Here is a 105,638-nt window from a genome sequence, read left to right as displayed (position 1 = left end):
ACACCACAAACACAACACTACTGAGAACAATCTTGCACTGTCAGGATGATGAGCTAATTGATTTAACAGATCTTATCCATACCTTTTATAGGATTCAGTGATACGGTGCTGACAAGTAGACTCCCTTCTGATCCATAATAGGACAGCGCATAATGCTGATAGAGAAGGATAAGAGTGTTGCAACAGTGGATTTGGATTTGTACGAAGGGCATGCTCCTGCAACTGAGAATACACTCTGTACACCTAACAAGTATTTTTAGAAGTCATAAAACAGTTGAAATAAGTCAGTTACCAAATCAACATTTTTCCTACACAAATTTCAGTAGCAAAACTGGCTTATTTCTACTGTCTGCAACTCATTTCACTTTGCTCATCAATTTATTCTAATTAGATTTCATCTTAATTTCTGAGTTTATTTGTTTTGTCAAAAAAAAAAAAAATGCACACCATAAATCAAAGGGTTCACCCTTTTTGCTTTTTGGCAGATCCGAACAACAAGCTATTCTCTCTCTAGATACTTGTTTCTACATGTCACTTGTTTGAAACAGATGGGTTGAAACAAGAAACACTGCAAATATCGCCACTTCAATTTTTTCCCTCCTTTAATAAAGGAAACCCTTACCAATCTATTTATGCCTTCTACATTTTTACAGGAAATGTAGAAATGAGAACCTCCTCAGACACTTCAAACTGAAAGTAAAAACACAAACCTTGCAAGACATTTTGCAATATCATGAAGGAACATACAGAACTATAGAACAAATGCCATATGGCCAAGTTCTGCCACCCTTACTCACTTTGACTAGTACTTACCTCCTCAAGTAATCCGATCAATTTCTAGTGGGACCATCCATAGAATCATAGAAATGCAAGGGTTCTCAAGAGGCCAGCAAGTCCAGTCCCTGCACTAAGGCAAAAAGAACAGGAGTACTTGTGGCACCTTAGAGACTAACAAATTCAATGTACTCCCTTTCGGGTTGCGAAATGCACCCGCCACCTTCCAAAGACTTGTAGATGGTCTCCTAGCGGGATTGGGAGAATCTGCAGTTGCCTACCTCGATGATGTCGCCATTTTTTCTGATTCATGGACAGAACACCTGGAGCACCTGGAAAAAGTCTTCGAGCGCATCCGACAGGCAGGACTAACTGTTAAGGCTAAAAAGTGTCAAATAGGCCAAAACAGAGTGACGTACCTGGGGCACCAGGTGGGTCAAGGAACTATAAATCCCCTACAGGCCAAAGTGGATGCTATCCAAAAGTGGCCGGTTCCAAAGTCAAAAAAACAGGTCCAATCCTTCTTAGGCTTGGCCGGATATTATAGGCGATTTGTACCACACTACAGCCAAATCGCCGCCCCGCTGACAGACCTAACCAGAAAGAAACAGCCAAATGCAGTTCAGTGGACTGATGAGTGTCAAAAGGCCTTTAACCAGCTTAAGGCAACACTCATGTCTGACCCTGTGCTAAGGGCCCCAGACTTTGACAAACCGTTCCTAGTAACCACAGATGTATCCGAGCGAGGCGTGGGAGCAGTTTTAATGCAGGAAGGACCGGATCAAGAATTCCATCCTGTCGTGTTTCTCAGCAAGAAACTGTCTGAGAGGGAAAGCCACTGGTCAATCAGCGAAAAGGAATGCTACACCATTGTGTACGTGCTGGAAAAGCTACGCCCATATGTTTGGGGACGGCGTTTCCAACTACAAACAGACCATGCTGCGCTACAGTGGCTTCATACCGCCAAGGGAAATAACAAAAAACTTCTTCGGTGGAGTTTAGCTCTCCAAGATTTTGATTTTGAAATACAACACATTTCAGGAGCTTCTAACAAAGTGGCTGATGCACTCTCCCGGGAAAGTTTCCCAGAGTTAACTGGTTAACAGTTGTTCTTGGAATGAAACATATTGTTAGTTTTTATATAATCAGTAGTATGTCTAAAGGTACATGTGTCTTATTAACTCTGTTTTCTCCTAGAACTCCAGGAAGAAATCACAGCCAGTGTGGAACTGAACGTCCAACACTATCTGTGATTTGGGGGGCGTGTCATAACTATAAAGGGAAGGGAAACAGCTCTCCTGTGTACAGAGACTCCAAATCCTTTTACCTGTAAAGGGTTAAAATGGAGTGGAAATATTTTAAATTTGTTAGTCTCTAAGGTGCCACAAGTACTCCTGTTCTTTTTGCGGATACAGACTAACACGGCTGCTACTCTGAAACCTGCACTAAGGCAGGGTTCAGTACACCTAGGTGATCCATATTCTTAAAAACACCTGAACGATAAGGATCACACACACACACACACACACACACATCTCCCTTGCTGCAGATTAAGCCCATTACTTCTTGTCCTACCCTTGACAGACATGGAGAGCAACGGATCAAAGTCCTGCTTATAACAAGCCTTAACATATCTGAAGACTTATCAGATCCCCGCTCAGTCTTCTTGTCTCAAGACTGAACATGCCCAGTTTATTTAACCTTTCCCCATAGGACAGGTTTTTTCTATACCTTATTTTTGTTGCCCTATTCTGGACTCTTGACAATTTGTCCACATCTTTCCTAAAGTGTGTCCAGTTGCGAGTGCTACAAGACTCCAGCTGAGACCTCACCAGTGCTGAGTAGAGCAGGACAACTATCTCCTGTGTCTTACATTCACTCATGTTAATAGATCCCAGAACGATATTAGCCTTTTCCAAAACCGCATGAAATTGATGGTTCATATTCAATTTGTCATCCACTATAAACCCCCATCCTTTTCAGCAGTGCTACTGCTTAGCCAGTTACTCCTCATTTTGTATTTGTGCATTTGATTTTTCCTTTCTAAGTAGTACTTTGCACTTGTCTTTATTGCATTTAATCTTGGTTGATTTCAGACAACCAAGACATGAATTCTAGTCAAAGCACTAGCAACCCTCATCTTAGTGTCATCTGGCAATTTTATAAGCCTATTCTTCACTCCATTATCCAAATCATTAAACAAAAATATTGACGAGTACTGGACCCAGGACAGATCCCTGCAAGACCCCGCTAGATATGCCCTCCCAGTTTGATAGCAAACCATTGAAAAGATCTGTATTTAAAAAGGAGGTATGAGTTGTTAACCCATCTTCTACTTATTTAATCTAAGCCACATTTCCCTACTTTATGAGAACGTCATGTGGGACTGTGTTAGAAGCCTTACTTTAAGAAAAAAAAAAAGAAAAAGGAATCACATCTACGGCTTTCTTCTCCCCCTGGCCAGTAACCCCCTCAAAGGGGAAGTTAAGAACAAATCATGCCAAACTGACAATAAATCCATCCTGGCTATTGCTTATCATCCTATTACTGTGGAGGTGCCTACAAACTGATTGTTCAATACTTGGAAAGATACTGGAACAAATAAATATTAAAGTGAAGATGACAGGTCTATAATTTCCCAGGTCAGTACAATGTTTACCCTTCTCCAGTCCTCTAGGACTATCCCTTAAATTGTAGTCCCCAACTTACAGAAGTACTGCAGTCACAGCCAAAAATCAGAGACTTATGCAACAGTATGGGCCTTTGAGCCTGCATGTTTGTTTTGGTTAGATTGTGATTAGTCAGGTTGTAAAAAGGGTCTCCTATTGATCCCTGTGTTTAATTACTTCTTATTAAAGAACAAAAACAAAAGCAATCAGGAACTATTACTGAGCGATTTATTTAATAAACTCAGTTATTTAGGCCCTCATCTTATAATGAACTGCTCTGGCAGCCCCCTGGCCTTACTGCCCAAAGAGGACCAGGACCTATGTTTTGATCCAGGGTTTAAAGATTTCCCCCCCACCCCATTCTTTTGTAGGCAAAGAGAGCCATAGCCTTCCTCTTATTTTAATAACTGTTCCCCATCACAAAAGAAACGTTGACTAGAAGAACTGTGCCTTTGGGCTTGTTTACAGTTGAAATGCTAGAGGCACAGCCTCAGCACTGCAGCTGTGCTGTGCCGCAGCACATCAGTTCAGACACTACCTATCTCAATAGTAGATACCCAAGAGGTGGTAGCTAGGTCGAAGGAAGAATTCTGCAGTCAACCTAGCACTGCCTACGCTGGGGTTGGGTCAGCATAGCTAGGTCTCTTAGGGGTGTGGATTTTTCACCGCCGAGAGACATAGCTATGCTAATGCAAGTTCCCATGTTTGGATGCTTACATGGTCCCATACCTGGAGGGTTAGGTGTCAAGAAAGAGGAAATGATCCTTGACACCAAACTGTCAAGTAATACCCCTAAGCTTCAATGAGAGTTTTGCATAAAATGAACATGTGGACTAGAGCCCACAGTCCTCAGGGTTTGGTCGGTTTTCTCTCTTTTTCTTGTTAAGTGGAGCACAAGAGCAAAGTGATCCAAAAAGTGTGTTTTTTTTTTAATAATGTTATTTGCTGAAATGATTCAATGCTCATGCAAGGTGCAAGACTGCAAGCCCTAGAAACTAACTCTCTGTTCAGAAAGCCAGCAGTGTGAATGTTCCCAGTTATTCAAGTTTTAAAAGCAGCTATTGAGTGTAAGCAACAACACGTCAACACCACGTCTCAAGATCAACCTCCCATACTCTGAATATCATGGAAATCTCCTGTAGCTTCCTTTTGTGGGAGGAAATTGCAGCTTGTCTTTAACCTGGAGGATTGCTCCAAACACTCCCACCACCACCCTTCACCCAAAGGTATGTGTTTTAGCTTCCTGGAGGAAAGGAGAAGGTTCTATTCCCAGCCCCTTCAATTAGGATTGCCAATTTTGGTTGGACCTATTCCTGGAGATTTCATCACGTGACAATCTTTAATTAATCTTTAATTCCTGGAGACTCCAGGCCAATCCCGGAGGGTTGGTAACCCTACCTCCAACACAACTCCTCCATTAGCAGCAGAGACCACTTTTGAGCAGTGTTCTCAGGGCCTACCACACTCTCTGCTGCAGCCTTGGTGAGAAAAGAGCAGAATTCAAACACCACTCTCCTGCATGACAGTGAAATACTAACAACCCAGATCCAAAAGGCTTTTGGAGTGAGGTTATTAACATGGCAGCACATATTCTCCAACATAAGAGCATGTACTTCTAGATCTTAAGCCATTTCCTTTATTAAAAATACCTCCCACAAACTAGGTTTCTGCTCATAGAGATGTAATCTTTTCCCAGATGTACAAAGAGCACAGAATATAAAACTCTTTGATTGTAATAAGTTCTTAATATATTCTAAGTTACTGCCTACTTTGTTTATATTCTTGCTAAATCCTGGGAAGACTCCTATACTGAACAAACTTCAATTTATTTAGTGATAAAATGCAATAGTGCTTCTTAAACCAACTGTAAAGGGCCATCTCAAAAGGGAAAAACATTTACAAAGTTAAGACTATCACCACTCCTATCTGGACACGCAAACATGAGGCTCTTTGGAGAAAACATAGGGTAATACTGGCATGACAAAATATCTCATTAAGTTGACTAAGAAAGATCCAGTTTTCACTGCAAAGGCATTTCTCTGAATTTTGTAGTAGATACTACATTATGGCTTGACAGATCACTGAGAAACTCAAGTACAATGCAGTGAATTCTGGCGGAGTTTCAGCTTCCACTCTTAATTCTTTTACTTGTATAACTTAACTGACCAAGACCCTGACCACATGTCCTTCAGAACCTCTCAGTATTTTTAATAGGAAGAGGTATATTACACTCACTCTCCTGTCCAAATTCTATTTTAGACCCCTACTTTCAAATTCCCTGCAGTTTCAAATGGTTTGGGCAACTTCATGTTCCGCCTTTAGCTGTTGGGAAGTGTTGCTTTTACACAGCTGCTGCATTCCACCCCAGACATGATTGCATTTTAACAATGGATGCAGAGACTCTAGTTGAATCTCACCTTTGTAAGGTAAGAATATACAAATGTTACCTATATGCTTTCAGAGTCTCATCTGAAAGGTACAAGGGAAATGCACAGTACTGCTGAAGCTGCGTGGAAATAGTTTTGAAAGCCACTCTGTTGTGGGGGCAGGGAAGAGCACCTGCCCTTGTTTTCCCTATTTCAATCTCCCCTCATTTTTGATTGGCTGTTGACATTGACTCAATCACCAAAGATATTATAAACATAGGATCTTGTTCCTTAGTTGCCCCGTTGCCTGTTCTCCACTGTCTATGCAAGTAATAACTAATGATGAGGGCCATGTATCTGAGCAAGAGCATTATTTGCCTGTTGTGTATACGTCAGCGAAGCTCAGATACGATTATGTTAGGTCCCGCAGAGGATTATGACAGTGCATGAGAAATAAACAAGAGCACATGAACTCCGCAGAAACAAAGAATCTGGTTCTCATGTGCTCTTGTAATTAAAAAGAATAAAATTGCAGCAAAACTGCTCCCACATGGGATGGTTTACAATTTTCAATTATCTGTTAGCAGCATTTTTAAGAAGCCTTTAACCCAGGCTCACTGTGGATCACTGAGCTACACCAGCTTGTGTTTCAGGACAGGAGGTGGTCAGGGAATGAGTGACCAGGCTGCTTTCCACCAGCCCGCAAGGCGAATTCCTGCCAGCTAAAAAACTTTCCTCCCTGCCGTGCTGTAGCCGTGGTGGGCCCAGGATATTAGAGAGGAGGTGGACGAGGTAAGATCTTCCATCGACCAAGAAAAGCTATTACCGCCCCCATCTTGTCAAACTTTCTCCAGTGAGTCTTCAGTGTTGCAGCTGGGCTGGCTGCCTGCGCTGCTGCACCCCCAGGGCACTGGGCAGGGTGGGGTGCAGCTGTGGGCATGCGTTGGGTGGGTGCTTCTCCCCCCGGGAGCCCCTGACCTTGAGCGTGCCCTGTGGGGCCTGCGCACTCAGAGCAGAGGCACGGAGTCAGGGGCTCCCTCTGGCAGGGCCGCGCCGGGGCCAGGGCAGCTGCCGCCAGCATCAAGGCTGCAGCGAGGAGTCCGCTTGCAGCAGGGGCGCGGCCAGTGCCCGCGGCGCCACTCACCGTGAGGGAACGGCTCCATTTTCCTGCGGGATCCCTCAGCCGGCAGAGCCCAGGCACGGAGGAAGCGAAGAGACACAGAACAGCAGCGGCTGCCGGGCAGCGCCTCCTCAGTCCTGCTGCATGCTGCCGGGGCGGGCGCTCCGCTCAGTCCTACTGCTGTGGGTCATGCACGAGTCACTGCGGCCGGCAGCTGAAGTGCTGCAGCCCCGCTGGCTGGACGGGGAGGCTAAGCAGGTTGCGCGGCGCGGGGAGCTCCCCCCCCTTGCACGGGGCTCCGGCTCGGCTCTTCCTAGCAGCTTCGCCTTTGCGCCAAGCCCCAAACAACCATTTTCTGCTCTGGCCTCTCTGCTGCTCCGAGCCGAGCCCTCGCTTCCCCCGCCTGGGCTGGGCCGCTGCTTCGCACGGCTCCTCCTCCCGCTGCTGCCTCGCTAAGCTACCAGGGGCAGGAGGCGGCTGCGTTCTCCTGCCTCAGCTGTGCTCGCCCGCAGCTCCGCGCCTTTAACCTCGCCCAGCCCTGAAGGAGCTGCTGTCCCTTTCCTGCCGCGTGCAAGGGACCTGTCGGTACAACATGGTCAGGGAGCAGGCACCATAAAGCCTATGAGCGGCCCGTTTGCACTCCAGGAGCCCGCTTCGCCCTAAAGGGGCTACAGGGGCACTGAAACAGATCCACCGCTCTAAGCGTAGCTCACATGGCCTGCCACTGAAAGAGCGCCAACCACCTCTTCCTTGAGCAGAGCAAGCAGGGGTGCTGGAACAATTTGTATGGGGGGCGAGAGCCATTGAACCAAGCTGTAAAGCCTGTATATGATGGAAACCACTTTAAACCGGGGGTGGTGCAACAGCACCCCTACTTCCAGCACCTAAGAGAATAAGTGTTTAATACTCATGAGAATAGCAGATTTCAACATACCATGTGCATAGCTTTTACTCACAAAAGCACTCCCAGTGGCTTCAAAGGGACTGGGCGACTATCCAAAGATATTGACAAATGTTTGCAGGCTTCCGAGAACAACACACCACTATGGGGACTGCTTAACATTTGGGACAGAAGTAGTGTCTCCAGGTCACACAATTTCAATCACAAGTCTCACTATGTTTGTTTTTCTTAAAGCTCTCTCACAAGGCATGTGATGAAAGCCAAGATTCTCACATCATGGGCGGGGGGGGGGAAAGCTCGAAGATATGACATGATCATACCCTACAGATTCATGAACCAGAAAAGGCTTTTTTGCCCCCCTTTTTTTTAAATTTAAGGTAATTTATTATTTCTGAACTCTAGCTTATGATTTTTAAGTGCTTGGGTCAGCAAAAGTGAGAAAGTCAAGGAAATCCTATATAAATGGATATGAAACTGCTTGGGAGACTCAGTTACCAAAATTAGAATTTACCATTAGCACTAACACTCCTAATCTTGCACAAAGTTCAATAAGTGCTAAAAGCAATTTAAACTATCAATATATTGTTACATTCCATGCAAAAGATGATACCTCTAACAACATAGGGCCCTGTAACACCAGGGTCAGGCACTGTTTCTGTCCTGACTTAAAAGAAAAAGTGCTGACTATTGAATCAGCAACACCACTTGTTCTAACAGCTGGAATCTCCCTAGAGGTTTCCTGTGTAAGTACTTACCCTGCTTGACCCATATTTAAATAAACTAAATCAACATTAATTACCTGGGCAGTAGACTACAGTGTTGGGATGCTACACCGTATCAGATGGAGACTACACACAGACTTTTACTACAAATAATTTTGTCTTGGTTGCTCTAGCAATCCTGCCACCATCCTAGCTTCCTCAATGAAACTTGAAACACCTTCTCCTGTTCATGTTCTGATAGTAGAATAATACATCCTTCTGAGACAACACCTGTGGAAATCCAAACTAAAATCCCCATCTAGTCCACCTTTATGGGCATGCTGAACTTTATGCACCTGGATTGTCTGATTGAAGTCAATTTCCCAAGAAATCAGTGGGATTGCTCAGGTGCTTAAAGTTCAACATGTGATTGTTTCCAGGTGGTACTAACTTATAGCTGGGCAAAACTGGGCTGATTGAGTTTTTAATTTAATGCTTTCTATATAAGTTTTGTTTAGGACAAGGCTGACAAGAGAGCTATCAATTAACTGTGCTTAAATTTTTTGTTCATAAGACTACAATTTCTAAAATATTAAAAAGACAAATCCTATAGGAATCTAAGAAATAGACATTTTGCTTTACTGTAAACTATTCATAGTCTTTGGACTTAGTTCTAGTAATACAGGTGATTAATAAAATTGATGGATGTTAAATTCTGTCCTATATCAGATCTTTACTTGAATTGCCATAGTTTTGTATTATAATTTGAAACATAACCAGGAACTTGTCTTGAATCTGCTCAAAGTCTTAAAAATATATATTTTTAAAAAGCAGCCAGGAATGGTTATATTTCACTTTTGAAAGTATGCTAACCTTTAAGATCACCAAGCTCATAATTTTCTGCTATGATTAGTAAATTTTAGAGCATATAAAGCTTAATATTCCACTTTTTAAAAACAGTAATTTTTAACGCAAAGTGTAGCGATTTTCATGGGACAAGGAGAAATGGTATGGTATGTTCACCTTTATTTGGCAATCTTTGATCTGTCCTAACTTCATAGCTAACTGACTTCCTCATAGTAGCATAAATAAAAAATGAACGCTGTTGCCTAATAATGCTTGAGGCCCTGTCTCCCACTGACAGAGCTTCCTATTGGGATCCAGGAAGTGCTGAAGGACCTCCCACCAGCCTAAGGGGAGGACCCACAGGACCTGGAAGCTAAGTGATTCCGCGGGACAACTAATGAAATAACAGGAACAGGAGTGCGGCCAAAGGGTCAAACGAAGGGAACCTGACTGGGACACCGAGCAGAGAACCCTGGACAGCGCCCACTGCTCCTCGAAGGCATCAAGGGAGCCAGTGGACGCCGCCCAGAGGAACTCTGCCCGGATGCGTGAATGGACAAAGGATCGGAAATAGGCCCCACAGTCACAGGAAACCCCATCGGCCAACCTCCTCTCCCTAGTTTTATAGATGGCCATTTTAGCCAGGGCCAGGAGGAGGTTGACTAGGTGGTCCCATGACTTCGTGGGGCCATGGATAGGGAGTGCATAAGAAGGTGAGGGGAAAACTGCAACCAAAAACATAACAGGATATCGAAGAGGAGCCAGAATAGGGGCTGCAACCTGGTGTACTCCAGGTAAACGTGCACCAGGGTCTCCCTCATGCTGCAAAAGGGGCAGGTGTCCGGGACGGGTAAACCGCCAAATACACACCTGTGCTCACGACCCCATGAAGGAGCCACCAACTGATATCCCCGGCGGGCCTCGGGACCACGGTAGAGTATAGGCTGGCCCACCGGGGTGCCTCACCCTCAAAAGGTGGCAAGAGGTCCCACAAAGTGGCGGGACGCAAGGGTGAGGAAGTGAAGGGTGTGGAGCACGAGCATGTGTAGATGTTTCCTTGGCATGGTCTGGAAACAAACTGGCTGCAAGTCGTGCAGCCAGCTCACGGTAAAGAGGGCCGGTTGGGTCCACAGGGCAGGGGCCCAATGAAAAGGTCCGGAGGGCGTAGGGTGAAGGGTGGGCGGGGCATGCCCTCTCGCAGGACCCGGTTGAGGTAGGCCCAAGCAGTGGGCGACAAAGCAGCCCTCACCTCCTGAAGTATGCGCTGGGGAGTACGAGGCCTGGAGAGCCCCATGCGCTGAGTGAGCGTCAGGGGATCCAGCCAGTCTCCCTGGTCATAGTTCTCCTAGGAGGTCTCCGACTCTGGTGACTTCTGCCAGGACCAACCTTTGGCGCACTGAGGGGGACTCCGCCACCTGCACACGGAGCTGGGGGTTGTGTAGCAGGGGCTCCGCTCTGACAGAGCTTCAGAAGGTTCAACTTCAAACACCAGTTTTCAAACATGTCCAAGGAAGCATGACTCAGAAGCTTGTTTTATTTTTTATGTATTTATTTATTTTTTAAGAGGAGCAAGGGTGCTGTAAGATGTGAAGTGGCCCAATGGGAAGATTCCTGCTAAGTTCCGTTGCAGCTGGATCAGGTCCTTTGTATAGCACATTGAAGGAAGCTACCCTGTGATGCAGTTTAAGAGCATTTTAGCTTGGCAGCCTTCAGAGTTCCAAAGTTTTTCAGGGAAGGGACTTTCTTCACCAGACTTCCTAAGGTGTACCAGGGAGTTCAGCTCCAGACCTGGGGCTCTTCTAAACTATGTTGGCCGCCAAATTGGACAAACTCCAGCAGCATTCCATTACCCACCTGCACCTCCTTGATCCTGGGCACAACTCAAGCCGTTCTGTTTATTCTGTGACATGAATGATCAGTGATATATGTTTCTTTCATTATCCCAAGGAGAGCTTGTATTTAACAGTTAAATTGTTTTATTCATATACTACATAACTTTAACAGCATAGAAACCAGAGCTGCTGCCTGTTCTTCCCTGCATCCCAGAGCCCCATCGTCCAGCATGGAGGATGACCTTTTTTTACCTCTGCAGTCACATCCTTACACAATAGTAACAGCTGCTTTATATAATTAAGCCAATGTCACACTTCCCTACAACCTGCTTTCCCATACTGAACACCCCAAGAATCACCCTTCCTCTTCTTCACTTCCTATTTTCTCTTTTTATTCCACTTTCAGTTCTTTCCTTTCTGGGGATCTGCATCCCTTTGTTTTTTGATTAATCATATAACTGTGTATTTTACTTAATTTAGAAGCTTAAGTGTCATTATGACTTAGTGTATAAAGATATATGAATACTGCAATCAAACACCTATTTGTGCTGGGGTCCAAGCGTTGGGACCCTGCATGGGGAGAGGGTCCCAAAGCGTGGGATCCAGCACAAGCCCGAATTTCTGCACCACAGTTTTACAGTTTTAGCTTAAGCTAAGCCCCACAAGCCCAAGTCAGCTGACTCAGACCAGCTGTTTAATTGCAGTGTAGACATACCCTAAATCCATTTTGAAATAGGACTCAGGTTCCTAGATCATTTAGGCACTTTTGAAAAATTTACCCCTGATCTCAACAGTGAGACCTAACAGCAGTTTGAAAAGTAAAACAGTAGAAATTGTGACAATCTTTAGGAAAGGGGAGATTGCTGGTGATTTTAAAGGGCATTTAAAATTGGGCAGCAAATAAAAAGGGTTAACTGGCATTCAATTTTTATGACCTATGATATGTCAAGAAAGTGGCTGTGGTGTATTTTAAGGAGGATGAGTCACAACATAATTAGGACATTAAACACTTTATTGTAATGTTGACTACTTGGCAGTATATGCTGCTACTTGCTATTTTTGTTGATGTCTAAAAAGAAACAAGCCATAATGAAAGCTTCTAGGTCTTGAAATTAAATCCAGAGATTTTCTCCCCTCTTGGGATATTTTCAGCATGATTTTTGTAACTCATCTCTAAACTATTAAGAGTCATTTACATCTCATTTGTGTTCCAACAAGAAATAAAATGTGTGTATTGGCAATGACTTGTCCTAGATTATCAACATCTGCCTAAGTGCACACATAAATGACTTGCCAACTTTCTAGGGGGCAGACAACTGCAGTAAGAAAACATTCTGAATGAGGCTGCTCCTTAGATTTCTAGAGGGGCTTTAGAGTTTTTAGCCTTTCTTTCCCAATCATTTTCAGCCTTCTGGAGGTGATTTCCTCTTCCTTTTTTCCTCACAGTAAAACTTGGGAATCTTGAGAGGAATTATTTTCGAACCCAGAAAGAATTAAAAAAAACACCTCACTTAGAAGCAGAGGACTGGTTTACTGAAGATGGAAACTCTTACTATCAAATGGAAACTCTAGCAAGAGTAAGTCTACAGTGGGATTTGCAAAAGCACTGAATGTTGGCCTGACTCTGCCCCCACTGATGTCAACCGTCACTGACTTCAACAGGAGCAGTCGCAGCATCAATGTCCACTTTTGACAATCCCAAGCATAGTGCTGGATGAGCACATTTTTTTAAAGAAGGCAAGCATTTCCCTGGTTGATAGCCATCATAATACTTAGCATGTCCATAGAGATTTTCATTTTTAAAGCTCTTTAGAGAATAACTGATCTTCACAGTTCCCTGTGAGGTAGGCAAAATTAGTATTATTGTCCCCTTTTTAGAAATGGGGAAACTGAGAAAAAGAGGTGTGGTGACTTGGTCAGCATCTCCCAGTGAGTCAGTGACCATGTTAGTACTAGAACTCATTCCATCATCTGAGTATTCCTGTTTGTGCTATTATATCAGAATCTAGTAATGTTAGTAATTTAGGTTTGTATAAAAAAAGTATTTTAGCATTATACCTAAAACCTGATAAGAAGATGCCTTATCTTGAGCAAGTTTGTACAGCACCTAGCGCAATGGGGCCCCAACCTGGTTGCCCTCTAGTCAGTACCACAGACTGGATGTTTAATATACCATAAGTAAAATGTATAGGGTTTCTGTCATAGAGTACAATGATAATAGTACTTATATGCTTCTGAAATCCTCAGTATTGAAAGCTCAAATTTTGTTCGAGCTGCATAAGACTTCGAAACAAGTCTCAGCCAGAAATCTTTGCAGTTGTTGGACTGATGAGCAGAAAAGAACAAGTACATACATTATTAAAAAACAGTACATTTTTTAAAGAAAGATGTATTGTATTACTGTGCTATGTACATTTCAATAGAGACATTACAGTATCTCTTGGGAATGCCCACACCTGTTCTTTGTAATAGTATAGCAGACTATGGTGCTCTTGCTGCTGTGAAGATGTAGTTTCAAGGCACATCATATATTCAGCAGCACAGGGATCATGATACAACCAATCCACACATCATAGCAGTGTCCATTAAAATGTGCTAAACTGACCTGTGTGTTATCCCAGAGCAGCAATGAAGCCAAAATGAACCATAGAAGGAGAAAAGACCCCATGGAAACACTACTTCTGGAATGCATCTGGAAGCATAAATTTAAAGCGTCTCTCTCAAGTCTTTTTCAGCCCTATTTTACGTATAGATGTGCTATTTAACAGTAACAGTCTTGTCTTTTCACTGCTGTGAATTTTCTGGCTTCCTATTAATCTCTCCGAGTGATCCATCTGCCATGCGTTGGCAGCGTTCCTTCAGAAACTAATCCTATAAAAAAGCAAATAAGGAATTGTACAATGTCCAGGTCAGGGCATTTAGGAAAAGTGCAGTTAGCTCTAGTTAAACAGTAAAATTACTCTGCTAGATTTTTAAATCATCAAGGTGAAAAACAGTTTTACCATTTAACTGTCACCACTATTTTAAACACCACTTCAGCATTTGTGCTCCTTTTGCCACTGCTCTTTGTTAGCAGTGAGGTTGGACACAGCTGCTGCAACAAAAGGCCCATTTACACTGCAAGTCTAATTGTGCCAGTGCACAGTCGTCTGGCATAGTTCGGGGTGTGTGCTAGCACAGTTTTTTGTTCCGTAGCGTGGAGAGGACAACTCATTTATAGAATTGTATTAGAGAATCATTACAGCTTAGGTCATGGATCTAACAATGCCTTTCTGTACACTAGCTCCACAACCACGTTTACAAACCCCACAAATATGCATGGTTCTTGCTATTTGGGTGCTAACAGAGTTTGCTGTAATAGCAGATTTTGGGATGCTCCCTGTAATAAAGAATTAGAGCTTGGCTTTGATTTTAAAAAATGGAACAAAATTGTTCATCACGTAGTGCCTATGTTAATTAGGGGAACAATGTGTTATCATTTTGCTAGCAAGAACCTTGTATAAATGTGTTTTTTGCCAATCTAATTGTGGTGAATGTGTCCTCATTCACACTACTACTGTAACTAATCAAGCCACTGTGAAGTGAGGGGCTCTATTTCTCCCTTCTTATACCCAGAAGGTAACTGTACTGGTTTTGCACAGTGCTGAGTACTCTGTCTGTACTGAACGGATCATATTTAGTTGTAATAACGATAGCACACATTTGCAGATAATTGGCAGTACAGTTGTTTCCATTCTTTGGTTCTCTGGCAGAGATCACTATCATAGAGGCTGAGGACATTCATGCCAAAGGTGTGCTGGCATGTGCACCCTCTCTGTGATTTAAATCTCAAGGTAGAGAGTAAAGTTTTGATTTCTCCACATTTTGTACACAGTCCAAAGGAAAATGAAACTCAGCATGACAAGTAAGGGGGCAGATCCTCAGCAAATGTAAACTGTAGTGCCACTGAAGTCAAAAGAGCTATGCCAATTTGGAGGATGTGGCCTAGTGATGTAAAATCAAGGGCTTAAATACAATGCTTATTACATTGGTGATTAACATTCTAAAATGATTCTTAAAAGCATTGTACACTTTTTTTTCTTTGGCAAGTGTATCACAATAAGGAAATAAAAACTAGGCTGATGTAATTGTAAACGGGGACTCGTCATCAAGTGGGTGTGTTTCCAATAGGGTCCCGCAGGGATGAGTTCTTGACTCTATACTATTTAACATTTATTTATCACTGAGCTGGAAGAAAACATAAAACAATCAATGATAGTTTGCTGATGACAAAAATTGAAGGAGCAGTAAATAATGAAGATAACAGGTCCTGATCCAGAGTGATGTGAATTGCTTGGTAAGCTGGGCACAAGCAGGGGAATCTCAAGTAGGAAAAGAGAGGTTATTTTATATCTATATTTGGCACAGGTGCGACAAACTGTGGGAATACTGTGTCCAGTTCTGGTGCCCACAGCTCAAGAAGTATTGTTGATAAATTGGAGAAGGTTCAGAGAAGAGCCACAAGAATGATTAAAGTATCAAAGGGGTAGCTGTGTTAGTCTGGATCTGTAAAAGCAGCAAAGAGTCCTGTGGCACCTTATAGACTAACAGACGTATAGGAGCATGAGCTTTCGTGGGTGAATACATCCGAAGAAGTGGGTATTCATCCGAAGAAGTGGGTATTCACCCATGAAAGCTCATGCTCCTATACGTCTGTTAAAGGATTAGAAAACATTCCTTATAGTGATGAACTCAAATAGCTTAACAAAGTTTAACAAAGAGAAGGTTAAAGGGTCTATGGGTATCTACATGGGGAACAAATATTTAATAATGGGCTCTTCAAACTAGCAGAGAAAGGTATAACAGGATCCAATGGCTAGAAGTTAAAGCTAGACAAATTCAGCCTGGAAATAAGGTGTGAATTTTTGATGAGAGTAATTAACCATGGGAAAAATTAACCAAGGGTCATGGTGGATTCTCCATCACTGACAATTTTTAAATTAAGATTGGATTTTTTCTAAGAAATATGCTCCAGGAATTATTTTGGGGACGTTCTGTGGCTTGTGCTGTGCAGGAGGTTGGACTAGATAAACAGAGTGGTCCTTTGTGGCTTTGTAATCTTTGAATAAGAGAAGAAAAGAAAAACAGACTAATAAAACTGACCAACTCTGGATGCTCTGTGTTGACATTCTAGACTTCTGTTTTCTCAAACATCTGTTCTTTCCTTCTCTTTGTCTGCTTGAGACCTATTTCACCACTCCCAGCATTTATGAAAGGTTCTTGTTATACTGTGTGCCTCAATCTTATAGGACCTATCACTGTGAGAGGTGCTAAGATGCAGCAGGAGCATCAGGAATGTTTGCTGCTCAGAACCATCTTGTAGGAAGGAGCCAAAGGCAGAGGATCTTTGGGACAGTTTCTTGAAGGAAGCTGAAATCACCTGACTTACATTGCCATTGCTTCTTAGCTTAAGCATGTCCCAGCTGTTCTAACTCAGCTATAGTTTATGGGGGAAATACAAACAGGAAGAATTTTAAACTAATCGAACCAATCAAGCAGAGTGTCCCCTCCACTCTTTTATATTGGTACTGCATTGTATTTCACCAGTACTATCATTTTTTATGAAATATGTGCATGTACTTTAAGAAGAGTGCTATTTTATCGTGGCTTTGGATACTGAATTTATTTTAATTAGGATGTACTTTGGGAGGCTGGGAGATGCCATAGAAACATTATTAATTGTTCTTAAAATTGTTGAAGCTGGTTTACCCAGGAAAAATGGGCCAATGGTTTTGCACTAGCTTAGGCCATGGGAGACTCAGGTTCAAGTCCCTGCTCTGTCACAGGCTTCCTGCATAACCTTGGGCAAGTCACTTAGCCACTTTATGTCTCAGGACAATAATAGTACTTCCTTACCTCACAGGGGTGTTGTGAGGTGCTCAGACACTACAGTAATGGGGGGACGGAAATACCCGAAACAGAATAAATAGCTTTGGGTGCCTATAAAGAACAAAAAGGAATTGTTTAGCCTTAACTAGTGCAGCATGTGACATTAGTAAGAAGTGATGCAGCATATATGCAAAGTTGCAGGAAAGAGATCTTTTACAGAGCATGCATAGAGACTAGCATTATGTGCTGAGAGTCCTGTGTTTGGTAGCAGCTTGGCCCTGCTTGCATGCTTGAGCCCCCTGGTGACACACCGCATTAGGTTCCTCCTGGAACCCCACCATCTTTCTCCATTTGCACTCATCATATTACCCAGCAAGTGATCAGATGGTTGTCTCATGCAGTGGTTGAAATACCATAGTGCAACTCAGAGTATCATTAGGACCTAGGGAAAGTAAAGCTGATGCTTTCTCTCTCTCTCAAGTTGTTTTATTCCACACAGTAGCACAAGCATTAAGACAAGTGATATGGTGGCTGATAACTTGTTTTTAAAAATGGAAGCACTGAGATTTTATTTTTGGTAATTGTTTTTTGTTGATAATACTTTGACAGCTTTATTGTTCATGATAGCAAGGGCCAATGCGTGAATTGTTTAGTTCATCAGACCCTTTTCCTGTGTAATTACCACTGGAAAAAAGTGCATCTCTAAATGGATGAACATATTAAAGTTTGTGTGTAACCTTTCATATAAAAAGTTAATAAACAGGATCTCTACTTTACATTCACTATTTATTGATATCAGCAAACATGGATTTATGATGATATTGATCATCATTTTATATCGAGCTCTTGCTGAAGATAATGCTTCACAGGCAAACAAAGACAAAGTATATGCTCCAACAGGCTCACAATTTAATAATAGACTCAAATGACTACTAAATGATAGCACACGATCGTGGGTGGCATTGGTATGTAGCAGCCCACCCACTCAGCAGGAGTAGGAGCAGCCACTCCCACCAGCTAGTTCTGCTGAAAATTACTGAGAGAAGCTTCATAATCTTTAGCATCCCCATGCTAGGAAAGAGGTTCCATAAACCCCATTGTGTGATTCCTAGGCGGAAAAGCAGCAGTTTAGGAGAAAGATGAGGGGGCACTCAAGGGAATGGGATGGGCTAGGTTTCCCATCTGTTGAACATCGTATTCGTGAACTTTTGTGAGCACAGGCTGAGGTTTGTAAGCACCTCAAAACCTACACACAAGGCTAAGTGTAAGTGGGTTTGAGAATCAATGAGATTATTTCACACAGCTCTACTCATCTGCTCTCCTTCCAGTTGCTGCACATATGAGCATCAACAGTTTCCAGATTTTGTTACGTATGCCAGGAGGAAAGATTTTTTTTCTGTTAGCCAATAACGGTGTATCAGGAGTAATAGAATTTGAGAGTCTAAGGCAAATTAGGGAAAAACCACAGGCAAGCTGAAAGCAGTGGAATTTGGCTTTATTCCAGGTCTCCTCCCTCATCACTCTCCTTTGCAGGAAACAGGGTGACAACAGTCAATAGCGAAACACAGGGCAGAAATACAGTATCATCAGAACAAAGTCTCATTGGCTGATTGGTGATTCTGTGTGTAAAAGATGTGCCTAGCAACTTTTGAGAGCCAATTCATCTTTTTGTGGATGTCACATTTAGGATAGTAAATTTAAACTACAAAATATGTGTAGGCTCCATTTACTATGTCTAGAAAGGCAGTAATGATGTAAATTAGACGACTGATGAAACATGACATAAAACGTATGTCATTCCCACATCAAGCCTAAATATCCTGCCTAGTCTCAGACACAAAGGCGATGATGCAACAAGACTAAGTGTAGGCAAATGTAATGCTGTCAGTGAACTCCGTCTTGTTTTGAACCGGAGATCCTCATATCTTCTCCAACTTACGTTATTCTACAAATTGGACCTGTAGGATGATATAACACAGAAAGGGTATGCGGTGTGAAATGAATAAAGCAATGGACAAACATTAATTCAGTTTGGGCCACTGTCAGTAACTATTACTATAATATACTATTTCACTAGACAAACTGACAATGACCAAAATGAGACTGACTGGGGACAGCTTCTCACAAGCAAAGAGTGCATTTCACTGGGTGGGAGAAGCTAGTTGATGATATTCCATGCTTCCCTGCCCCACATCCCAGGGGTGTTGTGAAGTTTAATTCAATAGAATTTGTAACTCTTTCAGATTCCCAAATGGAAGAACAAATATTACCATTAGTGAATATAGAATGTGGCAAACACTTCTTTTCCTAAAACAGCTTGTAACAGCCCAATGCTCAAATGCTGCTGTGACAGATTAACAATACTTATTAACTGTAAAACAGCCCAGAGACCCCAATCAGGATCAGGGCCCCATTATGCTGGGTATTATTTATACATACAGGCATTCCCTGCCCCCAAAGCTGACTTTATTGTGCGCTCTGGAGCCTGAGGCACCTTGTGAAAACTAGGTACATAATGTCTCAAGTTGGGCACACAAATTGAGGTACATAATATCAGTGGCCACTTCTGAAAATCTGGCTGCATGTGTAAAGAAATCTGGTATTTCTTTGTGTATGCAGGGCCGGCTCCAGGCACCAGGCACCCAAGCACATGCTTGGGGAGGCACCTGGTAAGGGGCGGCGGGGGGAGCGCAGCGTGGCATTCCGTGGGGAGGGGGGCGCTCCGGTGGCGCGGCGCTCGGCGGGGGGGCTCCGGCGGCGCGGCGCTCGGCGGGCGGGCGGCACTCTGGGGGGAGTTCCGGCGGCGCTCGGCGGGGGGCGGGCTTTGGCGGGCTCCGGCGCTCGGTGGGGGGGGGGGGCTCTGGGGGGGGGGTTCCGGCGGCGCTCGGGGGGGGGGTTTGGGGGTGGCGCTTTTTTTTGCTGCTTGGGGCAGCAAAAAAGCTAGAGCCGGCCCTGTGTGTATGACAGAAAGGTATCTAACAACAGAGGCAACAGATTATGCTTTTACAACAGTAAAACTGAGTTCATTCACAATTAAAATCTTTTAAACAATGCATTCATTTGTTGCAATTTTATAAATAAATTGCCACAAGTACACTTCACCATAAACCCCAGCCTCTTAGGAAAAGGACCCTTTGTTAGTAAAATACTTTTAAAGCAATGTATTAGTCAGAAGCTCTCCAAAGGACTACACTACTTGTCTGAAGTACCACACTACTTATTCTTGAACTCCAAGGTTTGCTTTTGGTGTTTTTATATTGTTTGCTGACAGGCTATAAAAAAAATGGAAGGAGAAAAAAAACACACCTTTAGCACAGTTCATCTCAGCTATTCAGGCAGTGCAGAAAAAGAGAATTCAAGCAAAGAAGCTAGGGAGAAAATTGCCCTCTCATCTTAGGGATGAGCTGAATTGATAGCACGTGTAGAAGAAGAACTACACTGTTTTCCCCAGAAATACTCTATTAATATTAATTATAGCAGTAGCACCTACAGGCTCCAACTGAGATGAGGGCCCCATTGTGCTAGGCCCTGCACAGACATATAGGGAAGACAGTCCTGGCTGGAAGAGTTTACAATCTAAATAGACAAGAGAGACATGAGATTGGGGCAGGGTGAGGGCACACACATGATGCAACTAGTCCAAAGTCTTGCAGCAGGTCATTAGTAGACTCACAAACAGAACTCCAGTCTCTGAATTCCTGGTCAAGCATATTAGCCACTAGACTATGCTGCCTCTCTGTCTGGAGAAAGTGTCTTGTTTGTTCTAAATTCCTCACCCTTTCTGATTAGATAATTCAACCTAAACCTAACAAGAGAGAAACTATTAGTAAGTGGGTTATTCATGTCTCTTGTGGCCAGAAACCATAAAAAACCAAAATAATAATTCCAGCAAACAGTAAGACAAAAAGGCATGGAAAAATTATGTACTTTACCTTTGTGCCCATGTACCTATCAGAGGGGTATTTACAGCATTACATTGTGACAAATTATTGAAACAGTTCACAGACTTCACAATAGATCCTTTTTCCTTAGCCAGTTCTGGATCAGTAAAAAAACTTTTTGTACATATTTGAGGTTGTTAACATATCTATATTGTGCGATGGATGGCAAACTCCCCAAATATGCATCACCACAGTGGGGAGTGAAAGGGAACAGTTAATCAAACTGAAATCCTCTCTGCTTTGCAGTGTGGTTTAAAGATTATTTAGCAGCCAGTTCCTTAGACTGTTGAGATTCCTTTTCAGCCATCTAATATTTTTTGTTATAGTTTCCAGCACAACTTCAGTGATTTTTAGCTGTGATCCTTGGTCCTTCAGAGACCTAAAGAAGTGTTTCACCTGGAAAACAGGATAATCATTAATGCCTTGGGGGTTATTTTTTTTGGAGAAATGTCGGGTTAATTTTTGTCTGCATTTAAACACCTGCTGGAATTAATCATCCTGATGGTGGTTCCCTCAAAACTCAGGTGACATGCACTATGCTTTGCCACAAATCCTCTCCCACCTTCAGCCAAGTACCCTCCAAAGAATAAAAATTGTTAATACTAAAAATAAAACAGATATATGTCTATTAAAAATGAACTGAAATATGTTGACCATTCACCACCCTGACCACTTGATACCCTTCCTTCAACCACACAGAGCCCCACTGACTTTGGCAGGGCTTTGCTTGGGCACAGGAACTCAGATGGTCCTTCCTGTAGAATTGAGGCCATGGATTGGATGTTATATCCTTCCTCCCCCTCCTCTCTCCACACCTACCCTTCATCCATTTATTGCTGCTGTTTTTTAAGATAGTCTTTGTAGCAAGGAGTATACAATGTCCTCCCACATGCCTGTGCAGCAACTCAAGCGTTGGCTCCTTAATCATATATGTGGTTATGCAATGAACTGAACATTTTCCCCACATGAAACTAAAATATATAGACTACAGTACTGGCAATTACATGAAGAGCCAAAGAATAAATCTCTTCCAGTATGCACAGAAAAGAAATGTGTATAATACAACAAGAGATCGAACACTTTTTCTGGACACTAAAATGTAACACACATAATATAAGCAAGTCTCATCAATAAGTTACTTTGGAATGACTGCTAGCATTTTTGTCAAGCTATTAAATGGATTTTCAACTTTAACGTAACTTTCCTTTTCATCATTGTAACACTGAAAGAGCACTTTCTCATGAGGGCTGTTCTGGGCAGTTAAGCATTTTTATTTGTTAGCTTAAGAAATATGAGACTATAAATTACCAATAAGTATTAATAGAAAGTCACAAACCTCTTCTAGCTTGTCTTTGGAGGAAAAGCGAGATGTAGTGCCAACAATAATAGTTCTTATAGAAAAAGAGGCTAATTCAAACCTGTAAACAAGAAAGAAAAACTATACAGTAATATAAACAATATACCAATATCTGAACTGCACCTTGTATCAGTACAGAATTTCTTTACTAGTCTCTTTCTAGTATGTGAATATTTTTTAGTTAAAGAACCGGATATGTTCATGGACGATAGGTCCCCATCGATGGCTATTAGCCAAAATTATCAGGGACGTAACCCCATGCTCAGGCCAACCTTAAACCTCTGACTAACAGAAGTCAGGAGTGGAAGACAGGGGTGGGTGACTCCATAACTGCCCTGTTCTGTATGTTCTTAATGAAGCTCTGGTACGGACCACTGTCAGACACAGGACACTAGGCAAGATGGACCTGATCTGACCCAGTATGCTAGCATCTTTGTTCTTATGAAGTTACACTATCAAATTAAAAAATATTTTATAAACATATATCCTTAGTCATATGGATTTATAGCCACTGTAGACTATCAAACTGAAAGCATTTTCTATTGTCTAATTTGCTTTTCAGTATTTATGTTGTTTGAACTTCTCTCCATTTCTCCAAGAGGGACAATAAAAATAGACTAGTTCTAGCAGCACTGTGCAAGCATGGATCCTGTACCCCATCTTGAAGCGCAGGGCACGTGCTTCCTCTCTAATGAAGAAAGACAACCACTCCTGTGCTCATTAAATTGTCCCCGGGACCTTCAGGGTTACTTCTTTAGATCAAGTGGTAGGAGCTAGTGTTTTTGGGGCCCACTTCCATAAATGTATCATATATAAAAAATAAGATAAGTGTCTTCTCTAGTGGAATAATTTATCCCTCTTTACACTCTTACTTGTCAGGATTTGCCACCAATGGTGGCTAAAGTAGATAAGCAAATACCAACTTTTTAAGAAGTTTGTTCCAGTTTTTTCTGACAAAATTCCAAGCAAGCCCCTGTCCCTCTGGATTTCTGGCAATAGCATGAAGAAGAGCTGCTAGATCCTGAGTCTTGATAACCTCACCTTCCATGCCCAGCTCAATTAACCTGTAAAAATTAAAACAGATCAGTAGCTTCAGCTTGTTTCTACTCAGCTTCTAGGAGGTACTGCTAGACCATTACTTAATGCACATCTCCTTTTGATATTTCAAACATGGGGACTAAATATAAAATAGGAGTATGGAAAATAATGTGCAGGATGACAGTTCACTGCTTTAAATATCAATTTTCAAGTTAACTAAGTGGTGCTACTACAACTTTTTCACATTATAGGAATAACTGTATCACTGACTTGTAGGTAATTGATTTCAATAGGGGCTTCTGCATAAAACCTAACATGGTAGGGCCCATAATCATCTCATAAAATGAGGTTCTTCTATTTTGTAAGAGGACAGTTGGTTGCTCAGTAACTTCCAGCTCAAATCTTCTCAATTAACAAAGTAAAATGATTTATTTGAATTGCCAACCCTGCAAACCCAGAGTGGTATCTGAAAATCCTGGTGGAGTCTTTTTGGGTATTCATCCACACTAAACATTCTGCATTCTGTAATTTTGTTGATGATATGCAAGCCAGAATAGAATCCAGCTCACTCTGCTGGAGCAGTATTGGCTCTGGAATGCTAACAAACACTTGTTTTAGTCACTATGTACTCAGACCTGACTGAATACAAACAGGAAACACATCTCTTAACTGAGAACAATTCTTACATGGTCACTTTTCAGAACAGAACTACACTTCAAAGGATTTGAATTTCTTTGTTGCATGTACTGTATACATAGTATCTCAAGAGCTTCTTTCTAATGGCCTTTCATGTATCATCAACCTCAGGCCAAGATCCCTTAGGGTAGCATCTCATCAATAATTATTTAGGAAAGTGATGAAGTAAATAAAAAAAAAATACAGTTTCAAATTTTCAATGTGTTTCCCACTGCTGTTGAGATTCTCACGATTCCATAGTGCATTGGCGAAGGAACTTGGTATTGTTTTGTATTTAATAATTGAGCAAAGACAATTCTTACTTTGTCAGTTTTTCACTGTCCCTGCTGGTTGTCAAAGCATAGAGGATTTTGTTCTTTTCTGCACCTGACATCGAGAGACTATACTGCTTCAGTAGATAATTCCACCCTGCTATTGTCTGTGCTCCAACTGAGTAGACTGTCTTCAGAACATCCGCTGGAAGGCTGTGGCATCAAACAAAGAAAGGGAAAAAGAAGGAGGATCAAATGACTTTTTTAGCCCTGTGTAGCTCTTTCTACTTTCTGTCTACACAGATGTACAATATTCCAAGAGTCATATGCCAAGTTTGTTTACAATTTATTTTTCCCAATGCCCTCCCATAAAGTTGCACTGAGGGACATGGTAATGGTCAATTTTAGGGCTGTGCAGCATTTTCTGCAAATTTTTTTCCTGCCCATTTTCATGTCCCTGAAATTTCACAAGAAAATAATTTGGTTGCAAAAACGTGCAAAATCAGAAATGTTAATGTTACCATCTTAAAACAATTTTGGCCAGTTTTTTTCTGAAAGATTGAAAAGATTTTTCACGAAAGCGGGCCAGTTTAGAATTTATAAAAAAGTTAGGAAATGTTTAGAGTTTGGAGCATTTTATATTATATTGTGAATATTTCACACATCTTTAGTCAAGACCTGTTTCCACCTAGAATAACACTCCAGAAAGCAGAAATGCACTTTTCACCTTTTCTGTGAATCTATGTATTACCAGGAAATAGCTAGCCTGGAAGGATTCTAGTAATTTTGGACATTGATATGAGTTCAAGTAGGATAAGACAAGTGATCTGGTGAATAAGAAATCCCCTTGTCTGGAAGTCTACTCAATACTCAAGAAGTCACTGGTCAGCACAGATGATATCACCAGCTACCCTGTCCCTAGTCTCTTCTTCTTGGGAAAATTATGGTGAGCCAACTGTGACATTCACTGACGGTGTGACTTTGAGTGGCTGTAATTAGTACATGGGATAGAACTTTTGGGCTCCCAGGCCTGTGCTTAGTACACTAGACCACACTCTAGGGAAGAACAGTACTGCAGTCCTTTGGATGGATGGCAGAGCAGTGAACTGACCTATAAACAGATTAGGAGACTTGCATCATTCAGCAAGGACTGGAAATGCTACAGTGCACTTGTACTATTAAAAGGCAATGAGTTGTAGAGTCAGGGTGTGGAAAAGGTCAATGAAAGCATTTTGTTTCCCGGTACTGTATATCTTGCACAAGCACCAGAAGTAAAGAGAGGAAATATTTGCACATAATTACAAAATAAGGCACAGGGGAGACTGGAAAGTGAACCAGTCTGAGAACTAATTGAGGTACAGGAGACCAAGGAGAAAATAAATCCCATTACTGCTTGTTCACCCAACTCTGATGTTGTGAGATATCATTACAGTACACATGGGGCAGCTGGGGCAAAACAGACTATTCCAAAGCACATAATGTAATTAAATGTTAAACAAGCTATCGATTTATCCACCCACCCTCCCAATAATCTTGCAAAAATCTATTTGCCAACCAACCCAAGGAAAGTTACTTCTTTGGATGGGCAAATAAAATATTAATAGTGTTTTCATGATCACCAGTCATTGTTGTGCAGACCAGGGGTGTGGAAGTAATTTTCTGCCTGGGCTGGTAAATTTCATGACAATTTTGTAAGGCATGTATTTATGGTATTTTTAGCATATCCATCAGCAGAATAAACCACAACTGTTAAAAGTGTGTTATTTCTGTGTTTAGCTGAGTAGGAAAGGAAAGAAAGACAAGCACTAAATGATACCTTTAACTGGATTAAGATAGGAACACAAAACTATTGGTGGTAGATGTGTATATTTTGTATCACCTCTTTAGGTTACTCCAGTCAAATATGTCCCCTATGGCTTATCCATTTTTAATATCCAGCAATGAAGCAAGTGACAGTGGATATCCTTATGAATCAAAAAATCCACATTTACAACTTCTTATAGTGTATGGTGCTCACCTACGGTGGTGTTGGGGGCTGTACAGTACCTGGCTAGTTAGATTTAGTAGTTATATTTACCATGGTACCATGCCTGTGGAATTTTTTTGTCCCACCTAGTGCAGTAAAGTCAAGCATGGTAAGAAAAAGATTGTATTCAGCCCCAGGTGCAAGAGGGGATAGGAAGAATGCATGATGAGCCTCTCACTTGCACATCCATGCAGGAGTTGGGAACAATGGTAGACCTTGCACTCATTCAAACTTCTGAATGCATGAGACTAGTGCCACTGCCAGAACCAAAGTGGGTAAGAAGGGGTTGGGGTCATGGCCCAACACACCCTCTGCTGTGTCCAAAGGAACTAGGAGGGCTAAACTTTGTACAGTGCACTCTCATAAAGGGTGCTGCAGTGGACCCCTTCCCTGGAGCTCCAGCAGCACTGTGCCTCAGACACAGTGCCTCCTAGAGTTACTAATGTGGTGCACCTCTGCCCTTCCACCAGTGCAGGACTGACCAGAAGAGTCACAGCCGAGCCCTAAACTTTGATTTTCTTTTAGCTATATGGATATATGGCTCTTTCAAGTCAGGACAAACAAATAATCCAGAGGCCCAGACTGCACTGAAAAAGCAGGAGAGAAAGCACAGTGAGCTAAGTCAGTAGAAAGGAGCAAGCAGCTGAAAAGTAATTAATATTAACTAACTTATTTGTTGATACTATATTGTAAGTCTCACACACACATACTAGAGCAGGGATCTCAAATTCAAATCACCATGAGGGCCACATGAGGACTAGTACATTGGCCCGAGGGCCACATCACTGAAACCTTTTTATAGAAAAGCCCCCGCCCTGCTCCCGCTCCCACTCCATCCCTTCCATGAGGCCCGCCTCTTCCGCCCCTTCCCCGCCCCCATTCCAACCCCTTCCCCAAATCCCCGCCTCAGCCCCATCTCTTCTCCGCCTCCTCCCCTAAGCGCGCCGCGTCCCCACTCCTCCCCCTCCCTCCTGGAAAGTCCTAAGCACTGCCAAACAGCTATTTGGTGGCGGGAAGCGCTGGGAGGTAGGCAGAGGAGCGGGGACACGGCGCGCTCCGGGTTGAGGTGAGCTTGGCTGCTGGTGGAGTCGGCGCCTATGGCGGGCTGCAGGAAATAACTCTGCGGGCCGCATGCAGCCCGTGTGCCGCGTGTTTCAGACCCCTGTACTAGAGGAAAAGATTATTCAGTATGTTTTTTCCCATTCTAGATTACAAAAAGTTTCCTATTCCAACTTTCCTGTAAAACCTTTGCTAGACAAGCAAACTAAACCCCAGTACAGGATGCCTAAATGAAAAGGAATGTTAGAAAGCAGGTAAGCCATTTACTTTAACGTCCCACCAGATCCCATCCACTTGCTGAAAAGCTTGTCTGCCTTCTGGATACAGGGAGGATATTGTAGGTCACAGGCAAGCCCGAGGAGATCAGAACGAAGCATTCTGTCAGAGACTGAGCCCTCATCGCTCCACATTTGCCTGTCAATCACCAGCTTAAAATGCTGCAGGATGTACCTCTGCAGAGAGAACAGATCACAGTTAGGCCCTAGTGCCACAATCTATGTAGTGCTGTGTAAATGTATATAAATCTGCTTTTCAACAGTTACCCAGCTGTACTCCATTCATTACAGCTCCAGTATTCAGAAGTCAAACTCAAATCTGCTATGGTATCTACTCCAAAACACTGTTTTGTAACAAAGCATGTCCACAGGGCATCCGCAGCTAAGCTAGCCGTGATCACATTCAAAAACATCTGATAAGTGCCGTTCTGCTTAACACAACATAGGTGGCAACGATCTGGTTTTTAAATGGGCCTTTATGCAGAGTGAACAGGAACACTGTGTCTCCCTCCCACACAAAGGTCAGAGATTATTTATGTATTGGCCCCAAGGATCTTACAGTCTATATTGACTTAACATTGGCGGGGGCTAAGGAAGGGAGAGAAAAGCAAGGAGAGCTTTCCTGTGCTTATTAGCCAGGCGGCCCCAGTCCCACTGGAATGCAACCCCTGACGCCACACTACTCACTCTGCAGCAGCAGACTCCTGGGGTAACTCCAACAACATGAGTAAGGCCAGCTCGCAATGGAGCAGCAGAAACCACAGCCATGGGCCATTAGTGCATGAGTTGATAATGTGCAGAACGACAAGAGAGTGGAATGTGGTGTTTTAGAGCTTGGCTAGTTTATAAATAGAATCCTTCAGGAATTTGAGGATTTTTTCCTTCTCTTTTTCTTTCAAGAGGAGAAGGAGGACACTTTCTGAATACTAACTGAGCATTCGTTCCATGTGTCCCAATTCCTTACAAATAAAATTTAATTACAATTTTTTTTTTAAATTAAAAATGGACCTTAAGGTTTTCTGTGACATCAGAAATATTTCTTCTCTCCATCATGTGGTAGAACATTTCCAGGTAGCCCAAGCCTTGCAGAAGTACTACGTTACTGGATTCATGTCGGAGATATCGTGTCAGATCAAGGGCTGTGTCCAGCGATAACCTTCCTGCACTGAAGAAAAAAAATATACGCAAGCTCAAAATGTGCACGTTTTATAGTTTTGTACTTCTCAGCACTTTGTCTCTGTCTCACTTTGCCCTGTCAAAAGAACTAAGGATTGTAAACCAGGTGTGCTGGGCCATATTCCCAGTCCTGCTGCTGACTAAGGACCCGATCCACTGCCCACTTAAGTCAATGGAAGTCTTTGACTTCAATGGACATTGGATGAAGCACTAACTATGTTATCTTAGGCAAATCACTTAATCCAAGTTTGTGCGTGAGTTTTGTATGTTCATCATGAGGATAATTACTGTAAGACTTTTGGGACCAGAGTCATTTTTCTCTTATTTTTGGAGCTCTACAAACATAACAATAAAATTTGCCTGTCTCACAGGGTGTTCTGAGGATTAATGGATGACTGATTGAAGTGCTTTGAGTAAAAGATAATACAGAAATAGCCATTTTTATTAACTGGTCTCATGGATAGCAGGTACGACTGCCTGACCTAGTTTTCAGTGCTCTGTCGTTTGCTTTGTGCCATACATCCTGTCTTTTGATGTAGAATCCATGTGGGCTACTCAAAAGAGAGTGTGAAATGTCATCTTCAGTTATTTGGTTCAGATAAACCACAACAGGAGGTCAGATCATTGGTGAGCCCTACATATGTCAAGCAGATACCCTTTTATACGTTATCCACAATTCCTTAAAATTCTCCACACAACAACCAATGTTATCCCGGGGATCCTCCATGGAGTCAAGAACAACAACCCATCCATCGTCATGGGTCGCCACTTTCCCCTGTCAAAGCCTTGCACTCTCTCTTCACATGCTGTGGCCCCATTACTCTACCTAGCATTCTAGAGGGTGAACAGTCTTCTCTGATCATCTTTAAACTACCTGCCAGGAGGTGCCCAAAGAACAAGAGAGAGTGAACAATTACAAAGAACTCAGCCAAAGCAGCATTTTGGAGTAGACACTATAGTAGGGTTTGAGCACGACTTCTGAAGACTGTAGCTGTAGTGAGTGGAGTACTCACTGACTGTTAGATTCACTAATGTCCATGGCTTCTTCTTCTTCAAAATATCAGAACTAATGGCTAAAAAACCTCTGTGACCAAGTGTGTCAGGCTTTCTTCCACAATGCACCAAAGCAGACTGAGTTAGTTGGTACGGCCTTAGAAAGAACTTTCCAAATAATTAAGCCTGACAAAGGGATTATTATGTGAGCTCTTGTGACTCTGCTCCAAGTATAATTCTGCACTGTCTTCCTGCACTTTGCCAAGGAAAGATGTCATGTTCATGAAGTTCTGCAAACTCTGCTTTGCCCATTTAAATGGCAGAACAAAAAGGATCACTTCTCTACTATGACTTTAGGTGATGCATATCCTATCTCTAGCTATGTGTTTCAAGAATTAATGCTTATTTTAGAACAGTGTTCTTAGTTCTACACATATTAGATAGTATCTTTACTTTAGATGTTTTATTAATTATATTTTCTTTTCTTGTCTAAAAGGCGATAGAGTCCTGCACTTTTGAAAGAAATTATTGGAGCAAGAAGCAGCAAGAGCATGTACAGTATTTCATGTGACCATTATCTTGTATCTAGGTACATATATGGGCCTCATCACCCTAGTATCTGAGCACCTCCTGGTCATGAACAGATTTCATCCTCATAAAACACTGTGCCAATCCCCATTATGCAGATGAGGAACAGGGTAGAGTAAGTGACCTGCCCAAAGGCACACAGGAAATCTGTGGCAGGGCCAGGAATTGAACCTGGCTCTCCTACATCCCTGTCCAGAGCCTTATCCACTAGATCATCCCTCCAATCACAACATCTGTTGTGCCATTAGTTAGATGCTACTGTAGGAGTGACTTGCCAAAGGAGCCTCTCCATCTTCACCCACTATTTGAGGTGCAAAAGCCAAGAGTTGGGCACACAAAGCAGACAGTTGCAGAGGTAACTCTCCAGTTTCTGTGTGGAACTCCCACTGGAGCTCACTAAAAGACAGGTGTTTGAGAGCACAAACTTAAGCCCTGATCCTGCAATGAGCTCTGCAGGGGTGGACCCCTGCTCCTGCACCATTCTCATTACAGGATCAGGACCTTAGAATGCATTTTTTGAAAAGGTGGCCACTCTGCCCTACACACTGTGGGGGAAGAGGCAGACACAACAGCGGCCACTACTAAAAGAAAGCCGGGGACATGAATCTCTTGTGTAGGAGTTAGCATCTCGTTCAGTACAAAAAGGACAGAGGAGGCCTGGATGAAATCTCATTGGGGCAAAACAGCATAATATAAAGATGATATTGGTAGTTTCCCTTTGCCTAGGATTATTACTTATTATTTGTAACACTGTAGCAACTAGGAGCCCCAGTCATGGACCAGAACCCCATTGTGTTAGGCGCTGCACAAACACAGAACAAAAAGATGGTCCCTGCCCCCAGAAAAGCTTAGAATCTGGTATTAGACAAGAGACAACAGGTGGCTACAGCGAGATAGATGGGGGGGGGGACATACACACATAAGAAAACAATTAGAAAATATCTGAGTTCTGCATATGTGCTCATCCGAATTTCTCGATTATGTAGGTCTCTTTGTACAAGGCAGCATTCCAACTCACAAGTAAAAGATTCATGGTCTCTGCTAACTTGAAGTGGAAGTGACCCTCCTCCGTGGATGTAACAAGTGCCACCTCACAAGCTGACTGGAGACACTCACACCATTTAGCCATCACTCTAGCCCTGCTGCCCCAGTGGCTCAACACCACAACAATCCGTGAGTTCTGTGGGCTGTGTCCAAACTTGGGGAAATGAGGGGTGCCGTACCGAGCTCTCTCAAACCTCCTTATTGGCCATCCTCCTTGGAAATGATTCAAGCAAGCATGTGCAATTAAAATAGTGCATGAAATTGATGGCTAACCTTTCTCTTAAATTAGTTTTCAAAGACAGAAACCTGCTGTCCAAAATATAGTTTCCAGGAGGGATGCACTATTTGATCTTTCCCGAGCAAAGTCTTCTAAGAAAATTAAAAAGAAAGAGGTGGCCTGTCTTTATGGGAAAGAGCAATGAGCCCAAACCATCCCCACATGCTGGTAATTGCCTTCAGTGAAATTAAGAGAAAGGTGATGAAGTGAAAGCCAAATAGTTTTTCCTCAACCTCTCTGTATCTGGACTCTACAAACCTATGAGGAGATCTGTTTTGTTCAAGGAGCATCAGCTTCAGGGTTATGCTTGACCTAGGGAAGCTGGGAAATGTTTACTCCTCAGCCCTTGCACAGTCTCTCTCACTATTAACTAAATATTTTGCTGCTCAAGGCAATCCTCCTTTCAGCCTGTAGGAGAGTCAGCGCTATGTTCAGGAAATGAGTTCTGTGTCTTTGGCTTCTGGATCCACATCACACAGAGTGATACTAAAAATTAAGTTTGAATGTCTCTGGCTCTCGCTCTGATGGTCCAGTTTTCAACAGGAGGTTGCCCTCATGCTAACAAAAAAGTGACCCTTTGACTGGGCCTGAAAATACTGCCAAGGGCATGTTCATAGTGGTGCAAACTGTTAATTAGACACCTGTGTAAATGTCTGAATATGCATTCATCCAATTTGCACATGATACAGCAGTAAATGCATGCACCGTAGCAGGTGCAGTTCATTCTTTTGTTTTGGCACACAGATCTTTGCTTCTTCCCTGTTAAAAATTGGTATTTTTTTCATCAGATTAAAATAGGAAAGCTTTGTTACCTGACCAGTTGAAATGCATTGTGGATCAAGTTCACTCGGTCCTTGTGGCTGAAAAGGGTGTGGTTCTGATCCAACAGTTTAATGATGTTGTCCCAGCCATTTCCTTCGTAGTGCACAGTGTAATAGCCATTCATGTCCACATTGAATTTCACCCAGGCGACCTCTCCCTCCAGTTCTAGTGTGTCTGAATGGGAGAGAGTCACATGGAAATTTTTTTTTCCGGCATATGAAAAATTAAAATGAAAGCATAGGCAAATATTACACCTGTCAGTGGCTTCACCTGGGGAACTGTGAGATTTACCGAGAAGACACCTGAAAATGGAATTAGAAAGTTATTTGCTAACCTGAAGTCCTCATACCAGAGAGTTTTTATTTTGGGGGCTTATCTACACAGTGCATTAGTCCACACCAGAGGGGTGTAAACTCTTGTATACACTGGCTTGTTGTGCATCAGCTGGCCTGAGGGGACCTGTTGGCTTGCATTAACAGTTCCCTAGTGCACATTAGTGTAGTCCATTTTCAAACATTAGGGAACTTTTAGTGCACCTCTCTAGTGCGCATTAAAATGTATACCCCTTCAATGCGGACTAGCACGCCATGTAGACAAATAGTTTAGATTGAGAATATTTCAACAGGTTGAGAACCCAGTGGGATTTATGGGATTGGTAATGGGAGATGGGTCCTTTTTCCTCTCTTCTACTTTGCTGGATCAAATCCTACTAGATCAACAGTTGTTGCCATTTTGTAGCTATTTGACGGCTTATGTGAAATTGGCTGGTGTTCTCTGTCCATTTCTCAGCAAAGAGACCAGTGACTGAATAGACTTGGGAACAAACTAAGGTAACATAATCCCTCCAAGTCAGGGTACCTTGCACAGTAGCTGGCCAGAGGCAGTGTGGAAGAGTTTCCACTGCCAGTACAGGACCTTTCCCAAGCACTAAATGCTCTCTCAATCTTTTTTTATTTGTCCCTACCTGGAATCATTTCCCAATTTTGGCCGTGATAATAGAAGTTAATATTTGTGTGTGTTATTTAGAAGAAACTCTTGGAATTAAATTCAGTTCTTAAAGTCATCTGTATGTTTTATTGACAATGTTAGCAGAAACTCCAGAAACCCTCCCCCCCACTTCAACTGTATATATTAATCTTTAGAGTAACATACAGGTCTGCCCACTACAGTTTCTAGGGCTATGTCTACACTACAAAATTAGGTCGGATTTATAGAAGCCGGTTTTATAGAAACCGGTTGTATGCAGCCGATTGTGTGTGTCCCCACCTAAAATGCTCTAAGTGCATGAAGTCGGCGGACCGCGTCCACAGTACCGAGGCTAGCGTCGACTTCCGGCGCATTGCACTATGGTACCTATCCCACAGTTCCCGGAGTCTCCGGCGCCCATTGGAATTATGGGTTGAGATCGCAATGCCCGGATGATGCAAAGCAGTGCCGCGAGGGGTTCTGGGTACATTGCGTCAGGCCCCTCCCCCGCCGTCACAGCAACGGCAGACAATAGATTCGCGCCTTTTTACCTGGGTTACCTGTGCAGACAACATACCACGCCAAGCATTGAGCCCGCTCAGCTCAGCTCACCGTCACCATATCTCTTCCGGGTGCCGGCAAACGTGGGACTGCATTGCTAAACAGCAGCAGCAGCTTACTGCCTTTTGGCGGTAGACGGTGCAGCATGACTGGTAGCCTTCATTGGCGATCTGGGTGCTGGCAGCTGTGGGGCTGGCAGCCGTAGGGCTGCATTGCACCAGCCCCTTGCCTTTTGGTAGAAGATGGTTTATTACGACTGGTAACCGTCGTCATCGTACTGCAGTGGCTGTCGATCATGGGCACCCGGGCAGACAATGATAGTTATCAGTCGTAGTATGCTATTTTCTGCCAAGTGCCCAGTATTGTCTGCTAAGCACCCAGAAGAGGCCGATGGCGATCTGGGTGCTGGCAGACATGGGGCTGGCAGACGTGGGGCTAGATTGCTACACAGCAGCAACCCCTTGCCTTTTGGGCAGAAAATAGTATATTATGACTGGTATCCGTCGTTGTCATACTGCAGTGGGCATCATATTGTGCAGTAGACCTGAAGGCTTACTGCCAAGCGCCCAGAAAATGCCAAGGGCTATCAGTCATGCTGCACCGTCGTCTTAAGATGTAAAAAATAGATTTATTCTGTATTCATTTGCTTCCCCCCTCCCTCCTGCTAAATCCAGGCTTTTGAGTTCAATCTTTGGGGGGGGGCATTCTGTGTGACAGTTGTTTGTGTTTCTCCCTGATGCAAACCCACCTTTCTTGATTTTAATTCCCTGTACCTGTACGCCATGTCGTCACTCGCCCCTCCCTCCCTCCCTCTCTCCCTCCCCTGGTCCGTCAGATATAAATTTTATTAGAGAATATTTAAAAATAAACGGTACAAAAGATTTGAGGAGTCAGTTGTCGGTCATTGGGGGAACATACAGAGTATGGGGAGGATGTTGTTATGTCAGGGTTGGCAGCACACATAATACATATAGACTGTGATGTCTCGCCTTTTTTCAGACCAGACGCCATAGCCAGCACTGGGATCATGGAGCCCGCTCAGATCACCGCGGCAATTATTAGCACTATGAACACCACGCCCATTGGAATAATGGGTTGAGATCGCAATGCCCGGATGATGCAAAGCAGTCCCGCGAGGGGTTCTGGGTACATTGCGTCAGGCCCCTCCCCCGCCGTCACAGCAACGGCAGACAATAGATTCGCGCCTTTTTACCTGGGTTACCTTTGCAGACAACATACCACGCCAAGCATTGAGCCCGCTCAGCTCAGCTCACCGTCACCATATCTCTTCCGGGTGCTGGCAAACGTGGGACTGCATTGCTAAACAGCAGCAGCAGCTTACTGCCTTTTGGCGGTAGACGGTGCAGCATGACTGGTAGCCTTCATTGGCGATCTGGGTGCAGGCAGCCGTGGGGCTGGCAGCCGTGGTGCTGCATTGCACCAGCCCCTTGCCTTTTGGTAGAAGATGGTTTATTACGACTGGTATCCGTCGTCGTCGTACTGCAGCGGCTGTCAATCATGGGCACCCGGGCAGACAATGATGGTTATCAGTCGTAGTATGCTATTTTCTGCCAAGTGCCCAGTATTGTCTGCTAAGCACCCAGAAGAGGCCGATGGCGATCTGGGTGCTGGCAGACATGGGGCTGGCAGACATGGGGCTAGATTGCTACACAGCAGCAACCCCTTGCCTTTTGGGCAGTAGATAGCATATTACGATTGGTATCCATCATTGTCATATTGCAGTGGGTATCAGATCGTGCAATAGACCTGAAGGCTTACTGCCAAGCGCCCAGTATTTGCTGCCAAGCACCCAGAAAATGCCGAGGGCTATCAGTCATGCTGCACCGTCGTCTTAAGATGTAAAAAATAGATTTATTCTGCATTCATTTGCTTCCCCCCTCCCTCCTGCTAAACCCAGGCTTTTGAGTTCAATCTTTGGGGGGGGGGCATTCTGTGTGACAGTTGTTTGTGTTTCTCCCTGATGCAAAGCCACCTTTCTTGATTTTAATTCCCTGTACCTGTACGCGGTGTCACTCGCCCCTCCCTCCCTCTCTCCCTCCCTCCCTTCTTCCCCTGGTCCGTCAGATACTACTTTCGCGCCTTTTTTCAGACCAGACGCCATAGCTAGCACTGGGATCATGGAGCCCGCTCAGATCACCGCGGCAATTATGAGCACTATGAACACCACGCGCATTGTCCTGGAAAACATGCAGAGCCTCCTGGACATGCCAAAGCCAAACCAGGACCAGCTGAGGAGGAGGCGATTGCAGCGCGGCGACGATAGTGATGAGGAAATTGACATGGACCTCTCACAAGGCACAGGCCCCAGCAATGTGGAAATCCTGGTGTTACTGGGGCAGGTTCATGCCGTGGACCGCCGATTCTGGGCCCGGGAAACAAGCACAGAGTGGTGGGACCGCATCGTGTTGCAGGTCTCGGACGATGCCCAGTGGCTGCGAAACTTTCGCATGCGTAAGGGCACTTTCATGGAACTTTGTGACTTGCTTTCCCCTGCCCTGAAGCGCCAGAATACCAGGATGAGAGCAGCCCTCACAGTGGAGAAGCGAGTGGCGATAGCCCTGTGGAAGCTTGCAACGCCAGACAGCTACCGGTCAGTCGGGAATCAATTTGGAGTGGGCAAATCTACTGTGGGGGCTGCTGTGATCCAAGTTGCCAGGGCAATGAGAGACCTGGTGATATCAAGGGTAGTGACTCTGGGAAACGTGCAGACCATAGTGGATGGCTTTGCTGCAATGGGATTCCCAAACTGTGGTGGGGCGATAGACGGAACCCATATCCCTATCTTGGCACCGGCGCACCAAGCCACCGACTACATAAACCGCAAGGGGTACTTTTCAATGCTGCTGCAAGCCCTGGTGGATCACAAGGGACGTTTCACCGACATCAATGTGGGCTGGCCGGGAAGGGTACATGATGCTCGCGTCTTCAGGCAGTCTCTTCTGTTTCGAAAGCTGGAGGAAGGGACTTTCTTCCCGGACCAGAAAATAACCATTGGGGATGTTGAAATGCCTATCGTGATCCTTGGGGACCCAGCCTACCCCTTAATGCCATGGCTCATGAAGCCGTACACAGGCAGCCTGGACAGTAGTCAGGATCTGTTCAACTACAGGCTGAGCAAGTGCCGAATGGTGGTGGAATGTGCATTTGGCCGTTTAAAAGCGCGCTGGCGCAGCTTACTGACTCGCTCAGACCTTAGCGAAAAGAATCTCCCCATTGTTATTGCTGCTTGCTGTGCGCTCCACAATATATGTGAAAGTAAGGGGGAGACATTTATGGCGGGGTGGGAGGTTGAGGCAAATCGCCTGGCCGCTGATTACGCGCAGCCAGACACCAGGGCGGTTAGAGGAGCACAGCAGGGCGCGGTGCGCATCAGAGAAGCGTTGAAAACCAGTTTTGTGACTGGCCAGGCTACGGAGTGAAACTTCTGTTTGTTGCTCCTTGATGAACCCTCTGCCCCTCCCCCACCACCCTGTTAACTCTACTTCCCTGCAAACCAACCACCCCACCCTCCCCTACTACCCTCCCCCCTTCGAGCACCACTTGCAGAGGCAATAAAGTCATTGTTGCTTCACATTCATGCATTCTTTATTAATTCAGCACACAACTAGGGGGATAATTGGAAAGGTAGCCCGGGATGGGTGGGGGAGGAGGGAAGGAAAAGGACACACTCCAATTTAAAACTTTAAAACTTATTGCTATGGAAATCATCTAGGGTGGAGTGAGTGGGTGGCCGAAGGCCCCCCCACCGTGTTCTTGGGCGTCTGGGTGAGGAGGCAATGGGACTTGGGGAGGAGGGCTGCTGGTTACAGAGGGGCTGTAGCGGCGGTCTCTGCTCCTGCTGCCTTTCCTGCAGCTCAACCATACGCAGGAGCATATCACTTTGATGCTCCAGCAGCCGGAGCATCGACTCTTGCTTTCTGATTACAAGTTGACGCCACCTCTCCTCTTCAGCCCGCGTTTCAGCACGCAACTTCTCCTCTTCAGCACGCCACCTCTCCTCTCGCTCATATTGGGCTTTTTTAAAATCAGTCATTGACTGCCTCCACGCATTCAGCTGTGCTCTGTCAGCGTGGGAGGCAGTCTGAAGTTCAGTAAACATTTCGTCACGCGTCCTTCGCTTCCTTCTTCGAATATTCACTAGCCTCTGCGAAGGAGTAAGATTTGCAGCTGGTGGAGAAGGGAGAGGTTGTTAAAAAAGATACATTTTAGAGAACAATGGGTAGACTCTTTCACGTTAGATTTTGCTGTTCACAACATCACACAGCACATGTGCTTTCGTTACAAGGTCGCATTTTTCCTCTTATATTGAGAGTCTCCTGGTTTGGTGTGAGAGATCACTCACGCAGTGCCAGGACACAGATTTCAGCTTGCAGGCAGCCATGGTAAGACATATAGTCTTTGGGCTTTTTTAACCTTCTTAACATGTGGGGATGGTTTCAAACAGTTCTGCCCTCATTTCCCATACCAAGCACCCGTGCCATTTAAAATGGGTTTGCAATGTAAAAGGAGGGGCTGCGATTTCAGGTTTAACATGCAGCACAAACCCAACTAACTCCCCTCCCCCACACACCCAATTCTCTGGGATGGTCACTTCAACCCTCCCCCCCGCCGTGTGGTTAACAGCGGGGTATATTTCTGTTCAGCAGAGCAGGAAGGGGCACCTCTGAATGTCCCCTTAATAAAATTGCCCCATTTTAACCAGGTGACCGTGAATGATATCACTCTCCTGAGGATAACAAAGAGAGATAAGGAATGGATGTTGTCTGCATGCCAGCAAACACCGGGACCATACGCTGCCATGCTTTGTTATGCAATGATTCCAGACTACGTGCTACTGGCCTGGCGTGGTAAAGTGTCCTACCATGGCGGACGGGATAAGGCAGCCCTCCCCAGAAACCTTTTGCAAAGGCTTTGGGAGTACATGAAGGAGAGCTTTCTGGAGATGTCCCTGGAGGATTTCCGCTCCATCCCCATACACGTTAACAGACTTTTCCAGTAGCTGTACTGGCCGCGATTGCCAGGGCAAATTAATCATTAATCATTAAACACGCTTGTTTTTAAACCATGTGTAATTTTTGCAAAGGTACACTCACCAGAGGTCCCCTGTGTGCCCTCAGGGTCTTGGGTGAGTTCGGGGGTTACTGGTTCCAGGTCCAGGGTGACAAACATATCCTGGCTGTTGGGGTAACTGGTTTCTCCGCTTCCTTGCTGCTGTGAGCTATCTATGTTCTCTCCATCCTCATCTTCCTCGTCCGCCGAACCCGCTTCCCCGTTTCCAGAGAGGGACTCATAGAACACGCTTGGGCTAGTGGTGGCTGCACCCCCTAGAATGGCATGCAGCTCCGCGTAGTAGCGGCATGTTTGCGGCTCTGCCCCGGACCTTCCGTTTGCGTCTCTGACTTTGTGGTAGGCTTGCCTTAGCTCCTTAATTTTCACGCGGCACTGCTGTGCATCCCTGTTATGGCCTCTGTCCTTCATGGCCTTGGAGATCTTTTGTAATGTTTTGCCATTTCTTTTACTGCTTCGGAGTTCGGCGAGCACTGATTCATCTCCCCAGATGGCGATCAGATCCCGTACCTCCCGCTCGGTCCAGGCTGGAGCTCTTCTGCGATCCTGGGACTGGGACTGGGACTCCATCATGGTTACCTGTGCTGATGGGCTCTGCATGGTCACCTGTGCTCTCCACGCTGAGCAAACAGGAAATGAAATTCAAACGTTCGCGGGGCTTTTCCTGTCTACCTGGCCAGTGCATCTGAGATGAGAGTGCTGTCCAGAGCGGTCACAATGAGGCACTGTGGGATAGCTCCCGGAGGCCAGTAATGTCGAATTCCGTCCACACTAACCCAATTCCGACCCCCTAAGGCCGATTTTATCGCTAATCCCCTTGTCGAGGTGGTGTTAGGAAACCGGTTTAAAGGGCCCTTTAAGTCGACAGAAAGGGCTTCGTAGTGTAAACGTGGCCAGGCTTAAGTCGATTTAACGCGGCTAAAGTCGACCTAAACTCGTAGTGTAGACCAGGCTTAGGAGAGGACCAGAAATTCTCTCTGTCAGGAGCTGCATCTTGTCTCCCTCAGCTAGAGGCAAGGGCATGGAAAAGCAGGAAGGGGAAGTAATATAAAGAAGGGAACAAACAGGGCTCCACAGAGGGCCAACCCCTAACACATATCCTTAAAATTAATTTTATTTAGGAAATACATTTCTTTAAATTGATTAGTAAAGGTCAACCTGTTGTACAGTTAAGGCAATCAATTTACTGATTACAAAACCAATGATCAGACTTCATTACCTGTTTTAGTTTTTAATATGTGTCTGTGAACAGTGTTGGAGCTGCTGGTGATGTATGTGAGTGGGATATGCCAAAAATACCTGGGAGATAAAGAAAAAATACAATAAAGGAACACTTGCTTTCACAGAAGACAACTGATTTGCTTTACCTGTGTCTGACTAATCATAAACTGGCGAGCAATAGAGAATGAGACTGAGTGCTAGAAATGTTAACCTTGGTATAACTATGCAGAAGTCCACACCAGAAGTCCACTAACAGAGATACCCCTCTCAATGAAGGATCACTTCTCTATTCAGGTTTGAAATGACATTCTACATGCATATAAGGGAAATCTGCATATTTTAAAATACTAGCATATCAGTTGTCTCTCCCACTGGATATTAAGTGTGTGATCCTCTCTTATAGAAGGGTAGCCTCATCCTACCTCCACTACGGTACCAACCAAGAACACATTTCACTTTTCAGCTTCATCCTCTTCCTGTGGTTAAGTCCTCAACAGAGTCTCCCATTATATAAAGTCCTGTTACATTTAGCCTCTTATGTAGTCCTACCCTGACAGTCAGCTGCTGATTTGCTCCATGCCAGTAGCCAGGAAAGTGGACATCCGCTGTCCATCCTTGCCAAGTCAGCAGGAACACTTGTACTATGCCTCGTTCACATACTTCATGGCCTCTATTGATAAACTTACTTCCAGCCTAGGCTGACCTAAGTATATTAGATGGTAATAATGTAATATCAAGCTGCCAGAATATCAGGCACCTTTTCCTATACTGGAAATAGCAGCAACAGAACAAACACCACATAAGTAGTATTACCAAATTAAGGTAAGTGTGGATACCTTGACTGCAGGTTAGCCCATTCAGGGTCTTCTTCAAAAACACCCTTAAGGAAGCGCTCCTGTCGCAATCTTAAGGTGTTTCCTTCGAATTTAACAAGAACCAGTGGGATCCCTTTCTGAAATGTCCAAGTGTTCATCATCTCTTCGATCTCCGTAAGTTTCCCCGTACGACTGAACTGAAATGACCACAGACAAACTATATTCAGTGACGCACTTAAAAGTATCCCCCCAAAATAAATCTGTACACATTTGGGTTTGCAGGCCAGACAGCCAACGCTGGCAATCTGATAGACTCTGGTTTGAGTTTTGGTTCTGGGAGCTAGCCAGGACCTTATGAGCAGCAAGTTTAAATGCCATTCAAGAAATCACAATGGTCCTCCCTGCGAGAGTGATGATTATGTACAAGACATTCATTTAACAAATAATGGCAACTACGGTAAAGCTTTTACACTGGGAAGCTGTTACAGTAAGAATGCCAGTACGGGTATTTACATACACTTACAAATTGTAAAGAGATCCTTAAGAAGCATATGTTTCCCAGTCCATCTTCTCTGCCCCCAAAAGACAGTGTTTTGTTTTGTTTTTGGTAAATCTCCTGTATGTGTCTCAAAGAATAATCTCATGCCTAAGGCACAGAACTGGGAGACAGTAGAACTGTGTCCTGCTCCTGGATGTGTCATACACTTCCTGTGTGACTTTGGGCAAGTCACAATATATCTAGCAGCAAGTCGAGAATGGTCTAATTTTCAAAGGTGCTGAGCAAGGCCACTAACCAAAATCTGGACCAGATTCTTGGATGATTTGTGGCCAATCTGTGCTATTCCAGAATAAAAATGCATCATGCAGTAAGGTCATTCAGAAAAAGTCTGTGATTCAATTTATTGACCAATAACATGTTGTCCAGCATGTGACATATGGTGGGATTTCTTTAGTTCAAAGCCATTCTTTTCTCCTAAATTTTGTCTTATTTTTGTTTTTTTAATTCACTCTTCCTCACTTCAAACTTATCTCTAGTGAGGAAAGCAAGTGACATGCTCCACTGCTCTATAGTTTAAGTCCAGGGAGTGCATTTACTAAATGCAGCATATCTAGAACTACTTTCTCCAGAGCCTGAGTGAATCAAGTCAAGGGCAAGCTCAGCAGTTGTCAGTCTGAAGAACTGAGATGCAAGATTTGTTTTCTAAGCCCTAGAGTCAGCAGCAGGACATCGTGTCATATCATCACCTTGTCAGTCTAGTGTTTTATCTTCTAATAATTTACTTACTGTGCTGCTAAGGGGCCTGGAAGCTGTATAGCAAAAGTTGCCAGAAGAGAAGTGACTTTCAGAGCAAGTCTGTAAAACATAAAAGAAAGGTGAATCCTGCACACTCGACATATTTTTAGAAATGTTTGTTTTTTTAAAAAAACCCAACAGTACAGCAAAAAGAGACCAATCAAATAACTTAGTAAATCTGAAGTTACAAACGCCACTCACAAAAGAAAGGGCTACTAATGACAGACCCTCACCAGTGCTTCTTAATCTCTCATTTGAGCATATTCAATAGATATGTTTCTGCATAGATAAATTTAACAGTGACAGACAACATATACATTAAATTTTTCCAATGTTAAATATACAGTAGAATCCCTCTAGTCAGCACCCAAATAAATGGCATATCTGCTTAATTTGGAGGGTTTCCAGTGAACAAATTCATTGTGATGATGTTCGGTTGCTAATTAATGGATTAATGACACACCTTGGGCTAAAACGATGGAGAGAATTAGGCCCATCATTGTGAAAGGTCCATTTGTCTGTTACATTTTGTCCTGTCTGAAAGATTGTTTGCAGCTGTTTACTGCTATGAACTGGTGTTTTCGAGCATAAATGTATACTGTGCAGACTTTGGTTCATAGTATGCTCCTTCCCATTGAATTATGGCAGCTAAACAAATCAGTATTGCATTAATAGGGAGTTTAATTTTTTCAAATTATTCTGTTCAGCGATAAAGTAAAACTGTAAATAAGAGAGCACGAGAGAGAAATAGAAAGTAAGGTAACAATACTTATGAATACAGCTCTGAGAAAAAAGAGAAGAAATTAAATATGAAGATGTTTGATTCACCACTGTATTTTTGCAGTTTTAAACCAGCATAAACCCATTTAAAACTACCATATACAATTAAATAGATCGTTGAGTTACACACCACTGAAAAACTGGAGTAATGCAGTGAATCAGGCCCCAGATGGGAGAAGAATGTACTTATATGATAGGGACACATTTTCAACAGATCTCAAAAAAATAGACTGCAAGTTTTGCAGGTGCACTAATTTTCATACAAACCCCCTACATGCATGAAAATTGTTTAAGTAGGTGTAATGGTGTGACTGCAGTAGTGACCCCTTGTGGATGTTCTGGGTGCCCTGATGCAGCTGCGTGTCTCCTGGCAGGGAGGATGAAGTCTCTATCTCCAGAGTCCACAGAGGCAGTCCCACCCCAAAATGTTCTACAACACAAAAGCAAACATAACTGACTACTGGGCCATCCTCCAGTGTTCCAGTTGTGGGAGAGGCATTCTGCCCTTTCCTTCAGGCTTGGTTCCCAAACTGTCTCTGCTCTGAGCATGCTCACTCCTTGGGGTCTTGCTGTTCCTCCCCAGTGGCATTACAGAGACAGGCCTGCTAGCCAGAGCAGTCACAAGTGAAGCTGCCTTTCTGGCCAGTCAGCCCCGGACTGCACCAGGCTCTCTCCTTTTATTCCTTCTCCAGGTGTGGCATTGGCTGCAGGTATAGCGGGGTGGGGCTAGCTGGGCCCAAAGTCTCTCCGTAACCCCTTCTCTGCTGGTGTGGGACACTCTGCCCCAACACAGCAGGCATCTGCCATTCTGATTGGTACATGCAATTGTAGGGTTTGTGAGCAAATTTTACATATGTATTTGCATGAGACAGGTGAAAATTTGGTCCATAATTCAATGCTTTGTATGTTGCCCAGCATGAGCAATTCCTGTGAGCCTGTGATAATTGAGATTATCACGTTTCCATTTCCATGCATGTCTGTGTTGCTGTATTACAGTTTCATACTACTCATGTCCAGCACCCACTAGCCAAGGAAATTTTGACCCCAGTTCCACATGATCTATAAGTATATGCGTAACTTTAAGCATGGTAAAATCAGTGAGACTTTTTGTGGGCTTAAAGCTAAGCATGAGCTTTGCTGGATTGGGGCTAGGGTGGTGAAAGATACTGAGAGAGTTGTAGGCATAGGTCCCATTCTTGCAATGAGCTTCACGTGGAGGAACTCCTGAGCCTGCATGGAGTTCATGTACTGGGCCATTTAGTTGGAATGTTCTGGGGGGGTTTCAACTCAGATAGGATAATCCTGGTTATTTTAATGTAGTTTTGGTGAAGGCAACTGAAAAAAAATAGTATGCAGTATAATCACTAATATATTCCTCTATTAATTGCATATAAAATCTAAATTCCCTATTTGCAACTACTGTATACATGGATATAATACAACATATTTCAACAAAGGACAGAACTTGCATTGGCCATGCTGTTCCACAAGTCATTATTCTTTGCATTCCTATAGCTGTACTTCTTCAAGTAGTGAATTATTCCTTTCTGGAACACCGCCTCAGATAGGAAATCTTGGAGCATCTTCAAAATACAAGCTCCCTAAAACAAAAAAGTAGCAAGTATTCAAACAAATGGTTTTACATTACATTTTTATACTCATGTGTTGTTTAGCCAGTGATGGTTAAACTGAGAGCTTAAAGTGTATTGCTAATGCAGTATGAATAAAACAATTGCTTCAGCAACATGTACTGAATGTTTTCATTAGCCAGGTGAAAATGGGTATTCAAGACATGATGCTCAAAGACACACTGGCTGGCTCGCTGAATCATTCTGAACTGTCACATCTACCATGGAGACCTGTTGGACTCTAGAGGTCAGGTCATTGGTATTCTTTAGCATAGCATAAATATTTTGAAATTTATTTGTAATATTATCATATTATAACTTTTGCCAGTGTCTGATTTCAGTGCTGTCATATAATGTGAAAGGATATCCCACGTATCCCAAAGAAAGTGGAATTTTCCCTATGGATAATAACCAAGTTCTGTAATTTTGTATCCGACAGGGATTCTACAGAAAACTGCAAAAAGCTAGAGGTCATTAATGACAAAATTTCAGTACGAGCAAATGGATTCTTGTTATTTGCAGACATATTCATTGACTCCAGATTTTAGATAAAAGAACAGTTATATTACAATAATGGGCACTAAAGTTCTTCCTCCTGCATCTGTACACAGCCATATTGACTCTGGTTTATCTTATAGTTAAGGTTGTTCTACAACGATATAACTAATAAAACTTGGCACTTCATTATGCTTTTCATTTGAAAGACCTCAGAACTCTTTATGAAATGTAATTAATTAATGTTAGTACTAAAGACTGTGCATGCATGCACGTTTGGGCAATTAACTAATTTAAACAGCTATTAAAGAGGATGATTAATAAACTTAAGTCAAGAGTTCCACACAAATTCACATTAGTACTCTATCAGCTTCCAGTGGGGATCAGATACTGATCTGACATGGTGAAAGAATTTAGTATCTAGAGTAAATGCCAATTCTGTTTCACATGAAGTAAGTGCATAAATTAATTTCTTCTGTTGTTTTGGGTAATAACAATCAATGATGCTGTCATTTAACATTGTTAATATAAAGATCATAGAAGTACACCACAAATCAAGTAATGTTGAATGTTTATTACTACTGTCATATGTATTTAAAGCTGATAGAATTTGGTGTCCCCTGCTTTGGTCTCTGGGTGTATTCAACCTTAATCCCAAACAGTTGATAAATACCCAAAATTATATTGGGTATTGGCCTTATTCTCTTGGAATCCCCAACAGAAGCTCTGCACTGGAGCTGCCAGTTCTTCTGCTCTTCAAAGCAAAGGCAGCTTGAAGTTAGCTAAGAGCAGGACCACTATGTTGACTGTAAAGCCTTCTTGACTTCATCTGTGTTTTATACATCTCAAAAAGGACTTGGGCCTTATCTACATGGGACAGTTACACCAGTACAACTTAATGTGAATTTAAACCAATATAGTTTTAAAAGTGCTAACTCCTCTGTGGACACACCTATTTTAGTAAAGGAGCCACTTACTTCCAATGATCTTAAATCTATTGAAAATCAGTTTAAGTGAAACTGAAAGAAGCCACTCAAACCAAAATCCACACCATCTTTTGCATTGATATAAACTCTGTTTTGTTCAATAACTGGTTTTAGTTAAACTGGTGCAACTGAGAAGCCAGGGTAGGCTTCAGCTTTGGCTGCTGTTGCAGAATAAATAAATAAATAAAATGGATGAGGTGCATCCTAATAGCTGCACTGGCAGCCTGTTTTCCTTCAAGGATACTTTATAAGGATTAACCATATGGGTTAGCACGACTATAGAACCATAGATTACATTATTGGATTGGCCATTTTACTACTCTTATTGTGTGCATTCTAGTTTAAGCTGTTGAGATGGGATGGCACTGCCAGCCAATTAACATATAAATACTGGAAGGTCAAACTAGTAAAACATTATATATCAAATAAAATACACCAGATATTTCAATGCTGATGCATCATCTCAGGGGATCTAAGGAGGACAGGAAACAGCACACTATGAATCCACACTTACAATGATTGGTATAAGAAAGTAATCTAGTGCCAAAATCACCCCATTCTGGTTCGTGTTTGCCTTCTGTATTCATGATTTCTCTTAAACTAAAATCAGAATGTGCCTTAACTAGTACAACTGGAAGGATAAATTGCATGTCACACTTAACTCTTTGGTGAGGCAAATACCGCCCACAGGGGAGTATTTCAGTAGGCTGAGGAACTGGTGTGGTTTTGCTATATGTGGGTTGGGGGCAGGATCAAGAAGCCTATGCAACAGCCTGTCCATATCCTGTATGCAACATGAAGTGAGGTTCCGTCCATGGCAATGCAGAGCTGTGTGTTGGGTCGGGGCAGGATGTGACTACACTGATGCACTGGCCAACACTTCTACAGATGGGGGAAGAAACGCCGCCGGATTGGAAGGCTAACACATCACATGAGATGCAGTGGGGTCATGGAATGGCATAAAGGGAAGAATTTTAACACACACACACACACACACACACACACACACACACCTCTCTCTTGTAGAACTTTCCTTCGCACAGCCCATGTATTGAGACCATACATGGGCCAGGATTTCACCATAGTTATCTAGCAGTGGGGAAGCCTGGGTGGCTGCAGCCAAGGGGTTAGCAAAGTGTAACCATAATAATTAATCCATTCATGGGAGGTTAGACAAATGCAGAGAGCTAATGTCAAATCTGTCATCATACTGCAAGATTCAGTTTTCCCTCCAAACAACTGGCTTTCAGGTTGCTCAGAATTTCAAGTGTTGTGACTGCAAAAGATCTTTTTGCATTTATGAAATGATATACAGTACCTTGTCATAGGACACAGTATCAAACATTTCCTTTATTTGAGTAGGAGTTTCTGCTGGGTTGGAGATTGGATGAGATGAATTTAATGAATCCCTTGCAATTGCACCAAAACATACATTCAGAAAGTAATCCTCCTGTGGGATATACAGACAGTTATCACCTTCAAGACATGATATGGATTCAAATAGATACACAGTACGTGGACAGAAATAATACACAGTACAAAGACAGAAATGCTCATGCAAAAACCTCTTCCCTGGCATAATGATCAAGTTCAACTCCTGTACAGAAAAGATTCCAACTATACTGATATATTTGTATCACATCTGAAAGACCTAAAAATTTGCAAACTTTGCAAAAAAAACCCCAAAACTCTTGCAAACAATCTCCAAAATTTTAATTCCTAACAAAAATAGACCTGACAAATTCCCAGACCCAAACTCCCCAATTCAGTGAAGATAAGGATCATCATTATCCAAGTTCAGATCCAAAACTGGCCCCTATTATAGTGGAACATCGGCTCTGCTGTAGTTAAAGGTAAATCTTCATGAAGGGCTGAATCCAGTTTTTGAGTGTTCATAATTCACATCAGAATTTTTAAAATTGGGCCTATACTCATTTCTAAGGGGAGCAAAAGGTTGTTATATGCTAAACCACTTTATGAATATAGTTTACAATAGATTCTTTATGCTACATACATATATATATGCATACATTTGGAATATTCGGCTAAATGCTATTCTAGCTGGAACAGCAAACGAGCAGTGTGTGCCAGCATAATCCACAGTTGAATAAAGGCTGGTGACTGGAAATCATGTAGAAAGAATCCAAAAATAGCCAGGCAAATTCAGTTCAGAATTTCAAGATAATTGCACTTTTGAGTGGAGAACAAATATGAGAAGTTTTTGCCTAAAGTATAATTTTTTCCAAAAAGTGTTTAAGTGCCAGAAAATAAGGCTCTATAAAAAAAATGCCTTCTCAACCATAACTATATTGGTGCAAGTGCCAGAATGCAATGTACCAGATAGCCTCTTATCTTTTACTGGAATTCTTTTTATAACAACAAAATTGCTTAGATTTAGGAAAGAGAGATGGAAGAAATAGGACTTAAAAGGAAAATGAGACTAAATTTTACTGCAAAAATGTGCTTACAGACCAGGAATCAATTCTGAAGATATACTGCTATTCTAAGCTTCAGATACTCTCTTTGCTAACCCCTTTTCAGACAATAAATTTTGTTGTATTTTCCTGGTAGTGACCTGTAAATGATTTTTCATTAGCACCCAACAGAGAAAAAGGATTTAGCGAGATAGCTGTATTACTTACAATCTGCAGCTCTGAGTACGTAGCACTAACAGAAACCAATTCCATGAATCTGGCAAAACCTTCATTTAGCCAAATGTCATTCCACCATTCCATAGTAACCAGATTACCAAACCACTAAAAGACAAAATCTCAAGTAAACAAAAGGAAAATGAAACTTGGCAATTACTATATTTAATGAGGGAGCTTTTATCTTAAGTTCAGGCACGTCTGTGTGCTTTATTAAGATCAAATTTGATTTATATGTCAAAGAAAATTGAACAAAGGGAGGACAAAAAGGACAAAACCAGAATTTCATAAAATGTAATGGAAATCTAAGAAAGCTGGATTTTTATTTCTGAATCTATATGCAATTAAAAAAAAAAGCTATTCTGTATTCTGTCACACTTTAAATCAAAGGAAGCAAAAGACCGAACTGAGATGGGGGATGAAATATCTTCTTACTCCGGGGAGTGGACCCTCGAACTAGCATTGCAGCATCTTGTTAAAGAGTGTGGGAGAAGCTTACACTCCCATTGCTTGCTTGCTGCATCTGTTCTGTGAATTAATTGAAGGCTTCACTTTCAATGCTATTTGGCTCACAATTACATTCATAGTTATTCTCCTTTTTTACTATTTTTGTAAGCCTTCACAATAAGGAAAGTCAACATTCACTAATACATGCAGCTGCCACAATAGAAGAGGCCAGGGAGTGTTTTTGAATTTAAATATTTGTAAATTGACAAGGTAGCAAGAATTGATGGGATTATTTTTTCTAAAGTTAATGGACCAAATTCTGCTTGCATTTACAAATGTCAATCTGGAATGAATCCTCTGAAGTCAGTGGAGTTACTGCTGCTTGACACTGGTGTAACAGAGAGCACAATTTGTCCTAAATAGTTCCATCTAGCACTCTAAATGCTACTGCAGAAAGGTGCCGAAATAAATACCACTGATTAGTATTATTATTATTTACAATCCTTCTCCCTTCTAAGCCATTTGTTCTCTTGGCTCCATGCATAACATTAACTCTGCTAAAGCTCTTTAGATTCTCTGTACTTCAGCCTTAGCTTTTAACTGCCATCTCTATATAAGTGACTTTTTTTTTTCAGGCTTGCAAAGAAAGACATCTAAGTTAAATACAGAAAAAAGTTACCTGATGTGCTAACTCATGGCCTATCACCTTTGTGACCCACAGTTTGTCGAATGCTGAGGAGGTCTTGGGATCATAGAGCAGTGAAGTCTCTCTATATGTGATGAGACCCCAGTTTTCCATGGCTCCTGACTGGAAATCAGGGATAGCAACAAGATCTAAGATTTAACATAAAACCTGTGTTATTACGGAGTATTAACTTTTCTAGCCCTTTGTTGTCGACTGGTTCAATGATCCATGTGTTCCTTCCCAAACTCAGTGGAATCACTCCCATTGACTCCAGACAGACCTCCATAGGAGAAAGGGAGAAAAAAAGTGGGAAGCCAGGAGCAAATCAACTTCAGATTCCTCTTTTGTGAGCACAGCTAGCAGTGGAGTAACAAGAGTTCCTTTTCATTGGACAAGGAACTGTACGCTGGGTAAATAAGTGTTACAGGCAAGAAGTGTTTGCTAACAAAGCCTAGACTAGTGTAGGACAGAGAGATAACTTATTTTGCTTAGCTTTTCTTCCTTATTTTAGAAGGATATCAGAGAGACACCATGGTCTAGTAGTAAGATACAGGCTACCAACTCAGAGAACTGTCTCCAGCTCTGCTTCCTGTGTAACCTTACAGGGAGGAAAGATGGTCTTGTGAATAAAGCCCTTGGAGTGGGATTTAGAAAAACTGAGGGTTCTTCTCCCAGCTCTGCCATAAGTGACCTTGAGCAAATCATTTAATTTCTTTGTGCCTTGGTTCCTCACATGTAAAATGGGGATAATAACTATACTTCCCTATCCCATATGTGTGTTATGAGAATAAATTCATCCATATTCGTGAAGTGCTCAGTTATTGTGGTGATAAGCACCATAGAAAAACCTAGAAATAAACCAAATATTCATATACACAACCAGTGTAGGGGCAAGCTGACAACATACAGCATGCAAAGTATCTACATTTGAGTATTGCACTTGGTCCTGAACCGCTGGGCTGGGCTGGACAGTTGCAGAAACTCAGAGATCTTCCATTTTCCTCCCTCCTAATTTTCTCCCCCTGTTGGAAGCTGCCACCATTGCACACTCCTACAGAAATACTTACCAACCACATGAAAGGCCTAAAATTTACTGCTGGTCAGATAACAAGCTACTACAGACTATGCGTCCTCCAAGGCTATGTCTACACTATTACGGTAAGTCGACCTAAATTATGCTACTCCAGCTACATTATTCCCGTAGCTAGAGTCGACGTAGCTTAGGTTGACTTACTGCGGTGTCCATGGGAGACACTCTCCCATCAACTTACCTTACTCCTCTCGTTCCGGTGGAGTACCAGCGTCATGCTTCGATTTAGCGGGTCTTCACTAGACCCGCTAAATTGACCCCAGTGCATCAATCGCAGCAGCACCGATCCCACAGTAGTGTAGACATAGCCTTAGATTCTGAGTGTGTTACCTGTATGAAATGCAAATGTCTTACCATCAGCCCTATGAATCCTGGTTACATTTGCACATTCAGGTGGTCCTTTCTAGCTAAACAATCAAGTTGGCAAACATACTATGTCCTCCTATAGCTCCCATAGTAAACAATTTTGTAAAATGTAATGTTACAAGTTTATTTTTCTATTTAGATTGGCTTGTCTTACATGAAATACTGCACATCTTGTATGAGAGGGAGTGACTTGCTCAAAAAAAAAATCCCTTTTCTAAAAGTTACGAGACTTCCAGGAAGGAAAGGAAAACCAAAAATTGAATAAAAGAGTATTACCTGCAGAAGGAAGATTATTTGTCAAGGGTGAATGATCTGCTTCTTGCCAAGCCAGTACCATGAACCATGAGCGTTTAATATTTATTATCTCATTTGCAAGCTAGCTCCATATTTGATCTGGGCATTAAAAAGGTCCATTACAACGAGGCTTCACAGCTAACACTTCTCCAAGTAAAAAACTAAATAAAGGCTGCCATTGTTCTGAGCACTTCTGCTGTTGCTGCTGCTGAATCTCTTTGGTCTGCCTCTCTTCCTGCTGCTTTGCTCTCGTTGCTCTGCAAAGTTGTTTTCTGTCTCCATATCTCCCGCAGATGAGGAGAGGATGAGAACCCTCATGAGTCTTGTTCTTCTGTAATTTTTCAATATCCGTGTTGATAGAAATTTAGTTCTGTGAGAGTTCATTATTTACTTGATTTCAGTATAGCTTTCCCCTTGGAAAATCTAATCTTGATTCAAAGGCTAGTTTGACTGAAGTCCAATAGTCTTTTTTTAAAAAAACCTACACTACTTTTAATTTAAAAGGAGCACAACAGATTTGAAGTGCTGAGTCATGTGCGGTGAAAAACCTAACTATCAACAGTAGGTTTTGCAGTCACAAAGGACTCCTGACCAGGGCTGTGGATCAATCAAAGAAGAGAACGACCCCAGAGAATCCTTCTCAGGTTTTACAGGGAGCTCAATATAATTCTAGAATCCTCTTTTCCAGTGGTCCCCAAATTGTGGGGTGCACCTCCCTAGGGGGGCACAGAGGAACATCCAGGGAGGCGCAGCGGGGCCAGGGCCAGTCCCCACGGGGTAGGGGGTTGGGGGAGTGGGGAGGGAGCGCCACCCAGCACCACTCTGACCCCGCTCCCAGCCTCCATCTGCAGCTGCGGCCCCGGCCCCTGCTCCTGGCCACAGCTTGGCTGTAGGCCCCTGGCTCCCACTCTTGGCTGCTGGCCCCAACCTGGCCATGACTCTGCTCCCGGCCTGGAGGGGCATGGACACATTCCATTACGGGTAAGGGAGGGGGCGTGAGGAAAAGTTTGGGCACCACTGCTCTATTCTCAAGAGTAAGCATTTGCAGAATTGGGCACATACTTGTGTACTTAGCAAGGCTCAGTACCTTGATTTAAGGAGTTGCCATAACTGAGAACACAACAGGAGGATTTTTTAAATACAGTACAAATTTGATTAGCCAAACTTCAATTACTGGATACTCCTAGTTAACTGAAACAGGAGCCAATGCACTATAGTTTATTAATTACACTGAAAATTCCCTTGATTATCTAAATCTATTAATTTGCCTTCCAGGGCATTCAGATAAACGAGATTATGCTGTAGTGGAATCTCAGGTTCTCCAAGTCCTTTCAGTTGCTCCATTATTTCAAGAGGATAACTTCCCACTCCAATATTCCGCATGAGTCTCATATTTGATTGTTCTCACATAGTTAATTAAAGACTTTCGGGTTTATCCAAGGTACAGATCAGAGGACAGAATTTTGCCCTTATAAGGAAAAACATTTTGATTTCAGCCAAACTATGCAGAAGCCTATAACCATTCTATTGCAAAACATAATCTTTCATATAACATGTTGGCTTTTCTTAGCTAGAATAACATTTTGAATTTCTCACTTAGTTTTGTGTGAGAAAGGAGAAATTAAACAGAAATTCTGTGACTGAAAGAGTTATATATGAACTGTACTGATATTGATGTTTGACTTACCCAGTTTTGGTAAGGGAAAGCTAATATCAAAGTACTTCTCATAAAATTCCAGTAGTTTCACTGCTGCTTCTAAGGCATAATGTGTCTGGCTCCATTTGTCAGGTGATGCGTAGATGGATACCTGTGAAAATTGATTACATTGATTACAGTGATTCCCAAACTTCCTCATTTTATAGATCAGTTCTTAAGATAGCAATCATGTTTGGATCAATTCCCCTCCCATCATCTCAATCACATACTTTCTCTGCAGCAACTCCAGGACTTGGTACCAGGCACAAGTTTTATTATAAATGCTATTAGGCAGAAAAAGTGGAAATTAACTTGCTTTAATGCAATAAGTGTAGCTGTTTGGTTACATCCACTGATTTGTAACTATGTTGTCTATTTCCTCTTCCCGGGTATATGATTTCACATTTTAAGTCTCTTTCCTCATTGCCTGTAAACCTCACTGCTCTAATCAAAAAATGTCAAGCCCTAAAATAACCTTAGTTATTGGCCATGCTGAAACCTGAACTCACCTTGATTCCTGATGATGTTGTGGCCTGCACAGACTTAAAATCACAAACTATGTAGGCTACAAGGTAAGTGCTCATTTTCACAGTCACATCAAAATGATCTTCCAACAGGCCTCCTTCGAGTTCAATTGTTTTAATCTGCAAATTGGAAAAAAAGCAATGTTCTTCCATTAAAACTTCCCACAAACCAATAGATTGATACCGTGATTAAGCTATTTAACAGATGGCAAACCAAAATCAACCCACGGTTCAATAAAGTTATACCAGGAAAAATTATTCATTATTTGCATGCTGGCAGCAACAACAGTGTGCTAGACCCTGCCCATACAAATATGATGATAAAGTCCCTGCGCTGAGGAGCTTAAAGTTGTGGGCCCCGATCCTGAACAAGATAGTCTTTCCTCTTGAAGGGTAATGATGGCCCAGAGCCAGTCAACTCTGTTCCAAGGCTTGGCCCTTTTAAAAGCAAGCCTGTTGGCACACCTCCTGAGTGATCTGGGGAACTGTAGTCCTGCAAGGTCATGTGACATCCAGGAGACCCACTGCTGGATATTAGGGAAATATATGGCTTGGCTTAGCTTAGAAGGGTGAGAGACCTGCAAGGAGGAGAAGCCCACTGCGGGAAAGCCCGAGGAGGAAAGCGCTGTAAGGGACTGTGAAGCCTAGGAGGGAAGAATATAAGGAGAATGGGCTATAAGGATGGTGCCCTGGCAAAGGGCTGGAAGGAACAGTGACCCTGGGGATGAGGGCTGAACAATGTAAAGCTCAGCTGTTAATTTATATTAAGAAACCAGATACCCAAAAAGATGAGTTGATAAAAAGGCTCCAGTTGTGGGCATCTGATTGACTAAGGAAGAAGGTAAACTAAGGCAGTGGACAAGCCCAATGCCAAATCGGGTACACGGCTGCTACACTTACATAAGTGATTAGCTATACACATATGAATAGTCCCATTGACTTCAACAGAACTATACACGTGCATGTAGTTGACCAAATCCATAAGTCTTTGCAGCACCAGGTTGTCTTTGGTCTACAATGTATTCTGTTTTACACAGGGCTGGTCTAAAATTTTCTTTCAAAATCTTTTTTCCGATGAAAAATTTAATTTTTGACTAAAATATTTTCATGGAAAGGGTCTGCTTTCCTCAAAAAGTTTTGATATTTCTCATCAGAAAATTGGAAAACTGAAAACTATCAACAGTTTCAGTCGGGGAGTTTTGTTTTTTGGATAAACATTTGATATTTTCTCCTGAAAAGATCAACAAAAACATTTTTTTTCATTTTTATCTAAATTTTCAGCAGGAAAAAACATTTCCTGAACAGAACTTCAGTCAATCAAAAATAAGAATTAGAAACTGAACATTAAGAGCTGTAAATGTGACTACATCATCAATCCTTTAACAAAATCATACCTTTGGCATGTTGGATAATGCAATGTGTTTTCTTTCTCTCCTTATCGTGATGGCAAAGTTGGCTTTGAAAGATGGTTCATCGAAGCATGGAAAAGCCATTCTTGCTGAGGTAGGCTCAAAATCTGTAGTAGCTATTATCCTGTGAGACATGACATACAGAAACAAATTCATCCAAGTTAAACATGAAATCAAGAATGACATTAATTTTGTATCTTAGCCTGCAACAGGTTTAGACCTTGATATAGCAAGTGTTATAAGAATAGAGTTTCTAAACAGTGCTTTTATGCTTTTTTATTGGTTAAAATATGGCTCAAATATCAGTAAAAATTATAGATTTTCTTGAATGTTTTGGGATCTCTGCCCACTTTGTTCCAGTGTCAGTACCCAATTGTACATTATCGCTTGAAATCCATTTGTTACCCAGAAGGAAAAATAATAGATGCGCGTGTTGTGGGGGGAAATGTATATTGCAGGCACCATGACTATTTTACAGAATTGGCCAGCTGGTAGATGTAACTTTAAATAATTTAGAACTAAACTTCTTCATCGGGTTTGGTCACTCTGACAACCATAAGTGCTGACTCCTTGGTTGCCCCGGGCTGGAGCACCCACAGAAGAAAAATAGTGGGTGCTCAGTACCCACCAGCCACCCACCGATCAGCTGTTCGGCGATGGGTGGGAGGTGCTGGAGGGAGGGGGCAGAGTGTGGGCAGGACGAGGTGGAGCCTTGGGGCAGAGCAGGAGAGGAGGACCCACCCGGAAAAATGAAAATTGGCCTGTGCTGACAACAGTTACATGATTACATTCAGTCGGGAATGCTCATCATCAGATTTGTGACTTGCTTTTATAAATTAACACCTTCAATTGAGGAGGCCTTTGACACTGAATGAATGTGGTTTGTGACTCACAGATAAAGATAATAATTCTGGCACCCATAAACACTAAATCAAAGCACTTGTTTAAAAAGCACGTGAATTGTGTTTTGTTGAAAAGGGATGGACCTGAGTGTGTGCTTACCTGTTTTGCTCAATAAGGGTCTCAACGAGGGAGCCCCACAGGCAGGGTTACTGAACCAAGGAGGCCTGTTGTAATAATGGGGTCTACAAATTTACCACAATTGTGAGAAGTGAGTGAAAGTTCATAAAATGTCATAACCATGATAGCCACCTCTACTGTTGTGGCTAAATCTTGACCACCACCTGGGATATAAGACTCCTCCCCAGTCCCCACAACTCCTTTTCCTTCTCCACTTTTGCCTTCATCTAATAAGAGTCTGGTTTAGCCAGCCTAGATTGTATATTTTGAAATGCTGCCTGTAAGCAAAAAGGCTGCTAAAAACAATGCCCTGAATGGTGCTAGTACCTTCGGGTGCAGGTCAGCTCCCCTCCTCCTGCCCGGAGGGTGGCACAACAGCAGCTGCAAACCCCGCTCTGCTCCCCGCTGCCACCTTGGTGCACAGAGTGAGTGCCTCCAGGAGTCGCAGCACCTCTCACTGCTTGGCACACACAGTGAGGTGGCGGCAACCGCTGAGGCGAGGCATGCAGCCGCCTCTCACCGCACAGCACACACGTATCGCAACCCCCCCATTTGGGAAATGCTGATCTAAGCCATCAAATATAAGTGAGGCCCTCAACTTGGAATCAAAAGCTATACAAGGTAATACAAGACTTTGCAGCTATCGTTTTTATCCATCGCACTTTCATTGAATTTTTGCTCAGGGAGGGCTTTTCCCATCACTCACAGATGACCACCTATTGCTCCCCAGTGTATAGTCCTTTGAGGCACCACATAACAGCTACCGTCCTTCCTCTGACCCAAGAGAACAGAACCAGACTCCCTTCAGAGCACAGCAGTAGCACTCCTAATTGGTCCAGCAGGGTTTCTGCTGAACAGAGCAAGGCACACCATGCCCCAAGCCCAACAGAAGAGAAGAACCCCATACTGCTCTTTGTTCAGGGAGCTAATTCCCCCCAGACTCATTTTGCACAGATCCCACCTGAGCCGCACACCTTCTGCTGTTTAGTTAGCATTTTCATTGAAAGTTGGGGCTAATCACTGTGCTTTCATACAGGTCACATCCCAGGAAAACATACAATTACCATTAACAGTGATGTAAGGCAAAAATAAAACTTTGAGGTCAGGGCATAAGTACCTATAAAACTTTATTCAGTGTAGTTGTAGCTGTGTCAGTACCAAGATATTAGAGACCTGAAGAAGAGCTCTGTGTGGTTTGAAAGTGTCTCTCTCACCAACAGAAGTTGGTCCAATAAAGATATTACCTCACCCACCTTGTCTCTCCAGAAAACTTCAAAGAGACTCCTTACCTTGTTTCCCCATCACGAGTTTTGTAAGTACTTTTGTAAAATCCATCAAAGCCATCTGCCAGTCTTGCATGAAACTCTATGACAACCAGGAACCGCTGGCCAGCTGTTAATACTTCCGGAGCCTGCAGGGCAATTTGCTCATGTGCGGGATGTTCTAAAACTTGAAGCTGTTTTCCTGGTTTACTGGACCCCAAGTCATCTTTGGGCAGAAGAACTGCACTGGTGATTTCAAGGCCTTTGCTATGCAAGATGATAAATCTAGTATTCTCTCTCACAAAGATCTCTATCCTCTCCAGTCCAGTAAAATGTACAGTAGTAAGATTAGGGTGAACACAGAGGTCATATTGGATTGGGACTACCATATCAGGAAGCCTCATCTTATTCCAAGGAAATAGCTTGCCATTGGTAGGGGAAGTTACATTGTCTTTACCTGTTTGATGTTTAAATCCACAAATTCCCAGAGAATAAATGTGTAATAGCTGCAGCACTAATACCAATGAACATATTCTACAGTGACTAGCCATTGCAAATGCATGCATCGAAAGATCCTCTCTAGAACAAAAGAAAAAACTGTAGCTTCTTCTGGCTAAAACTTCCAGGTCTTGAAACTATTGTTTGCTTAGGATGCATCATGCACTGGCAGTAATGTAGTTTTCCATTAATGAATTCTCATCTAGAGAAAAATAAAACAGGTGTCTTAACTGTAAGAAAAGTCAGAGCCTCACTTTAGTTGTAATAATCAAGCTTCCTGCATAAAACACACAGACAATGAAGGCTCAGTTTACATGTATTTAAATGTTTAAAATGACAAGAGGTACTTGAAACTCTATGGGTGTATCTACATTGCAATAAAAACCCCGCCACTGATCTGGGTCAGTTGACTCAAGCTCAAGGGGCTCATCTGCTGGAGCATAGAGCTTAGCTTCCAGCCCAAACCTGAAAGTCTACCCTGTAATTGTATAGCCCCGCAGCCCAAACCCTGCAGGCCCAAGCCAGCTGACCCAGGCCAGCCACAGCTGTGACCCGGGCCTTTTATCACACTGTAGATGTACCCTAAGTGCCTCAGACAATTGTCTGAAAATACAATAAAGCCCTATCCCCGCAGAGACTATTCATGTGCTTGAAATTAAACGTGCTTAAGTGCCTTGCTGAATTGAAGCCTAGATCAACATATCAAAATAAATATACTGTAGGGTTAATGTTTATATAAAAAAAAGATGTAGCAAGAAAAAATAATTATTCCCCACTTTCCCTAAGCACCCTTGATACTTGCTTCATTGTCAGCTTTCCTAAAAATCTATACCTCACAGCAGGTCCTGAAGGTCAGCAGACCTGGAAGAAAAATTTTGCATTTGTCTGAGATTATGATATTTGCAGGGGACAAGAGGAGGACTTCAACTCCCACATCTATTTCCTCTTAACCTGGAGACAGGACTTGTGGAATAAGGTACTCACAGCAATGTGTCATTTCTCACAGCAAGTCTTTATTTAGTGGTGTAATTTTAGCAGCTGCATTCTGGACAGCTATGCAGCTGCTAAAATGGTCGTTGGTGCCTGTCTATGAGACCACCTCACTCTTCTTACCAAATTGTTTCCTTGTCCACTGTATCAAGGTTAAACTACCAGGAATTGCAGAGGTGTGAATGTGGCCAATTTGCTCAGGGGCAGAGGGCTCAAGCAAGGTTCTCTGCTCACTTAATTCATGTGGTTTGGCAGGCAAGTATCTGGACAGTGGAGCACTCTCATAAAAGTTTAGAAAGCTGCAAAAGAGAATAAGACAGCTGTGCAAATAAACCTCCTAAAAGAAGATTGTAATAAAAACTGCACATTAATTTTTTTAAATGATTCATTTATATTAGTTTAAGAAAAACAGGCCAAAAATAAATATTAAAGCATTGAAAGTGGAATATTTCTATGTGGTACATACACCACGTTGTTTAAAAGATGGCTGAGGGCTGTATTGAAAATAATTAGGAGCAGGAAGGCCATGACAGGTAGTTTCTACTAACAGAGCTTCTTCTGCAAGCACAGAATGAACCCTCCTCCCCACACACAGCCCCCTCCCGCCCCTTCAGTGCTGCTCTCTTACATGATCCATGGCATGTTCCTGTCTGATCACGTCTTTTCTGCAAAAACAGCGTAAATTTTTTTTTAAAGCAAAAACAAATGGAAACGTCTGTATATCACGATCTCCCATTTGCTTCTGCAGCCTTGAATTGTGCTGCTTTTATTTTCACTTTTGTTTTCACTCGGAGGCAGCCACCAGGGGGTTTCCGGAGTTTGTTCACCAAATACAGCTCATGATAATCATTTATCACACTTAGGCTAGGTCTACACTACCTGCCTGAATCGGCGGGTAGAAATCGATCTCTCGGGGATCGAATTATCGTGTCTCGTTGGGACGCGACAATCGATCACTGAATCGACGCTCTTACTCCACCAGCGGAGGTGGGAGTAAGCGCCGTCGACTGGGAGCCGCGGAGGTCGATTTTGCCGCCGTCCTCACAGTGGGGTAAGTCGGCTCCGATACGTCGAATTCAGCTACGCTATTCGCGTAGCTGAATTTGCGTATCTTAAATCGACCCCCCCATAGTGAAGACCTGCCCTAAGTCAAAGCAAGCTGTGTGCGCCCATCCTACTATCTTGTGTGGTTTAATAGCACAGAATCCTTCACAATGACCAATGGTGCCCCAACTCTTGCAGTGGGACAGAAAATTATAATACCAGAGTGAATCTATAATAAAGCCTATACTGATAGCAGCCACAGATCATAGGCTTATGATAGAAAAATCGAAAACAGCCTTCAGTCATAACTGATTTACTGTTCTCATTTATTTCCAAGGAGTTTTCCAGTCTCTGTGGAAAACTAATCCAGATAATAGGAACCATTTGATCTGGGAAGCTGGTCTTCACATGTCACAAACAAGCAAGTATGTTTTTTTCTTTTTTGTCTATTAAGAAGTGTTATTGTCTGGAAGAGCTTTTATTTCAAGATTCAGTAGCCCATAATGACTGACTTGAAAATAAAGCAACTATTCTGCAATCAAAATTAACTCCCCAGTATTTCAAAGTCTAGCAGCTGCGAAGCAAAAAAAAAAAAAAACCAAAAAAACATCAGACTGAATTTATTTATTTATTGAACAACAATGTAGTTGGCTTTGTACAAAAAGAAAGACACTCCCCCTTGCCTCAGGGATTTGCAGTCTAAAGGCACAGTCCTAAAGGTTGCTGAGTTCTACAAAAACAAACAAAAAAGAAAAGCAAAAGTGCTATTGATCAACAAACAAGTGTTTACTCAGTAGCTATTCCAAAAGCCTTCTGCATAGCTCAGAGACAAATGCACACAACTCAGCACTGTGAGCCAACTCTTATGGCTGAGCTGAGTGTAATGTGAGGTAATACATGGCCACGATATAAGGGTGCAATCTAGGGAATGCAAATGATGTGAATAGTGGGTATTTTAAAGAGTTTTCCAGGCACTCCTACTGCCAGACAGCAATAGTGGCTAGTAGTGGCAGCCATGGAACCAGTCACTGCCACAGAAATGTTTCCAAAGCTTCTCTCTTGGGTACAGTAGATCAGTTATAATTTATTGATATTTAAGAGATGCAGTTTTCGATGCATTGATCAGCCTGGCAGTCCCATATTTAGAACAGAAATGATCAGCAAGGCAGCTGTCGTCAATGGGAATTTTACTTAAGTGTCAAGCCCTAGAAAGCTTAGAAATTCAAAGGTAAGGCTAATCCTCTGTCCTTAACTCATCCCACAATGTGTGTTTGTGACAAAAAAAGCCCAACTCCAAATGAAAACTCTTGAGGGCCCAATCCTACACAGTGCTGAATGCTCACAACTTCCACTGAAATAAGGCAGGATTAAACTGAGAGATATTTTCTCAGGGCCTGCTCACAAGTCCCATTAGTTTTAACATAAGATAACGAACAGTAAAATAGTAGACCTGAGACCAGGACTCATTCAGACAATGCTGCTATATGAGAGTCACAGGAGTCCCCAGCTCATGGGAGTTCCCCAGTTCGCCCAGGGCAGGTTGAAAGTTGTGCTGCTATAGCGCTGTGTACTGCTCATACTCCAGTGCCGCACAGCGTGAAGTATAAGATATGTGCTGACAGAGTGTTCTGGAGTGTTAACTTAAGCCCCATGGAGAATCAAGACATGATCCCCTTTATCATAGACAATTGCAGATTCCCCATCCTCACAGTCTACTATTTCTCCTAATTTCCTCCATGAACACACATCCCATAAGCCCAGATCCTCCAAAGTAAATAGGCGCCTAACTCCCATGGATTTCAATGAGAGATAGGCAGCCAAATACCTTTGAGGATCTGGGCCACCCTCTCCGTTACCCAGTGCGCATGGCACAGCAGGATGACATGGTTTGGAGTCATTCATTAAATCTTGGGCCTTGAAGGAAAGAGGGCCAACCAAGAGCCTTCGAAAAGGGTCCTAGATTTGCTTCCCTGAGGATGTCAAACTTAATGTTGGATTTTTTATTACAATTTGTTTCATGTCACAGTCTCCAATATTATCTAAACATACAGTAGTATTTTGTTCCAGTTTCTTAGCTAAATATTTATCCCACACCTGTGAAATATTTTGGTCTCTTAAAAAAAATCCTTGATTTTGGATTTGCCTAAGAGACATACAATTTCTATGCTAGAGGAATCTAAAAAGATAGAAATATGCTTATTGTGAGGCTTTTTTAAATGAAACTAAGTTGTTTTCATCTATCATGACCCTTACACAGCATTTTGTCTTTGATAGAAGTTGTTTTATGTTTCTTAAACTGCCAAAGGCAAAACCTGGGGAAAGCTGCTTTTTTAGGGAACAGAGGAAATCACTGACTAAGAACAATAAGTAAGGCACACAGTGGCAGGGCTAGGTTCTATGCAGCTGTTAAGAAATTTAGTAGAAGGCCTAAGTTACATATGTATCCCACCCTGGGACATCAAAGTTAATTTTACAAGGTTCTTGTGAAATCAAAAACACACACACATGCACATACACATACACACGCTATGCCAAGTCTATAGCTACAGTCCTTCAATTGGCTTAAACACCTAAATATCCAAACAGAACCACATATAAAGACAAATGCAAAACCAGTGTAAACATGGCAGTCCAAATTTCATAAAAATAAATGATCAGATGTCAGGAAGGTTTTTATTAAATGAACTGCATAATTCAACAAGACTGATGTTCAGTAAAGTACTGTAGCAATTATGCACCTGTTCAGAGGAAAAAATATCTAGTTTGATTTTAAATGTGTTATTTTAAAGCACACAGTAATACCGCACTCTTTCATCTGAACTCAAGCAGCTTTACTTAAGATTCTCTAATATCCATTTTGTTAATGTAACTAAATTTCTCTCCAGCCATTTTATATTCTTCTCAATATTCTCCACGGCAATCTGGGGTGCTCTCAGCTGTGACACTTCCTCCTTTACAGATTCAAAAAACAACTTCACCTATATAAGATATCAATTAAAAAGGTTACAATCAGATCTGAAGAAAATAATGACATTAGTGATAGTTTTTACTTATGAAAAAGCTCACTATTACCATTGTGACATCTGTAAGTGTGACAGCCCCCACCTTGGCCAACAAACTAGGGACTGAAGGGGCGACCTCCAGGGCTACAAGCCTGAGCTGCAACACCTTGGACTAAAGAATCAAGGCTTCCTAGCTAGGGCTGTAACAAATACATATCTTCTGTGGATCTGGCACACGGGAGGACCTGTAACATACACTAACCAGTGGGTTACATAGGCATGCTACTTACAGAAAACTAAGTGATAAATCCAGGTCCCAAGAGTGTACAGCCTAAAAAAGAGCTCTAACATGATTCAGTGTATAGTGTTACTACCCTGGACCATAATCTCAATTTACATTGTGTTTTCTCTGAGACACACTGAACTTATTATTAACAAGCACTGCCATAATAAGCATTGTTAAGGACCAATGGAGAATGGGTCCCCATTGTGCTAGGCACTGCACAAACAGAGTAGCAGACAGTCCATGCCCTGAAAAGCTTAAAGTCTAAATAGACGAGACAGGCACAGGGCAGAGTGAGGGTTAAAACACACAAGCAGAACGAACAATGTGATGGCAGCAAACTTCATGTCAGTGACATGATGTTTTGGGGGGTGGATTTATGTAGGAGGGCATAAGCTAAATGGAAAGAAAAGGGAAGGGAAGTGAGGACAGGGCAGGAGACAAGAGGGTAAGAAGGGCAGGTGTGGAGTGAAGCTGAGGTGAAGAAGGAGGGAGAGGTTTGGCGCAAACAGCCAATCAGTACAGGAGCAGAGGAAATGCAATAAAAGGTGTAGAAAGGTCTTTGAATGTCCCAAGGTTCCTGCTCTGGCTACTTCCAGACTGGCTAGAGTCTCTGGCTGGTTCCATTCTGCAGTGTTTGCCAAAGGCCATATTTTGGAGGGATGGGGAGTGGGGAAAGAGGCACCACCTGGGGCCTAGTGCCGAGTGCGGTGCTGGAGATCACGCCAAAAGCCAAGCCTCAGTACAGAACATAAAGCGCCACATTACACTGCTTGAACATTTCACATGATAGAAATCCACATTCAGGACCCAACACTGTTCCCATTGATTTCAAAGGTGCAGGATCAGGCCAAAATGAAAGTGGGATGTATAGTTCTAGACAAATTCTAAAACTATTTGCAGTGGTGTTGGAGATTATTCCTTCAGGGCCTAATCTTGCCAAGTGCCGAGCACCCGCAATTCCCACTGACTCACAAAACAAAACCTAACACTCAGAGATCATTTTAGAGGACATGGTATGGGGCAGGTCTTGGATTGTAATACAATTTTATATAGTTGAACACTAACATTTACACATTACAGTATATTTCATGGGCAGACTGGTGGGGTGGCTGAGCAGAAATAAAGCAGTTTTGATCAGCAGGTGTAAATGGCATAATTTAAAAAACAATTTCAATAAACAAAACAAGCCTAATAAGTTTACTCAACCTGGGGTTCACTCAATACTTGGGCACACGGTCTTCTCTTCCCATGAGCCCTTCTTATAGCTCTTCCCCCAGCATCCACAGGGAAGCTGGAGCTAGCCTCTTATTGTACTTGGGACCAAAAGTACCCTGCCTCTGTCACAGATACAGTCTCATGAGGCTTTACACTTAGAGCGTGCACGTAGTAAAAATCCAAAAACTCAAAATGCAGCAAGAAGGACAATGATTTAAGTAGCAACGAGAATGCAGATGACACCTGTTTTACTTTTGGCCTCAGACTAACCTCTTCCAGCTCTTGTTTTGAAGAAAACTGGGCTGTTGCTCCAATTATAATCATTCTGATTGAGAAGGACCCCAGAGGAAATCTGAGGAAAAAGAGGAGAAAATTACAGACCTTATTAATGTATCTCCGTGTAAAACGTTAGTAGCAATAAACGTGATCTATAGCAATACATATTAATATCAGTTCAAGCTAGTGGCTTGTAAATATTACTCTTCATTGCCACACAAGAGACAGGTTCAATTTCTATTCTTGGTCTCTTGTGCCTGGAAGTGCTGAGTGCTTAGCCCCTGTGGGAGGATGTGCCTATTATTTCCAGTCTTTCCTGTAAATCCCCATTACAAGTTTCTGTGTTTTTGCTGTTAGGAGCTTTCCACAGTCTTCTCTCCAGGCCTTGGAGTGGTAGCAATACTGCTCTGCAGCTACTGCCTTAGCATCAGGGCTAGTCAAAAAGCTGCTATGCCCCCACCTCCCATTCATCAGTGGAGAGGGATGGCAAGTGGACTCTCACAGTCACACATCCAGAACCCCCTCCCCATGCTCAACCTAGACCCAACCCCACCTGCACATTGGAATACAGCAACCACTACACAGCTATGCATAGAGTGTCTGGACTAGAGAGGTGTGAATAACTGAGATTTTGGTTTGCTGACAATTCAGATACATTTTTTAAAATTTGTTTTGGGTCACACCAAAAGTTTTTTTGAACTTTTGGTGACTCAAAAAGTTGAAAAGAATTATTTGAGTTGAATTGGACTCAAAACAAAATTGGACTCAAAACAAAATACTTTGTTTCAATTGTGAGAATTGACAATGTCTTTTGTCATTTAAAAAAAATAAAATAAAAATTAAAGGACATTTCCGAACAAAAAGTTGTTTCAAACCAAAATATCCAAACATTTTGTTTCACAAATGTCAAAACAAAAAGTTTCATTTTTTTCTAAAATGTTTTGGTTGGTTGGTATTTTTCCATGTCAAAACAATTCTGCAAAACCAACAAGAATTTGAAGTTTTGGTGTTGCCAAATCTGCATTTTTCACCAAAAAGAAGTTTTGTCCAAAAAATTTCTCCCAGCTCAAGGCTGAACCCAATGCACTCACTTGCATATTCTAACTACACCACCTCTGAAGAGGTTCTTGTTTATTCAGGGCTCTCCAGCCAGTGGGGAGAAGAGGCAGGCAAGACTGCCCTAAATGCCTGCTCTGCGGCTGCAGTGTGCACTCACTGCCTCAATAGCTTTTTTTATTGTTCCCTCATACTTTCTGGAATAGTCTCTCCACAATGTCTCTCCAAAATTTATTTATTTATTTATTTATAATGCAGGATTAGAGCACAACTTTTCATCTCATGGTTCCCTGAGTTTACTATAGTTCTTCTCTACCCAGTATCAGTGATTCTGAGATTGAAAACTCAATTAAGAAGAGGCATTACAGATGCTTGTTCATCTTTATAATAAAATTTTTCAAAATCAAGAAAAAAATTCAAAAGTTAAAACTCAATATAACAGAGATAGTCAGCATTTATATAGCACTTTCCATTCAGAGATCTCAAAGCTCTGTGCAAAGGTGGTTAAGTATTATCCTCCTTTTTCAGAGGGGAAACTGAGCCACGGGGCAGTGAAGTTCCTTGCCCAATGTAGCACACTGAGTCAGCAGCAGAGCTGAGACTAGACTCTATCACTTTTGACTCTCAGTCCTATGGCCTAAACATGCTGTTTCCAATAAAAACAAATCAGTTTTTGTCAGTTACAAATACTAACTTTTCTAGCAGTTTGCTCCAATTTTTCTTTACAAACTTCCATGCAAGATGTTGTCCAGCTGGATTTGTGCTGACACTATAGATAACTGATGACAGATCTTGAGTCTTGATAATATGTCCCTCCATTGCAAGCTCCAGCAACCTAAAGCATCAAAAAACATCCCCAGGAAACCAAGAAAAGGCTAGGTTATATATTTATATATGGATATATGCTAGCAAGTTTTGAAAGATCAGGCCTCTAATGTGATCTCAGCCAGGATAAAAAAAATGAAGTATTTCTTGGTTACTTGCACTTATAGGAAATTGTTTTGTGTAACTTCTCTTTTTCAGTTTTATCTCAAGCATTATGAAATGCTTCAAAGGCTCATAGCTACTGGCTCCCTACAACCTGACACCAGCTTTGAACACTTATTCCCTTGGACCAGTGGCTCGGAATAATAGGCCAGATGAAGATTGATTCTTCCTGTTCATTCTCTTAACTATCATATTATCATGATGGAAAACAGGTATATAGGGAGGTAAAAAAAGACATATATCCAGTTTGTGACTTTTCATAAGGGATTCATTTAAGGACAAATGGCTGCTATTATCTTCCTAAGAGATTTAGCATATCATGAGTCCTCTGTTGTTGTTTGCAGTGGTGTTGTAGCCATGTTGGTCCCAGGATATTAGAGAGATAAGGTGGGCAAGGTAATATCTTTTAGTGGACCAGCTTCTGTTGGTGGAAACAAAATAAAAGCTTGTCCCTTTCACTGACAGAAGTTTATTCAATAAAAAAATATTACCTCACCCACCTTTCCTCTCTGTCATACTCAGAAATCAAGATGTATACATAAAAAACAAGTAAAAACGTGTGTCAAGCAGCTACAACTTTCAGATGAGGAGGCTTTGACTAGCTCATTTTGAGATTCATGAGCACCAATTTAACTATACAGTGAAAGAAGAATACGTGAGTAAACAGTCATCCCATGTTACAATTCCTACCTTGTTAGTTTTGCACCATCTTTGCAGCTTGCCAAAGCTGAACAGATCTTTCCCTGTTCAGCACCAGACATGGACACTTTATATCTCTCCAAAAGAAAATTCCAGCCATCAGCTGTTTTAGATCCAACAGAATACACAGTCTCCAGGACATCAGAAGGAACGTTACTAAATAATCAAGAATATAAGAAATAGAGTTTTATTCAGATTTGTGATGTAGGGTTTTTAATGGCTGAATTAAAGTCAATTAAATGGCTGAAAAAGCAAGCCCTGATCTTACAATGGACTATACTGACACAGTATCAGAGGGGTAGCCGTGTTAGTCTGGATCTGTAAAAAGCAACACAGAGTCCTGTGGCACCTTTAAGACTAACAGATGTATTGGAGCATAAGCTTTCGTGGGTGAATGCCCATGCATCCGACGAAGTGGGCATTCACCCACGAAAGCTTATGCTCCAATGCATCTGTTAGTCTTAAAGGTGCCACAGGACTCTCTGTTGCTTTATACTGACACAGACCCTACTCCTCTATGGAGTCCACTTGAAATCAATGGAATTTTGCATGGATGCAGGGGTCTTCACTTGTAGATCCCAATGCAGGATCAGGGCCAGAGTGGGTCAATTTTTTCAAAACAGGGACTATACTTTCCTTTATGTTTTTACAGCAATTTGCACATTGTGAGTGCTACTCGAAACAGATAATAAATAAAATACTACTATTAATAATAATAACGAAGTGGGAAGAAAATATCAAACAGCTAAAGAGTACTTAGCCAGAAAAGGATTTTATGCTACTGTAATATAATGCCCTGGATAAGATGTCAACAATGGGGAACTGAGCCCAGAACCTCTGGATCTAAAACTGTGAGCTACTGCCTGAGCTAAGAAACTGTGGTCTGTAAGCTCAAAGGCAGTACAGATTCCTAGACCTGTGTATGGTCCAGCCAGTAGACAGGGACAGACAGGCACAATGAGTAAGCATGGGTTACGTGACAGTATGATGTATATAACACCTTTACTCTAGAACATAAGATTTTCTGTTACTGTTTCATTTCAGGAAACAACAGTTTCCTATTTAGTTTACAATAAATTGCTTTTTCTCCAAATCTTATGTTGGAGAACAACCTAAAAGTACGGTAAAAAAAAAAAACTAAGCAAAAAAGAACATTAGGAAGAATACAAATTATTTACGTTAAATTTCCACCCGATTCCATCCACTTGCTGAAAAGCTCATTTGCCTTCTGGACACAGGGAGGATATTGCAGGTCACATGCAAGCTCGAGGAGAGCAGAACGTAGCATTCTATCAGAGATGGAGCCCTCATCACTCCAGGTCTGCCTGTCAATCACCAGCTTAAAATGCTGCAGGATGTACCGCTGCAGAGAGAACATGGCACAGTTCATTTACAAGCAATGAAATCTGCCATCCTGAGCATATTCCAAAGTTCTAATAAAAGCAGTAAACTCTGCATTAAGAGCAGTGTTTCCATATTTCATAAGTGTATCAAAATATACATAATTATATTAACAGGTAACAGTTGTTCTAGTTACAAAGAAGGTGGTATCCATCTTTCAACTCTTCAGTGTCACCAAGAAGTGTCATCAAAACAAATACAGATTAAAATTAATGAACAAATACATGCATAAAACTATATGGTTAGATTCTTAACAGTGAACCTTGAGGCTTTCTGTGACATCGGAAATATTTCTTCTCTCCATCATGCGATAGATCCCTGCCAGGTAACCCAGGCCTTGCAGAAGTACTATGTTACTGGGTTCATGTTGGAGATATTGCGTCAGATCAAGAGCTCTATCCAGTGATAGCCTTCCTGCACTGAGAAAGAGGTTGTTTGGAATAAGTTAATGTCTTTCTAATGATATATTAAGGGAAGGAAAGGAGTGGCAATGTTAGTAGTAGTATTTGTTGCCTAAAGAGCAACACAGATGTATAGAGTGCTTTACAAAGCACACACAGGTGTATTCCTGCCACAAGAACCTTAGGATCTAAGGGCTACATTGTGCTCATTGCAACTGTATGTGCTGGATCCTTGTCTCCGGACTGTTTACCTGGATGGAGCCAGGCATGGGGGGAGAGAGAGCAAGTAGTGTTTGGACCCGGGAGAGGAGGGCACTGCCCTTCCAGCTGACTGGAAGAGTCGGGAGTATCTACACCCGTGCAACAGCGGAAGCCGTCTTTCACATGGGTTGGGCTGGCAGCACTCACCCTCCCACCCATGGGATCTGAAAAGGACAGGGTTTCCTCATGACCTGCTGTGGGAATTATGCTAGTCGCCCTATTTCCTTGGGGGCTGGGAAGGAATTTTTCTCTCATTGCCAGAATGGCCAGGGTGGGAAGGGAGTGGGCAGGGTTTTCTTTCCCCGCAGTGGGTCTGGGACACGGTGGGGTAGGGGGTTAGGTTATGATGTTGCAACACAGTACGTAAAACTTGTGGCAGACGTCCAGTGCAGGTACTCGTTATGGAAGGATACAGTCATTGGATAAAGTGGATTGGAAAAGGATTTAAAAGAAAGCATCCCTTAAGGAAGCCGAGGAAGGGGAATTTGCAGCTCCTATGTCTGGTATGGTGAGGAGCCAACCACCCTCCTTTTCTAGCCTTAATCCTCATATGAGGGGAACGTGGCAGGGTCCTAGCAGCAAGATAGCTGGGACCAGGTTGGAAATTACGTGGGAGTGATTAAAGAAAGAATGATGACCTGCACTGTACAATGTATTGCCAGGTACTCCCAGACATTTTAAGTGAATAAAGTTGCGGCCTCATTGAACCACATCCATTGCCCCTTGCTCTTCTTCCAGCGTGGTATGACTAATGCTTATGCAAGGGCATGAAGAATGAATATGCCAGAAGCCTCCCTTGCCTTGCACATCCCACCATTCTTTGCTGCAATCCCTGTGGGCAAAGGAGCGTGGGACTACTCCTTCAGGGCACCTACTGGGATGCAAATCACTTCAGTGCAAGCAGGGAGGAGACAGAACCTCCTTGTACATCTGTTAACAGTATCCCCATTCCCAATGTTCCTTTCAGGCCTCCTTTCCCCATTTTATATCAGCTAAATTAATGTCACCATGCATGACAGCCAAAGGGAAAGTCTTTTAGAAGGAGGTGGGAGGGAGAGTGGGAGACAGAGAAAGAAATTTGCACAGATCTCACTTGAAAAAGAAGACAACAGTGCTGCTCTGTGTGGAGACATCCCCAACCTGTAGATGTGTGCCTTGTTAAATATCTAACTATTTTGTGCAATCAAAGGCAAGGGTTCAGCTATATTAGTAACAATCAGAGGGTGGGTGATGAAGGAATTTAACGCAGAGAAGACAAATCCATCCCAGAGGAATTCAACTTGCAGGGAGGGAGATCCTTAAAATATCTGACCCTTGAGGTCATAGTCAAAGTCCTGACAGCTGCAAATTGTGCCATAAGAATTTTTTTTTAAAGAACAATTATTACCTGACTAGCTGAAATGCATTGTGGATCAGGTTGGCTCGGTCCTTGTAGCTGAAGAGCGTGTGGTTCTGATTCAACAGTTTAATGATTGTGTCCCATCCATTCCCTTCGTAGTGCACAATGTAATAGCCATTCATATCCACATTGAATTTTACCCAATTGACATCTTCTTCCAGTTCTATGGTATCTGAGAGCAGAAAAAGTTACTGAAACAGTTAAACATTCTTAGTGACATTCTCTAATGTGACCAAAAATACTTCCAGGATATCTAAACTTCAGAAAGGTGATCTGAAATCCATGGAAAGATTGCATGGTATTAATCCTCAAGCCCTTTTATTAGTCATAATTAATAAGTAACTGTCCAGATCATAAACATAGTTGAGCCAATTAAATCTTAAAGCCAGACATTTTTAGTGTACGGTCATAGGTTATGTTTCTTGTTTCATAAATGTTTTCTATAATTTTTAATAGCAAATTTCAGCCAATTAAGTCTCTGTTCTTGGAGACAGATGTAGATCCTTGCATTTCACCATGAATTCAGATTCCTGTATTGCTAGAGAGGTTGTACTAGTTAACAAGTTTTCAGGTCCTGAGTGCTTCATTGATAGTAACTCATATGAAGAAATAAAGGAGAAAATAAAAATGTAGCTCCATGTTGATTAGTAAGTGGGATTGGTGGGAAATATTACACTTGGCTGGTTCTTCAATGCCTTTGATTATTCTAAGTGCCTGTGACAGAGTGTAGGGTGCAAGCAGGTGAGCCTGCACTCTGATCACTCTGATATTAATTAGTTCCCCTAGAGAAAGCTGATGAGGTAATCAGTCAATCAGGCTGGCTGGTGGAGCCAATTACCCCAGGAGCCCAGGGTTGATAAGAACAGGCACAGGAAGGAATTGCAAGGGTGAGAGGGAGAAACAGGGTTATCCGAGCTTAGCCACACAGAGGTTCAGAGTCAGAAGACCTCTATTCCTATCAGACGCTGGTGGGAGGGCCAAAAGCTAGGTCAACATTTTAAATAGAACGTTGTATAGAGATTCTTGTGAAAAGGGCGGAGGGAACTTAAAATAAAAGGACACGGTGAAGGCAGTTTCTGCAGGGAGAAGGCAGGAGAGGAGCCACACCTGAGGACAATGCCAACTTGCAGCACTTCTCCAAAGTGAAGTAATTACAACATTTAAACTGAGCATATATCCGTAGTACCTAGCCCTCATCTATTTAAAATGTACTAATTGATGTGCCTTTGGTAAAGGTGCAATCAAACCATCATACAAAGTGGCCTGTCCAGATCTCCAGCTCTTGCGCAAAAGCCTGTGGGATGTGGCTCATGGGAAGTAAGTCTCTAAGAAATTCCCTCATGCATATTTCCCCATATCCTTACATGAGGAGGTGAGATTTGTGGAACAGGTCACAAAATCTACCCCTAAGGTGGATTGGCTGGAAGCCAAGTTCACATTCATGGAAACCCTTACACTCTGCAGCAGCTCTGGCCCCCAATCCTGATCACTTTTTTGGAGCCACAATATCAAGGACTTCAACTTTCAGCCAGGTGCTGTCCTTAAAGGGGAATTTCCGTTGGGGAGATGGCACCACAGAAAAGATTTACCAGATCATCAAGATCTTGTATAACAGGACCTAGAAATTCTCACAAACTGCACTATTGTGGTGGTAATTTTGTATCCTTGGGCACTTTTGACGTTTTAAAGTAACTGTAAGCACATCTGTTTTGAATTCTGTTTAGTAGATTAGAAGGTTTGGAAATTTTAAGATCTTCATTCAGAGGGGTAGCCGTGTTAGTCTGGATCTGTAAAAAGCAACAGAGAGTCCTGTGGCACCTTTAAGACTAACAGATGTATTGGAGCATAAGCTTTTGTGAGTATTTCCATTACATGCGTCTGACCAAGTGGGTATTCACCCACGAAAGCTTATGCTCCAATACATCTGCTAGTCTTAAAGGTGCCACAGGCCTCTCTGTTGCTTTTTAAAGATCTTCATTGTTGCTTTAAAAAAAAATTCTAAAATGATGCCTGTTCTAAAATGGTGGCTATGAAGGAACCCTTCAGTTTTCCCACCTGATCTACCACAATTTTCAATTAACAAAAATGTAGGCAACCATCCCAGTGCTCTCCAGTTCCCTATATTAATTGTTATGCTGTGGGTTTTCTGTGCGCTGTGCCCCATTGCCTTCAATGGAAGTTCTGCTTCATTAAAGAATGGAGAATTTGGCCCTTTCATAGTAAATAATTATGACAAGACCTTTTCCGAAGGGAAAAATAAGTTTTAAAATGTCTAAAAGAGGCTTTACAGAAAAGCAGACACAATCACCTTTTTAGTCTTCATATTAAAGATTTTCTAGCAATGTGAAAATGCAAGCAACTGCTATTAACAGGGATCCACTCTCCAGGAAGGTCCTGTATTTGTAACTATGCTGGGATCAGGGATTCTTTTTTAAATGAGAATTAAGGGACTACAGTATAAGCAGGAGCAGTATTAAGAAAGTATGTCTACAACACAAAACAGGACATTGACAAGTCAATCTATACCTGAGTGGTTCTTCAGTAAATGTCTTCCAATAGTTTTGGAGTGGCTTGTGATGTATGTCAAGGGAACATGCCAGAGGAAGCTAAAAAGGAGAAGAGAACAGTAAAATGACACCAAAATGTCAATAGGGTTCAAATATGTAAATCAAATTCTACAAGCATCATCAGCATGTGCCTGCACTTACCCAATCTGCATTGAGGCCCATTGAGGATCATGTGGGAAAATGCCTTTCAAGAAGCATTCTTGTCTTATTTTAATTCTCTTCTGATTTTGTTCGACAATAATCAATGGAATTCCTTTCTGGAGTGTCCATGTGTTCATTATCTCTGCGATATCAAAATGTTCATCAACATAATAGATATGCTGAAAAAAGTGCAAAACAGAAAGTTATTTACCCCAACATGACCTGTCACTTTTCAGATATTATCAAATACTACTCTGAAGTCAAAAAAGATCTTAGTCATTTGTTTTAAAATTACAGGCACATCCACAAAATATCTTAAGGAAAAAAAGACAAATATTTTAGCAGTCTTCAGGAAAATATGTATTTAATTTCAAGATAAATATAGCGAGACTGATTCTCCTCTCTGTTACACAGGTGTACATCAGGAGTGACTCCTTTAATCTAAAACCAGTGTAAGCAAGGGGTTCATTCATTGCATCCTTATCACGAGGCTCTTTGATGGCCCATTGAAAAGGCAGAACAAATGTCTCTACCCAAGAAGCAATTGTACTAGAGATCAACCTGGGATAGACTGGGTCTCCAATGCTGCCAAGATGACAACTGGTTCTGTAGGCATAACAGAACAGTGCTAGGTCAGGTTGAACACTCTGTTCTTCTAATTATACCCAAGCTTTATGCCTAACAGTGGAACAGCTGTTGGACCAGGTTCATCAGTACACTTCAGTTGCATTGTACCGCAAAGGTGATGCAAAACAGTTGTAAACTTGGATTAATTGGCCAAAGGAGCAGAGTAGCCACAGTGTATCAGTGAATCTGACCTAATACATGTTAAAAACTGAGAGCCACATCGTCCGCCCTTCAGGGCTGGTGGCCCAGAGCCCGCTGCAGGTGCCACTAAGTTTCACATGAATCTTGAAGAGGGACACCCCGACTTCTATAGCAGGTACACTGCACTTATGTGGCTGCCCAACGACATCCCCTGCTCAAAGGCAGATTTACTCCATCAGGGATGATGTTGGGGACACACCGAGAATGCAAAGTCTACTCTTGATTTGAGCACAGATGTGCTTCACCCACTCACAAGAAAAACTGGAGTGAAAGGTACAAACAGCAAATCCCCTGTACTTATACCCAAAGGTAACTGACTCAGTCAAGATACTAAAAAAAAAAAAATACTCTAAATAAAAATGGTGAAAAGTATATTAGAATTTTTTTTTGCATTTATAATCATCTGAAATGCTATCAGTAACACAAGTAAGGGCACTTTTTTCATGTGTGCGCACGCACACGGACTCTGATCTGATAGTTTCTTTTTAAGTTGTTGATATTTTCTAGCCTGCTTTCACAAGTGATCACAGCCATGTCAGGCTGTATAATGATGTTCTATTACACTCAGATTCCAAAGCCCTGGCTAAAGTCATTTGATGTGACGATATTTGACAGTGGAGCTTAGTGGGTCCTTTTAAATTGATTAGAAAGCCTTGTTGCCCTTCTGCAGTCTCATCCTTGTCTTTATTTCTTTGCCACTGCTGTTTTCCTTTTTTTTTCCTGACAAATTTAAGTATCTGCAGTTGTTTATTTAGTCAATTTTTTTTTCTCACAGAGATTGCCTCATGAAACACACATCCTATTTTTATAAGGGACCCAAGTGAAAAGCAGATATACAGTCTTACTCCATACTACTTCAGCACAACCACTATGTCAGTGAAGCGGACGCTGAAGTATCTGCTCAATAGAGATCTACATTAATGATTAAATTACAAGGATGCAACTGATTAGTTCTTTCTGTACTAGTCTAATAAAGAGAAAGCAGATAGCAATATGTACTCACTGCATTCTTAGCCACCTGACTTTTGCTGTAACAAAATTTACCAGAAGTGAAGTCCTCTTCTGAACATGTCTGTAAAAATACACATTTTCAAAACAGGATTAGCAAGTCATACTGAAAATACCATTTACTATAGTCCTGATTTCTTATTTCAATGTTAGCAATTGTTATCCAGCAAGAGAAAAATCTCAGCCAGTTACCAATACTTAAAAGTCAGTTATCCCTGAAGAAACATTCTAAAGCCTTTAGTAATACTTTGAGTCAAATTATCAAAACCTTCTGGTGAAATTGCCCCTAAAAAACATGAAATATGCCTCTCAAGTCATTTTCTGGTACAATCTGTCACATCCAGAATTTGCCCTTTGTACAACTGCTGTTTAGATCAGTAAATCACCCTTTAAACTTGGTCCCCCTCAAGTATTCACCCAACCACCAGCAACAGTCCCACCTGTGCAATTTTGATTTCTTTGATCTCTTGCCTAGAACTGTAGACACTATAACTCAGTGTTCAGACTGCCCATTTCCAGCTGCATAGTCCTGATGTTAAGTAGCAGGCTGATTCCAATAAATTTTTATGACTAAAGCTTCTTGATGTGAATAAACTTGACATTTCTCATAATCATATCTTTTAAAAAATGTTTAGAAGTTACTGACTTGGTTTTTGGATGTAATCTTTACAGACTTCACATATTTTACAGTAGACCATAACCAGTTTGCTTCCTCTTTTTTCTTTTTTTAAATATGACCTGGGTGTGTTGTACAGCCCTTAGGCTCAGAGTTCTCCTTGGACCCAGTGTTCTTCCGTTTGTACTGCACATGCCCTCACTTGTTTTCTACTTTCCATTAAGTGACTCACTGCTTGGCTAATAATACTCAACTCTATTATATCTGAGATGCTGACTTTTCCTGGTTTGTATGAATGTTGTTAGTTAGGTTGCAGAATGGAATATTGGGTAATTTTTTCTCCTTGAACTTGGTATATCCAATAGATGATGCTTCATTGTTGGGTAACCTTGTCTATGGGTTTGACCCCAGCCAAATACTTTGTTTGATGCACTTCCCATTAATGATTAGACTGTGAAAGCTGGGCTTTCATTGTGAAGTTGAGAGAACAAATAGATCCACGACCCTGTACATGTAACCATGCAAACAGAAGCATTAGGAATAAAAAACTCCATTAAAGTCAATGGAATTATACCAGGGATTGATCTGGCCACTGGACTAGATCCTTATCTAGTCAATATGGGCATAGCCCCACTGGCTTTGATGAAGCTATGCTCATTTACGCAGTTGAAGAACACGCCCATTATCTTTTTGTCATCGGAAAAAGTGTACAAGATATGACCTTTATTCTATCAAATGGATTATTATGCTAAGGTTGCTATTACCTTTGAGACCTAAAGTCTTATGATCATTTCAACAAAGTCACATCATAAACTCAGCTGATGAACTGCCCTGCAGTAATCGTTTGTACCCATTGCTAATTCCTCCACATTTGAAATCATTCCTTGCACAATAGTAGTTCCTATTGTATCAAATGATGTATGGAGTTTATTATTGCTCTACTAGTCTTTAGGGCATCACCTCAACTCAGCTGAATCTATTTAATGAAATGTTTTGCTCCTAATATTACAGTTCACATTGTTACATATACAGTGAAATGTGTCTATTTGTTCTCCCAACTCCACACTTACAACCTAATCCCTCAAGGCGCTGACTTTGACAGGAATTAGTCACAATCAGTATGCCCTTCCATTCTGCAGCTCTCTTCTCTCTGAGTTTCTGCCAACATGCCTCTCAAATTTTAAATCTATTTGTATTTTGTAAACATTTTCTCTAAGTCTCTTAAAGATTTAAAAAGCCCGTTTATAATGACTGACTTTCTGAACAGCTTCACATTGAGACTGAGTGCAAGAAAGTCACTGGGGTGTGAAATTCACTCCGATGCACAAAGACAGCACAAGAGCTACACACTATTTGTGTCCTCAAAACAAGGCTTAAATGGGATTTAAACTGCACATAGACCTTGTGCTAGCTGTCAGCATGGGGGTAAGTTTCACCCCAGATGCATATGTATAGGAGTGTGCTTTATGTTATCTAAAATAAAAGAAGGGGACTTACATTAGCCAAGCTGTTCCAGAGATCATTATTCTTTGCATTACTATAACTGTGTTTCTTTAAGTAATGAATTATTCCATTCTGGAACACCTCTTCAGTCAGAAAGTTCCGCAGCATGTGCAGAATGCAAGCCCCCTGCAGATGATTTGACACAGTTGAATCAGCATATAAATTCCAGCTGCCTTGAAATAGCTATGACTATGTTATACAACAATGCAAAATTGTTAACACATGGAGAATTTTGAGAACATAAAAGGTGAAAAGTCACCAAGATGAAAGGCCACAAGTTATTTCAAGATGATGGCTGCCGACTGTAACTAAAGCACAGAGAGTGCAATGAGAATAGGAGTTGTAGAAAGCCCCAAACACACAGAAGCACTATGGTTCTGATGGGTGGAAGGACAGCTAAAGAGAAGGTATGCAAGGGGGATGCTGCATCACCTGTGTATGGAAGAAATGGACTTGGCACTAGATCCTCCGAACCCAGTGTTTAGGGGAGGTTTTGAGGCAGGTGAGGAAAGAGGTGCAAACTTGATCAGTGGCTCTGTATTTAGGTGGAACTAGTGACCACAAACCCACATGCAGCAGGTGCATAAGGGACTATGACCATTATTCTAACCCAGATGCTAAAGTAAGTAGCTACAGATCTGCCTTTGCCTCACGCATGGGCTTGAAAGGTGGATTTTGTCCTTCCTCAGCTCCCATATAGCTCCCTGCAGAAAATAATTTCCCCTCAGGGTTAAATTTAGTGCTGATTTATGCCACATTCACCTCCATGGACTTCACTGGGATTGGATGGAGTGTAAATCAGCACAGAATGTGACTCCCGAAGTAATATCTGACTGGACTTAGTCTCCCTGGCCAATAAAGCGGAACGAGTTGTGACCTCAGATGAAATTATGCATCCTGCCTGAAATAAAATGCTTTTGGTGATCAGTCAAAAGGAGTTTAACTAGAGTGAGAAAAAAAAGGAGAAAGACAAACCTGATGAAAGGCTGAGCAACAATCTAAGCAGAGATAAAAATAAATACACTTGCCAATTCAAAATTATACTTAAAATTCTGAAAAAGTGTAATGCTGACAAGCCAGCATGTCAGGGCCACAGACCAATTCACTTGTGTGTGAATATCAAAGAAATGCTAAGTGCACCAATTCACTCAAATGTTAATTTGGTTAAAAGGAAATGTGAATGATATTGTCTTCACTTATCTGTAACCTGTTGAATGCTACTGCATTATATACATTCCTGTACTTAATTAACCCTAGATCAAAAGTGTGTGTTAATATTAAGATGAGAATTTACTTGATGAAAACTAATGAAGGATTGTTTCGGGCTATCACATTGTATTTACATTATGTCTACCCATCACACAAAATTGGAGCCTTGTAAATGTAAAAGATTGGTAACTTCAAAGCATGGGTCGTTGTGTTAGACAGTGGAAATTCACAGACTCTTTGCATTTAATCAACAAAGGAAGAGCCCAAGCAGTGAATGAATACACCTGCCAGACTGCCTTCCATGGAAAGACACTATAAGAATGGATCCAGGGATCGATTCTGTATCTCTGAACTGTTTTGGATTCTAACAGGGTGGAATACTGAACAAGTGGGCAGAGATCTTCAGAATTACTCTGGGTAACCCTGAGGAACTTTTGGAAACCTAGCAGATTACTACAACTCTGTTATCATTTTGGATTTACAAATTTTGACTCACCTGTTAATGTATTTTACCTACTTTAACCTCTCAATAATTCTAATTTCTTTTTCTTAGCTAATAAACCTTTAGTTAGTTTACTAGAGAAATTAGCTGCCAGTGTTGTTTTTGGTATAAAATCGAGAGTATCCATTGACTGATCCTTTGGGATTGGGAGTAACCTAATGTGAGATGATTTTTGGTTTTAATAACCTTTCATCACAAAGTCTAGTTTGTCTGGGTGGCAAGATGCACTGGAGAGCCTAAACGGGCTGTTTGGGACTCCATGGTGAGTTTAATACAGTAATCCAGGAGTGCACATTTGTTACTGGCTTGATGAAATCTAATTACAGACTATGCTGCCAGTTTGGGGTGTCTGCCCTGTTTTCTGACAGTCTGACCTGAACTCACACTCATAGCTGTGAGCTACTTCAGAGAGCGTGACAGAGAGATTTTGTTCTTTAACGTAAAAGAAATCTAACAATGTAACAGGACATTAAAGAATTCAAGCTGAAATTTGATCTTCAAGCTTCCTATTTTGCCTTCGCTTTACCCAAATGTAGTCCCTTCTGGCCCCAAAAGTTTAAAATATTTTATGGTGATTTTTACAGACAGCCAATAGGACATGTCCTTCATTAAGATGCTGTGGGGAAGCGTAACAGGGTACGCTGAGTCAGGAGCTGCTGCTAGCTCTGTTCCCTTCCCCAGGAGCAAGTTGGGGAGCTGGCTGGGAGAGTGTAAATCTATGTAAATAGCACTACAGGTGGTGGCCTGCTGTGGTGTGGTCAAGGCCTGAAAGGACTCCCAAGGGGCCCACCCCTTGACAGGAAGACATTAACTATATAATCTTGTAAATTGTTCAAACAGCTGTCCCATGTAAGGTTACTATTTTATTAGCTAATTATTTTAGTTTCTTTCACAGTAGACAGATCATAAATTATAACCATTTAGAATAATTTGGCCAAGCATATAACTGTATTATGACAACTAAATGCAGACCAACTATAACACTCTGGTGTGAGAAAATGATAGATTTTAGAGCATTTGGAACTAAAATGTCACCACTCATTTTTTCCCCGTAGTATCAGCACTTTTTCTCTCCAAGCTGTAATTTACACATAGACAACGAGATTAAATAAACAAAGTACTTTAGTTATTTTGACTGTTATAAGATGATTTAATTAAGAATGTATAGAACAGATGAGAAACTACAGATGGAAATTCCATATTCACTATGAGAAATGGAGAGAAATGCTGAATTCTTTCTCTCTATAAACTTTAGAGCACAATCCTGCAATGTGCAACTCTCTTTGAATTACAAAGCACTGCATACCCCAGTTACCAGTGGAGTCATTGGGCGCTAAAGGCAAGATTGAGTCTTTATGGCTCAGTCCTTTACTCACCAAAGTGATCAGACATTTTGACATTTGTTACAATGGAATAATACCAGGCTATTAAAGTGCTTTTAGTCAAAAAATGAATAAGGGTGTGATCTTGCAAGGTGCTGCCCTTCTTCTGGTGTCAGTGGAAGGTGAGGGTGCTTAGCATCATTCTGGAGGGCCCTACATGATTTAGTTTAATCCTAAATCCTGCCCCCCCCCACACACACACGTTTTGTTCTTTTATAAAGGCAAGTTGTTAATATTATTTCAATGCCAAGTTTCCTGTCTATGCTGCCCGTAACATTATAAACCAGTCATACAACTCAAAACAATTGCCATTACATATGAATATGAAGCAGATTTACCTTGTCATATGACACAGTATCAAACATTTCCTTGATCTGTGTTGGGTTTTCTGCTTTTGAAGATATGGGGCGGGATGAGTTCATAGAGTCTCTTCCCATTGCTGCAAAGCAGGTACCTAACAAATAATCATTCTGGAAGAGTAAAAAGATGGTAATTGTGTATTCACTTCAGGAAAACCATCTTGAATTATAAATGAAACAGGCTACAATTTACCATACATACCACTTGCAACTCTGGGTATGTGGCATCAACAGATATAAATTCCATGTATCGAGCAAACCCTTCATTCAGCCAGATGTCATTCCACCATTCCATGGTAACAAGATTACCGAACCACTAAAAATAGATTAAAATATATTTTCAGAAACAGATAAAGAAGATATAAAGGAATTAAGACAAATGGTTCATCAAGAAATAAAATGTTCATTACTGGCTCCCAGACAGAGAGGAAGGATAAAGAACTTTTTCCAACTAAATCAATAACATTACTTCGGCAGTGAGTGTTTTAAAAGATGGAGGTATGTCTGATTTCCAATTAATAGTGAAACATCTCTTCTCAGTCACAAAAAGTTGATAAGTACATTAACAATAAATCTATCGACAAGGCCAAATTCTGGCAAGTGCTGTGCCATGTCCGGTATCCCAACCCTAGTCTTCCCCTGGGACAGGATCTAGAATTGGGCCATTTCTTATTACCTAAAACAATGATCCTACCACTCAGGAAATCACTCTAGGCATTCAGAAAGCTATGCCATCAGTTAGCAGCGAAAATCATTCTCTAACATGTGGCAATAAAATGGATGAGTGCAGTGCTCATCATTACTGTGTGTTGTTCATTTATCACACCAAATTCTTAATCATCAATTTCTTTTTATTTAAATAAATAATAAGGGGAGTATATTGAATATGGTATACTATTAGGAAAGCCATTACAGGACGAGTACTTGAATCTTTTTTTGAACATAAATGAATGTCACCGGCATTCATCTTTAGAATGTTTCACTGGTTTTATAAAAAAGTGTTCGTTAAAGGCCAAACCCTGCTTGCCTTACTAGCATGAGTAGTTGGTTTAAAGTCAGTGGGACCACCCTCAGGAGAGTAAGATTTGACCCAGAGTTTAGAAATACAGTAAATAAGATATTTAGTAAAGTAGCTTATGAGATATATAGATATTTTCAATATGCTAGCTCAGGGGTTGGGAACCTTTCCGAAGTGGTGTGCCGAGTCTTCATTTATTCACCCTAATTTAAAGTTTCACATGCCAGTAATACATTTTAATGTTTTTAGAAGGTCTCTTTCTGTAAGTCTATAATATATAACTAAACTATTGTTGTATGTAAAGTAAATAAGGTTTTTAAAATGTTTAAGAAGCTTCATTTAAAATTAAATTAAAATGCAGAGCCCCCCGGACCGGTGGCCAGGACCCGGGCAGTGTAAGTGCCACTGAAAATCAGCTCACGTGACACCTTTGGCACCTGTGCCATAGGTTGCCTACCCCTGTGCTAGCTCAAACAAATAGTTAATTTCTATATCTGCTATAGAAATTAACAGTTGGAAATCTACACTAGTCCTTAATAAATCAAAACCAGACTAATTTATGAATCAATAGAAAATCAGTTTTTAATGTCAATGCTTTGCCATACTGTCATCAATTAATCTGAAGCCTCTTGATGAATCATGGTATTAATTCCTTAAAATGCAGTTCTACTCTGCAAAGTATTCAGAAATGGCAACTTCTTACTCAATATACATGCTCCTTGTGTTCAGAATCATAATTGTTTACTAAAGTGGCAAATATAAGGGTTTACAACTTTTGACACCTATCAGTATTGCAGAGCCAATATAGCTAAGAACTGGATTCTCTTCACTGATGTACATTATCATTTCAGAGACGAAAAATGTCTGTGTGATTATATAACAAACTGATGATTCAAGAGATCTAGCTTCAATTCCCACCTCTGCGACTGACTTTTTATGTGATCTTCGGCAAGCAACTTTAAGCACCGAACATCCAAATTTCACAATAACTTCAAACAGAGTGTGGGTGCTGAGTGCTTCTGAAAGTCAGGCACTTAACTTCTGTGTACCTCTGTCCCCCACTTGTTAAGAGAAAAAAGAAGCGATAAAACTTCCCCTATCTTATAAGGGTTCTGTGTGAATAGTTTAATGTTTGTAAAATGCCTAGATGGGGGCCATTTTATGACTGGCACACTAGAGACAATGTACATGGAATCCATAATGCCGTTTTTACAGAGCCAATTTTCAGAGCAGAAATACTTAACAAACAAAAATGCTGTTTTGATTAATATCTATAACATATATCCATGTCCTGATGGACATGCACAATAGCCTATCCAAACTAGACTACCTGATGAGCAAGTTCATGTCCTATCACCATGGTAACCCAAAGTTTGTCAGAAGCTGAAGAAGTCTCACGATCATAAAGCAGAGAAGTCTCTCTGTATGTGGTCAGGCCCCAGTTCTCCATGGCTCCTGACTGAAAGTCAGGGACAGCAACAAGATCTGAAAAGCAGTTGAACTTAATATACATTGACATGTGGGACATTTGAATCATTGCTCAAGTCTAGTAGAGGAAATACTAAATGAAAATGTCTCCACTATTGGTTTGATTCAGGTCCCACTGAAACTGGTGGGAGTCTTCTATTGACTTCAATGGGAGTTGATCAGGCCATATGTGAATAGGTAACATGACAACCACATACTTAAATCTCTTCCAGCTACCAGAAATGCTTTGATGGTCTATAGTTTTCAATAGCTACAGGAACTAACTTTCACATACAGAGGAAGTACCTCTTTACAGTGCCTCCTGCCACCAAAAATTATCAAAAGTGAAGTATCTTCCTGGTATTGTATAATTTCTCTAATGTTATCAAAGAATAAATGCTGCCAAGAGAAGCAAGCCTTGCTCAAAGAGACTATTCTGTAATTGTTAATCTTTCCAAGAGCGTGGTAAAAAGAGGATTTGGCCACTGTAAAGTAACTACTTCTGTTTATCACTTTTTTAAAAAAATGGATTCCCTAATTTACCAAACCAAATATCTAGATTGATAATTAGGCAAAGCATCCTAAACCATCCCCCCCAAGGATCCTCATAATTGTTTAGCCCTAAGAATACCATTTGCAATCACTTCCCACATTTATATATCTCTGGTTCAGATATATAAATTAATAAAATAAAATAAATATACAAAAGCTAGGGAAATTTTGGAACTAACAGGATGCAGGTTATACATCACTGCTCGAATATTTTACTTTTGCTGTATGCCTTCCCTCATTTTTCTGTATGTTTATTTCGATTGCAAGATCTTCATGGCAAGGATCTCATTTTCATACTTTTTAAGCAAAGCACTTATATAGGCTATATGTGACATAACACACTCATGTATTCACACCCTACTCACTATTGTAATAATCTTTGTACACATGCCTTGTAAGGTACCATTTGAAAACTCATAATTTGGTGGTCAGTATGGTCCTGATAAAATATGTGAGGCGACATTGTTTGTGAAGTTATGAGATTCTCCTATATGATGTTATTAACATGTTCCAAACCTGACAGCCCTGCCCAAACATAAGTTGGCAAACAGGTTTGTTCTAAACAAAGGTATGCGTGCTCTGCTTGTTTACTGCTTAAATGCAAGTTAGAATAATCAAATAGGAAGGGAAGACAAAGTTCATACAGGTGAAAAAAACAGCAGGGAATATTTTTCCACATATTCTTTTTGGCTCCTGGTTCTCAGCTGGAAACGTTTTTAAGAGAGGAACTGAAACTATAAAAGGAGGAACAAATACTCGAAGGCACCTCTCTCTCTCTCTCTCTCACTGCCTACCGCATTCACTGTACTTGAAGAGACAAAGGAAGCAGGTGTTGGAATTTGGGGGAGGGGTCATGACCTACAGAAGTTGGTCAGCAAGGCTGCTGAAAGTATGTGGTGAGAAAATCTTGCTTTGAATATAATTTGTTAAGTTAGGCATTAATAAGCGTTCTATCGTTATTTTTCTTGTAACCATGTCTCATTTTTATGCCTCATTACTTGTATACACTTAAAATCTCTCTCTTCGTAGCTAATACACTTGCTTTATTGTTTTATCTGATCCAAGGTGTTCAAGTTGACATGTCTGAGTAACTCCATTTAGGACAACAAGTTGTGCACATATTATTTCCTTAAAGGAATAATGGACTCAGTATATTTGCACTGTCCAGGAGAGGGCTGGGAAGTATGGGATATACGTCCCTGGGGGGAAAACCAAGACTGGGCGTGTATTGGGTTCACCCTGTGGTAAACTAAGGCTGGTAATAGCCAAGGTGTGGCTGGGTGGCTGCAGCACTCACATAGACATACTGGGAGTGACTTACATGCTGGAGTCTGTTTGTGAGCAGCAAGGCATTGTAAAGGGCACCCTAGGTTACAGAGCAGAAGTGACACAGCTATTCATTATTCTGGATTGTACCCTGCTACGCCACACTTTATAAATAAAAAGTAACAATAAATAAATAATAATGGGCTCAAATTTACTTACCATCTTAGAACCTCCTGTTTTATTGAACATTAAGGCATAGGTTTCAGCAAATTACCTTGTTTTGGGAGAGGGTAATAGATACCAAAATATTGCTCATAGAATTCCAATATCTTTATGGCAGCTTCCAGTGCATAATGAGCTTGATTCAGTTTCTCTGGAGTGACATATACTGACACCTGTTGAATAAATACAATATATACAAATACATGAAATATGGCTTAAAGTACAATGAAGCAGTTGTTTGGTTGCTTTTCACTTCCTTTGAATTTAGGTTTAAGAATGCAAAATGCAGAGTAAGAACTATGGGCTGGATCCACAATGCATTAGGCATTGTGACTGTCAATGTTTCAATGCATAACTTTTAGCCGCCTAGAAAAATCACTGGAACAACAATGCAATACACAAAGCCTGAGTTAGGTGCTTAGGTTCCCTGTATAATAAATGGGGAGAAATAGGTGCCAAAGAATGCTATTTACAAAAGCCAATATACTAGGCAGGGAGCCTAGGAAAGGGGTGTATTCTAAGCCCACCCTTCTCACAGAGCTAGGCACCCAAGTTCAGGTTGCAGGGAGGCCTGCATCTGTAACTTATAATGCCTGCATTTGTAACTTTCACTCCATGCATCTGAAGAAGTGAGGTTTTTTACTCACGAAAGCTTAAGCCCAAATAAATCTGTTAGTCTTTAAGGTGCTACCGGTCTCCTTGTTGTTAAAGAGTCATTAGGTGACAGAGAGAATTACGCTGTAGCCTGATGATTAGGGAACCCACCTGGGAGGTGGGAAACCTGAGGTCCAGTAATGCTTCAGTAACTAAGTATTTATCCAAAGTGAGAGACTGAGGGAACCTGACATCAGAATAGCCGATAACACAGTGGATAAAGTACTCTCCTGAGAGATGTGGGAGACCCCTGTTCAAATCATCTCTCTCACTTGGGGAGTGGAAGGGAAATGAACCCAGGTCTCCCACATCCCAGTTGAGTGCTCCAACCACTAGACTAAAAGTTATAATGTGGGCAGTGGCAGCACCATCTCCTTCTTGTGCCAGATTTTGAATGGGACCTGATCTGGTAGCATGCCTACTAGATTGGGCCCCACAGATGAGGTGGGTGCTCCTCTGCTTATCTTATCTTAATGGTTCATGCATCGCACAAAGGCTTAGGCGGGAGACAGACATACAGATGCTTAGAGCGAGATAGCAGTGTGCATGCCCAGAGGCAGAAACTTCCGCATCTAGGGGACTTTTACAGTGAAAATATAAGCAATTGAGTAAGTTTAGGCACATACAGGGTTAGGAGGCAGTGAGCAGTGGTTTTATGGATTGCAGTTGTGCCTAAAACTGGGATTTAGGTACCTAACTACCTTTGTGGATCTGCACCTATGCCATCTTGCTATGGCAAGATGAAGAAATGTCTACCTGTCCAGATCCCATGAGCAAAATATGCTGCACTGAGAACACACCAATAAATAACCAACTCTTCATACCTTCTTATCCACTTTCTACATTTTCAGTATAGCTGGCAAGTGTTTGATGTGGCCTGTTGGTTATTTTAGTTGGGCAAACCCTAGATTTGATTCCTAAAAGTTCAACAACGGTTAGTACCATTGTGTAGGCAGCATGCCCAAACTGTTGGAAGGTAAAAGTTACTTGATTTGCATTGCACATTGCTGACCCTTTTAGCCAAGTAAAGAGCACAGGTTCTGAAAGCAAGTCCAATTGTTAAGTTTGGGTGATCTATGCTGGCCATGGAAGGAAGGGAAATGGATGGTTTCTCAACTGAATATATAATCATCTTTAAAACCTACCTTAATTCCAGATGAAGTTGTATGACTGACTGACTGGAAATCACTAACTATAAATGCTACCAAGTAGGTGCTCATTTTTACACTCTCTGCAAAGTGATCTTCAAACAGGTCGTTGTCTAGCTTTAGAGTCTTTACCTAGAAAACATGAATTGAGACAGACCACATATACTCAGTTCTACTTCTAGTATGTAGATGCATTTAATTTTTCAATAAAACTGCCATTGTTCTTTGTAAAACTCTTCAACATATATTATCCAATGTGAAAGTTAAGAGGGAACTTAGGCAATCACTGGGAGATGGGGTAGATTACCTGCCTAACCTTCCTGCAGCTGAAGGACAGAATAATTAGAACTGGTGACTAAAGGACCAATTATCAGCTCAGATATTTTTTATTTTTAATATAGGACAGAATAATAATATAGGATTTGCCATACCGGATGATCAGACTATTGGTTCATCAAGTCAAAGTATTCTTCCTGTGACGATAGTCCATACCTAATATTTCAGAGGAAGGCAGATAATTTTTGTTTGCAATATTCCTTCCTGCTTTGCTAAATTCCTTCCTGTCCCCGTTAGAAATCAGTTTATGCCCTGAAGCGTGATTCATACATTCAGATTTTAAGGCCATCTATTCTGACCTCTTGAATAACATAGGCCATGAGATTTGATTACTGTTATTTTAGCATGTATAATTATAGATGCTGCTAAAGAGGTCACAAAATTACCCTTCCACTGTATCTGCCTCTGACAGTCTACAGCAGTGAATTCCTCAGGCTGATGCTGCATGAAGAATTATTTCTTTGAATTAGTTCTATGTACCCCTTTATTCTCCTATTATGGACAATGTAAAAACAAGGGACAAAACAACTCTTTGCATTATATAAGGAAACCACAGGCCCACCTTATTTGGTCTCATATAAACACATGAATAGCAACCACCAAAGAAAGGAAGAAAACATATACATGGGTGCAAAGCACTTGAGGATACGACTGAAAAAAATCACCTTTGGCATATTAGATAGTGCACTATATTGCCCATCCCTCCGAATCTTTATTGTATAATTTGCCTTAAAGGATGGTTCGTCAAAACATGGGAATGCCATGCGGGCTGAAGTAGGTTCAAAATGAGTAGAAGCCAACAATCTGAAAGGACAAAGCAAGTAGCAGAATTTTCAAGAAAAGTGTTTTTTTTTTACCAAGGTAAATTACTAAACCAAAACTCATTCGACATTCACTTGATAGCCTATAAGTAAAATTGCCTGGATAAAGGAAATCTAAACAGTAAGGTAGCCATAGAGACTTTTCTAGGCACTTAGTGGGTGCTGTCCTTGAGGCACAATGGCCCAGATCCTCAATAGTATTTAGGCATCTAACTCCCATTGGTTTCAAATATTTTCCCATTGATTTCAATGGGAGTTAGGCACCCATATACCTTTGAGAATCCTGTCATTTGTTGTAACTGGATCAGGGGAAAACTGTATTGTAACTAGGTTCTCTGACCATGACAAAATCCAGATACCAGGTCACAATACAATTGTCCCCTAGCAAAGTTACAAAATGGTTAAGTCATAATAGAGAGAGATCTTAACTATGTATCCATGCTGCCACTGAAGCGAGTTTTGATTCTTCAGAACAACATGTAATCTGATTAAAGAGACTAGGTGGGTGAGGTAATGTCTTTATCTCACCGATAGAAGTTGGTTCAGTAAGTAGGGCCCTACCAAATTCATGGCCAAGAAAAACTCATCACAGACTGTGAAATCTGGTCTCCCTCTGTGAAATCTGCTTTTTTGTGTGCTTTTACCCTATACTATACAGATTTCACGGGGGAGACCAGCGTTTCTCAAATTGGGGGTCCTGACCCAAAAGGACGTTGCAAGAGTGTTGCAAGGTTATTTTAGGGGGGTCACGGTATTGCCACCCTTACTTCTGCACTGCCTTCAGAGCTGGGCGGCTGGAGAGCGGCGGCTGTTGGTCAGGCACCCAGCTCTGAAGGCAGTGTCCTGCCAGCAGCAGTGCAGAAGTAAGGGTGGCAATATCATACCATACCAGCCTTACTTCTGCGCTGCTGCTGGTGGCGGCTCTGCCTTCAGAGCTGGGCTCCTGGCCATAAGCCGCCGGTCTCCAGCTGCCCAGCTCTGAAGGCAGTGCTGCTGCCAACAGCTGCACAGAAGTAAGGGTAGCAGTACCGCAACCCCCCCTACAATAACCTTGTGACACACACCCACAGCTCCTTTTTGGGTCAGGACTCCGACAATTACAACACCGTGAAATTTCAGATTTAAATAGCTGAAATCATGAAATTTATGATTTTTTAAATCCTATGACCGTGAGATTGACCAAAATGGACTGTGAATTTGGTAGGGCCCTAACAGAAATTGATCCAATAAATGTATTGATCCAATAAAAGATATTACCTCACCTAGTCCCTCTCATATCCTGGGACCAAAATGGTGACAAACTACGGCATAAAACATATAATTACAGAAGTATAAGAAAAGTGAAGATTCTCTTATTCTGTTCACTCCTTTGGAACAATTAATTAGGAATGACTTATAAACTCTGACAGACATTGGTAACTCCAAGATGCTTATACAAGCGCATAGTGGAAGACTGTCCCCCCCTGAAAAGTTTATGAAGATGTTTGCACCCTTATCTATAAAGAGTAAAATTTTTTAAAGCGTCTAAGTGATTTAAGAGCTTAAGCCCCATTGATTTTAATTAATTGCCTCTCAGTGATTCTTGACAGCTGACTTAAATTTCCATTGATGACACTGCAAATCTCACACTAGAATCAAGATCAGATTATGAAACTGAAATCTATACTCTAGACAACATATTCACTGTACAGAATGGAGTAGTATTTTACCCTAAAAGTGTATTAATTGAGGTTGATATAGTAATCAGTTCTTATAGTTTCTATTTAAATAGAGCTTTAGAATAATTGTTGGTTTATACTGTTGCTGTATTTTTTCTTTTCTGACTTCATGAAAAAAATTAAGAATATTACATATTGTTAATCTTGTTCATAAAGTCAGAAAAGAAAAAACTACAGCAACAATACAAACCAACAATTATGGTATGGGAGACATTATTACATGAAGAGAGTGGAATACAACAATAGCAGTATTAATGTACAGCAAACAAAATAAAACCCTTAGAGATAAAAAGTCAGCATGTTATTAAACTATTATAGCATTATTTTCTCCAGTTTAAAGTACAAGAGCTTTATATTGAGAAGACCAATATAACAATATGGTATGAAGTCTTTTGTAGCCTTTACTTACCTTGTTTGACCATCCTTAGTTTTGTAAGTACTTTTATAAAAGCCATAGAAACCGTCTGAAAGATTGGCAATATAGTTTATAGAGAGGAAATACTTCTTATCCACCAGCAATGGTTCAGCATATAGAAAGGCAATTTGCTCATGGGGTGGGTATTCCAAAACTTTCATTTGTTTTAAATCTGCTTGGGTCTTTCCATTTTCCTCCTCAATAGTTGCACTGGTGATTTCCAGATGTTTGCTATGTAAGACTATGGTGCTAGTTTCATGTACCACAGTGACTTCAATCTTCACAGATCCTATGAATATTAATGAAGTCAGATTCGGGTGAATTAGAAGGTCATAATGGACTGGGAGGATCCAACCAGGGAGCCTTAATTTATTCCATGGAAATGGCTGTCCATTTGTTGCTATAGGAAAAGATGTGTTTTCAGTGCTTCTTTCTCCATTGAGGGCATAATTAATTCCAACAAAGTTCAAAATGTGTAATAGCAATAGCATTGCCACTGGCCACTGAAATGTTGTAATTGTTTATAGGATTTGGTATTTTAGCTACTTCAACATTTTATTCTAACAATCAAAAACAAAAATGCATATCTTCTGTCTAGCGGAGAATTTCTTGACTGCTTATCCTGAAAGGCAGAAAAGGACCAATATGAGGACTCTATATATGTACAATCAAGTTATTTGGGACAGAAGCTGACTTATTTTAAAAATGTGTTAACATTGCTCTGCCAATTAGTAGGGATTTTACCCATCACGGACCCAATCATGCAATCTAATCCATGCTGGTATAGCGGTCTGCCAGCATGGATCTGATTGCAGGATCCAGACCCATGTTTTTAAGTATTTTGTTCCATGTTCGGGTGAAGGCATCATTAAGGGTTGATTTTCAAAAACTGTGATACTCAGAAGTGTGTGCAACTGTATGTATATTTATCACAGCTATGTGAGAGTGCAAGGTATTTGGGCTGGTTGTGGACTGAAATGTACAGCAGGCTACTTGCAAGCTTAAAAACCTGATTGCAATCATGCTAGCAGTATATGTTCATTTTTGAAAAACAAGCCTTTATTGTGAATGAATTTTTTGTGCAACGGAGGGGGAAAAAACCCCAATAATTCTTTAAAAGTCTGTTTGGCTCTTCCTGCTTTGTTTTTGCTTCTGTATTTAGCACTGCCTTACCTGTGTTTAAACAATGCAAGATTAAAATAAGAAATGTTGGGTTCCTCCAATTGTGAGCTTGGATGAAGAAAAGATTTAGCATCCCCTCAGCAGCCATGAAAATGAAGATGCAGCAAGCAGCCCTGAGAAACCAAGTAGGGCCCTTCAAAACAACCCAAATTCAGTACCAGAGGACCCAGTGCCACAGACCAGGCTGTGCATTTCAGCAGCAACAGAGAGCCAAATGTCAGAGATCAGGACCCCTGCAAATGATGCTGTGATGCCCTAGCTTGGGTGCAGACATTTTTCTGCCTGAATGAATGTCAGTCAACCACCGAAGAAATTTTAAGAGCTTTGCAACTCAGACACACGTCTGGCTAACAGCTCTGGTATGGAGCTCAGCTAAAGAGAAGAGTCAAAGACACTTGGTCAAAGAAACCTGTGATTTGATTTAAGATACTTTATAATTAAGGCTACAATTTTTTCATGGAGGTCGTGGAAGTCACGGAATCTGTGACTTCCTGCGACCTCCGTGAATTCAGCCGTCAGCCGGGATCTGCAGGATCTCCCCACCGCCCGCTGCAGCAGGGGGACTCCACAGTTCCCCATGGACATTGGAGCCGGTAGCCCCCTGGAGCTGCCAGCTGCTGCGGGCAGTGGGGCCGCAGCTCCTGGATGCCGCAGGCAGCAGAGGCCCCCCATAGCTCCTGCCCAATGTGGGTGGTGGGGGCTCCCCGGAGCTCCCAGCTGCCACGGAGGGTGGGGTACCCCAGAGCTCTGAGCCGCCATGGGCGCTGTGGGTACCCTGGAGCTCCGAGCTGGGGGACCCTGAAGCTTTGAATCCCCACAGGCAGTGGGGGCCCCCAGAGCTGGGAGCGGCCCCTGTAGCTGCCCAACCTCTGCAGGTGGTGTGGGGACCCCACAGCTGAGCGCCCCATTTTGTCAAGGATAATTTTAGTAAAAGTCAGGGATAGGTCACGGGCTTATGTTAATTTTTCTTTATTGCTCATGACCTGTCCGTGTCTTTTACTAAAAATATCCATGACAAAATCTTAGCCTTATTTATATTTATAAATACAAGATATATAGGTTAGATAAAATTGAAGGCTCAAAACTGCAAAATCACTCTTAGAAGCACAAATTGTACTTAAAATGCCCAGAGGACAGAATACCAATCAAACTGTGCACCAATGACCCACACTAAAAATCTGCAACCAATTCAGTTAAACATTGTCTGTTGGTTACAAATCATCAGGGCCCCACTTTTAAGCTTCAGTACCTGGCTGTTTTTAATTTGTTTTCCAGAATGATAAAAGTAAAACTATTGAAATTATGTTTTGTACTTTTGCTTGCAAAAGTTATTTTAATGTGAAGCTGAGTGAATAAAGATATCTCCAGTTTTACATATGTATTATTATTTTTCACAGTTTCAACTCACATTTTAAATTCATTCATTTCTGAAAGACGTTTTGCAAATAGTTACAAGTTAGCATCAGGAAAAAAACAAAGCTACAGTAATTCCCAAGATTTAATGGTGAATGGAAAATCTCCAAATTGCCTTTATCAATGAATAAAGAACTATGGTAAATGTGATGGTCTATTGCCTCCCCTTAAGTATTTGCTATATATGCCAAACACTGTTTGCTGGCTCTAAGATCTTAGTCTGGATTTCCCGCCTCCCTCTCCCCCTTGCAGAAGGCTTACACACCACTAAAATCTCACTTAAGGCTCTAGCTCAGGCCCTCACACATTCTAGGGAATGCTCATGTTTAAAGTTAATCATAAGGTTTTGTGCCTTGCTGAATCAGGGCCTAGTCTTTGAAATATGATTTAAGAGTTGCATAGGCCTTCTGCTGGCCCTCTGCACAGAGTGAATTTCACCCTCAGTGTCTGATTGTTTTAATCTTTCTTAACCCAGTAAGAGAGGTCTAGGATAACATAAAAGGTTCTCTTATTCAATTATTTTTATTATATATATATATATATTTTACATACATGCACTGTTAGGTATGTATTTTTTGAAAATCCAGTAAAAATAAAATACAGAACATAAATAAAACAAGCAAACAGGTGCTACAGTACGTTACCGTCTCGTCTCTTTCTTTAACCGTACAGAAGGCAGAATTGTCCTTTTATTTTCAGTTTCTTTTCAGTTTGTCATCGCCCGCTCTTGTTGAGACAAAAGTAGGAAAATAGCCACCTCTTGTGGCTGCCAGTTGAAAGATTTTTAACTTTTCAGAAACAACTTTGCATTCTGATAAAATATTGCAATCTGCTGTCCTATACTTAATGTTATTTGTGAAACAAATGCATGTATATGCTTTTTCTTCTGCGGCTATCCCTGAAACTGAAATTGTAGTAAAATTGCTTTTAAGGCATTACAAGTAAAGATGTGTACTGGGGGCTGACATTTTAGGAAGCTTTAAAAATAGAAAAGGAATAGACATAGGCACTTCCCAGGCTCATTTGAAAATCCCAGACTAAAAAACCTTAAAATAAACATCAACAGTACAGATTTTAAACTGGTGTAAATTATCACAAGTCCATTGAAGTCAAAGATCTGATGAGCTGCTCAACTGGATTTTTCTCCCAAAAGACTGTCATAATCATGGGCTGTCTTCCCTATTTCTGTATAGGATTTTTGTTCTATTGTCATAAACTGTTGTCAAATAAACAGCACTTTCTGTGACCATAACATTTGGTTATTAATTGTGAAGAAGAGAAATATTGATGTTATTGTTCAGTGCAGTATTTTTCATAAAGCTGTTCTGAAAAACAGTGCACTTGTTAGAAAAATAAAATCACTTTGGTATGAAAAACACTTCTCCATTATTGACAAACACCAGAACCACCAAAAAGACTAAACTGAATGACTGAATGCTACTCACTTTCCACCCCACCTTTCCAAACTTTCTTTCTCTTCCTCCATGTCACTAATCCACACAATAATTAATGACACTCAGCGGAGCAATTCTACATATGATACCTATATTTTAGAATTGTGTTAACCTCTTTTGTTAACATGAAGGAAAGAAATTCACTAGGAATCCTATCACAGACATCATTGCTAGAAAAAGGTCTCAAGCCCAGGACTGTGATACTAATCATATTGTGTAGGTATCAGAGGAACTACATAAAGTGCTATTATGCCCAATGATCACAGCAAAAACTAGGCTTGGCCATCAAGTTTCAGTAATGAAGTCAAACCGTTCTTGATCACATATTGCAGCTATTTCTACTTGATAGTATGGCCCACGTAACTGACTCTTGGAGAGAAGCAGACATTTTAATAGAAAATTCAATAACACAAACTATTTCAACTCCTCCTCCCCCCAATATCAGTACTTCAGGATTAACAAAAATTTGAGGCAGCCGTGATTCCCATATTGCAGTGTTTCCCAAACTTGGGACGACGCTTGTTTAGGGAAAACCCCTGGCGGGACGGGCCGGTTTATTTACCTGACACGTCCGCAGGTCTGGCTAATCGCGGCTCCCACTGGCCGCGGTTCGCTGCTCCAGGCCAATGGGAGCTGCTGGAAGCGGTGGCCAGTACGTCCCTTGGCCTGCGCCGCTTCCTAAATTGGTTTAGAAGCAGATTTAGTTAAATCAGTGCAACTCCCTTGTGTGGATACTTATTTCAGTTTTGGAATGCCTTAGATTTAGCTTAAATTGGTTCTTTGCCTTTTGTATGCTAATTTTATATAAGGCATTCTAAAGTTAAGACTAAAAACTTAAAGTATCCACACACATGGGTTGCATCTATTTAAATAAACCTGTTTCTAAACTAATTTGGTTACATTGGTATAACTTTCTCATATAGACAAGGGTGAAGGCTCCACAAGCTGTAGAGAGAGAGCAGACTTTGGGGTTTGTCATTGGTCTGTCTAAGGCAGAGGACTAGATTAGACATTTCTGCTCAGAGCTGTGTAAGAGACAAGTGCGTACTTGCAGTGTCCCAGGAGGAGCACCAGGAAGAAATTTTGAATCGGGGGACTTATCTACATTATAATTGCTTATCAAGTTTCAACATGCATTAACTACCATGACTGTAAACTATAAAGTAGTCAAAGAACAAATGTTTTGTTCCTAGTCATTTTTCAATTACAATTCCTCACGTGTCCAACTTGCTGAGGTGTGCAGGTCTTGAAGGGAAAGGAAGTTACTTCACTCCCTCATGCTTGGCCAGCTCTGTCCCCCCAGCCATTTGCTCATGGAGAGAAGAGGGAGAATTAGGCCCCTATGATCTTGCCTCTGCTCCCAGAGATGGAATCTAGACAGCCAGGGATAGGGGTGAGGAACAATGAACAGAATGGCTGCAGAAGATCATACACTGTATCTCAGCTCTCTATGGGTTGCACTTTTGGAATCCTTAAGCCGCTGGGGAAAAAAAGGTGTGGAAATACAGGGCCAGCTCCAGGCACCAGCGCAGCAAGCAGGTGCTTGGGGCGGCCAAGGGGAAGGGGCGGCACATCCGGCTCTTCGGTGGCATTTCGGCTGCGGGTCCCTCGGTCCCTCTTGGAGGGAAGGACCTGCAGCCGAAGAAGCAATCACAGCTTTTTTTTTTTTTTCCTGCCACTTGGGAGCCGGCCCTGGAAATAAGGTGGAACCATAGGTGTAAATGATGCAGGCCGTTACAATTATATCTTAGTTGTACAGCCTCCAAACACTCTTTCTTTTAGTATTACAATACCAAAATTATTTCTTAGTGTTACTGAACAGAGTGGCCCTTGCCCCCAAAGAACTAAGGAGCCCTGGCTACTTTAGGAAAATAGGTCATGCATTAAAATATATTGGTGAACACAATTTTAAAGAGAATGTTGTAACTAACCTAGACAGGGCCAGTCTATTTAGCTGGATGTGGTTAACAATAGGCTCCCACCCTAGGGGTCAATCACAATCAGCTAATGTGTATTAGACACAGCTGGTACTCCCAGTGCGGCCAATGCCACGGCCACAGCCTACGTGGTCTGATCAGTGCGGGCCAGTGGTTGACTCTCATACGTCCACAGACGCTGGGAGCCAACATTGGACTCGCTCCTTTGTTCGGGGGGGCCCTGATCCTGCGCGGCCCTGGGTATCCCCGAGCCACAGGGGCTCCTGTGGGTGCTACAGGCATTCAGGGCTCAGCATCCCGCAGGATCTGGCTTCTCCCTGTGGCTGTCTCTCTGTGCAGGGACTATGTTATTGTGTGGTCGCCCAAACCGCCTTCCTGCTGGGGCCAGTCCAGGAGGGCGGGGGATGTGGGGGAGCCCCAGAACAGAGCCTGGGGGGCGGAAGAGCTGCAAGGGCCCAAGCGGCACCTCCGCTTTCACTTTCACTCTCCAAGGCGCGGCTAAAGCAGGCGGCGGCGGTTCCTCCATCCCGCTGGGCCCGGCAGCAGGTAGCGGCGCCGCTTACCCAGCCCCGGCCTTGGCGGAGCGGGTCACAAACCGGGTAGTTCAGGGCGTGGGCTCCGGGGCCAGCGCGGCGCCAGCGGAGCCGCCTCGCCTCCCGGGGCGGGGGGACACGAGGCCCGGGCCCAGATGGCGGGCGGGAGGGAACCCGGTCCCGGTCCCCTCCCTCTGGGGGCAGCGTGTCGCTGAGGGGGCTGCACCGCCCGCCGCCCTGACACCGCCTCGCCTGCGGCCCAGCCCGCGCTGCAGCGTCCGCTCCCAGAGAGCGCCCCGAGCCCCGCGCAATCTGCTCCCGCTGACATCCCCCCAACACCCCGATGCTGCACCCCACGGCCAACCCCCAGCGCCCCCGAGCACCCCAACATTGCACCCCCACTGCCAAACAGTGCCCCAGCCCACTCACCTGAGCACCCAACATCACCTGCTTCACAACTCTGCACCCGCTACAGATCTTAAAACCCACACAACATTGTTTTGGCACCATGCCCTGAAAATAAAACATTAATTTTTTCATATACAGTTTAAATAGGGTGACCAGATGTCCCGATTTTATAGGGACAGTCCTGATTTTTGGGTCTTTTTCTTATATAGGCTTCTATTACCCCCCGCCCCCCGATTTTTCACATTTTCTGTCTGGTCACCCTAAGTTTAAAACTCCAGAAGAAACTGCTTGGCATGAGTCTGCTAAATTATCAAACTACTGATTTCTTTTCTATCAAGAGCCTTGAAAGTATCTTCATTCCCTTTGATTTGCTCCTTTCAGGGGCTGTATGTCAGGGATAAGAATTGCATTTTCTATTGTTACTTTTGTTTTTTGTATAATGTTTTGTGGGTTTATGTGTTTATATTCTCTCCCAGTAAATAACATTGCAATTAAAACTTGCTCCTATTTATTTATAACCAGTGAGTATATTGTGGCTTTAAAAATATCAAAGCTTACTGACAGCCTGAAAGGTTTGCCTTCAGAGACATTTTAAATTAAGAGGAATTGAAGGATCATGGCAAGAAAAAGTGTATGGAAATAGACACAGATGGTTACAGAAGTGAAGATAATTTAGGCCTGATCCTGCTGTTGGACCCATGTCTCTTCCAACCCAAATCTTCTGTGCCAGAAGTCATTTGGGCTCCACCCAGGTCAAGGGTCTGCCCATGCGGATTTGATTGCGGCATGAGGGTCTACTGTATTTTTTTTTTAGATCATAGTCAGTACTCATTGGTGATGTCCATGACATTTACCACAAAGAAAAATCTTTAATACTAACTGTATTTTACAAATATTTCTTCTTTAGATTATCATATGTGGAAATCAACGTAAGCAAGGCAAGAATGGCAGCTTTATTCTCTACTCTGCCATTTGCAGATAAATCCTCTTTCGTGATGATGATGATGATGACGATAGGTGTTTTAAATGTTGCAGTTTCTGTGAATAATGACCACAATAGCAAGAACAGGGAGACAGCTGATGTAGTGTCTGGCAATGGAAGCAAACTGTTTCCGTGGGATAAAATGAGGCTTCCCAAGCATGTCATCCCAGTGCATTATGATCTCCTCCTCCATCCTAATCTTACGACTCTAACTTTTACTGGATTTGCCAGAATAGAGATTACAGTAAACCAACAAACTAGTTCAATCATCCTGCACAGCAAACACCTGCAAATTACCAGGGCTACCATCCAAAGGAGAATGGGAAATAGTCACACGGAAAAAGAAGTGATGGTTTTGGAATACCCACCATTTGAGCAGATTGCCCTCCTGGCAGCTTTTCCACTGCATGTTGGACAAAACTACACTGTTAGCATTGAATATTCTGCAAATCTGTCAGAGAGTTTCCACGGCTTTTATAAAAGCACCTATAGAACCCAGGAAGGAGAAGTGAGGTAATCATCTTTTCAATTAACATTTGTTTCTGAAGAGTGAACTATACTTGACTTTTTAGGTATAACAGTGCTAAATTGCTGCTTTTAGATTTTATTCTCATTTAGTTTCTAATTTCTCTTTTAGAGCCTCTGCTTTCTTCACTAAGACTTATGCTTTGTTATAGAGAATTGAATATGTACCGAATCATATTCCAGTATTTAACTTGTTGGGACTTTCAGTCCTTTCGGAACGGAATTGAATTTTGTCATTATGGACCAAATTCAGTGGGCCTTAATGCACAAGAACTCCTATTGATGCCACTGGAAGTTTTGATGCAAGGAAGAATGGTCCTCTGGTTAGAGTGCTATGGGACTCAGGAGACCAGGTTCCATTCTCAGCTCTGCCACAGACTTCCTGTGTGATCTTGGGCAAGTCACTTAGTCTCCTGCCTCAGTTTTCCATCTATAAAATGGGGGTAGTAGTACTTCTTGGCCTGATAAAGGGGTATTGTGAATTGTTCAGATACTGCCAAAATGGGGGCCATGTAAGTACCTAGTTACAAAGTGAACATCAAATTTACCTTTTTGTCTTGCACCAGAGAGGAGGGTGTTCTGTACTGATACTGCAATGTATGGGGCATGTTTCAGATGTAGATTTTTTTTATTTCCCGTTGTTTAATTACAGGGTACTTGCATCAACACAGTTTGAGCCAACAGCTGCTCGCATGGCTTTCCCATGTTTTGATGAACCATCCTTCAAAGCCAGATTTTCCATTAAGATTAGGAGAGAACCAAAGCACCTTGCACTATCTAATATGCCAATAGTACGTGGATTTTTCTAATGTTACATTTTAGAATTGTTTAGTTTAAGAAAAAGTTAAAGCAGAGCAAAATATCCAAGCAAGAGCAATTCACTTTGATATTAAACTGTTTTACTTTGATGCTCATATGTGTACTGTTGTTTCTAGTAGTTCTAACATTGAATTCAAAAGGAAAAATGCATTATCTCCTCATTGTTGGCTGTTTTAAAGTTCATATTTAGGGGATAGTCCTGTGAGATGCTGAGCATCCTCGCTCCCTTGGGAGGCAATGGAAGTTGGGGGCATTCAGCACCTGAAGGATCTAGCCCATAATTCCATATTTTGTACATGAAACTTGGACCATCTAGACTTCAAAAATTAACCTTCAAGGGAGTTTGGCAGAAGGGATAAATAGCATGATGCAGTGTGAAATGTATCAACTATGCAGGGAGTTATGCAACTAAATCTTTGTACTGAAATGTACCCCTGAACATCTACTAAAGGTTGCTTTTACTTTTTTTTTTTTTAAAGGAACAGAGTCAACTTAAAAAATCACATTTGTTTGAAAATTTTATGTGTATTATAGCTACAAGTAGCATCTACTACAACTGAAAGTCGTTAGCAAGAAAAAAATATTTTTGGTTTGTTTGCCTGTGCGTTGGATAGCACTTTGTGTCTAGTAGATTCACTGTTTCCTCTATATTGTCAATTTCTTATTTGCTGAAGAAACCCTTATAAACACAAATAGGGAAACAGTTTAAAAAAAAAAAAGGCCAATTAAAAATTTTTTTTAAAAGAACATATTATATAGAGGGTTCTCTTTCAGAAATTAGAAATTTTGAATGTCATCTTAAAAAGATTTTGAGTTCACTGTGTCTTTTTAAACTGTTTTCCTCTTCCCTGTTTGGCTCTCTTATGCAGCCACAGGACAAACCAATTGACTGTACAGCAGACAGCAAGGTACTATCAAATGTACAAAGCAAATTGAAAAAAAATTTGAGAAATTATTTCTCTAATTTCATTCAGTTTTAAGTATAACAGGCTAGGTAAGAAAAAGTTCATTCAAAAGGGTGGGTTTTCCTTTGTTTAGTTTTGTTTTATTCAATGACTCTTTAAATAATAGTGATGAAATTTAAAAAACTCAACAAACCTTCTGTTGTTCCAGCTCATAGAATTATTGTGTGACAAAAGTTGTGCTCTCATTTTAGGTGAAATCTGTGAATGTTGCTAATTGGCTAGTTGAAGACCATTTTGATGTTAGTGTAAAGATGAGCACTTATCTAGTGGCCTTTATTGTTTCGGATTTTAAATCAGTCAGCAAGATGACCACCAGTGGAATTAAGGTAAATTTGTCTCATTTTCTACATCTTGCTTTATGATAGGAACAGTAAAAATTGCAAATGGTTTAATTCTAAAGGTCTTGGTTAACTATATTTACATGTCTGTAGCTGCTATGGGATTGAGCGAGAAGAAAGGAATGGGTTTTTAATTAGATGGACTATTCGAATTATGATTTTTAGTAGTTTTACTTTCAAAATCTGTTTGTGTGCTCTCATCTCTGGTCCCTTCAAAAAAAGGTTGAGTTTGGTTGGGTAAAGTGGGGAAACCTGCACTGCAATTGTACCTGTTTGGTGAATAAATAAAAGGGACTGAATCTAAATTCCGTTTTAAAAAACACATTCCTGGCTTTGATGCTTTTCTTACAAATTTTAGGATACCGCTGAGGCAGGGAATGTTACATCAAGCAGCTAATTGCGCTCATATTTTTTGGTGACAATTGAAATAAACAAGAAAGAGAACAAATCAGTTTCTATTCTAAAACTACTTATATTTGTATTCAGAAACCTTCCATGCTTGTGTATTTTAGATATCGGTATATACTGTACCAGACAAGATCAACCAAGCTGATTATGCCTTGGATGCAGCAGTGAAACTTTTAGACTTCTATGAGAATTACTTCAGCATTCCATATCCCTTACCCAAACAAGGCAAGTGTTTTATCATTCATTCTATTTAAGTACCTTATTAAGTTGAGTTTAATAGAATACAAATCATATAATATAGTTTGTAAGACAGGGTCAAGTTTGCAACAGACGATGACCATGTTCATCAGTGCCTCCTGACTTTTCCAGAATTATCTTGCATAGACTTGGGCATTCATTTTGGGTAGGGGAGGGAATACTTGGCCCTTTGTGTTTCCATGATATCACATAACCTCTGAAAATATTAACACATTTATAATGTAACGTATTGTATGCTGCCTCCTTGCCAGCACTGTTGGTTGATATTTCAGGTAGAGAAAATTAATGTGTGAAAAATACTGCTTGAAAACATTTCTGCCACTTGGGTTTTTTAGTAATCTCTGACTTTATAAGGGTTAAACCAGTCTCTAATCTGGGCCATGGTATGGGGTCATAACGCAGTATTACCAGATTTGCCCGTTTATTAGGGTTACTCCTCTTGGTGGGGGAGGTGTTCTGTAATTCTATCAATGTACTACTTGTGTTTTCATATGGTGCTCTACTTCTCCCTTCTGCAAGTTCCCTCCCAATGGAGCTATCCTGCAGGACTTAGGTTCCCCAGGGCTGGGTTCCTGGAGCCCCAGAAACGAACACACACACACACACCCCCCACCCCCACCCCCTGAGCGGACCAGGGCAATCAGCACTCCCATGCTGACCTCTTATATGTCCCTGACCTCAGCAGGATGGGTCAAGCAGCACTTCCAAGCTGCCAGCCTCATATGCCACAGGTTCAGCACCTCTCTATCCCCACTTTCACGTTACGATTATTCGGGTAGTAACCCACTTGATGAGAAAACCCCACAGGATTTTTCGGCACTGCAGGGATCTTTAGCTTAGGTAAGAGGAGCGTTGCTGCAGAGCAAATGGGGAAGCCAAAAACACAAAAGAGGGAGGGAGGGAAGCAACCAACTTAACCATAAAAATTACTTATTGCCAGGTAATAACCATACAAGGAGAGCCAAACAAACAAAACAGTTACAATATTAAATCTAGCTTAAATTTGATTACAAAAGTCAGGTTTAGAAAACTATACCTGATCATGTAAGTCCGGGTTAGAAACTATACCTAGAGAAAAAAAAAAAACAGAGAGAGAGAGAGTTGGGTTCTCACCACTCCGTGAAGCTTGAACCAGTCGGGGTTCCCAGGTGGTGGTGATAGTTGAAGGTCCAGAGTGCTGGAGACAGGCAGAGCCCCCAGCACGATCCATTAGGAGAAGATGAAGTCTCAAGGGAACTGATGCAGATTTTGGATCCAGGCATCAGAACACTTACTTGAGCGTGGGGAGAGGTTTTTTGTAGGGAAACAACAACAATGGTTCAAGGGAGAACTCTAGATTTGTTTATGGGTAAACTGATGGCTCAAGGGAGTATACCAAAGTTGTTTTGTTCAGGCTAGACAATAGGAACTGATCATTCCTGGGTATGGGCAGTGTTCCTTCGAGTGAGCTCACAGGTCAGTTAGGCAGCTTCAGTATTTTGGATACCAATAATGGATTTATTACTAGAATTGGTCTGATAACTACTGAGCTGGTGTGTGCTGGGGTGGGTGCATTAACATCTGGAGCAGAGATCCCCCATCATGCAGTGCTTTCCTGCTTTTCTGGTCCCAGAGTTCAGTGCGGTTCTTGCCTTGGAATCTCCGTTCTCCATTCTGTATGCTAATGGAGATGCCTCCTTTTCCCATCTTCAATGCAAATGAGGCTCGGGGAGTTGCCTTAATTCTGTTACCCTTGTCCGAAGGGGTTTAGGCTGTGTCTCCCACTGCCTTTTCATTGCTTTTTGTAAGTCTTTCTTCTGATCGGTTTTGGTTCAAGCAGAGGCTGGGGGAGGGGGATCCTTCGTGAGTCAGACAGGTTGGATACTGTGTCCTGGTTCTCCAAGAACACAGAGCTGACAGGTAACAGCAGCCCCTATCCCTGCAACCATTACTCCAGTCAGTGAGATACCACTACCTTGTCTGTGACACTTGCTCGAGGAATAGAGCCACTGGATCCATGTGACCTTAGATCCTATGGCCCTCCTCCAGACTTGTCCCTACTATTGTTACACTAATAAAATAATACCAACAGGATCTTATAAGGTGGACAAGGCAAAACACCACATTTATTGTAAATGCAGAGAGAGAGAGCGAGAAATCAGGATATGCAATTCAATATTATTTCACTACCATTCCTTATTCATTCACACATACACTCATTCATACAAGTTCTGCAGAGTTGTTATAATTACCAGCCTAGAGGTTGCTCATGGCAGAGTACTGGCCAGGTAGCCTGCACACGAGGAGGGGGGAGCTGAGTCCTTGTCAGATGCGCATCCAATCTGGAGGGTGGTTGCAGAACCAGACTCAAAGTTTTTAGTCTTTAGAGTCTGTTCTTATAGGATTTTGTCCTTATACAAGTCTATGGGAATTGCTTCATCCTGCTGATGTTTGTTTGAGGTGATTATCAATCAGCAGGTGGCACATCCTTGATGGCTGAGAGTTATCTTGTTCTTCGGAGTCTTCAGCCCTCCGGTGGGGGGGAGGCACTTGGGTGGATTCTGGCCTGCCCTCCGGGTGTCATCCGGTTATCTCTAGTCTGCACATTCTTCGGCCAATCGAGACTGAAGTTGTAATTCTTAGGCTGGCACTTCCCTGACCATTCATTCTTTATCTAAATCAGGGGTCGGCAACCTTTCAGAAGTGGTGTGCCGAGTCTTCATTTATTCACTCTAATTTAAGGTTTCGCGTGCCAGTAATACATTTTAATGTTTTTAGAAGGTCTCTTTCTATAAGTCTATAATATATAACGAAACTATTGTTGTATGTAAAGTAAATAAGGTTTTTAAAATGTTTAAGAAGCTTCATTAAAAATTAAATTAAAATGTAGAGCCCCCCGGACCGGTGGCCAGGACCCAGGGCCGGCTCAGGGCACCAGCAAAGCAAGCAGTTGCTTGGGGCGGCAGATTTGCAAGGGGCGCAAGAATCCAGCATGGGAGCTGAGAACCAACAGGGGGCCCTGGGAGCTGTAGTTCCTTGGTTAGCTCCCTGCCTATAGAGCCAGCCCTGGAGCAGGGAAAGAACTACATTTCCCAGCATTCCCTTGGCCACTAGCAACAGGAAAGGGTGTGAAAGGAGTATGGAACTGAAATCTGCAGCTTGCTGTGAATGGTAGGAACAGAGCCAGCTCTAGGTTTTTTGCCACCCGCCCCCACGCCCTGGGCTCCCCCCCGCCCACACCCCCTTCTGCCCCAGCTCTGGCCCCCACCTGCACTCCCCTGCTGCCCCAGCCCTG

General features: G+C 41.9%; 4 protein-coding genes across 5 annotated transcripts in view; 1 reads left to right on the top strand and 3 right to left on the bottom strand.

Moving 5' to 3' along the window:
* The window catches only part of LNPEP (leucyl and cystinyl aminopeptidase), an 86,372-nt gene extending 78,862 nt beyond the window's left edge, over window positions 1–7,510 (bottom strand). The window contains exon 1 of the mRNA XM_026649178.2: window positions 6,954–7,510. Coding sequence (XP_026504963.1) covers window positions 6,954–6,972 — 19 coding nt within the window. The 5' untranslated portion in view covers window positions 6,973–7,510. The remainder of the gene's footprint in view (window positions 1–6,953) is intronic.
* Window positions 7,511–21,270: 13,760 nt separating this feature from the next.
* LOC112111319 (endoplasmic reticulum aminopeptidase 2) lies at window positions 21,271–58,461 on the bottom strand. Its single transcript, XM_024206700.1, has 18 exons — window positions 57,923–58,461; window positions 55,599–55,737; window positions 54,190–54,324; window positions 53,672–53,792; window positions 50,229–50,383; window positions 49,097–49,210; window positions 47,773–47,904; window positions 44,815–44,946; window positions 42,557–42,625; window positions 41,293–41,468; window positions 40,455–40,534; window positions 32,611–32,794; window positions 28,729–28,885; window positions 27,713–27,897; window positions 24,412–24,573; window positions 23,299–23,439; window positions 22,355–22,436; window positions 21,271–21,414 (listed from the first exon to the last, which is right to left on the bottom strand). Exons 1-18 carry the CDS (start codon window positions 58,459–58,461, stop codon window positions 21,271–21,273), a joined length of 2,847 nt encoding a protein of 948 aa, XP_024062468.1.
* A 4,620-nt stretch (window positions 58,462–63,081) lies between these two features.
* On the bottom strand, window positions 63,082–91,716 carry LOC112111304 (endoplasmic reticulum aminopeptidase 2-like). Its single transcript, XM_026649177.2, has 18 exons — window positions 91,137–91,716; window positions 88,854–88,992; window positions 87,850–87,984; window positions 86,103–86,223; window positions 83,874–84,028; window positions 81,728–81,841; window positions 81,505–81,636; window positions 78,068–78,199; window positions 75,950–76,018; window positions 74,119–74,297; window positions 73,937–74,016; window positions 71,399–71,582; window positions 69,612–69,768; window positions 69,127–69,311; window positions 67,940–68,104; window positions 66,957–67,097; window positions 65,201–65,282; window positions 63,082–63,405 (listed from the first exon to the last, which is right to left on the bottom strand). Exons 1-18 carry the CDS (start codon window positions 91,631–91,633, stop codon window positions 63,259–63,261), a joined length of 2,814 nt encoding a protein of 937 aa, XP_026504962.1. The 5' UTR covers window positions 91,634–91,716; the 3' UTR covers window positions 63,082–63,258.
* A 5,778-nt stretch (window positions 91,717–97,494) lies between these two features.
* Window positions 97,495–105,638, top strand: part of ERAP1 (endoplasmic reticulum aminopeptidase 1) — a 26,087-nt gene continuing 17,943 nt past the window's right edge. For both annotated transcript variants that reach the window (XM_026649174.2, XM_026649175.2), the window contains exons 1-5: window positions 97,495–97,674; window positions 98,977–99,564; window positions 100,229–100,367; window positions 101,552–101,686; window positions 102,211–102,331. In XM_026649174.2, the coding sequence (XP_026504959.1) occupies window positions 99,014–99,564; window positions 100,229–100,367; window positions 101,552–101,686; window positions 102,211–102,331 (946 nt within the window). In that variant the 5' untranslated portion in view covers window positions 97,495–97,674; window positions 98,977–99,013. The remainder of the gene's footprint in view (window positions 97,675–98,976; window positions 99,565–100,228; window positions 100,368–101,551; window positions 101,687–102,210; window positions 102,332–105,638) is intronic.

Source organism: Terrapene carolina, unplaced genomic scaffold (assembly GCF_002925995.2).
Source record: "Terrapene carolina triunguis isolate 2854851 unplaced genomic scaffold, T_m_triunguis-2.0 Scaffold69, whole genome shotgun sequence".
Taxonomy (NCBI): domain Eukaryota; kingdom Metazoa; phylum Chordata; order Testudines; family Emydidae; genus Terrapene; species Terrapene triunguis.
Note: the sequence above shows the minus strand (reverse complement) of the source record. Positions and strands in the feature narration are given on the sequence as shown.

What these genes read in the sequence shown, in the direction of transcription:
- LOC112111304 (XM_026649177.2), bottom strand. Translation starts at nt 91,633, where the DNA reads ATGCTATTGCTATTACACATTTTGAACTTTGTTGGAATTAATTATGCC. An exon ending in TCTGGAACAGCTTGGCTAAT is followed by an intron (nt 76,019 to 78,067) that starts GTAAGTCCCCTT and finishes GTATTTTTACAG; the next exon opens with ACATGTTCAGAAGAGGACTT. An exon ending in CAAAACAAGAGCTGGAAGAG is followed by an intron (nt 63,406 to 65,200) that starts GTTAGTCTGAGG and finishes TATCTTATATAG; the next exon opens with GTGAAGTTGTTTTTTGAATC.
- LOC112111319 (XM_024206700.1), bottom strand. Translation starts at nt 58,461, where the DNA reads ATGCATGCATTTGCAATGGCTAGTCACTGTAGAATATGTTCATTGGTA. An exon ending in CATTATCCAACATGCCAAAG is followed by an intron (nt 54,325 to 55,598) that starts GTATGATTTTGT and finishes TCCAATTTGCAG; the next exon opens with ATTAAAACAATTGAACTCGA. An exon ending in GCCATGAGTTAGCACATCAG is followed by an intron (nt 49,211 to 50,228) that starts GTAACTTTTTTC and finishes TTTGTCTTTTAG; the next exon opens with TGGTTTGGTAATCTGGTTAC.